At 52.7% G+C, this 140,783-nt stretch overlaps 3 protein-coding genes across 8 annotated transcripts; 1 reads left to right on the forward strand and 2 right to left on the reverse strand.

Moving 5' to 3' along the window:
- Nucleotides 1–22,243: 22,243 nt before the first annotated feature.
- Nucleotides 22,244–49,516, reverse strand: Capn9 (calpain 9). 3 transcript variants are annotated; one of them, XM_026413090.2, is made up of 20 exons: nt 49,304–49,516; nt 44,468–44,537; nt 43,657–43,775; nt 41,224–41,357; nt 39,925–40,093; nt 39,058–39,141; nt 37,221–37,306; nt 36,565–36,642; nt 34,697–34,857; nt 33,646–33,803; nt 33,287–33,495; nt 31,936–31,972; nt 30,839–30,919; nt 28,620–28,677; nt 27,333–27,397; nt 26,865–26,933; nt 26,385–26,463; nt 25,519–25,635; nt 23,326–23,384; nt 22,244–22,327 (listed from the first exon to the last, which is right to left on the reverse strand). In XM_026413090.2, the coding sequence occupies exons 1-20, from the start codon at nt 49,514–49,516 to the stop codon at nt 22,301–22,303; spliced, it is 2,073 nt and encodes a 690-aa protein (XP_026268875.2). In that variant the 3' UTR covers nt 22,244–22,300. The 3 variants fall into 3 exon arrangements, with proteins under 3 accessions (XP_026268875.2, XP_026268885.2, XP_026268894.2); XM_026413100.2 differs by lacking the exon at nt 36,565–36,642; XM_026413109.2 differs by lacking the exons at nt 43,657–43,775; nt 44,468–44,537.
- A 14,375-nt stretch (nt 49,517–63,891) lies between these two features.
- Agt (angiotensinogen) lies at nt 63,892–71,754 on the forward strand. The gene is made up of 5 exons (XM_026412855.2): nt 63,892–63,990; nt 66,835–67,696; nt 69,016–69,283; nt 70,649–70,793; nt 71,267–71,754. Exons 2-5 carry the CDS (start codon nt 66,868–66,870, stop codon nt 71,456–71,458), a joined length of 1,434 nt encoding a protein of 477 aa, XP_026268640.1. The 5' UTR covers nt 63,892–63,990; nt 66,835–66,867; the 3' UTR covers nt 71,459–71,754.
- Nucleotides 71,755–74,115: 2,361 nt separating this feature from the next.
- Cog2 (component of oligomeric golgi complex 2) lies at nt 74,116–106,747 on the reverse strand. 4 transcript variants are annotated; one of them, XM_026413038.2, is made up of 18 exons: nt 106,598–106,747; nt 98,214–98,375; nt 97,236–97,301; nt 95,275–95,355; nt 93,783–93,886; nt 90,358–90,466; nt 89,271–89,450; nt 88,068–88,192; nt 85,182–85,308; nt 82,584–82,723; nt 82,119–82,180; nt 80,965–81,116; nt 80,058–80,255; nt 79,189–79,261; nt 78,773–78,915; nt 77,250–77,389; nt 75,933–76,113; nt 74,116–74,670 (listed from the first exon to the last, which is right to left on the reverse strand). In XM_026413038.2, exons 1-18 carry the CDS (start codon nt 106,667–106,669, stop codon nt 74,554–74,556), a joined length of 2,232 nt encoding a protein of 743 aa, XP_026268823.1. In that variant the 5' UTR covers nt 106,670–106,747; the 3' UTR covers nt 74,116–74,553. The 4 variants fall into 4 exon arrangements, with proteins under 4 accessions (XP_026268823.1, XP_026268815.1, XP_026268807.1 ...); XM_026413030.2 differs by having other exon boundaries at nt 82,584–82,720; nt 90,358–90,493; XM_026413022.2 differs by having other exon boundaries at nt 90,358–90,493.
- Nucleotides 106,748–140,783: the final 34,036 nt, after the last annotated feature.

A 140,783-nucleotide genomic window follows, 5' to 3' on the forward strand; every position in this document is an offset into this window, starting at 1 on the left:
CCCTGCACCCTCCTGCCAGACTTGTGCACAGCTCTGCCGGGGTCAGGGTGTGCGCTGGTCAATGTGAGGCATGTGGACAGAAGGCTGAGTCCTCCTGGCTGACCCTGGCACTGTGAGCAGGGAGACAGTCCCTGCCTGCCAGCACCACGCAGCTCTGGTGAAACAGACCCATGCTCGTGGCTGGTGAGCCAGAGGGTTCTCACGGCCAGAGGAACGACCTTTCCAGACAGGACCTGGGACCCAGGGGTCCTGCACATCATCCATCTCCTCTTCTGTTGGATTCCACCACTCACCTCAGGGGACACGCTCCCCGCCAACCCACCAACTCCAGTGAGTTGTCACATCGATATGGCAGGAAGGACCCCTGAAAAGGGCAGGTCTGCCCTGTGGTCCAGCCCAGCCTTTGAGGCTGGTGAGCCAGAGGGATGAATACCAACCCGGAGCACATGCCAGGTCAGGCTTACACAGCAAGAAACAGTGGCCACAGCTTTTCTCCCAAGTCGCCCATGGATGGAGCCCCCCGGGGCCATCACTGGGGGTGAGGGGCCCAGGAAGACAGAGACCAAGGTTCTGTTTTCCTGTGGAAGAAGCAGAAGGACAGAGGCTGACTGCACATTCCGTCTACCACACGGTGGGGCCAAGAGCAGCCTCCAGGGCTGAGGAGCAGGTGCGGAGGCAGGAAGGGCCATCCCAGGCCTGGTGATGGTGGGCTCGGGCTGGCCACTGGGCCCAGTGTCCCCTTGGAGACCGTGTGCGTGGATGAGGGGCCGTGGCGGTTCAGACCAAGGTGTCTCCTAACTCCGAGGTGGCCATTCTATTTTGCTGGGAGCAGAAGTCTTTGTACTGGGTGAGGTCACTTCCCTTTCCTACCTCTGCTCTAGGGCATGTGGACCAGGGAGGGGGACTCCGTTTGACTTGTGGCTTGGCATCTGGAGCTGCTGGAGCAGGTCTGCCCTGTGGTCCAGCCCAGCCTTTGAGGCTGGTGAGCCAGAAGGATGAATACCGACCTGGATGGGTGGCTCCAGCTGCCAACCCTGCTCATGGCGGGGTGTCGTTAGGGGGCAAAGCATCCTGAATCCCAACACTGCCCCCTGCAGCCTTGGCACAGCATGTCCACCCACAGTGGGCTCCTGCTCTCCTGGCCCACAGGGTCACCAACACGGAGTCTTTGGTCTTCAGCTCTGGACACCACCTGCAGTCTCAGTTCAGGGGTGAGCAAGCTGGAGGAAGCCGTGTGAGGTGGTGTTCCTCGCTTAAGGACAGGCGGCCTCACAGGGTCTCCGAGAAGGCTGACCCACTGCTGCAGACACACCCAAGGCACAGAGCAGCACGGATGCCGCATCCATAGCTGGTGTTGTCCTGCCATCACACAATGGCCGGGAGGCACCTGGAGAGGGTAGAGGTGCCCATGTGCTGATGCCCAGTGAGTTCTACATAGCCGGTCACTTTCTTTCTGAGGTCCTCGCCTGTCTCCAAAGCCATGCCATCCCTCACTAGGCCATGATGTCCTTTTATGAGTGTTCCCATTTCCAGTCCCTGGTGGCCCTGTCGCCTCTTGCCCCTGTGCCACCTTGCCCTGTGCCACCTTACCCCTGTGCCACCTTACCCCTGTGCCACTTTGTCCCTGTGCCACCTTGCTCGATGGCCTCTCTGCAGGAGGGGGCTGCCCCTCCCTGTTTGTGATCCCCGAGCCTGATGTGCTGAGGGGTGTCTGGTGCTGGCTCTAGGCCTCACCAGGTCCCACCAAGTACCAGCTCCCAGCCTCCCATCCCTGGTCTGCCCAGCTCCTCCTCCAGGGTATTCAGTGCCTGGCAGCACCTAGGTGGTGCGAGTGTGTGTTGGTGGCAGAGAAGCCCAGATGACCTCAAGCAGCTGGAGGGCCCCGGCCTTACACCCAGCTCTGCTCAGCTGCTCCCTGGCTCTCTTGCTTCTGTTGTGCCAGGCAGACTGGGAGGCGCCATGGTCCCACAGGAGGCAGGTGAAGTAGCCGGTTCCTTGTGGAACCACTTACGTGGCATATGCTGCATCCAGCCCCAGAGCTGACTCTGCATTCTGCCTTCAGGGGGCTCTACAGTCTCCCTCCCCTTCCCCTCTGCCAGCGTCCCAGGTCCCATAGGACTCTGCAATGTCACTTAGGAGTGTGTGCCGTTCCATGACAACCTGCTTCTAGAACCAGACCCTACACAGAAAGCAAAGGACCCTCGTGGTGTGCAGGGCTGAGACACTCCAGCCACCCTGCAGGGTTTCAGCACCCAGTTCCTTCTTGTCTCTGCTGCTCCCCAGGTTCCTGTCTGTGACCTGGGTGAAACAGTGACTCTGAGATGCAGGGCTGGGTGGGATGAGAGGAGCAAAGCTGGACACACTCACAGGACCCAGCCTAAGCACTACCGGGGGGGCTACTCTGGACTCCATGAGCCCCCAAAACTTTGACTTCTTCATGAACAGCTTGGAGAGTCGTGGCGTCTCTGCCTTGAAGCTGTCATCTGCAGCAGATGTGGGTGGACACACAGGTCCATATGTTCAGGACACTGTGAGGTGCCCTGGGCTTGTGAGGTGCCCCTCCTAGCCCTGGGCCCTTGCTCAGCAAGTTGCTCTCTGTCCTGAAACACAACTCTGATGGTGACTCATGCGGCTATTTCTGAACACTCTGGATTCAGCTTTAACGGAAATCGACAGCAATAACGTTCTCTGCTCTCTGGGGTCTCAATGATCACGCCAAATCATAATGCTGGGATGGGACAAGGACAGGGCCAGTGAAAAGCCCCTTGGCCTGCAAGTCCACCTCCATGTGGGCTCCTGGGTGCTCTGTCAGCCCCTGGAGCAGTGCCCAGCATGGTGGGCGTCTGTCCTCATGGTCTGGTCACTAACATGCTTCTCTAGCAACTCCTGTCCAACAGTGGGAGGGGGGCTGTCTGGGGCCATGGCCCCCGATTCCACTGCCTGGGGTGAGAAGATGTGCAGGCTTCCCCAGCTTAGGGGAACATGCTGAAGCAGCTTGGCTATGCTGGACATTCATGTCAGAGTGCCAGTCACTGCCCCTCCCCAGACCTTGGGAGATGGGTTGCATCCAGAGGGTACAGGTTCCATGTCAGTGGCCAGGGGGCACAATGATGTCTCCTGAGGGTTCCCAGGGAACTCGGTGACTTAATGACCAGGTGAGTCAGTCAGTTAGGCTATACTTGGGGCCTGGAAACACCTCACTCTTCACCTTGGGACTTCCTTAGGGCCTTGGGACCTGGCCTCACTGAGACCTAGGGGGTGAGCCCTGCCCTCCCTGCATGCCCAGCACGTGGGTGGAAGCCCAGCTGTCAGAGGAGTCTGCTCAGTTGATCTTCAGGGACTCTGGACACACACCACCAATGGAACTCTGGAGCCGTGCTGGGTCTCCAGACCCAGGTTCTAGTAGGAGACACGGGGAGGTGGCAGTCCTCCATGGAAGACGCTGAGCCACCAAGCAGCTAGGGACAGTGGGGGCTGGGAACACCGAAGTCCAGCCCTGCCCTGCAAACTGTCAGTAACAGCCCTATCCACAGCTTGCACACAGGAGACGGGGTCCCGAGGCAGGGCCTATGGGCTGTGATACCAGCCAGTCTGCACTTCCCCATGGAAGGACCCGGTTCCCAAAGAGCCCCAACTCCATCACTCTGCAGGGGAGCCGCGCCCTGGCCAGGCTCTGAGTCACAGGCGCCTCAGGCCTCAGGTGCGTCTGTCCTGCCTGCCCTGGCAGAGTGACCCAGAGGGAAGCTTCCAGGAGGTCTGCAGCCCCACCCCCGTGTGCCACCCTGGCGTGGGAGGAAAGGCACGTCCATGTTGCTCCTGGGTGATTGGACCATCTTCCTCCTTAGCACCATGTCCTTTGGCTCCTTGTCCACAGATCAGGAAGGTCACTGATGGACCTCACAGGGAGAGAGCCCTATCCAGCATGGCCAGTGTCCTGGTTCTGAGTGGGTCTGGCCTAGCCGTGGCATCACCCGGGCTGGTCTCACTGTCCACAGTTCCTAGATGCCCACAGATGACCACCTCAGTTCCCTTTAGGCCCTGCCTTTCCATGCTGCCTGCAGACCAGGTCAGAGGTCATGGTAGGCTACTGAGGCCTGGGAATTCAGCCTCCCAGATGGGGCAGAGACAGCCAACCTCAGAATGGAATACTGTGCATCTCGTGGCCTCTTTTCTAAGTCTCTCCAGGCCTCTGGCTACAGGTTGCCACTGGGGCCTGGAATACAATGCAGAGAAGCTGGACTCTGAGGGGCAGTGGGGTGGCGAAGAGCCCAGGGCTGGCTGGCCTGGCCCAGATTCTGGAGCCCAGGCAAGTGGGCCCTGGTCCCAGGCTGTGGCTGTCTGCCCAGGACAGGAGCTCCTCAGGACGCACTGGGCCTCTCACTTTGGATGCACGTCTGCATTTTCCTGTAGTTCTCTGCCCCTTAGAGTGGTCTGTTGTCTCGACCGTCACCCACGGGCCTCACAGGTAATGCCCTGCAGCCCAAGAGCTGCCTCCCAGCCAGCTGTACAGCTCTTGTGGGGGTGGGAGCCAGGCAAGTGACAGGCCCTGGCCCCGCCATGAACTGCCCACACTGTGAAGGATGGCCTTTCTGCCCACTGCTGCTCTGCTTATGTAGCGTGGGATCCTTTCTCTGTTTTCATGCCTTCTTGCCACCCTCACTGCCCTGGAGTGCCCATCAGAGGGCAGTGCCCCTTTTTCCAATTCAAATGGTACATCGGTTGCCCATGGCCTTGGGGCCCTAGGAGTCCCTACCTACACCCCATGGCTCAGAGCAAGAAGAAGTTACCCTGCCCCTCATCTTCAGCCAGGGCTGGGGATCTTTTTTTTTTTTAAGAATTTTATTTTTAATATTTATTTTTTAGTTCTCGGCAGACACAACATCTTTGTTGGTATGTGGTGCTGAGGATCGAACCCGGGCCGCACGCACTCCAGGCGAGCGCGCTACCAGTTGAGCCACATCCCCAGCCCAGGGCTGGGGATCTTAGCAGGACTCTGTACCTGGGACAGGGGCACATGTCTGTGGCTGGCGGGCACTGGGCATCAGGGTGACTGCCGAACATCTCTGCCTCTGGCAGGTGGGCACAGTGCCTGAGCAAGTTCTCATGGTGGAGGCTGAGACTCAGAGAGGGCAAACCAAGTGTATGCCCCTTCAGGCTCCAGCTGTGTCCCACAGCCACCGTGTCCCCTGGCTGGTCCTCAAGTAAAAGGAGGGGTCCTGCAAGGAGAACTGGGCCAGGCACAGGCAGGTGAGAAGGGAGCTTCGTGCAGCCAGTCCCCCTCGAGGCAGGCTCTGTCCTGTCCACAGAGCAGGCCCCCAGCTCCGAGGTGTGTGCCCTGGCCTCCTGCTCACACTCGGCCAGCTCCAGTTCCCACGGGCAGGACCTTGTCTAACTTGCCGCTGAGCCACTGAGTAGCTTCCAGCTGTGTGGCTCCTAACAAGGCTCCTCCTAAGGGCCTCATTCTGCTGTGGACCCAGCTGCTCTCCAGGCCTTGCCTACTGACCACCCACTTTCTGCCACCTCTGCAGGGCCCCTTTCCTGCGGCCCTTGAGGTTGACCCCCTCTCTGGAAGACTCTGTAGCCCAGGAAGAGAGAGAGGCTGGGTCAGCAACTGCGTTTGCTCTGGAGGCCACACGGGCAAGCTCGGCTTGGCTTCAGGGGTTGGAATCGCCTGCCCTGCCCCAGCCAGCCCTGGGGCAGTGTGGCACCTCTGTCTTGCATTTCTAAAGTGTCTCCTTGCGTCTCCATCCCAGTTTCCGGTGCCTTAAGCCTCCATCCCTTGGGTGTTCTGTCTGCCCTAGATTTCTTGTGAAACTGTGACCCCCCACCTCTTTTTTTTTTTTAACTTGTGCTGCAGGAGATGAAACCCAGGGCCCCATGTGTGCTAGGCAAAGTGCTCTGCCGCTGAGCTACCTCCAGCCCCTTTTGTTTTATATTGAGATAAGGGTCTTGCTAAGTTGCTGAGGCTGACCTTTAACTTTCCATCCTCCTGCCTCGGTCTTCTGAGTAGCTGAGATGACAGGCATGGTCACCACCCCTAGCCGAAGCTTGACTTTTAATTGATTTATCTGAAATGGTACTATCCAGATTCAAATCACCAGACTGAATCCCATTTCCTAGAGGGACATCTTCACATGGCTATTCCACAAGGACCCCAGTCTAGCCTGCAGTGGGTTCCCTCCCCAGCTTCCCGTCAGCTTAGCAGTGTTCCCTGTCCCTGGGTCACAGGTCAGCCACCCTGTCTGCTCCAACAATTGTCTGTCCCCATGGAGCCTGACCTGCAGCCCTTCCTCTAGATGGTGGTGGAGACACGACTGTGACCTCCCACCCTCCCTCGAAGACAACGACCGAAATCCTAGATCAGTGGAGTGAGGAAATGAGATGTGGACTGGCTTTTGTCCAGATCACTGGCTGTCAGCGTTACCACCAGGGTCTGGAGACCTGAGGGCACAAGACCTGAGGGCATCTGTGCTTCTTTCCTCTTGGTGAGAGCTATGCCGGACCCACGCCTGCAGGGCAGGCTCTCAGGAGCCCTGGCCTCCGCCCTCCACAGGCTCAAGGAGGAAGGCTCTTTCCAGAGCATGCGTTCTCTGGTTGGTGCAGGCTTGTCCTCAAAAGGCGCATTCGGTTCCATCACGCTGCCTCAGCCTTCTTCTGTGGGATTTCACACCCGACGACCACGCGGCTCTCCAGACCCGTGCGTGTCTCTGCAGAGCTCTGCTGTCTCCTCAGCACCACAGGGATGAAAACACACGGGCCACTTGTGCCATGGTTGGGTTTGTTTGGGGAAATTTTTAGTCTGGAAAGTTGAGACCTATGACTCAGGGACAGGGGCTGGGAAGGAGGCCAGGCACAAATAGTTCTGTGCGTCCCTTTTGGAGAGTGTGTGGCGTGAGTGACAGGGTGCAGATGTGCCCGGTGGGCATGCCAGGTGAGGGACGATATCAGGGAGAAGCTCTGCAAGACACTCGTGAGGGATGGTCTGGCAGGACCATCTCCTGGGCTTGGGGAGCACGATGGGGGTGTGCAGGGGGAGTGCGGGTCAGCTTCCATCCTGTGGCGGACACCTGAGGAGAGCAACGTGGAGCAGGAGGGTTTCTTCTGGCCACCGTTTCAGAGTTGCAGTGGGGTCAGCTGCTCTGATGCTCTGGCCTGTGTGAGGCAGAGCCTCGTGGCAGGGGCAGAGCTGGAGCAGAGATTCTCGCCTCAGGGCAGCTGGGAAGCAAAGAGGAAGGGTCCAGGGCGAAGACAGACCCGGGGCCACTCCTCCAGGTACCCACATCTCCCAACCAGGCCCCACTCGGGCAGCTTCCACCGTCCCCCAGGAGTCCACTCAGCTGAATGTCCAGGAATAGATTAATCCAGTCGGGAGGCCAGAGCCCTCACCACCCAGCTGCTTCCCAAACCCCCCTCTGGACACTGTTGCACTGGGGACCAAGCCTTTAGCACAGGAGCCTTGGGGACATTCAGGGAGAGATTTGGCTCAACTCTAAGTAAGACAAAAGAGAAGAGTGAGACTTACAGCCATAGAATAGAGGGAATGGAGAACCCCTCTGAGGAGACCTCGGGTGAAGGGTGCTGGAGGGGGATGGCGGGGGAGGGGGACCTATCAGAGGCCAAGGGTAGGAGGCTCTTGTAAAGTGACGTTATGGGACACCTACTGATGTGGCCATGGCTACTCTGCACCTGATGTTCCACCGTGGAGGTCCAGCCAGCAGAGCCGTGGCTCCACACTCAGCCTCATGCCCCCTGCTCAGTGGGGGGGGGGGTGTTCTCTGCCTGGCCAGCTGCTCCTATGAGGCCTGCAGGAGGGGCCTAGAGGGACAGGGGAGACTCAGGAGCGGCTCACCCCTGCTGCCCACCTGCCTCCTGTCCATACTACCCAGGGCCTCTGCCTAGCCGTGGGCCAGCTGCTGCAGTGGAGTCCACCCAAAGCCTCCCCAGACCCTGAAGGGGGCCCAACCCAGAGACATCCCTCAGAAACCAGGTCACTGTCAGCCTGGGTCCCTTAGCAGCACTCTAGGGCCTCCGGTGATGAGCTCCCTGACCTCTTACTCCCAGGGACTCCATGGGCTGGTTGGAAGACACGAGGGTAGGGAGGCAGAGGGGCCCTGGCTGTACTGTACACTGCTGGGCAAGCATCCCAGCTGCAGGCACCCTGGCAACCTGCCTGCTATGGGTGCTGGCAATAGGAGGGCCCTGGAGGAGGTGAGGAGAGAAGGCTAGGGTGCTCCTGCTCCTGGCCTGGCTGGAGGCTGAGAGCATAGAGCAGGTCCCGGCTCCAGGATCCTAGCCCACGGCAATGCATCTTGACATTCCAGTCCTGGTGACCTGGCAGAAGGGGCCGGCTCCCAGGCACCAGGCTGTTTTTGTGTAAGACAGACACAAGTTTTGGGCACTAGATAGTGACCTGTGTTTGGCCCAATAATAGTCCCCAAGGATGTCCATGCCCCAGAAAAGTGTGAGTGTCTCCTGAGCAAAGGGGTTTTGTGGCTGTAATCAAGACCCTAAGACAGGCAGCCTTTCCAGGTTTTCTGGGTGAACCCAGAAGTGGGGAAAATTAGCCCCAAACTACAAGCGACTGTGGTTCCACTTGACCAAACATACAGGAGCAACTCAGAAGAGTCAACCGACCTCAAGTAGCCAAGCTACGTCCCTGGACAGAGTTCGAAAATATTTATAGGGATACAGATGACCTAGCCAGCCGGGCAAGACCCATCACGTCAGCAATCAATCAAAAGTACCTGATTTTGCAGAGCAGCAGGAAAACAGAGCCACAGTGAAGGGAAAGAAGCTGAAACAGACCCAGTGCGGATGCAGGGATAATTTAGTGGTCAGGAACAGAAAACTGCTACACAGATAGACTCCAGGCGCTCAGAGGGATGGGTCTCTTGGGATCTGACCACGGGCCCTGATGGAGCCCAGACCTGGGATGGCCTTGTGGGAGAGGTGCTGGGACAGTGCGTGCTCGGGCCTGAAGCGGCTGTCTGGGCTCTGCTTCGGGATTCCCCTCTTTGTGTTGCATTCATCACTTCACTTGGCTGCCTAGTGCTGGGAGTTCAATTGGTCATCCTTTGTACAGTGTCACACAGGGGTCAACAGCTGCTCCTATGCTGAGCCGGCCTGGTCCTCGTCTCCGAGCCTGGGACTCTGCCGGAGAATCTTTCCTGGAGCTTCAGGCTTTTGTATGGCTTCAAAAATGTAAGCAGGGGAGACACTCAGGGCCAGGTGAGCCTCCCAAGGCAGTCAGGTTGGTCCTCAGGAGACCTCCCCTCCACACCTCCGCCCAGGTTGCCGGAACAGGGCCCATGGCAGTATGCCACTTCGTTCCTCTGCCTCTTTGCCAGCCCCTTGGGCCCCAGTGCAGGGTTTAAAGACTGTTGTATGGAGCCGAGGACAGTGCAGCTAAGACCTAATATACTAAGACCGCTAAGTCTGAATGTTAACTGAGTGCCGCAGTCTGGCTGGGCACAATTCAGGAGCCACTTGTCAAAAGAAACAAACTTTATTTTTAAAACTACAAACGCCAAACAAAACAGCTCCTCAGGAAAAACCCTCAGAGCCCAACTGCCACCACCGGCTTCCACAAGCCTCTCCCACACACCAACAACCACCTCCCACCATCCTCCTGCTCTTGAGGCCGATTGGCTAGGTCGCGTGGGCGGAGCCAAAGAAGTCCCCCAATGAGCAGTTCCGTAGTCTGAAGGGCAGGGAAACAGCCCAATGAACATGACCGCAGAGGAGCCAATCAGCTAGATGTTGCTGGGGCCGCTGTGAGCCAATCATCAGCTGGCAGTCTGAAGGGCAGGGAAACAGCCCAATGAACATCACCACAGAGGAGCCAATCAGCTAGATGTTGCTGGGGCCACTGTGAGCCAATCATCAGCCGGCAGCTGGGAGTTTGCTGGCAGCTGGAAGTTTTCTGGGGCCCCTTTGGCTGTGGCTCTCAACATCTCCCCCTCTCTGTTTAAACAACAAGCATGTGGCTTAGGGACCGTGCCTGCCTTAGGTTGTCCAATACTACATATGGTCCTTACCCGTCTTCGGATGAGCTGACCTCAGGGCGTCAGCCTCCTGTCTTAGGTTGGTACCATTGTAATTGGATCTTACCCGTCATTGACTACCGGTCCAGTATACAGCCACACCTGTGGAGAGGTACCAGCGGGGGGGTGAGGTTCTTTGCCTCACCTCTGTTGGCCCCCAAATAGCTGAACGATCATGACAAGCAGAAGAGAGGAAGATATACCAAGCCAATTGACAGCTCTTGTTGGAAAAATTGTACCACCGATGACATCATCAGCAAAAATACTCCAACACTACCACAAGTCGCTGCACCAACAGATAGTTCACAATGCATACAAGTGAGTTAAGCGGTTCAGTGATGGCTATTGCAGAGACTATAGATTAGTTTTATCTTTGTCTTCACCGGCACAGGGATGAAGATAGGAATTCTGGCAATAATGGCTAAAGAAAAAATTATATAACATTCTAGAAGGTACTAAAAGAAAACAATTTTCTTAACAATTTACATTGTCTTCACTGGCACTGGGATGAAGATAGAAATTCTGGCAATAATAGCTAAAGAAAACATTGTGTAACATTCCAGAAGGCACTAAAAGAAAACAATTTTCTTAACAATTTACATTGTCTTCACTGGCACTGGGATGAAGATAAGAATTTTGTCAATAATGGTTAATATTAATAATTGTGTAACATTCTAGAAGGCACTAAAAGAAAACAATTTTCTTAACAATTTACATTATCTTGAAAAGAATTATTAAATATAATGAAAAGGATAGGTGAAAGTAAACAAACAGATCTGTTAACCTTTTTTTGTTTACATATTAAAACAATTCTTGACAGTTATTTACCCAATTTAAATTAAACCATTTAAATCACGTGAATAAAAAAAAAAAATTTTTGGATCCATTTTTTTTTTTTTTTTTTTTTATGAGCGCTCATCATATATGATATATGGACATATGTACATTCAAACATATAACACAAAACACAAGTGTGCACACATAATATAATACATACAACACATAACATAATAGTAAAGGCCTTATAACTTTTTACAGGTGAAATCTCCATTGCAATGTTTAAAAACTCTATAGTAAAAAAAAAAAAAAAAAATATATAGAACTGATCAGCAAAACATTAACCTAGGTCTATATGAGCTCAAAAAACAAAATAGAATAAAATAGATATTGAAAAAAGCATCCTGGTTCTGTTGCAGATGTAAGGATAGCCAAATTGGAGTTTTGGATATCAGCTGTTATGGATTTGAGCCAAATCATCTTCTTTTTGGTCTGTAGAAATTGCTTTAGTTAATCTCTCTGGAATCCAAATCGGCTGCTGTTCTCCCTGTGGAAACACAAAAACAGGCCCCCGACTCCAGACAATCACTGGGTCAGGACTTTAGTTAATCTCTCCGGAATCCAAATCGGCTGCTGTTCTTCCTGTGGAAACACACAAACAGACCCCCGACTCCAGACAATTACTGGGTCAGGACCTTTCCACTGTCCTGTTAGAATATCTTTCCAAAGTACCTTGGGCTTATGTACATTTTTTGGACACATATGCCTTTCTGCAGCACTAAGTCCTGATGAATCCAAATTTAAAAAGTTTAGAGTAAAAAGGGTTATTTTAAGTTTATCTTTGGGGAATATATACCCCTTCCCAATTCCGTCTTTTTGCTTTAATAAGTACATTTTAATAGTTTGATGAGCTCTTTCAACTATGCCTTGTCCCTGTGGATTGTATGGGATTCCTGTTATATGAGTAATGCCAAATGATGAACAAAATTGTTTAAAAGAAGTAGACGTATAACCAGGGGCATTATCTGTTTTTAACTGTTTTGGAATGCCCACAGTGGCAAAATTTTGTAAGCAATGAGCTATAACATCTTTAGTTTTTTCTCCGGCATGAAGGGAGCCCATCAAAAATCCAGAAGAAGTATCAACTGTAACATGCAAATATTTTAATTTTCCAAATTCTGGCAAGTGTGTGACGTCCATCTGCCAAATATGGTTAGGTATCAATCCTCTAGGATTGACTCCAAGATTAACTTGTGGTAAAAAGGTCACACAATTTTGACATTGTTTTATTATTTGTCTAGCTTGTTCCTTAGTTATTTTAAAACGCTTTTGTAAAGTATTAGCATTGACATGGAACCTTTTATGAAAATTTATAGCTTCTTCTAGTATAGAGAAAATATGAATGTCATGTGTAGTTTTATCTGCTAAATCATTGCCCAAACTAAGGGCTCCAGGCAATCCTGTATGTGCCCTGATATGTCCTATAAAGAATGGATCTTTTCTGTCCCAGATTAAACTTTGTATAGTGGAAAACAAAGAGAAAACAGTAGAAGAAGGGGAAATCCTACCAGCATCTTCAAGGGATACTATAGCATTAACTATATACTGACTATCAGAAAATAAATTAAATACAGAATCTTTAAACATCACAAAAGTTTGTAATACTGCATTAAGCTCTACCTTTTGAGCTGATTGTTTGGGTACTAAAAATGTAAAAGTTCGATCAGGGGTAACTATTGCTGCTGTACCATTATTTGATCCATCAGTGAATATATTTGGAGCATTCATGATAGGTGTTTTTCTTGTCATTTTTGGAAAAATTACAGGATGCAATGACCAAAAAGACAATAAAGGATTAGATGGTAAGTGGTTATCAAATGAAACATTAGATTTGCACATGATTATTGCCCAAGTATTTAACTCATTAGCTAATTCATCAATTTGATTCATAGTATATGGAGTAATAATTTTATTAGGAGAAATTCCAAACACTGCCTTTGCTGTTTTTATTCCTTTGAGTATTAATTGTCCTACAGCCTCAGGATACCTAGTAAGAATATTGTTAGGAGAATAAGATAAATGTATCCATAATAATGGACCTTCTTGCCAAAATACTCCTGTAGGAATATTTTTTGTTGATAGTACAATAAATAATAAAGGCAAACTTATATCAATTCTATCCAAATGCATATTTTCCATATATGTTTCAATGATTTTTAATGCCTTTCTTGCTTCAGGCGTTAACATTCGGGGTGAATTTGGATCTGATGGACCTTTTAGGATATCAAATAAAGGTCCCAATTCTCCTGTTGGAATACCTAGATAAGGCCTTATCCAATTTATGTCTCCTAATAACTTTTGAAAGTCATTAAGTGATTTGAGTTGATCTACTCGTATTTGAATTTTTGGTGGACGGACCATGGTTGAGGATAATAGAACTCCCAAATAATTAATTGGAAAATTTAATTGTACTTTATCTATTGCTATCTCTAGATTATAATTTTTTAATAAGTTTGTAAGTGTGGCATAACATTCTAGCAATGTGTTTTTAGCTTTGTGTGCTAATAATATGTCATCCATATAGTGAAATATTTGTAGCTCAGGATTTTGATTTCTAAGTGGCTGGATTACTTTGTTAACATAAATTTGACACATAGTTGGGCTGTTAGCCATCCCTTGAGGGAGTACTTTCCATTCATATCTCTGATCAGGACCTTCATGATTCAGTGCAGGGATAGTAAATGCAAAACGTGGACTATCCTCAGGATGAATTGGAATTGAAAAAAAACAATCTTTAATATCTATAACTAAAACATACCAAGTTTTTGGCAAAGCAGACAACTGAGGAATCCCCGATTGAGCAGGTCCCATAATGACCATTTCATTATTAATGGCTCTTAAATCTTGCAATAATCTCCATTTACCAGATTTCTTTTTGATGACAAAAATGGGAGTATTATGGGGAGATACAGAAGGTTGTATATGTCCTTCCACTAATTGTTGTTTGACCAGATCATGGGCTACTTGTATCTTTTCTTTAGTCAAGGGCCACTGAGGGACCCATACTGGTCTTTCTGATTTCCAGGTAATTTTTATTGTCTCAGTGGCCCTTTGTGAAAATCCAACCCATGTCTGTCTGTTCCTTGATTTATTTGTATTGGTGCTGCTATACCTTGTTCTTGTTTTTCTAATCTTTTTCCTTTCCTAAAACCTTGTCTAGCCATAATAGTGGGTGCATTTTGATTGATATTATTTGTTAATGTCAAACCTAATTGATCTAAGACATCTCGTCCCCATAAATTTACAGGAAGATGATCCAATACATATGGCTGTATAGTTCCTTCACATCCTTCAGGATCCTTCCAATCTAATACCATTGCACTTTTATCGGGATTATTCGCCACTCCTAGGCCTCGAAGCGTTTGAGTGGCTTGTTGTAATGGCCAATGTTTTGGCCATTCTTGACGAGAGATAATGCTAAGGTCTGCACCTGTATCCAGTAGCCCATTAAATTCATGTCCTTGAATATTTAGTTTTAGCATGGGGCGAGAATCTAAATTTAAAGAAAGCATAGCCCAATCTACACCTGTGGAGCCTAATCCCTTGGAACCTCTTTCTACAGTATGATTGGAAAATTTATCATGTAGGCTTGGTATTATTAGTAATTGTGCTATTCTATCTCCTGGTGAAATTACTGATATACCCTTTGGAGAACTGGCTATAATTTTTATTTCACCTTCATAATCGGGATCAATTACCCCAGGACTTATCAAAAGTCCTTTTAGAGTAGAAGAGCTGCGTCCCAATAATAAGCCTACTGTTCCTTTGGGAAGAGGTCCTTTCACCCCTGTGGGAATGATTTGAACTCCCATCTCTGGAGTTAGTACTGCTCTGGCAGAGGCGCAGATGTCCAACCCTGCGCTCCCTCTGGTTTGTCTGATGAGGGATCTGATGCCCTGGGCACTACCCTGATGGGGTTGCTGGGGTTGCTGGGTTCCTCCAGAGCTCCGTATATTTGTGGTTTGGGGCCCCGGAGCATTGGGGCCCCCTGTCCGTTTTTTGGCAACGGAGCCCGATGCCTTTGTCCACGATATTGTGGATAAAAACCTTGTCCTTGTTCGTTTTTTGATAATGGAGTACCCTCTATGGTGGTTTGAGAACGGCATTCATTAGCCCAATGTCTCCCTCTACGGCATCGTGGGCAAATACCCGGTATTCTATTCCTTTGATACCTAGTATTGTTAAACCCTCCTCCTATGGGGCAATTCCTTTTAAAATGTCCTGCTTGTTGACAATTGTAGCATGTTCTTAGCCCGGCATCTAAAGCCTGTTTTACTGCAGCTGCCACAATTTGCCCTTGTTCATTAATGTCTCTGGCATCTAAAGCCTGTTTTACTGCAGCTGCCACAATTTGCCCTTGTTCATTAATGTCTCTGGCATCTAAAGCCTGTTTTACTGCAGCTGCCATGACTTGCTCTTGTTCATTAATGTCTCTACACAATTTAATATATTTGTTTAAATCTTCCTGTTTCCATGGTCTAATGATATCTCTGCACCAACGATTCGCTTGGTCATAAGCCAGTTGTTTTATTAATGGCATTGCTTGTTCTGTATTCCCAAAAACTCTGGTAGCTGTTTGAATAAGCCTATCTACAAATTCAGCATAAGGTTCATTAGCTCCTTGTATTATCTTAGATAATTGACCTTGTAAACCTCCATGTCCTTGTAAAGTCTTCCATGCCTTAAGTGCATCTATAGCAATTTGTGCGTATACACCAGGATCATATGCAAGTTGTTGCTGCCGATCCTCATAAGGTCCCTTTCCTAACAACATATCTAGATTTCTCTGAGGATAACCAGCTGCTGCATTTCCCATAGCTGTCTCCTTGCAAAATTCCTCATTAGCAACCTTCCATAACAGGTATTGTCCTCCAGTTAGCACAGCTTTACACATATTAGCCCAATCTGCTGGCGTCATGTTTAAGTTGGTAATGGATTCGATCAAGCTTACAGTGAAGGGTGCTTGAGGACCATAGGTTGTTACAGCCTCTTTTAGCTCCTTCACTGTTTTGTAAAATAAACCCTGGTGAATTCGCTGCCCTCCTACCTCAAATACAGGGCATACTTGAGATCCTGTCTCAGGATCCCAACTATCAACTGCGGGGGTTGGGAGTCTCTTAGCATATGGAGGTGGTGCTGTTGATTGGACCCTTATGCCCTCTGGTGATAGAATGCTGTTAGTAGCAGTCTCCTGTAGAGGTGGTGCTGTTGGTTGGAGACTTTCGCTCTCTGATAGAAAGGTGTTATTAGCAGTCTCCTGTTGTAACTTTTCCCCTGATGGCTTTTTCTGCTCTAAACTTCCTTCCTCTGTCTCACTAGCTTGAAAGACCTTCTCTTGTACTTGAATCTTTTCCTCATTCTGACTAACCTGAGAGACCTCTTTTACTTGAATCAATATGTCTTCTCCTTCCTCTACCTTTGTCTGATCTGAAGGCTTTGGACTAAGCAAACCAGATACGTTCGCCCACAATGTCAATGTGCCAACTGGCAGAGTCCCTGGGTTGTTGTTTTCTATTCTTTTTAAATCTTCACCATGATGGTTCCATTGTGATATATCTAACAACTCCTCCTTAAAAAGCCATGGGCTGTATTTTTGTATTGTATCAACGTATGCCCTGACTGCTCTTGATTTTACTGGGATGCCTCCTTCGTCTAACAATTTACTTAACACTCTTTCGGTTTGTTTTTTACTAATTGCTGATCCCGTATTTCTACTATAATACAACCCAGCAAGATAACACCAAACCAAACCTAGACAGAATCCAATAAAAATGGAACAACAAAATTTCATTATAGCCTTTCTATCCTCCTGACATGTGCATCCGTCCTTTCTCCCTATCTGTTCCTCAGACGTAAATAGTTTTTCCTCAGATGTGAGCGGTTTTTCTTCCGTCTCACTCATCTCCAGGGACTGAAATGTCCATCCTTCCTTTCTCCCTATCTGTTCCTCAAACGCAAATAATTTTTCCTCAAATGTGAGCGGTTTTTCTTCCGTCTCACTCATCTCCAGGGACAGGCAACTTAAAACAAAAATGAAGGAAAACAAAAGAGTAAACTTAGAATGGCTACCCATCCTCTCGCCCTGCCCTCAGGGGCGAGCAGTTTACTTACCCTCAGTCGCTCCCCGTGCGAGCCACCAAATGCCGCAGTCTGGCTGGGCACAATTCAGGAGCCACTTGTCAAAAGAAACAAACTTTATTTTTAAAACTACAAACGCCAAACAAAACAGCTCCTCAGGAAAAACCCTCAGAGCCCAACTGCCACCACCGGCTTCCACAAGCCTCTCCCACACACCAACAACCACCTCCCACCATCCTCCTGCTCTTGAGGCCGATTGGCTAGGTCGCGTGGGCGGAGCCAAAGAAGTCCCCCAATGAGCAGTTCCGTAGTCTGAAGGGCAGGGAAACAGCCCAATGAACATGACCGCAGAGGAGCCAATCAGCTAGATGTTGCTGGGGCCGCTGTGAGCCAATCATCAGCTGGCAGTCTGAAGGGCAGGGAAACAGCCCAATGAACATCACCACAGAGGAGCCAATCAGCTAGATGTTGCTGGGGCCACTGTGAGCCAATCATCAGCCGGCAGCTGGGAGTTTGCTGGCAGCTGGAAGTTTTCTGGGGCCCCTTTGGCTGTGGCTCTCAACAACTGAGCCGCTCTGGAATTTCCCCAGGTGACTGCCGGGCCTCTGTCAGGAAGCACTCTCAGTGCCTCGAGCTCCTGCAGTAGAGCATGGGCATTCTAGACAGGCAGGGTCACTAAGAAGGAGCCCAGTATCACGCATGGTGACAGGGCAGCAATGAGGACATTCAGGAGTGTTCATTCCTTGTTGACGATGGTAGTGTGCTGGAAATGTTAGGCTTCATAAGGACAGCATTAAAGTTAAACAAAACAAAACAAAACAAAAACCAAAACACTCTCAATTCAGTACTTAAGATGTCCTTCTGAGGTCCAGATGGACAACAGGGCCTAAATCCACTCAACACAGGGCTCAGTAGTGACCATGTGGCTGCCAAACATGGTGAACGTCATCTCTGAGTTGTGGATGGAATCTGGGTGTGTAAGGATTTCGCATGACCCTGCTGGTGTCTGCCATCAAAACACTGAGAACTGGTGGCAGTGTAGTGACCGAGGACCAAGCTCAGCTCATGCTGCCTGCTGCTGGCCGCTGGGCCTGACCCCAAGCAAGCCCTCCTATCCCCCAGAAGAGGGTGTAAGGACACCCTCTTCTGGGGGATAGTGACAGTTCCTCACCAGGGGTGCGAGGCCGAGGCAGAGCAGTGTGAGGCCAGCCCCACCCCTTGGGGAGGCCCTGTCTTTAACAGAATTCCAGGAAGTTCCCTCCTGCTGTCCTCGGTCACCCAGCGCAGCCTCCAGCTGCTGTGCCCCGACCTGCTTTTAGTCTCTGCCATCTGACTTTCTGGAAGCCTCAGGTGAGGGGAGTAAGTGTGTGTCAGTAGCCGGCTCCTTGGCTGTGAAGCAATCCCACGGAAGGAGCCCTGTTCATCCGCTCCCTTCCGCCTACTTCCTCAGCCACGGGACACTTTTGGTTGGTGGCTTCATGAGTGAGGCTGTCAAGTCTTGGCACTGTGTGCACGGTTTCCATACGACCAGAATGGATGGTCTGGAGGTGGGGTCACTAAGCTCTGTATCGGGTGTGGCTTCATTTTAGGGACTGCAGGCTGCGTTCACCCCTTCAGCTCCTTTGGGACTGGAGGAGGCCTTGCCTGGGCCCCGCCTGCCCGCACACAGCGTCAGCCCTCCTCACAGCGGTTTGAGGTCTGTGGGGATCTGGGGGTGCATTTCTCTAGTGACTGATGATGCTAAGCATCCTTTATGTGCTTATTAGCCACTGTGTATCTTCTTTGGAGAAATATCTGTTCAAATCTTTGCCCATTTAAAAAATTGGGTGGTTTCTCATCTTACTGACTACAATTGTTAGGTATTCTGGGTACAAAAAATTTGTCAGACATGATTTGTGACGATTTCCTTCCACTCTGTCACTTTTCTTTTTCTTTTTTATAATAATGACTTTTAAAAAGCAAAAAATATTTTAATTGCAATGAAGTCCAATTTGCCAATTTTTTCTTCTATAAATGAGCTGTGCTTCTGGTGTCCTATCTAAGAAATCTTTGCCTAATCCAAGGTAACAAAGACTGACTCCTGTATTTTGTTGCGGAAAATGGATAGTTTTAGTTCTTAAAAGTATGCTACATTTTGAGTTGACTATGTGTGGTGTGAGATAAATTCAGACTTTGTTATGGTTTAGATGTGAGGTGAACCCCAAATCTCCTACTAGCACAGGAATATTCAGAGGTGATTGGATTGTGAGAGCTGTGACCTAATCTGTCCATCCTAGTTTGAATGACCGGGTGGTAACTGTGGGCAGGTGGAGTGTGGCTGAGGAGGGGGTCACTGGGAATGGAGCATCTGGCCCTGGAGGGGAGCATCTGCCCTGTGGCCTTTTCCCCCAGCTCTCTCTCTGCCTCCTAACCCCGCCATGAGCTGAGCTACTCTTCTCTTCGGGGCCCTTCCCCAGTGATGTGCTGCCTCACTTGGGCCCAGAGCAGCTGTTGGTGGACAGAGCCTCTGAAACTGCGAGCCCCAAATAAAGCTTTCCTCCTCTAGATTGTTTTGGTTGGGCGCTTGGGTCACAGTGGAAAATCAGTTGACTAACACAGTGCTTCTCTGTTTGTACCTCTGGGTACCTGTCGATCCAATTGTCCCCACATCATTTGCAGAAACACCCTCTTTCCTCCACTGGAAGCTGACTGAGGCCGTGGTAAGCCGTTGACTGGCCTTGGTGGAAGATTTATCTATGGATTTCCATCCTGTTCACTGAGCACATTCCCTTGATCACGGCTGCTTTGCAGGGAGTTCCCTCCCAGAGGGGCACCTGTGTGGGGACCGTCTTTCCCTCGAGTCCTCCTTGGTAGGGTCTCCAGGACTGTCTCGGGTGGCATCCTGCCAGGCCTTCCCTTCCAGCCTTCAGGCACAGCCTGCCGCTGCGCTTTCTCACCCAGAGCTGTGGGCAAGCGCGGCTGCCTTCTTCCTGCCTGTGGGGGAAGCGTCTGGTCCTTTGCTCTCCACAGATGCCCTTTATGAAGCTGGGACAGCTCCCTCCTATTCTACCATGGGAAGGACTTTTCTGTGTTGATTGAGACCCTCTTGTGGGCTCTGTCCTTTGTTCCATTTGTATGTTATAGTCACTGATTTGGGGGCGTAAATCACCCTTGCCTTCCTGGGACCCGCTGTCCTCCCTTCTTTTCATGCTGCTGGGTTCTGCCTGCAGCATTCCATCAGCACTTTTGCCCGTGGCTGGGGGTGGCTCAGTGGTAGAGCACCGTCTAGCCTGCGCGGGGCCCTGAGAAAGAGCCGCTGCACTGTGAGGACCCGACCTGGGCCCAGCTTCGCCAGGGCAGTGTGGACCCCCTGGATGATCTGGACGGTCGTCCCTCTCCCTGTCTGTCCTGATGGAGCCGAGTCAGACTGGCCTTCCTTTTCCTTCAAATGTAACCAAATTCACCAGGGAAGGCAGCCAGGCCTGTGCTTTTCTTCATGGGAACATTAAAGCTGTGATTTTAGTTTCCTTATTGTCTGGGTCTATTCAGGGTTCTGTCTCCTCAGGTCAGTGTGGTGATGGGTTCTTTTCTAGGGACTTTCCATGTCACCTGAGCTGCTAGTTGGTGGCATGAAGCTGTTCCTGATATGCACTTCTCCCCCTGGGGTCGGCATAATGCCTTTGTTAATTTCTTTCTCTCTTTTTCCTTGGTTGGTTTAGTTAAAAAAAAACAACACAATTTTGTTGATATTTTTAAGGAACAAACTTGATTTTTTCTGTTGTGTTCCATTTTCAGGTTGATTTCTGCTCTGACTTATGTCTTTTCCTTTTGCTTTCTTAGGTTTGATCTTTCTCCCCCTCTGTCGAGATGGAAGCTTATGCTGTTGGTTTGAGGACTTTCTGTATTTCTGAGTGCTACTCTAGCCCTGTATTGTTAAATTTGATGTGTTATATTTTTGTTTCGGTTAGTTCAAATTATTTCCAAACTTCATTGTGATTTTTTCCCCTTTAACTCATGGATCTTTTAGAAGTTTCTTTTTCTAGTTCTAATTGAATTCCTTAGTGGCTGGGGAATGTATCCTGAATGATTTAAACTCTTTTAAAATATTGAAACTAGCTCTGAGGCCTCGAGTGTGTAGCTCTCTGGCCTCAGTGTGCGCTCATTGCTTTGGGGCAGATGCTCCACCAATGTGAGGGGGCAAGTTGTTTGGGGGCCCGTGAGGCCTTCTGCATCCTTGCTGACCTTCTGTCCAGTGCTCTGCTAATAATTAAGAGTGGAGCTGGCCACGGTGGCCAAACCTGTAATCCCAGAGACTCAGGAGGCTGAGGCAAGAGGATTGTGTGTTCAAGGCCAGCCTCAGCAACTTAGTGAGGCCCTAAGCAATTTAGTGAGACCCTGTCTAAAAATAAAAAATGAAAAGGTCTGGGGTGTGGCTCAGTGGCGAGGATCCCTGGGTATTCAACTCTAGCCATCATGAAGTTGTCTTCTTCTCCGTTTGATTATGTCCATTTTGTTCCTGTTGGTACTGGCACCTTTAGTCAGGAGTTGGGGGCGAGGCCTTCTTGAAGCCCCTCCTTAGACTCCATCTGCCCACCTTGTCCCCTTCCTTCTGGTCCACCTGACACCCCGCCTTCCACCTCCTCTGCCACCATTAAGTGTTCCATTAAGGAAGTGGGCCTGTGTCCCTTAAGGCAGTGTCTCATCTGCTACCTCCCACGGGGAGCCGTGGTCCCTCTCCTGTGCTAGGAGCTTGGCAGGGCTCTGTCACTCGTACTGGGGAGGGATAAAGTCAGGTGCCACCAAAATTGGGCTCAGTAGTAATAACGTAGCCATTGGCTTCTCCCGCCCCAGGCTTGGGGCACAGAGAGACTCTGCGTGGACAGGCTGACTCAGTCACCAGCTCCCAGAGGGGAGCCATCTCCACGTGGACCCGTTGGGGGCAGAGAGGGTGAGCTGATGTCACCCTGTAGGGAGACACCTTCCCTGGAGAGTCGTCCCACACACCCAGTATTGACACTGTTCTGTAAGGTGTCTGAGGGGGTGGCCACGGCACACTGGAGCCAGGACCCTGGTGTCAGGGCCGTCTTGTGAATGGGAGGAGGGGGACATGGAGGGAGAAAATGCTAGCAGAGCCTGGTCCTGGTCATGGGCACAGGTGCTCTAAGAAGGCAGTGATCTTATGAAGAAGCAGCACAGAGTCCAAAAGAACAGCAGAGGTTTCATTCTCTCAGGTGGGAGGGTGAGCGGGTGGGCAGGGGACAAGGGCAGGAGAGAGCCCCGGGTGAGACTATCCACCAGGAGCAGTGCTGTAGTTCACTGTCCGAAAGCCAACAGCTGGACAAGTGCCTCCCACCAGGGCAGCCTCAAATGTTCATTGTCAAGTTGATGAACTGGAAGCAGAGAGAGAGGGATGAGGGCTTGTCCTCCCATGTAACTCCAGAGAGCACGATGGGGACAGTGGAATATCCTCTTTCCTGTGGAGGAGCAGCCTCACTCAGGTTCCATGACCAGGGCAACAGAAAGAAGCTTCCCTTTTGCAGGGTCCCCTGCCTTCAGGAGGGAGGCAACCCTCCATCACAGCAGGGCTGCGGGAGCGACTGGGGCTCGTCAGCAGCCGGCTGGTGGGCAGGAGGTGGACTTCCTCTCACCCTCTCCAGGGTCCCCGCCTTGCTTCCCACAGGGCTTGTCATGGCAGCATGATGCCTACGCATGGCTGTGGGGTGTTCTCTCTCCCTCCCTGGCAGGGAGCCTGCTTCAGTTCCCAAACCTCACATATGCAGGAATCACAGGATCCCGTGAAACAAGATTCCTTCTGATGCCTTGGTCTGGGCAGAGCCTGGACTCTATGTTTCCAACCCGCTTCCCAGGGCAGGGCTGGCCTCCCATGCCGCAGTAGGGCAGCTGGGAAATGTCCTCTGGGGAGGTGCACTGAAACCTCAATGCTCCTTCCGAGACTTGGAAAGTGGCCCGTGCTCTCCTGGCCCAGCATCCCCCTGGGGACGCCTTGGGTCTGAAGTGCAGAGGTGCACACACAGAGGCGCGCCCAGGGCAGCCATAGGACCACCTGCGCAGGGGGAGAGGAGGGAGGGAAGTTGGGAGCAGTCTGGCCAGGAGCCCAGGCGGCAGGAGCCAGGGAGGGCGCCAGCATGCCAGGTGGTTCATCTCTAAGACCCAGTTTCCACTTCTGCAGAATGGGGTGCTATGGGCACTCAGCAGTGGATTTAACCTTGACAGTGACCCTGTGAGCCAAGTGAAGAGTGCCTTGGAGCTGTCGGGCACTGTGTTATCTCAGCCACCCACAGGAACACCAGGCCTCTTAGGAACTGTGCATTTGACACGTTTCAGGAGATGTGCTCTGCGGGGCCCTGGGCAGAAGGCTGTGTCGTACCTCATTTATGTTGAGGTGGATGAAGTCCTTGTTCTTCATGCAGAGAGCCTGGAAAACCCCTGCCAGGAGAGAGGAGGAGCACCATGGACATGGTCCCTGCTGAGTTTCCCAGCCCCAGGGCCAGCCTGGGCTGACTGTGGGGAGCTGCTCCCTCTAGTGGGAATCAGGGGTCTTCTGGCACAGCAGGCAGGACTGTGCTGGCCAGTGCCGGCCTCTACCCTATGCCAGTCTGCTGGCCAACCCCTGGGTCCAAAACATCTCCCTGTCCTAATCTTTGGGGTTACAGACCCCTTGAAATCCATGACCTCCCTCAGAAAACAAGTGCCTGAATCCAAGGTTTTACTGAGTCTGAAAGCTGTTCTGTGTCTGAATCCCTCGTGGGTGGGGGCACTTGGGGCTGTCACAGGACAGGCAGCAGGGGCAGCAGGGGGAGCAGGCTGAGCTGGTTGGGGTCATCACGTGTGTCCCTGGGCCTCAGCCTCCCACCTTAGAAAGAGCTGACCACTCCTGGCTTCACATGAGGACAGAGTGGGGAGAGGGGACTGACTGCTGCGGAGCAGAGGGACGTGGAGACCCAACAACCAAGTGACTCGAGTCCAGATCCCAGGTGGCCAATGAGCACTCAAGAGGCCACCGGGGATTCTACCATGGAGTGGCACTGGGTAAAGTCAAGAGTCCCTGAGAACTTGGTCAGGTATGCAAATGGCAGCTCCATCATGCAAGGCCAAGTCTACTGGCTGGAAAAACCTCCAGAGGGGAGGGCAGGCCCGAGATGGGTTAGCAATCCACTTGGGGGGAAGGACGTATTAGGGACATGGGGGGAAGTCACAGGTGACGAGTGTTGAGGCTGAGTGTCGCACACAGGACGCAGACCTGCTGCTGTCCCCCCTCATCTCTCCAAGGTGGCCGTGGCCACATATGGCCTGCTCCTGTGGTTTTCTTCCCCCCTTCGTGCTGGGGACAGAGCCAGGGGCCTCGTGAGTGTGGGTAAGGGCTCTGCCCGGAGCCACACCCTGCCTCTGTCTGGATTGTCTGAGCTCCCACAGGGGCTGTAGCAGAGTTTGGGAAGCTCTGAGTGTGGGGCTTTATTCTTTCCATGCAGTGGATGTTGCAGCTGTCTGATGGGAAGTTGAAATGTCCTGGGAAGCCTTCAGGCCTGCTCCCTAGTGCTCCACCAGAGCACGCTGAGTGCCCCGTGGCAGGGACGGTCAGGCTTGAGTGGGCCAAGAAAGGAGAAGCCATGCAACCCAGCCAGAGCAGCACTAGACTAAGCCTCCTGGCTGCAGCCAGGAGGAGGGGAGAAGGGGCAAATCTCCCATTTCTAGGGTCAGCTCTGCCTACCCTGTGGGTCTATGCCATCTTTATAGGTGGTCCCTTCTCCACAGCTGCTGGTGACCTGGGCCAGCATTCAGGCCCAGCTGGCTTGGCCCCTCCAAGCCTCCTGCATCATGCCTCAGCCCACCCTGAGCCTGTGGGCCACAGAGACAAGCTTCAGGCAATCAGAACTGTCACCTGCCTAGCAGAGCTCTTGCACCGTGCCACAGAGACCTCTCCTTGCTTTACCGGGTGCTGTGAGGTCACCCGTCGAGCTAGCAAATTCTGAGGAGTACCAGACACATAATTTGCAAGGCTCATGCAAAATGGAAGACTGGGGCCTCTGGTTCAAAAGTCAAGACCTTCAGGATGGTGACTTCAGAGCATTTAACTCAGCACAAGGTGCCTTGTAGACACGGTCCCTTTGTGCTTGGATGGCATGCTTGAGATGCCCAGGACACATGCAACGTCCCTTCCTAACCATCCTGTAAAGGAGGTGGTTGCAGCCTCAAACAGCACCTACACATAATCTCTATCCCTTTTGGTGGGACAAGTCTCTTTTGAGGTAACTGGGTCCATGGGGGAGGGAAGAGGGGACGGAGACTCTGATTCTGTACATTGTTGGGACCTGACCTGAGGTGGGAGCTTCCCTGGGATGGTGGGGCACAAGCCCACCTTGGCCTAGTGTCCTCGCACAGATAGGACAGGTGGGGAATAGGGATCTCTGGACGATGTACATGACACTGCACCTGCCCCATGTGGGTCATGTGTCCATAGCTCTCAATGGCCCTGCAAGTCTGTCTGCCATATTTGCTGGTTGCTTGTATGTGCTCATAGAGGGTGACCAGACCTGGGGTGGACCGGGTGGAGGACACTCACGGCTTGCATTCTCCAGCCGGATCAGGCAGTTGAGGAAGTCGTCCAGGTCCAGCTGAAGCCCCTCATCGGCGTACCTGAGGACGATGAGCTGCAGGAGGCGGCTGCTGAGCTGGAAGCCTGTGGAGGAACAGGAGGCCCCGGGACAGGCTCAGCCCAGGGGTCCACACCGTGGGCCAAGGAGTCCCATGTGGCCAGGGAGAACTGGATAAAGGAGCGTGTTCTGCCTGGCAAGGTGAGAGCTTCCTGGTGGGGGCCTGGCTTAGTTTGGGTGGGCATAGAGGTGTCTGCCAGGAGGGGCAGGTGCTCACAGGCGCTCTGACACTGCGGGCTTAGTGAGCTCTCCGTGTTGGTTTTTCACCAACATTACCCCTGGGGTCTGGTCGACCTTTCAGGAGGCTTCCTGAGGCACCTTCCCAGTGGTTGGTATCTGAGCCTCATGCTGGGTCCTGCCGGCCTCCCCTCTGGTTCTGTCTGAGCTCACTTCTGGCGGGTCCTGTTCTGAGGATTCCAGGGTGGCACCTGGTATGACTGACTCTCCAGGGCGTTTTAACCTGAGGGCAAGGGGGCTAGAAATGATCCTGAGAGGACATGCTGCTTGCTGATTCCTGCACACCCACGCTGGAGGGACAGTGTCAGGCTGCAGCCAGGAGGCTTGGCCTAGTGCCGCTCTGGCTGGGGGTGCACAGCTTCAGTGTCTTCATTTGTCAAATGCAGGGTTCAAGACCTGGAGTGCTAGGTCTGTGACTTAAGCAGCATCAGATCAGCTCAGAGGCCCACCACTGGCCACCAGCTAGGGCCAGGGCCAGGGCCCAGGAGGCAGCAGGCTGGCCCCATCTCAGGCAGCCCCACGCCCCAGCAGGTCCTACCTGCAGCTCTCAGTGCAGTCCGCAGCTCATAGGACGACATGGTGCCAGACTTGTCTACATCAAACTGAATGAACAGGTTCTGTGAGGGTGGGGCAGGCAGGGATGAGAGGAGTGGATGGAGTGGATAAAGGGTAGCTGGGCAGCAGCAGCTAGAGGGCAGCTGGCCCCTAGGGCCCTGAGAAGTGAGGCTGGCCACCCTCCTGTGTGAGCAGCACTGGAGATGGATCCCAGGGCCTCCTACAGGCCAGGCTTCTCCCAGGGCCTCCCACAGGACAGGCTCCCCCCAGGGCCTCCCACAGGCCAGCCCCGCCCCCAGCTACCCCAGCCCAGCGCCCTGTCTTCCCTTCAGTCTAGGGGACTGCTGCAAGCATCAGGATTCCACCCTGGTGCCTCCCCTTGTCCCTGCCACCATCACTCAGCCTATGGCCTTGGCCTTTGCCCCCCCTGCCCTAGGCTTGGGGGTCTCGCCAGGACACATACGATCCACTGCTTCAGCCTGTCCCAGAACACTAGAAATTCACTGAACTCCAGTTTCCCGTTGCCGCTGGTCTGGCCGCGTGGGTCAAGGAAGTTTGACCTTTCTACCCAGGGTCCTCAGGGGCCAGCTCTGGGGCACCCAGGATGGCCTGTGGGCTGGTCTGGTGGTGTGGGTGTCAGCGCTGTCCCTGAGGAGATGGCTTTAAGCACTGAACCATGGCTCTCTGAAGAGGGGATATGGAAGGTAAGATGTTTTCAAAAGCATAGAAATAGCTCTTCTGTTTCCTGCGAAGGGACCTAAGTGCCAATGAGGTCCCAAGTCCCTGGACAGTCCCAGGCCCACGTGATTCTGATGGACTTCAGTACCAGAGGTCCCCTAGCTGCTGAATTTGCCCATGGAGACTGTGCGCCTCACACCCTGGGCAGAGTGCTGCTGGAAGTTGCAGGACCTGAGCCTGCTGGGAAGGATACGTCCATCAAGGAAATGATGTTTCTGCAGGAGATCAGGCTCAGCTTCTTGAATTTGAGGTCTTTCCCTGAAATCATATGTGAAAGTTGAATTTGGTTGACCCTCAGTCAAATGCACTGAAGCCCAGGGTGGCCAGAGGCAGGCTCTTGGACTGTGACGTGGGCATTCTTATGATGCTGGTAAGAATAGGGGGAAATTTGCAATATATGGAAAAAAGCTTAAAAAATGGGAATGTCGGGCTGGTTGCAGCTAAGTGATAAAACGCCTGCCCAGCACCCACGAGGCTGTGGACCCAGCCCCCAGCACTGCAAAACTAGAACACAACACTCCCAACCCCAAAACCCAACAACTGAAACAGGGATAACTCTCTCATCATTTTTTTTTCTAATTCAATAATTCTAAATGACAGATCGCCCATGAAGGTTTCTCTCAGGTCATTTAAGGGCAGAAGCTTGAAAATGAATCGATGACTGAAGGAAAGGCCTTGCTAAAGACGAAGGCCACTCCCACACATGCATGACCCGTGGAAATTGTGTTCCTGGAGCACATTTGATGACCTGCTCACACAAAGTGAGCTTAAGGTGGGATTTAAACTTGTCGGAGGAACTTGAACATTGATACACTGCTGGTGGAAATGTCAAACGTCCCTTTGGAAAACGGCTGGGTGCTAAACATCAAGTGCAGAGTTCTGCCAGAAATTCTCCTCACCGTGGAGGGAAGAGGAAAGCAATATGCTCATTGGAAACTTGAGGTCCACCGCAGCGGCACCCAAACGCGTCAGTGGACAAATGAAGAGACAAAGGGACACGCCACACAGAGAATGCCAGTGGCTATGAAAAGGAGCAAAGCTCAGACACGCTGCAGCAGGTGTGAACATGGAAGTCACTGAGAGAAGGAAGCCAGGCCGGAAGGCCTCCTGCCAACTGCCCAGGATTGGCAGATCCAGAGAGAGCAGAGCAGTGGTGCCTGGAGCCACAGGGAGGATGGAGATGGGGAGGGCTGCGAGCCGGCACAGGGTCTCCCTCTGAGGGGAGGGAATGTCCTGAATGGAGCCCGTGTCCACACACTGGCTGAGAGCGTGATTTGTGGGTGGTGAGGGTTGGTGATCTTCACCTTGGCCAGAAGGTTTTGTGCATCTTTTAGATTTGTCCACCCTTAACTTGTGTCATTTTTTTGGAATCAGGGAATAAACAATGACAGCTGTTTCTGAAGTCCTGGGAAGCCCGTCACAGGAGTCTTGAGACTGGCGGTGTGGTTTCCCCCTCCATGGCCCCCAGGGGTTTACTCACTCTTCTGCAGCACAGCATTTAAGACATACTCCAGTTCCTCTGCGGTCACCTCCATGTCCTGTGAAGACATTGCTCCTTAGGCCCTCAGGACCCCCGTGAGTCTCTGTCAGCTCCAGCTTGACTGGGCTCGAGGGACACACTGGCCCTTGGGACACAGCTATAAGCAGATCACTCGTCTTCTGGGTAGCTGCCACTGCCCAACAGCTCCTGGGGAAGGCCCAGCTGATCAGCAGAGGCACACTCAAGGCCGGCACAGAACACTGGGCTAGGTGTGCTGCCACCTTCCTGAGGATCAGAGATACCTGGAGTGGTTGGCAAAGTTCAGATGGCCCTGGAGGTGTTGCAGGGAGCTGGAGAGCAGGCCTCCTGCAGAGCTGCAACTAGGGAGCAGAGCGAGGACACGCCCTCCTGGACAGCTGCCTCCAGGAACCGCCCCTCCTGGGCTTGTCTCTTCCTGGACACGCCCTCCTGGACGTACTCCCTCCAGGGCACGCCCCTCAAGGGCACTCCTACTGGAAACGCCCCTGGACACGCCCTGGACACACCCCTCACGACACGCCCCCTTTGGACACGCCCCTCTTGAGCGCCCCAGGCACAGTCAGGTCACCAGATCCAGGATTGTGGCTGCTGACTCTTCCCAAGTCCTCTAGGGATTCTAAGGGCACCCACAGCAGCATCCACAGAGCAGAAGCTCAGGGCGGATGCAGCCGGCCTGGGCCTACATCTACAGAAGGGGGTCTTCAGTCTTCCCGGGTCCCCGGGTGGCTTTATGTGCAGGGAAGTTTGGGTGGCACTGCTGTTGGGCTCATCTGTCCAGGATCTGGGCCAGCAAGGGGTACCCCCTGTACAATGGCTTTAACCAACAAATGCTGGTGAGAGGGGCCAAGGACAGGTGGCTGATTACCAAGGAAAAGGAAATGGGCAGATGACTCCTGGCCTCTGGGGAGGGGAGAGTCAGACTCTCCAAACACAAGCAGGCGGCCTCTTCCTGCCTTTTGGTCAGTAGAAAGGAGAAGAAAGGAAACCTAAAATCCATAAAAGGGCAAGACACCGTTTTGCTCTTGCCTTGGCGTCTCTCCAGTGTTTAATCTTCAACATCTGGGGAATGAGGCTCAATCCTAATTTTCAGGACCAGTATCACTGGTTCTGCTTGGAGCTCCTGGGCCTGGGTTTGGATGTTTGACCCTGTGAGAAGGGTGGGTGCCGCCTGCACCCACGCTGGGGGGTGGGGGTGAGCGGGGAACAGTCCTCCTGCCCGCATCCCCCTCCCCCTCCACACACTCCACTTCTGATGACTTCTGCCCCTGCCCTTCACCTCAGTAGCTGAGAGGCCACCGTGCTGGCTCTGACCTGTCACCTCCTGAGATCTCCAGATAGCACTTGACCTGGGGATTGGCCCCCATCCTGTGTCCTGCCCAAGGGAAGTGGCCGCTCTTCCTGCTGCGCTTTGCACAAGGCCCAGACCCTGTGTCCATCTCCTACCCTTGGCTACTGCAAGGCCCCAGTACAGCACTAGATACCCCAGCTTCAGGTCAGGTCTCCAGCCAGCTTCTTTCGCACAAGGGGTCCCAGGCAGGGGAAGCAGAGATTGCTGATGTCACACACATCAGTTCACCAGGCTACACAACGGGGCTAAGCCGTTTCCCCCGAGAGGAAGGACAATCCTGGGGCTAGGAGGCTTTTCCCAGGCCCCCAGGAGGCCATGAGCCCAGCAAGGAAGCTGAGCAACGGGGCTGAGGATGGGGGCAGCACTGAGGACAGGAGACAGGGAACAGATGTCCTGTCCTTCCTCGGTGGCCTAAGCCTGGCCCTGGCTGCCAATCCTGGACACCCTCTGGTGTTAATAGATGGAAATACTTTGTACTGGGGAACTCTTTCCTAGGCACCGCAGTTTGCAGTGTGCCTCCCTGGACAGCACAGAGCAGAACACAGAGCGTTTTAATGGCAGTGATTTCAGGGCAGAGTTCAGAGGCACCTCCTCTTCAAGGCTTCCCCAATCTGCCACAAGAGGCCTCTGGGCCAATTCTGAGCCACCATGGGCCTTGCTGCCCCATCAACAGAGGGGCAATGGTGCCAGGTATGTGGATAGGCTGTTTCTGGGCATCTACTGGGATCACTTTGCAACAAGCCCCACAAGGCCTTAGGGAGGCACTGTTGTCGAATCCAATGACCACCACCCTCTTCTGGGAAGAGGCCAGGCCTTGGTGAGGTGCACCTACCTCGCCGGCAATTCTTTGGAACAGGGCCCGGAATTGCTGCTCCTCCTCTGTCTCCTGCTCAGGTGGCTTTGGCTGTGAAGGCTGAAAAATAGCCAGAGGTGGGCACAGTAGGACCCACAGGAGAGAAACTTGGTATTGCTCTCCCAAAGAAACACAGGAAAGAAAAGCCCTGGAATGGACACGGTGCTGCCCCAAGGGATAAACCAGAACCTCGAGCCACCATGGACACAGTGTGCACCAGCTGCTGCCGACGGAACAGCAGCCTCAAGGGCTCATGGAGCCTCTAGAGGAGGTCCTCAAGATGAGGACGAGGAGTCTGGGAGGACCTGGTTAGCTAGACTCATCGCATCCTTCTGTCTCAGACTCCAGGAGGCAGAACATCCCGAATGGAGTCTAAAGATCCGCTGGCTTTTAGGAATGGTCTCTAGCACTCTGTGGACAGATCCCTAGCACCCTGTGGACAGATCCCTAGCACCCTGTGGACAGATCCCTAGCACCCTGTGGACAGATCCCTAGCACCCTGTGGACTAGAGCAGGAATAGGGATCAGCAGAGCACAAAGCAACCGGTCAGTGCCCTGCCTGTCCAGGTGACTTTCCTCAGGGTGCTCATCTCAGCCCTGGCCCCGACTCCTGCTGCCTGTGTCCGTTCCCAGCATGGAGCTGCAGGTCCCCTCTTAGAGCACCACATCCTGGTGCCTTCTGAAGGTCTCATGGCCCTTGGATGGGATGAAATGGGCCCTCCACCCAACACTCAGAGAGTGGGAGGACTCGTGTCCCTGAGCCCACAGAAAGGACCTACCCCTTTCTCTGTTCCTTTTTATTATTTTTCTTAAAATGCATTCACTTTGCCCCCTCACAGGAGGCAGGTACCTCTCCATGGAGGTGGAAGCCCAGAGAAGGAGGATACCCCACAACCTGCTTTACCTTGGCAGTCCTGTCTGTGTGAGGGACAGAGGCCCCAAGCTCAGCCTGTAGGTCAGTCAAGCACAGGTGCTGACCCCACTGCCTGGACATGAGCTCAAGGTGGCACCATGGTCAGAGGAAGGCCCTCAGCCTCCCGCTGAGTCCCATCCTCCCTGGCCAGGGGTGCACTCACCTCAGGAAGATCGATGTCCACGGTGCCATCCAGGTCCCTGTAGGGACAGAGAGCACAGTGCCTCAACTGTGTGTCTCATGGGGGACCCTCATGTGCCATCTGCTGAGCTGCAGGAAGCCCTCCTGGCTCACTGCCCTTATGTCCCACAGGATTTGCAGACCCCATGCATTGATATGCCACCCCCATCACTCAGACCCTCCCCTTGGCTACGCTCATCCAAGGACACTCTGCAAATTCTGGGCTCTGCAGATAAGAGAGTTAACCCTGACCTGCTCCCTGATCCCCTGGTGCCCGCCAACGAGGGTGGTGGAGGTGGCATGTGGGGCGGAGCAGGCTCTCTGCACACTATGTGGCAAACTCCGCATCTCCAGAGGAGAGACGCTGAGACCTGTCACTTGGCTGGGGAGGACTTCAAGAGGACGAGTCCTGGAGTCAGGACCAAGAGCCACCTGAGACTGCAAGCCGCACTCCCTGTCCTGGTCATGTGTGTCACTTGTGTTTAGGGAAAAGAGGAAGAAGGGTAGCAACTGTCACTCTTGCTGTTCTCATCCTGGGCCCTCAGTGTTTGGACAGCTGTGATACTAAGAGGAGGGGCAGCCTTGTCCTGGCTCCTGCCAATGCTGGGACATTTGGAGGAATCAGGTCTTACACATCCAGACCTGCAGCACTCCCAGGGACATACCAGCCATCCCAGAAGAACACAGGCCTCAGAGCTGGGAGAGAGCCCACTGGTCGGCCCTTGGTTTCGGCCTCACTGCGCCCAAGGCCAGGGCAGCCCGGTGTCCACTGCCTTTTCTCTACCTCTGCACAGGTTGGTCCCTTCCTGGGGATTTTTCCAGCTTAAATATGGAGGCAGACTTTGCTACAATCTCTAGAATAGCTTCGCTGGTTCAGGAAATGGGTCATTGCCTCTGGAGCCACTTCCCCTCTGCCACAGAGCAACCAGCACAGGGTGGCCATGGGAAGCTTATCCCTAGAAGTAACAGATACAAGCTTCACCAGGATACTGTGGAGACCCGTGGCGGAGTGTAAGACAGTTCAGACTGGCCAGTGTCTTTAAACTGGAGCTGAGGGAACACGCCAGTCTGGTAAGGGGACAGTCCCCTTCATTGTGGGTACCTAAGTGTGCCTCGACCCCAGGATCTGAGAAAACCAAGGTCTCACCAAGAGGGCATTGGGGGCAGGACCCTGGGAGCAGCTGGGAGGGAGACTGGCAGGTCTGCCTGGTGAGGGAAGAGAAGGGCTGAAAAGCCTCGATTCCCAGGATGGAAAGGGCCTGGCTCCGCAGTCCTGATGGCCCTAGTGCCTGGATGCTAGAGGAAGGGGCCTGGGGTCCGCCTCTGCTCCTCACCGGCTAATGGCTTTCTTCTCCGAAAAGATTCTCAGACAGAAGTCAGCCTCCTGATGGGGCTCAAAGGTGCTGGGGACCAGGACGTACTCCCCCAGGGGCAGCTGGAAACGGTCAGAGACTTCCCTCAGGTTGATGAACGTCTTGCTTCTAGCCAGGGAGGCATGGTACCTGAAGAAGTCTTTGTCCAGGTGTCCGTCCTTGCTGGGGCTCTGCAGGAGGAGGAGGGAGCTCTCTGAGGCTGGCCCTTGGCCTTGCACCTCAGGCAGAGTTTGGTATGGGTTACAATCTCTGGCACAAAACTGAGAAAGAACTGGGAATGTAGAAGCCTAATGGGACCTGAGTGTGGCTTCGCTCCCCACCTGGTAAATGGCGTAGCCGATGGTCAGCATGTCAGCACCAAACCTCTTGAGCTTCCTTCGATCTTTCTGCATCAGGGCTATGAGCAAAGTACATTCCTCCTGCCCCTCGTCTTTCTCGGACAGGGACAGTTTTATCTGTGGATTGGTCCAAAAGGTATCTGCCATTTGAAAAAGAAGGATTACTGCCCCTTCCTTAAGGGGACAAAACAGAAAAGCAAAGTGTACTCCACTCCCCTCTCCACACAGGTCCTCCCAACTCGAGGTTCTCCCATCAGCCCTCCTGCCTTGCTTCCTGGGGCCTCCCTTTCCTGCCCCCTTCTGAGCCACTTCTCAGCCTTCCAGGGTCCTCCTACAGGTCTAGCCTGCTGAAGTTTGCTCCACCCTGTGTTTCCCACTTGGAATTTTAAGGGGGCCTGCGTTGGCCTGGGGTCATCCTCCTGCCTCTTTTTACTGATTGTGCAATTTGGGTGGGACTGACCTCGTCCCCAACCCAGGGATGAACTCCAGTCTCTGGCAATCCCTTTTGCCGCAGAGAATTGGAGCAAAGCTGAGCAGTGCTCAGCACCCCGGCACCATGGGGCTGAGGAGTTAGGGGGTCAGGGCTCTGAGGCCACCTCGAGGAGCGTATGAGGCCTGTGGAAGGCCTGACACTGAGGCAAGCCCCTGCCCCTGCTCACGACCACGGCCAGACAGAGAGAAGCAGCCCAGGGGAGAGGGCAGAGCTGAACATCACCCCAAGCCCATCCTGCTTCTGCCCGTTGCTGTCAGGCCGCAGGGTGGTGAGCCCTCTTTACAGCCGACCTGGCCAGCGGTGATCTCTGTCTCTTATACTGGAAAATGGCCTGAGTGGCAGAACAGGCTGCTTCTGTGAGTACTTCTTGTCCAGCTTTCTACCAACCCTCAGCAGCCTTCATGCCCAGGCCTCCCTGGGGTCCTGTAGACCAACTACCCACTTCTGGTTTTCTCTGGGGTCCTGCCCTGGCCCTTTGATGTCCCCAGGATGGACTGGACTCTTGGAAATGGAAGAGACAATGACAGGGAGGCCACGCACCCAGAAAGTTGCGGCAGCCCCCTGCAGTAGAGCCGCGGACCCAGCTGCCCTGGTGCACGGCCACTTCCCACCTGTGCAGCGCATCCTCCTGCAGCGCGTCGGGGCTGAGGTTGCAGACCTCCACCTTGTCGAAGTGGGCCCTGAAGTCCTGGAAGGCCATCCTGCACACAGAGGGTCAGGTGGGTGAGGGAGGGCAGTGGCAGCCCACTATCCTTCCCTCCAACCATCCAGCTCCTGTCCTCCAGGGTAGGGAGGTCCGGCTGGGGACTGAACACAGACAAAGGTGAAGTAAATATTCAAAAAGGAGAAAAAGACAATCACACGGCATGATGGGCCATGGTGGGGCCACATGCAGCATGGGGTGGGGTGTCCCTTCTTGGGAGCCAGGAGCCTTCAGGACCAGGTGCCCTTCAAGAGGAGATGGGAAGTAGCCCATGGGGAGCAGCTGCTGGGGTCCAGGCAGGCAAAGAGCAAGGTCATGGGCATTGGGTGGGCAGAGGGTGTGGCTTTGACTCTGGGAAGGGGGCAGCCTTTGGAGGGTGCAGAGCAGAGTGACCTGGTCCACAGGTACTGTGTGGAGCAGACCTTAGGGACACAGGTGAAGCTGACCGGCCAGCTGGGAAGTCACAGCGAGAGAAGTGGGTGCCCAGTCTGGCTGGTGGTCACAGGGAGGCATGATCTGAAGGCAGAGCCCAGAGGTGCTGATGGTTGGACTCGGGGGGGTTAACATGAAAGAGATGGGGAAGGTGGGAGGGAGGCTCTGGAGGGCAGGCCAAGTGGCCTCTCTGAGAGGCTCAGCCCAGGGAGTTAGGGGCGGCAGAGCAGGGAGGAGGGGACAAGACAGGACCTTGCCAAGGAGCCCACAAGAGGGCCTCAGGTCCTAGAGCACTGTGCTCACACCTCAGGCTACTGAGTGGAGAGGCCATGTCCTGCCCAGATCACCAGGCAAGCTGGAGGCCACTCTAGTGCAAGAATCACCTGGCGAGGCTGCAGCCCAAGATAACTGCAAACACAAGAGGTAGGACAGGGCCCACGCGCCTGGACAGGAAAGGAGGGAAGCTGGGGGTTTGTGGTCGTGATCTTGGCTTGGGGTTCACAGGGTGTGAGAAGAGGGATGAGTTCATGCAAGGGCCCGTGCGGGAGCATGCAGGGAGCAGGCCGGAAGCCATAGGTGGGCTTCCAGACCCCACACAGGAGGATATGGGGCCAGAGAGGGTCCATCGCCAGGCAATAGAGCTGCGGAGGCTGGCAGGAGGAAGGGCCTCCCTCTTGGCCTGGATTCCAGGGGTGAGCTGGGGGCGGCCTCGAGGCTCGGGTCTCAGCTGGCAGGGTGCTGGGCCAAGCTGCCTGTCTTCAAACTCAGCCAAGCCGATCGGGGTGGCAGAGGTCAGAGGAGGGCGCTGGCTGCACACCAGAGGCTCTGCCTGGCTTTCTGGATGACATTGACTCTCCAGAGACTCATAAAGAGACCTGGAGGTGGGAGGTGGGAGGTGGGAGGTGGGAGGTGGGAGGGTCCCCGGGAGGGTCCCCACCCAAACGTCACTGAGATTAGATTCCCTGCCAGCCTGGGGGCCATGGTGTGTGTGTGTGTGTGTGAGAGAGAGAGAGAGAGAGAGAGAGAGAGAGAGAGAGAGAGAGAGAGAGAGAAGGAGGAAAAGAAGAGAGAGAGGAGGAGGAGAGAGAAGGAGGAGGAGGAGAGCTAGGAGGAGGGGAGAGAGAGTAAAGGGGGGGGAGGGAGAGAGAGAGAGAGAGAGAGAGAGAAAGAGAGAGAGAGAGAGAGAGAGAGAGAAGGGAGAGGTGGCGGTCCTCGCCCAGGCCATGGCCACACTCAACACCTGTCACACACTCAACAGAAACGGAAGCTGTACCAGAACTCCCCGTCGTCCAGAGCAGCGTGACACAGGCGCTTCTGGTCAGCCAGGCCCACAGACTGCCACTCGGGGGAGCTAGGAGCAACAGGGTGGAGTCAGCCAGGAGGGTCCTCCCAGGAGCCATGCTGCCCATGCGGCTGCCCTGACAAGTGAATTCTCACTGGCCCCAGAAATGCACCCAGGATGCGGAGGCTCACTGGCCTCAGGTCCCCAAATGTGGAAGTGCATGTCCAAAGGCTACTGAGTGAAGGACCTGGCCACTGGGGCCTGCTCCGTAGACCACCGTGGAAAACGGCAAGGAGGTGAGCGGCCGTGGGGGGCAGAGGAGCCCACAGAAGCCCCAGTTCAGCATGGCCTCCAGCCTGCTGGTGCCGGGAGCAAGAGTGGCCTCTACTCCTCCCTTGCTCATGGCTGCCATTCATAGCAAGCCCTCCTTTGCATGGCCTTGGAGAGGTCGGCCAGGCTCTGTGAGGCAGGCACACCTGACCCATGGGCAGGAGGACTCGGGAGAGTTGATGGGGAGCATCTGCCCACACCCTCAAACTCAGGCTGCGGCTCCGAGTGGCCTGTGGGATCTGTGACTCCAAACACAGCAGCCTCCTCCTTGTAGTGCCCAGTTCACAGCAGCCCAAGCAGCCCAAGCTGTGTCTGACCTGTCACTCCACGGCCCGTTCCACTCGACCTGGCCCCAGGGATTCCTGACTCGGATGAGCTCGATTTTCTGGCCCCGGAAGTCTACCTAGAAGGGAGAAGCATCAGGGAGGTAGGAAGTGAGAAGACTGCAGCTTGGCTGTGTTCATCGTGGGCTCGGGCCCCTCTCCACGGACTCATCCATCCGTAACCAGCCCGTGGAATTTCCAAATTCCTATTGAAAACAGGTGGTAGCCTCTACAGTGAGGGCTTAGTAGCTCCCGCAAATGGCCACGCCTCCTCTGGACAGTGACTCCCTATCAACATGAAGCTGGAGAGCTTCCTCTGGCACAGAACCCTGCATCATGGTTTTCTGGGTCCCCTCAGCACCTGAGTGGCATAGAGCATCCTCAGATGGGCTCGCAGAGCCCCAGGGGGTGACAGGACCACAGGGCCACAGGCTGGGAATGCAGCAATGGCAGCAAAGGAAGGCCAGATTCCTTTTCACTGGTAGGAACCTGCTGTTCCAGGGGACTCTTGCACCAGGCTCTCCAGCACTGCTGCAGCAGGGACTGGGGCCAAGTCCTTGGGGAAAGGACTGGGAGGGAGAGCATGGCGGACGGACCTCCGTTCATCCACAGTGGAGACACCAGCCACCAGAGCTGTCCTGCTCTGGTCAATATCTCTCAGCAATATCAGCTCTCAGAGCGTCCGGTGCAGCCTGTGGGGAGCACTCAGGAGCTCCCTGATCTGAGGTGCTTTGGGGCCAGCAGGCCCCTTATTGGTGGAGAGGAAGTAGACCCTGTGAGCAGGACGAGGGAGGCCTCTGCTTGGAATAATGCGTAGAACAACCACTTGCCTACTTAAGGGGCAGGTGGACACAAGGACCAGCTCCAGCTACAAGTCAGCAGAGGACCCCCTGGGGTTTCCCACAGCTCACATCACAGAAGGGCCTTCCTCTGCGCTCCAGCCACACATTTGGGGCGTGTTACAGGATGTGACAGCCCCAGGAGGGAGCAGAGGTGCCCAGCTGCAGGGGTAGGCCAGGCAGGACCCTGGGTGGGCTTTGCTGCACTGAGCTGGGGGTGGAGCCCTTGGTTTCCCCTCTTCCGTTTCCTCCCTCTCTTCCCCCTTGAGCCCCTTGAGGACCCTCCTGCTGGCCAGCTGCTCACCCGAAGTGGGGTGGTGCTGTGTAGGGGCTGGGTAAATTCCACCCTGCCCAGGATGGGACTTAGGATGATTTCATGTCTTACTCAACTGCTTTAGGAGATTGTCCTGGTTGTGCTTGTGAGGGTGTCCCTGCATGAGTGGAATTTAATTGGTAGACTGAGCAGAGCAGGGAGCCCTCCCTGGTCGGGGCCTCAGGCCTCAGCAGAAGCCCTGAGCAGAGCAGAGGAGGGGCAGAGCAGGGAGCACTCACAGGCTGTGGGGCCAGGACACTGCCTCCTGCCTGTGGTCTGGGAAGTCGAGCGGCTTCCCTGTGCCAGGCCCCATTCTGACTGCCCAGGAGCCAGGGGGTGGCCTCCCAGCATCTCCTGTTTAGATGACTAATTGTGGGACTCTGCGGCCCACAATTATCTGGCCAGTTCCTGAAGCACCTGGCCATGCGTCTCCTTACTCTCCTGTGGTCTTGCACCCCAGGAAACCCTGTAGTGCAGACTTGGGAAACAATAGCAGACAAGAAAAAACAGACCCAGACGCGGCCCAGGCCCACCACCAGCTGACCACGCGTGGTGCCATGGGGGATTCGCTGCTTTGACCTCGTCTGCCTCCTCTGGGTGCGGGAACTTGGGAGGCCCGGAAGGTGACTGAACTGCGGTGCACTAAGGAAGGGCTGAGGCACTGCCCAGTCCTGCCCACCTGGTCCAGCCCCGTGATGGTGTAGGCGTGACCTTTAATGAGACCGAAAGGTGTCCGGGCTTCGGATTCTGCAGCATTTCTGATCTGAAACGAGAAGAACAGTGTCAGACCCTCATCTGAGCTGAGGCTTCCCCACCAGTCCTGCCCACCCTGCTCCCCTTGCTGCATGAACTGGGTGTGCAGACCCCGCTAACCAGGGCATAGCCAGGCGCACTCTCCCAGGGCACAGAGGCCCTCCTCCCCAGAAAGGAGAAGCTCACTTTCCTGCCCCTAGGGAGAAGGTGGCCACGAGTCCTGGCCACGAGTCCTGAGGCAGGAGGCACCATTGCACATACTAAAGAGATGCTGCCAGGTACAGGATACGTGTGTCCCTGTGCCCCAAACATGAATGTGTAGAAGAAATGACTAGTTCATTAGGAAAAAAAATTCCCGAGTTTAATCCAAGAGAGAAGGGATGAATTCCCAGAAACCGTCAGAGAAATTAGAAAAGTGCTACTAGGTGTCATCCTGTCAGTGCAAAGGGCTCTCTTCCTAGTGTGTGCAGGAGGCAGCAAGCTTCAGAAAGCTGCACGGGCAGATGCCCCGTTAGTGAAATCAATCCAGCCTGTGTGTGGGTGTGCACCCGTCTGCAGGGACAGAGGGCTGAGGGGTGGGCTGGCCAGGGCCGGGAGGCCGAGCAGGAGGTACGGGCTGCTCACGGTGCCTCGACAGCCAAATGCTTGTAACCTAATCAGGAAAGCTAAGCAGCAGCCTGAGTATCACTGAAGAGATAAGCACCAGCACCCCCACCATTGTTGCACACCCTCTTGAGGGACCAGGGCCCCTGGTGGGGACCCCGTGCTCTAAGTAGGGGCAGCCCCCACTCACATCCATGGAGCAGCCGAGCAGGGAGCCACGCTTCAGGGCCTTCCCCAGGATGGTGTAGAAATCCTGTGGGGCCTCTCTGGTCAGGAAGGTCTCCGCCACACCCCCGGTGAAGTCTTCCATGGCCTCCAGAGTACTGCCCCCCTTCAGTGCCTCGTAGCTTCCATTCAGCCTGCGAGGGCAGCAGGGCCAGGCAGTTGTGGGCAGGTGGACGGGGACAAGGGTGGGTGGGAGCTGGAGGAGGCCGCTATCGTGGTCCCTGGAGCAGCATGGGCGGTAGCACAGGACTCCCCTAGCAGGCGGGGCTCCAGACCTAGCTCCCCAACAGGCAGAATGACCATGGCCAGCTGCCCAGGCCTCTCCTGAAGCTGTGCTTGCTTTTTCTCTGCGTGAAGGCCGAGATGACCCCAGCAGAGCAGTTCTGGTTCATAGAAAGGCCAGCAGGGTCACATCCCCACACCCTGCCCCCAGGTTTCCTCTGGGTGGCATCCTGCATTGGCATGGGCACACCTATGAGAGCAACTGAGCTCACACTGGCCTTAGGTTCCAGGGCCCTGCACCTTCACCCCATGTCTGTTTCCTATGTCAGGCTCCCTGAAGGACCCATGGCCACTGTCCTCACCCCTCTTTAGGCTCCTCTGGGCCGTGACTCCCTGATGCACAGAACTGCGCTGCAAAGACTGGGCCTTGCTCTTGGTGTCCAGTCCACTTTGCAAAGCAGTGTAGAGCTTGACCCCCGAGTGACTCCATGTGGACAGAGCCCAGGGGCCAACTGAAATCTTACCAGGAACATCAGATGTGGGAGCTTATCGAGCTCACCAGATGGAACTCCCTCCTAAGACCCTCACAGGGAGGACCCCCAAGACTGGACACAGTGGCACCCTGACCCCGTGACCTGACCACATGTCATGAGCCATCTCCAGAGAAATCGGCACAACAAAGAGCCTCCAGCCCTACCATTTTTAACAAGTAAAGGAAAAGCACATCCTGTAGTGGACGCTGGGTCCCTGCCCAGGTGGGAAGCAGCCCAGGCATGTCTGGGGGGGTCTGAAGAGCCTCAAGCATCAGCATAGCCTGAAGTTCCCCCAGATTTCCCAGGTCCACTCCTGCCAGCTCTCCTGAAGGCCACCTCTACCCCTTAGGGAGACCCAGGGGCAGGTGTGGCCACATGCCCAGAGTGGACCTGGACCCCAGGTACATCAGGCCTCTGCGGGAAGCCTGCTCTGGTGACTCCTCGTCCAGCCCCATCCCATCCCTAGCCTCACACATGGCCCCTCCGCTGGTCTTCCTGCAGGGACTCACTTTGCGTAGGCCTTCTCCAGCAGGGCACTCCAGAACTCTCTGTGGTCGGCAGAGTGGAGGAAGACCAGGCGACCACGGAAGGTGGGCAGGCGGTCATCGATCACCACGTCCAGCCACTCACTGTGCTGCCAGAACTGGGGCCCAGAGCAGAGCCAGGAGCAGCAGGGGAGTCAGGGGGCCACCAGCAAATGCTCGCCTGCAGCCCCCTCTGAGCAAGCTGCACACTCCCAAGGTTCCAGGAGGGGCCATCTGAGTCCACAGGCCACATGCTGGGCCTTCAACCCCGCATGGACACCAGCAGCAGGACCAGTGTCGCCCCCAGCAGTGGGTGGCAGTTGCTGGTGGCCTCTGGCGGCCTCTGGTGCTCTGAACTCTCCTGCGCAGTCTGCTTTGGCAGGAGAGGGCAGCACTCTGCCCCTGCCCAGGCAGCCTCTGCCCTCCCACCCAGCTTGGGGTCTAGCTCCACATCCCTCGCTCCTCAGTTCCCCGCTGGCCCATTGGTGGAGCCCAAGATTGTGCCTTGGTGGAGCCCAAAGCAGAGCCAAGAGCAGCAGGGGAGTCAGGGGGCCAGGTGTGGATGTGGAGGTGTGGGTGTGGTGGACGTGGATCCGAGTGTGCAGGGGTGTGCATGTGTGCACACGGTGCTTGTTTAAGTGCATCTGTGCCAGCCCGTGGGCTCACAGGGGACAGAGAGGTGGGACCAAGTCAAGGCTGGGCACTGCTGTCCCTCTGTGCTTCCTAGTGTGCACAGGGACCTCCTCCTCCGGCTCCTTTTGGTGCACTGGGCTGCACCCCTCAGGCTGGCAGCGAGTGTCGGGGAGGTGATAGGGAGCACAGGCAGTGGCCTGGGAGCCATGTCCCAGGGCACTTTTCCAGGGCACTCTGGGCCGCTCCTGTGGCAGCTTCTCCCCAGCTGGACTTGGCTGGCCCAGTGTCTGGCTGAGGCCATGTGTGTGTGTCTTAAGGGACTGTCCTGCCATCTGCCAAGAAGGACTCATTCCCAGTCCCTTCTCTCTGTGGGCTCTCAGGTATTTGTGGCTTTGGGTGCAATGCTGCTGATGTCCAGGCCAGCTCCTTGAGCCTCCTGGGCTGGGGGACGGGAGAGGAGTGCTCAGGGGTGGCCATGCACAGAGAGGGCTTTGAGGGCCTGTAGGTGACAGAGGCCAGCTCTGTTTGTACTACTGGTCCCCTCATCCACAGTGTGGCTGTGCTGAGGGACAGAGGAACACTGCAGGAGGACAGGAAGGTGGAGGCCCAGGGGCCATAGGGAACAGGAGGAGTGAAGGAGGACAGGGAGAGGGAGATCCAGAGACCACAGGCACACACAGGGTGTCAGAGGCGGCAGGTGGCACCCAGGGCCCAGGGCCAGGCTCAGGGCTGTTCTGCTTATGCTTGTTGCTTTGTGACCTTGGTCAGTCACTTCCCTCCCTGGCCTCAGAGTCCCCAGGGGAAAACGGGGGCCCTGCTGACTGTGGAGTTCTGGGAGACGGGGAGGACGCTGTTCCCTGGAGGAGTGGCTTAGATGCTGGTGCTGAGAGCAAGGCCTGGCTGGGTTCAAGCAGCCCGCTGCCACCCTGACGGGCTGTAGGGTCTGCAGGGCCAGGCGCGGGCACCGCGAAGCCAGCATAGTGGTGCACAGAAGTGGGAGAGGGGAGACTGCCAGTGTGAGGGGTCTGTGGAGGAGGGGAGGGCTCCCCAGGCCCAGAGTAGCTGTGCCCCAGGCTTGGGGAGCCTGCCACTGCCACAGTGGAGGACCTGCTGTCCACACTGCTGCCACTCTGCCTTAAACCCTGCTGGGTTTCTGTCACCAGGCCCAAGAGTGCCTCAGAGAGCAGGCCTCTGGGTGGAGGACAGGGTTGCAGGAGCCACCGCACTGTGAGGCACCCTGCCTTGCACCTGGGCTCCTGGTGGCTGTCTCCCCAGGGACACCTGCAGAGGCTGGCCTCACTGGAAAGGCTGCCTGAGTGCCCGGCCCATGACATACTAGCATGGGGCTGGACGCTGGGCAAGGACCCTGGGCAGAGGACAGTGGAGAGGGCCGGGAGCAGGCCAGGACAGGCCTGGCGGCAGGCTGCACTGTAAGTCGCAGGTGCTCCTGTGGGCACCTCAGGTTTATATTTAAACTCACTCAAGGTCTCCAAATTTACATTTCCAAACCTCCGTTCAGGGGAAATAATCCAGCTCCACAGAGGTTGATGTGTCTCTGGCCTCTATGCTCAAACCTCAAGGAATTCCCAGCAGTGACACCTCTGGGACCCCCTGACCTGTGGCCCAGGTCTGTAGCCCCCAGAGTTTCCCTGGGTGCTTTCCCTGAGGACCACCAGGCCATGCCCCCAAGGATGCTCCAGGCTGCTGCTCCTGCCTGCAGCTGTGCAGTGGGGCAGCAGCACCCTGCTGGCCTGAGAGGGCACCCACTGACCCAGCTGCTCTCACCTGGAAGTGGAATATCCCGGCATAGCCAGGGCCAAAGTTCTGGTCCTGGGGAACCACTCTGGCCAGCGCCTTCTCATTGAGCGTGAGGGAGGCGATGGCAGCCAGCAGCCAGCAGTCCCCTGTGGAGGAGGGCCACAGTCAGCCTGCATCCTCCTCCGCAGCTGGCAAGATGCAATGCCAGAGAGGCTGTGGGGAGTCCCTCAGGCCACAGCTCTGTGCTTCTGAACGAGGACAGAGGCCAGCAAGTGCCTCTGGCCCCTCCCTACCCCAGCCCGCCCCTCTCTTCCAGGGTGGGGGTGCTCCCCGGGGTTCCAGGCACCAGCCCCACGACTCCGAGACCCACCTTTTCTAAGCCCATGGCTGCGTGCATGTGTGCAGTGTCCATGTGGGCAGTGTGCGGTGGCCATGTGGGCAGCATGGGCAGACACCCCGCGCCGCAGCCATACAGGCCCAGTGGTACTTGTGGGGAGAGGGGCTCAGGATGGGCCAGCGAGACCCTGCGGCAGGAGCCAGGTCTCCACAGTCAGACTGCCCACCTGCCACTTCCAGGATGGGGCCAGTGGCTTGTTCCCTTGGCCCTGATTTTCTTCTGTGTCGTGAAGGGAGCTGTGTTCCTAGGGCAGGACAGGTCAGGTGCAGGAGGAGCTGCTCTCTGGGAACTCCTGGGTGGGGCCCAGGGATAGCAGGTATGCCTAGCACGAGGGGCCTGGAGCTTAGGGAGTGAGCTCAAGGGGAAGGGAGAGGGGAGCGGAGATCCTGGGGACCCTGCTGCTCCTGCCCTGGAGGTCCCTCAGGTTGTGACCCCACTTACCCAGCTCCCCCTGGCAGATGTCAGTCCTAGTGGCCCCTCCCAGGATGAATTCAGGCTTCTCCACGATTTCCTGGAGGAGTGAGAGTGAGGTAAGGCCCACTGCTGTGAGCAGCAAGAGAGAGCGGGCACGACAGTGTGAACCCCACAGAGGGGTGGGCCCGAGGAAGGCTCCAAGTCCCCTCCTTGGGCTTCTCTCTGGTATGTCCTGTCCCCAGGGAAAGCAGCCTCTTGCCACAGTCCCCTCTGCCAGAGACTCCTACATGGATGACCCCAAGTGGAGGCTGGAGGGTCTGTAGTGAGCACTGCTCACTGTGAACCTCGCCACCTTTGAGCGCCCCGGACTCCTGGTCTTGCCCAGAGGCGACAGGTTTAACTGCACAGGCCAGTGTCCAGAACCAAGCTCAGCCCTGCCAGCTGCTCTCTTCAGACCAGCATTTAGGTCGAATTCAAATCTGTGCATAGAGGGACGTGCAGCCTCGCATACGATCTCACCCAAGTGCACTGTATTTTTATTGCATATTACACGTTATTATATTTTATAATTTTTTATTATGTCCATATTGATATGATCATTCATGTATGTTTAAATAATATAAAAGATAAATATTAAACATTAAACAAAAACAGCACTGGAAAGCATTTATGTAAAATCCATATATTTGAGAAACTATTTTAAATGTCATGCTAAATGAAATAAGCCAGTCCCCAAAAGTCAAAGGCCAAATGCTTTCTCCAATATGCAGAAGCTGACCCAAAATAAGGTCAGGTGGGTGGAGTGGGGGATAGAAGAAAGATCAGTGGAGGAGAGGAAGAGGAATGAAGGGAAGGGGTGGGATAGGGAGAGTAGAGGGTGGGACGGCACCTTCCTGGGTACACACATGGACAGCGACCCCACCATTGGTATGTACACAGACTCTAAAGACTAAAGACAGATGTGAGTGAAAAGCCTCAAGGTCATAGAGCAGGGGATGGGAACGGGGCAGGGGGAGGAAGGGCAGGAGGAGCTCTGGGGACTGAACTAGGGGAAATCATGGTCCATGCTTTTGCCATTATGTCAAAATGAATCCTAATGTTATGTGTAACTAAAAGGAACCAATAAAAAAAGGCCACAAGAATGAGGTCCTGAGACTGGAGCCCAGAAGCAGGAGCAATAGATGGATTCACCCAGCACCCTGGTGGTCCTGGCCCCCAGGGTGGGCACCCACCAGGCCCCTCCACCCACTGTGACTCTTTCTGGGGTGAACAAGGGACGCTGGGCAGCAGACCTGGTGGCTCTGCAGACCTGGTGGTGCAGACCTGATGGTTCTGTAGACCTGGGTGGTTCTGCAGACCTGGTGGTCCTTCAGACTTGGGTAGTTCTGCAGACCTGATGGTTCTGCAGACCTGATGGTTCTGCAGACCTGGGTGGTTCTGCTTGGCTGGTGCGGCCAGTGCGTGGTACCTCCTGGTACTGCTCTCTGGGCCAGGAGGGCTCCCACTTCTCCCCAGCTGAAGCCCATGCCTCGACGCTCAGCCTTCCTCGACTTCCCATCTTTCGCACAGTGCCAGGATCTGTCCCTAGCACCAGACTGCAGCATAGACAAGAGAGAGTCCCTGCCCTCGCAGGGACAGACCATGAACCTGGGGCAAGTGCCTGGGTGGAGCGGGTGGGAGGGCCGAGGGGCTCTGGGGAGCTGACAGCACGGAGGCCCAAGTAATTGTGGTGGGTGCTATGCAAGGATGGGGACCGCAAAGAGCACGTCCTAGACCCCGTGGCAACAAGAGCAGGGTGGTGCTGGTGACGAAGGGACCGTCCACCTCCTTCCAGACTCCAGGACTGAGGAGGACTAGGCCTGGAGGCCAGAAGTGCCAGGAGCCCCTCGGCCCATCCAGCAGGAGCCCCAGGTGCTGCTGCTTGGAGACCACCCTGAGCCCACAGCCTCAGGCCTGCCAGGACCCTGCTTCTTCTCTGTTCATGGGTCCCAGGGAATCAGAGGGTGGGGATCCTGCTAAGCTTAGGGCATTCCCAGCAGAATAGAGGTCTAAGCTGGTGGTGCTCTGTGCTAGCCTGCTGCCGTGGTGGGCCCAGAGCGGCCCAGGAAGGCTGTATGGGCTTATTCATTTCCAAAATGCCCGTACAAGCTTACCAAGAGGACTTTTGAAAAAGACTGTGCTATGCCCCAGAAACTCAAGGCCTGGCAGGGGCACATGGGCCTGGGGCCAGAGCCTTCTCCGTGAGTTCCCGCATGTCCTTGTATTCCTCCCACGGTTCCAGGCAGTCCTGCAGTCTTTTCATCAAAGGACCACATTCTCCAATGTGGGAGGACTGGCCCCAAAGGCAGTGGGGCAGCTCCCAGAGTCTGTCCTGGCTGGCCGGGGTGGCCCTCTGCATCTGTACAAGGCACGCCATGTCCCCGCCACTGCTGCTGCCTCCTGGCTCACTGCTTCCCTCCAAGTTGAGGCTGGCAAGCTGAGGGCAAGCCTGCCTGCCACTGCCTGCCAGTGCTGCCCTGGCCAGGTGCTCGCCCTCCTTGCAGCACAGCTCTGTTTGACAAGAAGGCATGCTGGGGTGGGGGTCCAGTGTCGCCTGGAGAGTTTGCACCACATGAGGCTATGCAATAGGTAGGGCCCAGCGGCCTTCTGGGGAACCAGGCACTCAGGGCCGCCCCCTCAGGATGGAGGAGTTGCCTGGCTCCTGATCCCACAGCCGTCTGTAAGGTAGACTGCAGAGCCCCAGACAGAAAGCAGGTGTTTGTGGGAACAGGAGCAGACAGTGGGGACAGTCACTGGAGCTGACGGTGGATACAGTCTCAGGTGCACACACAGGAGAGGCCAGCAGACCCCACTGAGAAGCGGGGCCACAGGCAGGCAGCCAACAGGAGGCCTGAACATGCAGGGGGACAGTTGTCAGCCCCAATGGAGAGGGCAAGGGTCCGTGGAGGGGCTGCAAGCACTGGAGTCCTGGTTGTAGAGCAAGGCCTCCCCAGATCTGGGGACAGAACCGAGAGGACATCAGGGCTGAGTCTGAGACTCCAAGTCCCTGGGTGGGACCATGGCCCTGCTGTAGGGGTGGAGCAGAAGGTGGCAGTTCCAGAGGTAACCCAGCCCCTCTGCTGGCCATAAGGTGAGGCCTCTGGCGGGGGAGGAAGGAAGATGGCGTGAACTGGCAATAGTGACAGTGGCACTAAACCTACTGTCCCCTGCGGAGTAGAGGCTCAGCACTCTGCCACACTGACTGGCATCCTCACAGTAACCCCAGAGGTGGAGCCATCATTGTCCCCCTTCATGGAGAGAAAGCTGAGGTCTGCAGTGGCTGCTCATCCCACCCCCCACTCCCTGGCCTGCACCGTGCCTGTAGATAACACTGGTAACTGCTGGGCACCAGGGAGAAAAGGCTGCAGTGGCCACACCAGACTCTAGTCTCTTGGGCTGGGATGTCACCTTCCCTGGGGATCCTGACTCCAAGGACTCCCACCCCTCGGTTAAAGATGCACCCACCCTGCAGTCTGGGGCAGCCCCGTGCCCAGCTGTTCAGGGGTCATGGGCCGGAAGCAGGAGATCGCAGACTGGCAAGGCCCTCAGGGCCACTCTTGTCTTCTGGTCACTCTGGAAGTGTCCTTCCTCCTGCACAGCAATGGGTGGTCTAACCCTACCCACACATGCACACACATGACCTAATGCATGGTGCACATGAACCCCACGCTGCCCACAACAGGAAGTGGCCGCACAGGCCACCCCTTCAGGAATAACAGCTGTGCATGTGGGTCCCGCCCTGAGGAGCCCAGCTGTTTCCAGCGTGTGCTTTTTAGAACTGCTGTGTTTACTAGAGGTGTGGCCGTTCCTGTTGGAGACAGGGAGGGATGTGCGGGGGCCCTTCGCTCCCCCATCCGGGTGTGCTCCAGATCTGTAGATGGCAGTGGGGTAAACTTGACCGCAGCTGCCCTTTACTGAAAATGTCTGAATGCTGGGCAGGGTGCCATCTGGGCCAGGCCACTCCATTTCACAGGTGCACAGACTGAGGCTCAGGGACACAGGGTAGTATGGGACTGGCATTTGGGGCTCACGATCAGGCCTTGCACCCTTGCACTGTCTCTCCTTACTCACAGGAGCTGCTCCCAGAGCAGGACTCGCCCAGGGGAGCCTCAGACCTGGCGCCAGGTCGGAGGCGGGCCCTGACTAACCCGCACTGCAAATATTGACGTGGTGCCCAGCCCCAGCTGGTGCCTCTTGAGACCTGTCACGCCTGGACTTGCAAGGTGGGGTGGCCCCCGCTCTGGCCCCTCTGGGAAGGGGCGACAGCTCTGGGAGTCTGCATGTGCTGAACGTGAATATCTATCCACATGGAGCGTCCGAGGCCCACAGGTATGCCACATCCGCGGCACCACCCTCTGAATGCCCTGGCCTTGGTTGTTCGCTTCCCCTGGATTCTGGGGGAAACATCACACAGATGTATCATAACTTAATATCTTTGTTTATTAATTTATTGCTACGTAGTGCTGAGGACGGAACCAGTGCTTCACCTGCTAAGCAAGTGCTCTGCCACTGAGCCCCAGCCCAGTCCCCAGAGATTGTCCTTTTTGATAAAGCTTCAATAGCCCCACACACATAGACCCTCTGTCTGGGTCCCCAGCCTCCGTGGGAATGAAGAGCAGGAGGTGAGGGGTGCACCCAGACACCCGGGGTGCCCAGGCAGAGCAACCCCGGCCCACATACCATCTCCTGCCCGCACACCACAGAACCCTGGGCCACAGGCGTGCAGGGAGCCCTCCCTCCCGTTTCTCCCTCCCCTGGAGCTTGACACCCTCCCTCTGGGCCGCTGAGCCACAAAACCCTGCACCCCCTCCTCACCCCACTCACCCCTGGCCGTTTCCACTCAAAGGGGACCTGGGGCCTTTCGCTGTAGAACAGGGAGGTGTTGTTGGCAGGGAAGTCCACGTCCTCAAATAGGCTGCCCGTCTGCAGGGAGCCCTGCCTCAGCTGCTCAAAGCTCTGGCCTGAGGAGTGAATGGTCCGGGCATCCTGGGGGACGGGATGGGCCTTTGGCCCCGGGGCCCCATGCAGGTAAGGCATGGCTGCTTCCTGGCAGGCGGGGGTGGGAGGCAGAGGCAAAGAAGGGCAGAGGCTAGCTGTGCAGCTTTGTGTGCTGGTCAGCTAGGAGCAGCCCAGGCCCTGGCTGGGCCGCCCACCTCCACCTGCTTGCTGGTTGCCTCCCTGTTAGACAGACATGGGACACACCCTGATGGCAAATAGAGAGCACCCCAGGCCAGCTCGGGGCTCCATGGAGGCAGCACCTGAGCTTCTCGCACTGGGGAGCCCTGGGGGGAGGAGGACTTCCCTATGGGAAGAGGAGGAGAAGAGGCTGGTGTAGGAGTGGGCAGTGGGGACGGGCAGCCTGTTGTCTGAGCTCGTCTCCGGCATCTGACGGTACTCTGTAGCAACAGCTGCAGGCTCTAAGTCCGTCTCAGTGACCTGGAGTGGGCTTGGAAGGCTTTTCCTGTGAGTGGACGAGGGAGCCAAGGAAGCCTTCCTATACTTGCAGGCAGGCAAGTGTCACCCTGTGTGACCAGAGGCAGGTGAGCTCAGAGGACGTCACAGCCCCACCTGTCTGGGCCTCTTCCTCAGCTATCAGCCCGGGGTCCCTGGTCAGGTAAAACCCCACACAGGTCTTGCATTGTGGGAAGTTGAGAGCCAGGACTCGGGCAGCTGAAGGAGGGTGCGAGCTACCTGGGAGCCCCATGCACTCCCAACCTGGCCACCATCTCTGTGTGATCCTGTGATAGCAGTCTGCAATGGCTGGGGGCAACCAAGACTGATGAGAATTTTTTATGACCAGCAGTGGTCACTGGGTCCAACGGGTTTTCTGTTCAGGGATCCTGCAAGTTGTTATTAAAAAGAAAGGTGCCGACGTGAGGTTGGAGATTCAGCCTCACTCTGCTGTGGCCCGAATGACTGCCCCCCGACCCTGCCCCAAACCTATGCCGAAGTCTCAACCCCCACTGATGGTGTCAGGAGCAGGGTCTTTGGGCGGTGCTTAGATCACCAGTGTGGCACTCACAAATGCAACTGGTGTCCTCGCAGCAGGCCCCAGAGAGTTCCCCCGTGTCCCTCACCACATGTGGCTGCAGCGAGGAGGCCCACTGAAGCTGGGGGCTTTGGACTCCTGGACTCCAGAACCAGCCTCAGAACTGGAGCAACAGCTGTCTGCTCTCTCTAAGCCTCTGGTCTGTGTGTTTTGTTACAGCGACTGGGATGGACTGATACAAGCCTGGGAGCTCTGCCTGGGGGCTCTACCTCAGCAGGAACCCCCAGCATCTGCCTGGGGTCTCAGCCAAGTTGCTCAGGATCTGCGCCTTCTTCTGCAGGATAAACCAGGACAAAGGTGTTGCTCCGGCACAGGGATCATGGACAAAGCAGCTTGCTTCCTCTCCTTCCCTGTCCTCTCTGCACCCTGCCCACCCCCAGATCCCGCTCTCAGGGGCCCTTGAGTCTCACTCACTGTCTCGTCTCCCAGGCCCAGTGAAGGATTCTGGAACGTGCAGGGCCAGTCCATCTGTCCTAGGACTCTGAAGAAGGCAGAGCTGCCAGTGGCCAGTCGCCATGGCCCCATCAGACAGCACCTTCTGTGGGATCCAGGAGGGCCACCAGGGAGACAGGCTGGACAAGGTGAGGAACATCGCTTTCTGGTGGCCCCTCAGCAGGGAAATGAAGTGTCCCTTTCAAGGGCCCCAGCATGGGGAAGGGGCTTGGAGTGCACTTGGCACTGTCTGGGGCTGTGTGGGGCTGCCTGGCGTGCTCCTGTCCCAGCTCCAGGGACCTGTGTTCCCATCCTCCCGCCTGGGCCTACGCAGGAAGAGCCTGTCCCCTCACCTCAGCTGCCAGGCAGTCAGCTGCACTGAGGTCCATGACTGTGGCCAGAGGCCTTGAAGGGAGGACTGCAGCCTGCTTGGCAGCCAGGGCTTGAGCTCTGCCTGCCCTTGCTCCCCAGGACCCCGCCATGTCTGTCACCACTGGGGCATCCTCCCCAGTCCCCAAGTCCTGTTCCTTGGGAAGCCATGACCAACCGCAGGCAGCCAGCCCCACTGTGCTGACCTTTCCTGCAGAGCTCACTGTGCAGGTGACTCAGCATCTGACCCCACCCCAGCTCAGTCCGCAGGTGCTAAGCACAATGGACTCTCACTTCCAACGGTGAGCTGCCACTTGCCTGCTTCCCCAAGCTGTCTACGTGCTGGCCGTCACTGCCGCAGAGGCTCCTGTGCTTGCACCACCTCCCAGGTTAAAGTGAGACCCTCGCTTCCTGCTCCCGTGACCTGCCTCCTGGAACACCTCTGCACCCCCCTCGCCCTGTCACAGACCAGCTACCACAAGCCTCCCGCTCCATGGGAATGAGCCTGTCCAGGCCCTGTAGGGGCAGGTCATCCCCTAAGGTGACGGCTACCCACCCAGATCTCCCTAGCAACCACTGTTCTTCAGGGGGATGCCTCATCTTTGGCCTTAGCTATCTTGGAACCAAGTCTTTGTCCCGGGGCAGTGCAGTGGTGGCCTGGCTGGGCAGTGGGCATGGGCTGTGCCTGCCATGCCAGTGTGCACCTGAGGTGTGGCAAGCCAGGGCTGAGGTGAGCAGGGCGCCTGACCTGTCACATGGTGGAGGCTGGCCTGGGCCAGGGCAAGGCCCACTCCACACAGCACGGCAGCAGGAACCCCAAGCATCCATGGTCCCGTGACCTCACCCTCCCGCTTCCCAACCAGTGGCAGGGAGACAGATACAGGGCAGAGCTGAGGGGAGTTTCAGGCTCAAGACCTGGCCAACAGTGACCCACCACTGGGTTGGAGAGAGCCTGGAACTGCGGGTGCATTTTGCCAGACTCTGATGACTATAAGTTTGAACCAGTAGAAATTGCACTTTTCCAAACCCCAATTAGCTTAAATTTGGACCCACAGCAGTGACCCAATTGCTATATAAACCCTGGACTAGCACCCTAGGGGGCCAGCCCTCGGGGTTCTTGAGCCTCTGCCATCGGCTGTTCCTACTTGCTATTGCCTTCTGTTGTTAGGTAAACTCCAATCTCCAGATCTGTCAGATGTGAGCTGCTGGGTGAGCGGCGACCCTGCACCCTCCGTCTGGCTGCCACCCTCAGCCCATGTGGTAGTCGTCCCTACCGTGGTCAGCTGCTGTCACTGACAGGGCTTCCTTGGCTGCACAGGCCTACAGCACACAGATTCCACCCAACAAGAGAGAAGTTACTCCAGTTTTAGTCCAACTCCGGTGCTCCCAGGGACCTGGCAGCACCCAGGTACCCAAATCTCCAAAAAGAGGGTCTAATGAGGACTCAGGCTTCGACACAGGGAGCATCCCAGACAGCTCTGACCAGGGAGGCTGCTACAGAGGTGAAAAGGCAAGCTCACATGCATGCCAGGTCACGAGCTGACCATAGACCCTCCTTACTTGAGTTGAGCAAAAGAGCCCTCAGGTCAGCTGGCTGGTGCCAGCTGCTCCTGGAGAAGAGAGCTTACTCCATACATGGTCATGCTGCAGGACAAGCTGTGCCCTGCTGCTGGGTGGGCACTGGCCTTAGAGATTATGACCCACCACTGGGTTAGAGAGAGCCTGGAGCTGCGGGTGCACAGGCAGCCGGGGACCCAGAGTGTGCCGGCTGGGAGCCTCCCTCAGCCCCAGACGAGGTCCTTTCTCCTCACCAGGAGGCTGCGGGCCGAAGCCATCAGAACACCTGAATCCCAGGTGCAGACCCTCAGCCACAAGGGGCAGTGGAGGACCAACCAGAAGTGTCACCCTGGTGAAAGATCACATGTGGCTGGCACCCTGTGGCTCCAGATCAGGGAGCCGATTGAGATGGTGAAGGCCTAGAGCTGAGGGGGGAGGGGGTGATGGCTGAAGAACTTATATTTCCAGTGACAGAATGTTCTAGAACTGCCTGCTTTGTCACAACACATACCAAGCATCAAGCTGCATTTTAATAGACAACCGCATGGCAGGTCGATCACACCTCAACAGCGCAACGTAAACAAAGGAGCTGTGTCCCATTGAGAGCCTCAGTTAACTCCAACAGCAACAAGTAGCTTCCAAATATTATTTTTTCTTGTCCACTACACAGGGCACCCCAGGCAGAAGACCCCAGTGTGTGTCAGGTTCTCACTATAAGTGGCACAGGTGGTGGGCACCACCTCCGAGGGTCTCAGCCGGGCATTGCCCTTGGTGGCACATGGTGGCTCTGCATGTGGTGCTTTCCACAGCAGTGCTGCCCTCCAGAGTGTGGCTCACAGCAGCAGCTCCCCGCCAGGTCTGCCAGGTCCTCACCTGTCACTCTGAAGGGTGGGAACAGCAGGAGTCAGATCTGCCCAGGTGGGAAGATCAGAATCAAGCCTTCTGCTGGTGTCAGGAGACCCCGGGGGTTGCACGGAGTTTGCTACCTGGGTGCTCATCCAGGTCACTGTGAGGGTCTAGGTCTATGTTAACCCAGGTGTTGGGAAAGGACTGATGCTATTGGTTAAATCTTATGTTAATTAGGGTTTAGAAAAGTGTCAATGTTATTGGTCCAAATTTATACTAATCGGGTTTGGCAAACTTCTGATTCTATTGATTAGAACTTATGCCAATCAGGGTTTGGAAAAGTACCAATGCTTTTGGTTAAACCTAGAGTCTGGATGTCCAGTTGTCCAGGCAACTCTGCTCCATTCCCTGTCTCCCTATGGTTGGGAAGCGGGAGGTTGAGGTTGCTAGATTGTGGATATGGTGCTGTGGGCTTCCATGCAGGGCCAGGTAGGGCTGCTCTGCCCTGCAGGTTGATGCTCCCTGCCTCGCCTGGGCCTCAGGCTCACGCTGACATGGCGGGCTCCCTGTGGCTGCCGCCCAAGCTTGATGCCTGCACTCCCATGGGCTCCGGCTGCTATCCTGCTGCTCCAGGACAAGGGCCTGGCTTCATTACTGTTCAAAGAATTGCACACAAAAGATGGCATCGTGTGGCCGATTGAGAAACAACCCTGGGGTAGAGGTAACATCTGGTGAAGTCCTAAAGCTGGGAGCAATGATGCTTCTTCCTTGCCCAGTCCCCCTTTGAACTGGAGACCTATGTTCACGCTCCTTGATGTTTCAAAAATACAGGAGAAGCTGGGTGCGTGGTGCACACCTATGATCACATCAGCTCCAGAGCCTGAGGCAGGAGGATGCCAAGGAAGGTCAGCCTCAGCAACTTAACAAGACCCTGTTTCAAAATAAAAGGGTCTGGAGATGTAGAGTGGTTAAGTGCCCCCTGGATCAATCCCTGGTACCAAAAAAAAAAACAAAAGAGAGAACAAAATATTGAATAACTCTTATGATCAAGACCAAAATGATAAGGAGTCAATTGAGTTAGAAAAAAGAATCAACTTCAGACCAAACATTCACATGTAAATTGAGGAATCGTTTCCAAGACTTGACAGCAGGAAATGGTTGTAGGAGCTGGTTTCTCACCACCCTGGCCTGAGTGAGAAGAGCTAAGCTGCCCTCTGGCTGGGGATGGCACTGTCCTTCCTGAAGTTTCAACACTTCTGGACCCCCAGCTGAAAGGTGGCAGAAGTTCTTTAGAGTAGGGAAGTCAGGGTCCTGGGGAGAGAGAATGGGGGCAGGGGAGGCTGGACTGACGTGGCAGAGCCCTACCCCAGGGGCTCCAGACCCCAGGGTGCTCTAGACCCCAGCGGACGCCCTGGCCACAGGAGGAAGCCAGGACACAGCTCCAGCACCGGGGAGGGGAGCTCGGCCAATACCGCCACCACCTGTTGTAACAAAGACCATGGTGTCTCGCGGACTCCTCACTCTGGAGCCTCCTGTCTTCAGGCTGTGCTTGGGTGGTCGTGACTGAAGGGACAGTAGGCAAGGTCTCAGGGATGGCCATCCACTGCGCTCACAAAAACCACCCTAGCCTGCAGGGCCTCCTGGGCTCTGAGCAGCAGGTGCCCTGGGCCCCATCTGAAGGGGGGGAGCAGAGCAGCTTCAGAACAGAGAGGGCCAGGAGCTGAGGGGAGGACAAGGCCTCTGAGGCCAGCTGGGGAGAGAGGCTGCAGAGGAAGGACCCAGGAAGCTGGGAACTCTACCAGCACCCCAAGTCAGGCAGAGAGGACGGCAAGCAGAGCAAGAGGGTCTGAGGATGGCCAGCTCAGGGCTAGGGCGATGGGCTGCAGGCCTCCTTCAGGTGGGGCCATGCAAAAGTGGGCAGGAGGGATGATCTAAAAATGACTGTGTAGCCAGGTATGCTGGCAGGCACCTGCCATCCAAGTGCCCAGGGCCTCTGGAGGTTGAATAGGAGGATCGAAGGTGAAGGCCAGCCCAGGCAACTCGGCAAGACCCTGTCTCAAAATAGAAAATAGAAAGGGCTGGGGATGTGGCTCCATGGTAGAGGACCCTGGGTTCAATCCCCAGTACCAAAAGAAAAAAAAAAAAGAAAAGAAAAAGGACTGTGTTATCATTTCCATAGTAACTTTTAAAAGAAAATGTAACATTACTAAACACAAGTGGAAATCAGTTAGTTTTGAAATTTGGTGAGAATTCCTTTTGTGCACTAGCCAGTGACCCTGGTCAGTGAGGCCAGGTTGGTTCACTCTAAGGAGACAGGAGGGACAAATACATCCCCATCCTGTAGTAAGCTGCACCAGGAAGAAAGGTCCTGCTGGCCAGCAAGACAGCTGACCACTGTCCCATTGGACCACGGAGGCTGCCCACAGAGAGCCCAGCGTAGCCCTCTGCTGCCTCTCTGCAGGGGCCTGTGTTCCCTTAGGATGTGCGTCCTGGCTGTGAAACCAGCTCTTCCCAGGAGGCGGCTCTGCCCTGCACACGGGGCGGGGGGTGGAACCCTCCTGTCACCGTCAGACCTCAGCACCCAGGGTACAATCAATTAGGCGGCACATATTTGGAAAGACACTCATCTGTGCTGGAAGTGAAAGCACTTTTTCTTTGCATAACTAAATGGTACAGTGTAGCGACAGTTGACACAGTGTTTCCATGGCCTTCTCAGGTATAAGGAGTCTGGAGAGGACTGGAGAGCATGGGGTGTGTGTAGGTTATGTGCAAATAGATAAGGGACGCTAACGTCCTTGGATGTGTGTATCTGAAAGACACCCTGCAGATAGCAAGGACAGGCACATGGACAGGCAGTCTCTCTCTCTCTCTCTCTCTCTCTCTCTCTCTCACACACACACACACACACACTCATGCTCAGACCTCCTTGATGTGTGTATCTGAAAGACACCCTGCAGACAGCAAGGACAGGCACATGGACAGGCAGTCTCTCTCTCTCTCTCTCTCTCTCTCTCTCTCTCTCTCTCTCTCACACACACACACATACACACACACACACACACACACACACACACTCATGCTCAGACCACAGCATGTGCCGAAAACGCCTGGGTTGGAGGGTCACCTGTGAAAGAGACACTGGAAATGGCCCTTAGGGACGAAGGGCAGGCTGCTGGGGCCCACCCCAACCCACGCACTCACCTCAGAAGCAGAATCCAGCCTGTTTCCTGGTCCAGCCTCTCTTCCTGAGGACTGGCGAGGTCCCCGAGTGGCTGGCAGAGCACGTCTGGGGCATGGCCTCCAAGTGGAAGGGGCCACACTGAAGTGGGGACTGGGAGGCCAGTGAGATGAGGACAGCTCCGGTCCTCAGGCCCTCCAGTGGCCCCATCACACCAGAGAAGCACAATGGTTGCAGAAACGCGTGATCCTGGATTTGGCCCCACCTAGCTTCATGCCCAGGCTCTCCAGGGGGAAGGTTGTCCCTCAAGAGCTTCTGCTGGCACCCGCTAGCTCAGAGTAGCGGCAGAAGAGATAGCCTTGGAGAGTGGGTGGACACCAGCTGTTCAGTGGGAAAGTCATTCTCTTGACCAAAGGCTCTCCCGGAGGTCGCTCTCAGCACCGGTGGTGCCATTTCATGTGATCACAGGCACGGAAGCGCGGTGGTGAGCTGGTGGGGCGGGGGCCTCTGGGTGGACATGGCGCCTCTCAGTGTAAATCTTAGCTGAGAGAGGGACAAAGAGCCAGGATGAGGCTGGGTGGTGGGAACAGCAGCGTCCTACCCACATAAGACGGGGTCCCTGTGTTCAGGGTACAGGGCAAGACCAGCATGACTGGGGCACAGGGTACACGGAGAGGCTGTTCCAAGCCTCAGAGAGGAGGGCAGGGCTGGATGGTATAAGCGACTGAAGGTGGCCAGGAGCGGGCTGTGTGTCTTTGCCGAGGGTGGGCTTGGGGCCTGCTGCTGGAGACGGGGCGTGGCACTGCTGCTCGAAGGACACAGTGGTGGATGGCTGCAGGAGCCTGGCAAGGAGCCTGGGGACGTCCCAGAGCCGTGGGTGTCCCCAGCCACAGTGCTGGGCATAGAATTGAGGCTGACATCTCCCACCCAGAAGTCTTCTCTGCAGGGGCAGCAGAGAAAGCAGAGAAAGCAAGCCCTGATGGCCGAGCACACAGACCCAGAATGCTGCTCGCCAGAGCTGGTGCTAAGAAAACTGGGGGGCAGGAAGGGGCTGCCCACCTGTGCCAGCAGGCTGCCCGCACCTGGGAGCCTAGGGAGGAGGAGCCTGCCTGGGAGGAGCTGGACAGCAGCGCACTTCTCGCAGCCCACCCCAGCCACACCTGGGCAGCTGGAGACCCTCAACCCCACGAAGACCTTCTCACACCTTCACGCATGTGTGTAACGCCTCGGGGCTGGTTCTTCTTGGGTGACGCTCCTGCCCCTCCCCACAGAGACAGGCAGGTGAGGGCCGCATCCCCGGGGGGCGATTCCAGGAGATGCCCCGGGGCCTGTGGACACTCCTGGGTCCTACTGCTGGTGCAGGTCTTCCTGGTCTTTGAAACGACTTGGCACACATTTCACAGTGGAGAAGCCACCTCCAATGGCATGTCTTCAAAGGTCGAGAGGAGGGGAACCCATTCCTCCACCTCCAGCAGGGACAATGGAGGCTGGTGGCTTCTGAGGAGTGTTTGTCTCGACAGTACCCCTGGGGGTTGGCACTGCTGCCCGGGCTGCAGAGGGTCCTGGGGGAGACTGTGGGCCCTGGGCTCTGGCTCATATGGATCAGAGTTCAGGAGGGAAGGGGAGGAGGCCAAGGGGCCGGTGGAGTGGAGGTTGTGTCAGGCAGAGCTGGGAGCAGATCAGGGTGGATGGTCAGCTGCCTTACCTTGCTCACGCAGCTGGCCTAGCTGTTTACTAGCCCAGTGCCTAGCTGGCCCCTGACCCACTATAGGAACCCACCTCCTGGCAGAGAAAAGCATCCCACGCTCCTATGGGCTCACACTCAGTGTGCCAGGCCCTGTCCTGACTCGCCCGCCGCCTGCCCTCCGTGCCTCCATCCTCCATGCCCACCAGCTGTGGCTACTTTAACCGTTTCTCAGGTCTAGGAGCCGAGTCCCTTTGCCAATGGAGCCATCATGGTGCTTCTTCGCAGAACTTCTCATCATGTGGACAGAGACCATTGGACGCTCACTCCTCCCCAAACCTCAGCTCTGCTTTCTGTCTCTGAATTCGACTTCGGGGCAGGCATGTGCTTTTGTGACTGGCTTGTGTCACTGCACATATGGTGCTCAAGGTCTGTTCACGCAGCATGCCTCAGAACTCCACTCTCCTCAGGGGTGGATAATATTCCACTGCCTGGATGTGCCACTTGCCGTAACTCTGACATACGGCTATCACAGATACCGGGCCTGAGGCCTCTGAAGCCCACGCAGGATCCTCTCCTGCGACCTGCAGAGGCTGCTGGGCCAGGGTGAGGTAGCTTGGAGCTCCACACTGATGGCATGAGGCTCTGTGTGGTCTGCTGTCTCGTTTCCTGACCTTTGCAGCTGATGACCTGTGCTGGGTAAATGTTTGCTGGCATCTGATTGATGGCTTTAGGTGACAGTTGTGGAAGAGCCCGTGAGGGCCTTGGCCGTCTGCCTCCTGGGAGGACATTCCAGGTCACACCTTGGAGGCCTGGTATCTGAGGGTCCCCCGGCCAGGGCCACCCAAGTGCGGGAAGGTACAGGAGCCCCTCCTGTGGAGGTGGCCAGTGTCTGGAGCAGGGACTGGCTGAGGCAGGTGTGTTTCTGTTCCTATGATCTTTGGGAAGGAGCTTTATGGGTGTCAAGCCATCCTGGGGTGCCACTTGGGTGACCTCAGGGCTCTCTGAGGCCACTGGGTTCCAATCTCATGCTCTGTCCCACAATCCATGGTGGAGGTGACAGATGACAGCCTCCTGTGTCCATGACACATAAGCTCCCCATTCGTCACTGAGATGCCCAGACAGCTGGCGCAGGGGCCTGCTCCCTTCTGTGCACCCTGCCATGGGCCACAGGAGCCTGCGCCCCAGGAAGAACAGGAGGCAGGCGGGCTCACCTGGAGCACAGGGTGGTCAGTCCAATGACAGACATGTGAGAGCCCCGCTGGGTTCTGGGGTGGCCTGGGGAGGACAGTGGAGGAGACAGGGCCTCCCAGTGGGCTCCTCGCTGCTGTAAGGACTGGGTAAGATGGTGTAGGAGGCCAGCAGGGAGCTTTCCTTCTGCTCGTTCTACACAAGGAGGTGCACACCAGGGGAGGCCTCTCCCCCCCGGCCAGTGCTGGTCCTCCTAGGCCACGTCCTCTGACTCAGCCTGGCCATTGCCACGAAGCCTCTGTAAAGCAGGTGGTCCTGCTTGCCATCGAGAGGAGCACAGCTACCATCCCTCACACTGAGGTGCCGCCCGGCCTCAGGCCGCGGTCCCAGTGCCTGGGCCTTTTCAGTGTCCCAGAGCACCGGCCTCCCGCCACCCGCAGCTCTGCCCTCCTTCTTGTCCGCAGTAGGAAAACACTAATATTTATCTTTCCAAATTTCTTTGCTGTGTTTTTGTTAAAGAACTGAGCGTTAAATAAACACCATTGCTGGAGTTCAGCTTTTGCAAGAGCTGGCGTGCCGGCCCGCAAGGACAGCCTGTGTCATCACACCGGGGGCTCTGTGGGGAGAAGGGTGACAGCATTTTTCCGTTCCGATGTCCCTGCTCCTTTGAACTCACTGGGTGGTGGACACAGCATCTGTTGAATCCCCAGCCATGGGGGCCAAGGCAGGCATGGGACTAGACACGCGACCAAAGCAGTCCAAGAGCAGATGAACCTGAGAAGAGGCCACGCAGAAATAGGACCCTCCGGCTCTGAATTCCCACTGCACTGACCCGGAAATAGCACCCCAGGTGCGTCCAGGCAATCCTGAGCTGGGAGGAACCACAGAGCCACCAAGAACACCCGGGAACTGGGCACTCGATCCATGAACGCTGTGTTCAGATCCATGAGACTGCGGGTGGAATTTTATTGAAAAGGTCTTTTCAGGAGTGATACCCACAAGCCAACTTAATGCCTTTAATAATTTTCACGTAGTACAGTTACGACATCTTGATTTTAATTAAACTGTTGAATGAAACAGTTTCCTCTTTTATTTCTCAAAAGTAATGCTCCTCGGGCAGGTTCTGTTCCATCAGGTCTCTAATGAAGACCTGGCTGGCTCTGCCACGGCTCCTGACCGGAGCTTCCTCTCGTGACGGCATCCAAACTCCCTCTGGTTCTCCTCCTTGGCTTGCAGCTGTGTCCCTCACTCCCACTCAGACACGCTCCATCTAAGCTGGCAACAAGACTCCCCTGAGGCACGTTCAGCTGGTACAGTTTGTGACACGTATTGTGGCCACCCCCCAGCGTCGAAGTCAACACATCTCCAAGGCCAAGTGTCCCAGGAAAGGACTGTGTCCCAGCATAGATCAGGCTGTCGCAGCACGTCGGCGTCCACAGCCACACTACATCCCCGAGTGCATCTGAGCTGCAATGACACTTTATTCACACTGAAGCCCAGGGGCCAGTCCCCAGCCTGGACGGCTGCTCAGGCCATCGCTTGCTTCATGGAAGTGCCCTTTTCTTGCCAGCCACGACTAGGGACAGCTCCTGGTGGTGCGGGCGGCATGTTTGAGGCCTTGGCTGTCACGGAACCCAGATGCCAACAGTGGGTCCCCAGAGCCGCATGGCTTTCTCAGAGCAGTCAGTGCCCTTCAGACCCAAGTCAAAAGCCGAGCTGTCCTGGGAGTGGGTGAAGGGGAGGTGACCGACTCCTATCTCAAGAACACAGCAATTCCCAGGCCTGTATGGCAGGGCTGACCAAGTCAGCATGGACCAGGACAGAGCGGTAGCTGAGGGTGGGCAGGGCAGCTCCTCACCTCAGGCTCAGGCTGGTGCTGTGCGAGGACACACGTATGTACTCAGCTGGAAAGTGTCCCTTCTACACCTGGAGTCCCGCCCTGAACTGTCAAAGGCAGACTCTTCAAGGAGGTTGGCCTAACAGGAAGTGCTGTTTCTAGGGGCGTTGAGTCCTTCAAGAAAGTCTCTGGCCTCTAGCAGGGTCCAGTGGCTATTTCAGCTTGTTTCAGCTACACATGACCGTCAGCACTGCCACCACAGAGCTCTGGCTGCAACCTCTAGAGGCGGCCATCCAGGGTGCTAGTGTGCAGCCACCCATGCCTGCCAGGAGCCCGGTGTCTTCACACCCTGCACCACACACATGCACACCCCACACCACACACATACACACCCACACCACACACATGCACACCCCACACCACACGCGTGCACACCCCACACCACACGCGTGCACACCCACACCACACACGTGCACACCCACACCACACACATGCACACCATACGTGCTGCATGCACACCACACACCACACACATGCACACAAGCCACACCACATGCATGCACACCCCACACGTGCTGTGTGCACACACCCCACATCACACACATACACACCCCACCCCACACGCATGCACACACCACACTCATGCACACATAAACACACCACACTACATGATGTGCACAAGCCTCCCATGGGTGCACACGTCACATGCACACACACGCACAGCTTTCCTTGAAGGGAAGGTCTTCCCATTGCCTTCTGCTCACTGCCTGGCCCCAGTTGCACACCCATTGAGCCGGGGATGTGGGTCGCTCCTCGGTGACAGAGTGGGCCTTGGGCTCTGGGAATGGCCGAGGTTCCGTGAGCACCCTGTGGGAGGTGTGATCCTCGAGGCCAGGATGCAGGCTCAGTGCCAGGCAGGGTGTGGTGCCTGGCAGGTGGCCCATGGGCATGGGGCAAGCCTTGGGGAGACAGTGCCAAAGACAAGGCTCGCCCAGGTGGCGAGGCCCAGGAGCCCATGGCCAGTGAGGTCTGTGGACACTGTGGAGGGCGGGGCCTGGGTGAGCGGCGCTGGCTCCCTCTAGTGTGCAGCCAGGAGGCTGCGTGGTGACTGGGCTGTGGAGAAACAGGAGGAGGTGGCCCCACGGGAGCTCCCTTCCCGAGGCCCCAGGGCAGAGATGGGCACCACCTGCAGGTTCTCCAACCGTCACTGGGGATCGTCATTGCAATGCCACTGGCAGCCTTACCCCCCAGGGCGTCTAGCCTTGTCCCCTCCAGGCATCAGTGGGCTGAAGACCAGCCATGACAGCAGCATGGCCGCTCTGGCAACCATCCCCCAGAGCTCCAGCCACCGGACCTCATGAGCCGACCCAAAGCCACCAAAGCTCTGGAAATCCCAGGTGCTTAAGGGCTCTGAGGCCAGGAACTCGGGATTAGGGCAAAGACCACAGGGCGGTGTCCCTTGACCTCCACTCAGGAGCTTGGTGCCTGGAGCTGGGGGCAGAGCAGACACGGCCTCCAACTGTTGCACCCACACCTCAGCCCATAGCTCCCTCCTGGGCCTCATAGCTGGCCGCCGAGTGTCCACAGCTTCTCCTTGAGACTCCTCAGAAGCTTGAGCCAGGCCTGCTTCATTCCTCCCCTGGTGGCACTGACCCCTGCTGGCCAGTCCAAGGGCATCTGTGGCCCACAGCTGCCAGCCTTCCTCTGTCCCTGGCAGCTTTCCTGGGTGTCCATCCAGCTCCCCAGAGCAGTGGCCTCTGTGCCAGTGGGTGGCATCTGGTTCACACACAGTGAGCATTTGCACCCAGTGTCCTCAGCTGTCCCGCACCCCTCACCTCTTTATCCGAATCACACAGCTCTCCCCTCGAGAGTCCATCAGTGTCCAAGCCCACCATCTGCACCCACAGGGTGGACGGCCAGGATAGAGCTGAGAGCACTTTGGGCCTTTTGATCTGGCCACACGTTGCCGGTGTCGAGCAGCCCCCCCAGCCCTGTCCCTGCCCTTGTCCCCTCTTCCGGCATGACCTTGGCCCCCTGGGGGGGCTGATTCAGGAGGCCTGATGGTGGGCCTCAGGCTCACAGCCCAGCTGAAGGACAAGAGGGCCCCAGCTCTGGTGAACTTGGGTCAATGTGTAACTGGACGCTGCACCAGCCCATCTGCTCAGCTGAGGGGCCACATTGATTGCCAGGACTTCCTGGAAGGGGTCCCAGAGCGGCCAGTCCTGGCTAAACCTGCAGCCCCCGCCCTGGTCCTCCCCCACTTGTGTACAGAGTGGCCTGGGAACGGCTCCACCCCACTCTTGGGTATAAAGAGGGCCTTGGTGGCCGGCCAGGGCAAAGCTGCACTGGTCCAGGGCTGACGCAGGAGGTAAGTGGAGACCTCAGCTTCCCCTGGCTGCAGCTGAGCTGTGGGCTGAGCGAGGTGGCCAGGGGCAGAGCTGCTGGAGGGGCTGTTCTCCTTCATCCGGGATCAAGAATGAGGGTTTGTGGTGGCCACGCTTCACAGGGGACGTGCCACCTGCAAGGCCAGACCCTGAGATGTGGCCGTCCTCCCCAGCCATTACCTGGGCTCTGGAGACGGCTTCTTCCTTAGCTGCAAGCCAGGATCGCCTCTGGCTCCTGCTTCCTCTGGTGACCTGGGGATCGAGGGTGAAGGACCTGGCCCAGGACTAGTGTCCCTGTGGCCAATAGTCCACTGGGTCTCTTCCCATCTGAGGGGACAGCAGGCTTCATGTATAGGCAGCGGACAGGGAGGGGCTTGGTCTCAGGGCCCCGCAGGGCTCAGGGTGTTCCACCTGCATGACCCTTAAGCAGAGTCTCTCTCTGGTCCTGGGATCGAGGTCTGAGTCAGTGCAACCTGTTCACCACTCTGTTCCTGAACCTACATAAAGCCAGACTCCAGACAATGCTGGCTCTTGGGCTAGGCCCACAGGGACAGAGCCTGACCACGCGGAAGTGCTTCCTGCTCCTGTAGGTGGCGGAAGGCGGGCCCTGGTGTTCCTTAAGAGACAACGTAGTTGGGCCTCGGTGCCACCTGCTGCGCCCTGGGGTCTGGCTGAGTCTGGATTCTGTCTCCTCCTGGCTGTGGGCCCTGGAGCAAGCCCCTGGACCTCTCTGTCCCTTGCGACATGGCACTAATGACTTCGCCCAGCTGCCTGTTTGGGGCCACCTTGGGAACGAGGCGGAAATGGCTCTTGTGGGGCTGCCTTCACGTGGGAGGAGACAGACAAACCTGCACTTCCGCACAACAGAGCAGTAGTGCTTCCAGGCAGCCTCCAGAAGGCCAGGGTGACCGAGACTAGCTGGCTGGACAGCGGAGACACCGCCTGCCAGGGTGGCAGTGTACAAGTGTGCGCCACCCTCCGGGGAAAGGCTGGGCAGGGAAAGGCTGGGAAGGACGGCTGCCCCCTTCGCTGGCCCCAGGTCCCTGCTGAGAGTGAATTCAGGGCCACCATGCTGCCCCCAGAGGAGCAGTCTGCAGGAGCAGTAGGTGGGAAGGCTGTGCTCCCCACGTCTCCAAGCCCACAGGGTGCCCTATGAGGCCAGCAGGGGCCTGTCTGCACAGGAGGTCCTGGGGTGGGGGCAGAGGCCCTGCCCTTTTGCCCACTGCATGTTTCATGAGAAGAGTAAACTGGGTCTGATGCATGGGGAAGAGGGGGAGGAGGCGCCAAGTCAAAAGTCAAAGGTCGTTGGCAGTAGGTGAACTGAGCAGGACAGGACACAGGGAGGCCTCAGTGTCCTGGTGGGGGTGTGGAGGCCAGGCAGGTGCCGGCAGCTTTGCCTCACCAGGAGATTCTGAGATAGTCAACTGTGACGTGAACAGTTTCATTTTGGCTCAGATTTGGAATTTCCAGCCCAGGATAGGACAGACCTATGATGGGGTGCCGTGGAGGCCAATGAGGCCACTCCTTCGAAGGGCTCTGCCACCTCCCAGAAGCACTGCCCTGGGGCCAGGCCTTAGGGGTGTTAATCCAAGTACCAGTTAACTCAAGGACCTGGGGTGTTAATCCAGGCTCACAGGGTAAGGCGCAGACAGCTTGCCAGGCAAGGCCCATGAATCAGGGCTGAGATGGGTAGGACAGGGAAGGCCAGGCTGGGACCAAGGCACAGCAAGGTGGGCAGAATGGCCTCAGTGACAGGGCAATGTAGCACGCCCCCTGCAAGCAGCAAATGAGATGCCACATGTCTTGACCTGAGCCACCAGCAGGACGAGCTCCCTCCCCTCAACCCAGAGGAGCAGACAGCGTGGAGGACCGGGCAGCCCAGCTGCCTTCCCCTGCCCAGCCCGGACAGCTCCATCCCTGGCCAGCTCCATCCCTGGCCAGCTCCATCCCTTTCTGCTCAGCTGAGGCTGGAGCCCTCTGGGCACTGAAGGACAGGCCTCCAGGGCTCACCTGACTGCCCTGTCCACTGTGGCTTGGGCAGGGCTCTGAGCCCTGGCTGCATGTCAGAGACTTAAAGGATCTATTCCTGGCCCAGCACAGACGAGCGAGGCCAACTACAAGGAACAGGACTGGACAGGCATTGTCCCTGGAGACCAAAGGGCCACTGGACAGGACGGTGAAGATGGCCTGGAGCTGGGGATATGGGAGAAGGCCAGGGTTTGGGTCAAGCCCTACAGCAGTTAGGATCTCATGGACACTAAACCATCCAGAGTCACTTGATGAGCATCTCAGCAGGGAGCACAGGGGCTCCACCTGGATCTACCGCTGGCCCTTCCTACTCCCTGGGAGGAAGCCTCAGCCCCCAGGGCTCTTGCCCACAGCCTGGGGCTTCAAAGTCTGAATCAACTGTCTCATAGCCCAGATGCTGGCGTCCAGGGTCAGGGTGCAGCAGGCTTCTCCTGCTGAGGCCTCTCTGATCTTGCAGACACCGCCCGGTCCTAGTGTCCTCAGTGGCTGTCCCTCTGTGTGTCCCACTGTTAGGATCCCATCATAACTTAAGCACCTCTTTAAAGACCCCATCTCTAGCTATGGCCACTTGCCGGGGTCCTGGAGACGACTTCAATGCATGAACGGAGACAGGGCAATTCGGCCCCCAGCCAGGTGTTGGCGCCTGGGCTGTGAGGAGTCTGGCTCCGCCCCTCCTGTCCACTACTAGAGCACCCCAGGCACCTCTTGGCTCTGAGGTTCAGGGAATGCGGGGTAAACTGAAAGTCTGGCTGGGGACCTCCTGGATAGTCACCTTTACCCTTCACAAAATGTTGTTTCAGGGTACAGACGAGTGAGCGCTGCTGTGATCAGAGATGGCTCCTGCTGGTGTGGCCCTGAAGGCCACAGTCCTGTGCCTCCTGGCCTGGGTTGGCCTGGCCATTGGCGACCGGGTGTACGTACATCCCTTCCACCTCCTCTTCTACCCCAAGAGCACCTGTGTCCAGCTGGAGAAACCCGACCTGGAGACACCCAAAGAGCCGACCTTCACGCCTGTGCCGATTCAGGCCAAGACAGCCCCAGTGGACGAGGAGGCCATGCGTGCCCAGCTGGTGCTGGTGGCTGAGAAATTGGAGGCTGAAGACAGACTGAGAGCCCAAGAGGTGGGGATGATGGCCAACTTCATGGGCTTCCGCATGTACAAGATGCTGAGCGAGGCATGGGGCGCAAACAGCGCGGCTGTCCTCTCCCCAACGGCTCTCTTCGGCACGCTGGCCTCCTTCTACCTGGGAGCTCTGGACCCCACAGCCAGCCAGCTGCAGTCATTCCTGGGTGCACCTGGGGAAGACCAGGGCTGCACCTCCCGGCTGGATGGGCATAGGGTCCTCTCTGCCCTGCAGGCCACCCAGGGCCTTCTGGTGGCCCAGGGTGGGGCTAGTGGCCGGGCCCCACTGCTGCTGTCCACAGTGGTGGGCCTGTTCACAGCCCCTGGTCTGCGCCTGAAGCAGTCCTTTGTGCAGGGCCTGGCCACCTTTGCCCCTGTGGTCCTCCCGCGCTCTCTGGACTTGTCCTCAGACCCAGAGCTTGCTGCTGAGAAGATTGGCAGGTTCTTGCAGGCCGTGACAGGGTGGACAACAGGCGGGCCTCTGGCAGGGGCCCGAGCAGACAGCACCCTGATTTTCAGCACCTCTGTCCACTTCTATGGTGAGGAAACCCCTGGTCACTCTGCTGTGCTGCCACAGGGTGGTGTTCTAAGTCCCACACCCTTAGCAGACGGCGGGATGGGGACAGGTGTGCTGCTCGGGTGTCCTTGGTCCCTGAGCTCCCTGCAGCTCCAGTTTTCATGGGAGCTGACCGCTAACTGCAGGGACTCACTCCGCCTCTGGGGCAAACACTGAGCTGAGTGGCAGGAGGGGCACCACCACCCAGGCTAGCTGCGGGGGTTTACTTCTGTCACTGTGGCTGGAGGAAAAGTCCTGTGTCCCTCTAGGCAGCTCCACTGAGGTCCCTTGGGGACCACGCAAGGGGATGCTCTGCTTCTTGCTCATATGGCTTCACACAGTGGTCCTTGTCATCCTCCCACCGAAGGTTCTGAGGGTCGAGGACAATGCCACTCCACTTTCACAAGGCCCCAATCCAGAGGGCAGAGCTGTGTTCAGCCTCTTAGGACAGGGAAGTGAGGCCAGGTAGGGGTTAGGGCTTTCATGGAGCCCCTGTTGACCAGGCTTCCCTGGGGCCTCCTGCGGGCTGCCTTCACCTCACTCCACCACCCCAGCTCACTGGTCCTCAGTCCTGCCTGTCCCTGGGCAAGAGAGGTGCAGAGCTGGAGCCTGGGTTCCAGGGCTGGGGCCTGGTCAGTGAGCGGTAGTGGGGGCTGAGCACCACCAGCAGGTTTAGGGGCTGCATGAGGACCTTGGGCCTCAGGCAGGAAAGGCTGTGAAGCTGCCATGGTGGATGGTCACCACTGTCCACTGTCCAGTCCCACTGGGTTCAGCACCAGGGTGAGCCCTTGTGAACTGTGGCTTTGGGCAACAGCTGGCCACTCTGATGAGTGGGCTGCTGTGGTAGGGTGTCAATGGCTGAGGCTGGGCGTTGGGAGATCTCTGCACTTGTACTTGAACTATGGCCCTAACGCTGCTTTAAAGGGTCATGTTGAGTCAGGAAAAGAGAGGTGAGCCTGGGCTGGGCAAGGCAGGTCTGGTGGGCTCTTCATCAGGAGCCCAGGGCCAGTCCCTGAGGGTCGTTTTGGATCTCAGCCTCAGGGCTGGTGTCCCGGGTACAGCAAGTGCAGTGGCTCAGCAGCCAGGCTTGGGTGGAAGACGGGCAGCCCTCGGGTTCTGGCAGGTGTGGGCCTGAGCCCGGGGCAGTGGTGGCCGCTGGGTGGGGAAGGAGGCTAAGGGTGGGGAAGGAGAGGAGCAGAGCAGCCTGGCCAAGGCTGCCCAGGCCCAGGCCCCACCGCTGCTGCCATGGTCTACAGCCTGCCCAGCTGCTGACCATCCCCTCCTATTCTGTCTGGGCTGCAGGGAAGATGAAGGGCTTCTCGCTGCTGCCCGGGCCCCAGGAGTTCTGGGTGGACAACAGCACCTCAGTGTCTGTCCCCATGCTCTCGGGCACTGGCACCTTTCAGCACTGGGCTGACGTGCAGAACAACTTCTCCGTGACCCGCATGCCCCTGGGCGAAAGTTCATCCCTGCTGCTGATCCAGCCGCACTGTGCCTCTGATCTGGACAGGGTCACAGCCCTCGTCTTCCACCATGACTTCCTGGCCTGGATGAAGAACCTGTCTCCCCGGTAGGAACTTCTGAGTGCCTTGGAAACTGGGGGAGCTGTGCCAGCTTAGCCCAGGGTAGGAGGGTGAGCACAGTGGGACAGGCCCAGGATGCCAGGCTGGACTGAACCTGGGTGTCCACCAGAACCTCCCAGCCCTCCATCCCCTGGGCTCCGCAGGCGAGGCTGGGAGAAGAGGAAGCACCCGATTCTCAGAGCGGTGTGAGCCCAGGTTTTGCAGGAGAAAACACCTAAGCCACTCTCTGAGAAGGGACTCAACCCCACACTCAGGCCCGTCCCGACACCCCAGAGCCTCCGGAGACTGATGTTGGGAGGGCCTGGCCTCAGCTGCTCTTCTTTCTGTTGTGGCAGCCCCTCCTGCAGAGCACTGGCCTCCTCCTGTTGGTCCTCCAGACTCACGGGCCCAGGGTCTGGCCCAGGGCCAGTGCCAGGGAGAAGAGTTGGGACCCTGATGCCAACTCTCTTTGAGAGTTTATTTTTTTTTACTTTGAGATTTTTAGGTTTATAATATTGTAATGATAAATCAGTATGTATTGAGGGTCTTAGTTTGAATTGTGATGGAATACACCTGACCTAAAATGCGCCACCTTGGCCATCCCAGTGTCCTGGCATGGAGCTGTCTCCATGGTGGGCCTCCACCAGCAGCCTGTCTCCAGAGCCCGCTAATAGTGCAACACTGACACTGGCCTGTGTGGTGCCAACCCACCCGAGCTCTGGCAGCCCACAGCGCCCTCTGGCCGGCCATGGGTTGCCCACCTCAGGTCCCTTCTCCCCTGGGGTCAAGCACCAGCCACTATGCAGAAACACAGTCATTCATACGTCTGTCCGGGGACACTTGTGAGGCTTCCCCCATGGCTTGAAGCCTCGGCTGTGGACATGACACACTGGCCAGGGCTGGCTGTGTCACCAGAAGTGCCTGTGTCCCTCAAAGTTGCCAGAGGAAGTAGCTGGAGGTGGAGGTCACTGGAGCTAATGGGTTGGCACTGCACAAGCTGAGGTCAAGACCACAGCCCCTGCCCAGAGTCTCCGTCCAGAGCACCCTGCAGCCAGCTGGGGTGACACCTCTCAGGGCTTCCTAGGAGTGCCCCCACACAGCCAGCCTGAGAAGCGAGCAGAGCAAAGCCCAAAAGCTGCCTAGCCAGTCCCCAGGACAAGCCCTGGAGATGCGGGCCCTTCCCATGCCATTTCCTTTACGCTTAAGGATTTCTTTGTATTTGTTACTGAGGTTTTCCTAGAGGTGAGGATGACCTAGCTGGGTGAGGGCTAGACTTCCTCTTCCTCAGGGGCAGGAGCAAGGAGCATATACCCCTGGGTTCCTGGGAGCCCTTGCCTTGTCCCCTGAAGCCCCCTGACCACATATCTCCCCAGGGTCATCCGCCTGACCATGCCCCAGCTGGAGTTGCAAGGCTCCTACGACCTGCAGGACCTGCTGGCTCGGGCCAAGCTGCCCACGCTGCTGGGAGCAGAGGCGAACCTGGGCAGGATCAGTGATGGCGACCTCAGAGTGGGAGAGGTTGGTGCTGGCCTAGGGGAGGTGTGGATGGGACACAAACGGGGCTGTGGGTGAGGCTGTCAGAGCAGGAGGGAAAGAAGACCTGCAGGGGAGTAGGCCATGTTGGGAGGGACGTGTCCAGAGCCCTCCGGGACTTCCCAGGGACAGTGCAGGACAGCAGCTCCTGCCCAGCCTTGCCTCTAGTGCTCCAGGAGTGTTTGGGCCCTGCTCAACCAGGCCAGGACTTGGGGTCTTCCCTGGAAGTTGCAGTGGGGGTGTCCCTGGCCAGGCTCTGTCCTGCAGCTTCTTCTGTGCTCAGGAGCCACTCTCTGGCGAGAGAGCCAGGGATCCTGCCCAGCAAGGTGGTGGGTGGAGACGGAGGGCACAGGCAGGGGAGGCAGGAACTGCCGGAGTCCTGTGGTGGGCCTGCAGGCGCCTTCCCTGCCTTGGGCCCTGTGTGCCCTAGGACAGAGGCCATTTCCACTGCCTTGCAGGTGGTGAACAGCCTTCTTTTTGAACTCAAAGCGGATGAGGAAGAGCAGCCTGCAGAGTCTGCCCAGCAGCCCAGCATGTCTGAGGCCCTGGAGGTGACGCTGAGCAGCCCGTTCCTGTTCGCCATCTATGAGAAGGATTCGGGTGCCCTGCACTTCCTGGGCCGTGTGGACAACCCTCTGAATGTGGTGTGAGGCCCTGCAAGGCCACTGTGCCTGGCCATCCAAGTTGAGGCCAGCAGAAGAGCAAACCTGGCAGAATCGGCCACCGGTTGCCACCTTCTCCTCCCCGCCCCTGGTGGTTCAGCATGGCTCCTTGCCAACGTGGCACCTGAGCAGACACAGGTGTGAGTGGAGAGTGAGGGAGGCACTGTGCTGTACCAGGACGATTCTTCAGAGGGGGAGTCTGAACAGATCCACTGTCTCTGAAACCAAAGTGTCCTCTTCTAATAGAAATTGGGCTTTAAGATTAAAACACATGTTGTCTCATTGCCTTGGGTTTATACTCAGCGAACTGAATGTGAGATTGTAGTTCCCACAATGCCTTAGTTTTTCTTCCCATGATACCTGTGGTTGCAGAAAGACACACAGACCTGATTTCATGCTAGAGCAATCCTACCACCCTGGCTGATAATCCTCAGGTGGCTAGTAACATCCTCCACTGTGAGCAGGGCTGCCGAGCCATTCAGCTGACAGTCCACAGAGCTCTCGTGACCCCTTGCTCTTGGCGGGGGGGCGGGGGGGGAGGGGGCAGCCCATGTGCTCTGGGTGCCTCTGCCAGGAGCAGGAGAGTCAGGCTTGTGTGGTGGAAGGCCTGTCCGTCAGGGGACCTAGAGGGGAACAGGGCTGAGGGCTGGATTGCTGTTCAGGGGGTCCCAAGAGCAGAGGGCAGGGTCCTAAATCTTCTCAAACACTTGGCCCCTCAATGGATCAGACCCAAAGTTTCTGTCTCAGCAAAGCCAAGGAAGAGGTAGGTACCGGGCAGGCTGGATGGCCTTGGCGATGCTTCCACCTCTCAGGAAAAGTTGAGGGAAGCCATAGCCCTGGTCGTGCTGGACACAGGTCCAGGCCCCAGGTCTCCAGCCAGCGGCTGCATTCTGCAGAGGCTGAGTACACACCAGCCTCGGGAGCTCCTGTGGAATAGAATGGCTCTGCTCTGCGAGCGCAGGTGGGTGGCAGGGTTCCCAGAACCACAGCAGCCCTGTTCCGTGGTGACTCCTGGCTGGTGGGGGGCATGCGTCTCTAGTACCTTCACTTAAACAATCAGCTGCAAGGTGCCGAGTTTCACACCAGGGACCCAGCCAGTCACTCTGCCCCTGGCTCCTGGGACGTCCAGTGTGGCATTGCTGTGGCTGGGGTCCCAAGGTGTTGCCTTCTGTCTGTGGGAAGGTGGCCTCCTGCTTTGCAGGTGGAGCAGTGCTGCCCACTGCCGCGCTGCTTTCTGTGCAGTTCTAGGTGGGCGGCTGGGTCAGGGAGACGGCGCAGTTCACCGGCACGCCACAACAGCGGCAAGCATGGGGTCCGTCTGCCCTATGCACTCTTCCCCTGAGCTGGGAGAAACCTCCCTGGGGTGCAAAGTGCCCATACATGAGACTGGGGTCGGCCACGACCACCAAGGCCCGGGTGCTGCGGAGGAGACCTGCAGTGACACGGCAGGGCCTGGTCTGTGGTGTACTTGCAGGGTGCAGGGAGTGTGCTCAGCACTGCCCTCTGCACAGCATCCTGGTCCCCCTGCTTCCCCTGTCATGAGGGGATAAGCTGTGGGGCAGCCCTGCCTGGGCAACTCCAGCATTCACGGGAGCTGCAGCCACTTTCTGACCAGGAGGCCAGCCTGAGTCCAAAGCAGCTCCAAAGCTGACCTACAGCTGGATCCAGTCCCAGCTGGGAATGGGCTGGAGGCACCCAGAGGTGGAGATGTCAGCCTGCTCACCCAGCTAGGCCTCAACCACCCGGGGCACCTCCCGCTTCCTCCCAGTGAGCTGTATTGAGTGGGTGGGTGGAAGGCAGCGGCTTCCAAGAAGACACCCACCTCCCACCCAGAGCCTTTGAAGGGAGCAGGACCTAGGGCCACCTGCTTTTGCACTTCTGCTTCCAGAAGTGTGACAGACTGGATTTCTGTTGTGTTCAGCCACCACCTTGGTGGCCACTTGTGCAGGCAGACCCCGGGGATGCAGAGTGGCTCCCGGGGAACCTGGAGCTGCCCTGAGGTGTGCTCAGTCTGCGTGGCAGGGGGAAAGTGGCTCTTCCCAGCAGGAAGCACCACTGTATTTTAAACCATCAACAGATGAAAGAAAGGAGAACTGCAGACAGCACTCTGTAACCACCAGCTTCCTCCTTCCTAAGCCCCAGGCAGATACTCCGACAGAGGACTGTCACTACCCAAGGCCATCCTCTGCAGAGGTGGACACAGGGAGGGTGGGAAGCCTAGCAGGTGGTCAACTACTGGTCTGGAACCACCTTGCCTATGTCTCCAAACAATGACCCACCTTGGTTCCCCACCTGTGAGATGGAGACAACATGCCTGTGCTGGGGGCTGGGGCTGCACCCCACCTCCTGCTCTGAGGCTAGTGAGAAAGGCAGAACAGGGGGCTGGGGACTTAGGGTCCATTGGGGAGCCACTGGCTGGGAGCCCCCTGTCTACCAGGGCCAGCCTACCAGGAGGGCAACCCCCCTGCCCACCAGTGGCGGCCTATCAGGAGGGCGACTCGCTGGCCTGCAGAAGGCACCTTCTGGTGTTGGTTCGGACAGAGCTCCCTTGCCCAGGGAGGTGCCCTGTAAGGGACCTGCAGGGGAGCCATGCTACCCAGGGCGAGGGAACTCATAGGAGGACAGGATGGCGCAGGCTTGCAGCAGGCACTCCTTTATTCAGGAAATCATCTCCTCCTCCAGCTCTGGATCCTGATAGGTCCAGGAGACCAGCGAGAACAGTGGTGCTGGGTCCCTGTCCATGAGCAGACAGTGTGTCCACTGGTGCAGCACCATGCAGTCCCAGCACTCAGCCAGCCTGGGACACAGCTGGGCCCCACCTATGCATGAACTCGAACCCTGCTTTAGAATCAGCTCTTCCACGCTAAGATTTGCAATAAAAATAAAATCATCTGATCTGTAAACTACAGTAAAAAGTTTCAAATGTCTTAAAAACTGATCCATACAATGGAAAAAGGCCTTTGTTCTTTTTGGGTGAAAGGAGATCCAAAGGTGCTGAGGTGGGTGTGGGCGTTGCTGGGCAATGCTGGATGCGCCTCTCTGCTGAGAACAGAGCTGCTTTCTTCCCTTGGGCCACCAGGTCATTATGGCTGCTCCGTGGCTGCCTGGTCCTTGGCTGCCTGGTCCTTGGCAGCGGCCACCAGCTCTGCAAGGGCTGTGAAGCTTTTGATGTTGCTTGTCTGCAGGCCCATCTTTTGTATCTGCAAAGACATGAGAATGAGTCATTGTCCTGAGGCTTAGCCAGACGCAAAGAAACACACACGAGAAGCCACCAAACACCCGATCAACTCAGAAGAGGGCAGTGCCCTGAGGACCTGCAGGAACCTTCTCCTTTGGAAAAAAGGGTCGACTTACTGCAGAACTTCATGTTTTTTGGGTCAAACCCTCTGCATCCTAAGAAGCCAGTATGTTACCTAATCTCAGTCCTTCAAATCAGACGGATGAGCACAAGGGCCTCTTTTGAGGACTTAAAAAAAGTTCTCAAGAGGAAATTCACAACTAAAAAAAAAAAAAAAAGAATTGTTCTTTAAGTGGAGAATTTCCAGACAAGTACTGGCCTGAGTTCTTGCTTTCTCCATGCAGCCTTTTCTTGGGACCTTGAGATGGACAGAACACACTGGTGCTGACCTACTATGGTGACTATAGCCACTAAGTGCCTGTTAGGGCCTGTTTTTGTTCAAGAATAATGTGTGTGCACAGAATGGGAAGAAAAGGCTGGGCAGTACTTGGCACCGCGCAGCTGGCCTGGCACTGGACTGTGGGAGCCTGTCCCTGCCTCCCCCACCTGTTTCCCTTTTGCTTATTTACTCTCCATGTCTCTACAGCAAACTTTTTGCTTCTCTTATGACATGCAATAGGCAATGGGCTTTGTAGGAGACATCCAAAAGCTCAGAACAGAAACTTGGGTTCCAGGAGGGCCTGGGCAGGGACATGTGGCTTGCCTCACTCCCCCTCTCTGGCAGAGTTCTTGTTTGAGGAGCGACTGCTTGGGGAAAATCTGGACAGGGGCCATCTGGACACCTGCCAGCTTGAAGATGCTGAGAATGAGGCTGCCCCACAGATGGGCTACGCCAGCCTCACCACCCAGGAGGGAAGCAAGCAGCTGTACCAGCTCACTTCCTGCATCCACAGGAGGGCACTGCTGTGTTCTCTGTAGCCACTGGTAAGCATGTTAGGGCAGCACGGTCCCTCCCAGGCACAGAAGGCATGGGAATTGCACCTGTGACCCGCATAGCTGCCAGCACAGCTGGCCATCAATGGAAACTCTCGGCACTCTCCTGCCTCTTTCTCTCCTGCTCCGGGTACAAACCCTTTAACCCAGAGCGGCCTGGGCCCGACTTTCCTCTCCTAGGCCATGGGATTGATGTCCTGGCCTCGGTAACAGCACCTGAGGGAGTGCCAGGTCCCTGTTGGGTCCTGGGACCCGAGTTTGGGCTGCTGGTTCTGAGGCGGCTCCCAGTACCTGCTCGCCCAGGTATGCCACATCCAAGGCCAGCTGCAGCCGGATCTTGTCGTCATCACTCATGCCACTGCTGGGGCCCACGGGGCTGGCTGCAGCGGTCTTTCTGGCCTGCTTCAGCCTCTTCAGACTTGCCTCCATCTTCTTCACAGAGCTTAGGACATCTGATACAGTCTCACAGTACCTGGGCAGACACAGGTACCAGTGAAACTAACATTCGGAACCCTTGTGGCCGACTCTGAACAAAGATGTTCTTAAGATAAAATTCATTTCCGATAAGACCCAACTGTGGTAAATGCTGTCTCTGAAGACAGTGGGAAGGGTCTGGAGTCCCTAGCACAGCATCTCTCCAGAACTGGACTGTTGGGACTCCAGGCTGAACGCCAGGAGAGACTGACAGGCCCTGTGCCTTCTCACACCCAGTGGAAACCTGCAGTGTAACCATAGCCAAGCAACAGAGGTCATTCCAAACCCTGAAGGGAACAGCTCATCTTCCAAAGTGTAAGACTCCTAGAATTTTAAGTAAAATTCTGTCTTCAAAATACTCTGCATATAATTTTTAAATCATAAGCAAGTTACATTTCTAATTCTATAAGCTGGTCATTTGGCATTTGGAATACATTTGCCCACAAAAACATTCTACATCATTGTTATGTTCTAAACTAATTCATTAATGGCTGCTTGATGCATAAGAACTGAACATAACATACTGCAAAAATTAATACTTAAAACAGTTAAACAAAATTGATAATGCAACATTTTTGCTTATTCTTTTTTTGGTGGAGTGCTAGGGATGGAACCTGGGGCCTTGTGCATGCTGGCAAGTGCTCTTCGGCTGGGTTACCCCAGCTTCAAATGATACCCTTTAGTGTGACTCGGCACCAGCGTTTGAGAAGCAGATTTAATTAGATGAAGAGGCACTCAGGGGCTGGGGCTTCAGAAACTGCCATGCCAGCTGTAGGCTGCTTCTAAACGTTGGCATCCTCATTTAGGTCACACGTAGGTCTTTCGTGTGTATGAACTCAAGAGGCATGACCAGAGCTGTGCTGGATCAACAGAGCTGAGGACAGGGAGGGCTTGAACAGGGCAGAGGGGCAACAGCAGCACAGATAGTGCCCGGGACGTGAGGCTTGCAGAACACAGGCCAGCTTGGCGGTGGTCTGGGTGGAAGAAAGTGACCCTGAGCTGAGAACAAAGAAGGCGAAAGGGTGTGGCTGAGGTGCCCAGGAACAGGCAGGTACTGTGGTGGGCCCACTACAGGTCCACGCACACCTGGGAATGCCCAGGGGCCTCTTCCAGGGGCTCCTCAGCAGGGCACACCTGTGAGTGCTCTCGGAAAGTGCTTCTTCTAGCCACTGCTGTACCAGTGAGGGTCTGAGCTTGTCCTTGTGTCCACTCTGGAGCTGGTGAAATGGCTTCAGTGCACTCTCCACGTAAGCAGAAGCTGTGGTGGGAACCTCCTGCAATAATGTCAACAGGGCACGTTCCAGGTCAGAGTGTGCACAACCACTGTCCTCCCAGATACTAATGGGAGAGGTCCACAGAAAGATCTGGGGCAGAAGGGCAGCCAAGAGCGCAGGCCCACACCTGGGACTCTGTTCTGTGGAGCAGCAGCTCCCCAAACTGTCCATCTATAATATCCTGCTAATCCTGTTTAATTCAGGAACTGCTTCTACAGGTAGGGTGGGGCTGAATTCTGACCACCAGGGGGCATCAGTGAGGCTCATCAACAGACCAGAGCTTGAGAAGTGGTTGAGTGACCAGCCTATAACCCTTCCTAGCTTTGGTTTCTCCACCCATCAACATGCCCATCATAGAAGGAGCAGTGAGTCTGTGTAAAGTGCTTATCCTCATGCCCAAGCGAATACACCCAACAGCCCACAGGGCAGAAAGGGAGTTGGTGCAGCACTGGGAGGAAAGCAAGCTGGTCTCTCTACTTCCAAGGGGGCATCAGGTCAGAGGAAGGTGCAGACTGGAAGTGCTCTGCTAGGAACGGCAATCCCAGCCCACATCCCAGATGGACTGTGGAGAAGACTGTCCTAACTAATGCCAGCTCTGCCACAGGGACCAGCCAGCACCCCCAACAGCACGCTAGACAGATGGCCATGCAGCAACGGACAGGGCCCACCTAGCACAGGCAAGACCCTCCATTCTACAACCCTTGTGGCTCTAGGAAGTGAACCAAGAGACATTAGATTAAGTCTGAAATCTAACTTTACAACTGGAAAGAAAAAGAAAATCAGAGAATTATATGAGCTCTACTAAGAATAAGATGAGAACAAACATCGAATGTGGGAGAGTGGGCATTCAGGGGGAACGCTCAACACTCAAACCCATGTCTGCTCTAGGACACAACCATGAGCAGCAGCAGCATGTGCTGCCTTCTAGCCTACAAAAGTCTTTTTCCTTTTCCCTTTTATTTTTGTGGTGCTGGGATGAAATGCAGGGCCTGCCCAGGCAAGTGCTCACCCCACGTAGCCTTGACACACTTTTTTAACTCAGTTTGTCTGAACTTATTTGGGAGAAAGACAGGAGAAAGCAGGTACCTCCAGGACAAGAAGGCAGCAAGGTATTTTGTAAGTCCAAGTATTTTGTAATATATGACATATTTAAGTAGGATTTTTAAAATATTAAGATGCTTTCTTTTGAAAGGAAGCAAGAAAGTGCACTTTATCCCAGCCACCACCCACCTCAGCTATGGTGTCAGGGAGCCTGACTGCACCTGGCCTGGCCTCTGCCCTCTAGCCTGGCTCTGAATGGCTGCATGGAGCTATCTTGTCCTCTTCTCCAGCCCCCTCAGTAAGATTCCCACTTCAGAGTTCTTTTTGGTGAATGATGCTGACCTTATTGGTTCTTCGGTAGAGCCGGGGTACCTCTAGGGCACCCTTCAGGTAACTGAAGCAAGACTCGCTCAGGTCCTGGATGACCCTGCTGCTCAGGGCAGGCACACAGGCTGACAAGGAGCTCCGGGAGTCCTCCAGGGCAGCTGCAGAGGCAGAAAGGCAGGACTAGTCACTATGCTTGGGCCCAGAGGTGAGCTTGGTTTTAAAGACGATCACAGCATGCAGTGTGTATTACAGTAAACTAAATCATATAGCATTAAACACAAGATCTTAGGGGTCAAATCCACAGAGCAGATCAACAAAGGATTCACAACTAGAAAAGAAAGTGCTGATTCACACTTGTCCTGTAGTCTCTGAAACTTTACCTCAAATTATTTCTTATTCAAAGACTTGCTGAGTCTGAAGATCGTTTTTACCTGAGATAGAAGAGAAATTCTCAAAGCCAATCATTTCCAGTTTTGGCTTAATTGTCTCCAAGAGCTCTGGAAGCTGGAACATAGACACCACATGCTCAATCACTCCTTGTAAACCAAGGCAGCGGCAATTCTACTTGCATCTATGAAGCTGGAACACTGTTAATGGGTGGTGAAACTAAAATCAGGACTCTTAGTGCTGTTCGGCAAGGGAATGTGAGGCTCGGTGCCATCAAGAGGAACTGATGACACAGGGAGCCCACAGGCTCACAGCCACCCGCAGGCCCAGGGAATGGGTGGAAACCTTCCATTTTCTGGCTATCTGTGACACCAAGAAAGCCCACCATAAACAGCAAGCTCGAGGTGCACAAATGCACCAATTCAAGCAAATAAAGCCTTAAACTCAGGGAAAGCAGAATCATGCACTCTAACTTCACCCCGTAAAGTTCTTCAATTGTAAAAAGCAAAAGCTATGGGAACTATATAGAGAAAATACAGAAATCTTGATATGTCAACACTTTCAAATACTACAGAAAACATCTGAATAAGTGAACTAAAAATAGCTAAGAGTTGTGCCAGAGCAGAGGTGAGCTAACCAACCAAAGCAGCAGGACTCTGCTCAGCATACCCCTACTGAGGAGGGGCAGAGGTGCAGGTTCCCACGGTGCCCAGGGCACTGCTGAGCAGGAGGCACACTGGCAGAAACCTCCATGGAGATGACCTGTCAAGGACGGCTGGGGAGGCACGGGACAGGCAAGATGCACCAAACTTTCACGGGATACCCGGGTTCCAAGGCCCACAAAGCCACAGGAGCCTGCCTTTGGCACCAGCCTCTTTCTGAGAAACCTGGGACTCTTCAGGGACAGGCTTACCTGCTCCTGAAGCCTGTCTAGGTCTGCAACCACATAAACCAGCTGAGTACTGGAAATGGACTCCACTGGCTTCTCCTCTGAAGGTCCCCTTCCTTGGTCTTCATTACCTCCTTGAGAGGCAGAAGAGTCTTTGCTACCAGCTACCAAAGGCTTTTTGATCTCCTTGGCACTTTCATTAGAAATGGGCCTGCGAGAAAGCTGGACAAGAGTTCCAGTGGTTACATGCTTGCAGGCTGGCAAGACACAGGAGTGTCCACACACATGTAAGTCAACAAGGAACACCAGCTGTGTGCAGCAAAGATGGACTAAGGTAAGAACTCCACACCATCTCTGAGATAGTGACAAGCAGGGCTTGCACACAGAGGACAACTAGCTCCCTGTGTCTGACACTGAGGGCAGCAGCCCGCAGACGGAACCTTGCAGGGACCTGGTAAGGCTGGCACTTGGCGCTCAAGAGCCATGCTCTATGGCTGCCACACATCTACGGACAGCCTGAAGCTTGCAGCACTTCACACACCTGGCCATCTGAGCAGGGGGACGGTGCCCTTGAAAAGGAAAGACTACTCCCCTTTTCATTTCAACTTCAAATACCAAGTGTATTTTGATTTCTAATCATTTTCATTAAAATGAACATGCTTTAATTCAGGCCCTGTGAAGATTTCTAGTTTTGAGAGAGAGAGTGTGGACTGGTCAGTGTGGGGCTCTTCAGTAAGAAAACACAGAGCGTGGGACACCATACACCCAAGGGACAGCTGCCAGAGCAGAACGTAAGGCAGCCAGCCGCGAGCAAGGAGTCAGCCTGCTGCCATCCATGCACGCCACAGGGCATCTAACCCTCCTGTGGGCGTGAAAGGTCCCTGACCCTCACCTGTCCTAGGCACAGATGAGATGCATGGCCAGTGCTTACCTCACTGGCAAAGACGGAGAAGCGTGCCAGAATCTGCAGAGTGAGTCTCCAGAGGCGATGGGCCAGCAAGGGCAGAAACAGCTCGTCCGACCAACACCTGCTCAGGCTGCTCCACGTTCTGTGGGAAGCCAAGAGGCAAAACGGACTCCCAGCTGGGGATGGAGCAGAGACTCGGGCTCAGTCAGCTGTGGCTGCCGATGCCGGGCCCTTGGGGCGAAGGGTGTGGCGTGTGTGAGTATGGCACAGCGAGCCCAGAACTCATGTGTGCACGCTCATGCATAATAACACAGGCGGCCTTCCAAGGACTGCCAGGGAGGACCCTAAGACCCCGTGGCTCGTCCTCCTGACTTCATACACTTGGCCCCACACCTCAGGCATGTGGGCGAAAAGGCAATGCCCAGCACCTGGGATGTTGTTCCTCACACACTGCGGGCCACCTCAGACCAGCTCTAGGGCAGCCCTCCAGGCCGAGGGCTGCTGGATCCGTCTTATCTGCTCTGTCCACTCCTCTCCTCCCACCTCAGCAGTTCCCAGAGAGGAGTCACTTATGCACAACCACCTCTGACAAGGACAGACTGAAACTAGGTGGAGGCCAACAGGGCAGGGGGACTGACAGTGGACACAGCTGTCCCAAGGAGAGCAGGCACTGACATCCAGGAACCCAGAAACCGTACACCATCCTTTAGTGGTCACCAAGAAAAACATGACAAAACTTACGAGGCCGTCAGACACACACACATGTTCTGAAGTCTGCACACCTATGATGGTCACCTCCAGTGTCCAGCCCTGGGGCTGGAGGCTGAGCACATGCTCCCATAGGGTCACTCTTGGGGTCCTACATGTGGCCACCCTAAGCTAGTAAGAAGCCAGACTGCAGCAGCCTGAGCTCCTGGACTGCATCCCTGATGTACCATGTTCAGCACCAAGAAGGACTCTGCTTCCTGTCTGCAAGCATCTTTGACCCTCTCCATGCAGCAGCTCAATGAATCATAATATGTGGTTTCTTTTGCCTTATTGGAAAAAAACTTGGGTAGTGGTGGTGGCGGCAGTGTCCTGAGTGACAGGAAAAAGTCAGAGTGCTCTTGGGACCAAGGCCTGGCTGAGGGGTGGGCATGGCTAGGGGGACACCTGTTACTCCAGTTCTAAGAGGTCACCTGGTGCTTCTTCCAGCCCACGTATGAGCGCTGCTTCCAAGGATCCTGCCACCTCTCTGAACCTGCGAGGAGCAACACCCAAGTCAGCCCGAGGCACCGCCAGAGGCCCTCCCGACCCGTCTTCCTCTTCCTAGGCAGCAGGGCTCCCTTGTGTGCCGAGGGAAAGGCCCAACACCTGAAGCAGAGGGTGCAGCAGAGGGAGATGGGCCGCTGTTCCACTCCATCCTTTGCCCCGGCCACGGAGGAGGGCATGGCAAGGAAGCTGCCCATCGGAGCCCAGCGTTCCCTCCCACTGTCAGAAAAAGGCTGATCTTTGCTCAGTTTGGCTTCCAGGACACTTGTACCTTCCACAACCAACACTGACTCCCAACAGGAACCTGCTGACCCCAAAGGCAGCTGCCAGCTGGGCACATGCTCAGCAGCAGTCGCGTTCTGGGGAAGGTGCATGTGGTGTGGGGCACTGACCGAATCTGGAAGTAGACAGGCAGGTTCCACTTGCTGTTGAAGCTGTGGTAGGCAGGGTGCGCTCGCAGCCGTTTCACGCTGGCCTGTGACCCACACTGTCGCTCAAACCTTCTTAGGAAGTCCATGCTGATGGTGTACTTCTAGAAAGAACAAGGGGGTCAGTGCAGCGGCTCAGCAGTACTGGGTACACTCAGGAAAACGCTGGAGGGGAAGAGGTCCCACACAGCAGTCCTGGGCCATGCCCAGGGCTGACGCAGCCATGTCCAGGGGAAACCCCAGGACACAGTCCTATGTCCAGAACTGGATAATGACAGTGTTCTCACCCCACCAGCACCTCAGCAGATAGTCCATTAAGTGGTCCAACTCGTCACTGAGCAGTGACAAGGAAAAGGTCAGAGTGCTCTCAGGAGAACTGAGAGCCACCTGGCTCTCACAGATGGGAAGTGGGAACTGCTCTAGGAGGAGCACAGCGGACAGCGGGCACTGCCATAAGCCACCCAGCTGCCTGTCCAGGGCGCAACCACCATCACTATCACCACCAGCAGCAGGCAATGCCTCTTCTGCTGGGCTCTGACAAAGCTAGGGGCAGGACCCAGCCGGTCAGCACATGCCTTCTTGGGGCTCTCTGTGCCCGAGTCCCCTAGCCCTGAACCACGCAGGCTGATGTCTGTTCACACAGGGGTTGTAGGCCAGCAGAAGCTACAGGTGTATCATTTCTTTCACCTAGATTTGGGTGGCACTCTGTATCCCTAAGGGTGGTAGGTGTGTGGGGTTGGGACCAGGAGGCCACTGTGAAGTAAGGCTCTATCTCTGCATTCAATGGCCACCAGAGGGACAAGGGCACTTCCCTTTCCTTAAGAAACACTGCTTTAAGGCCCACAGCTGAAAATACTTCTCGAAGCCGATGGATACCTGTGGAAACTAAGCCCACCAGCACCCAGCACTAGCCTAGACTTATGCCAAGTTCTTTTAGAAGGCTGAGGTGCAGCACTTCCCAAGCCAACCTGGTCACCATGACCTGAGGAGCACAGTGGAACGCAGAGCACCCCACACTGCTCCTGCGTGAGCCACCCACACTCTGCTCATGCCATCTAACTTAGGAAGCCCTACTTCTTAACATCACAGAAGTTGTCCTCTGTCAAAAGCAACACAAGCCGGCATGCGACTCAGCATTCTATAACATGAGGCCATTAGCCCAGAGGGTCACATCCTGACAAGAAGGCTTGCTGCGCTGTGTCTCAGCCGCCACCGTCAAGCCTCCAGGCCCAGGCTCCGTCCGCTCACCTCGTGCCTCTTCGTGCACCTAGCATTAGTGAGGGGATTAAGCAGGCAGATCAGAAGAGAAGCAAACAAATTCCAGAAATTATGGCAACTCAAAGCACAGACACATCTGAAGAAAGACCCAGTGAAACAAAAGACAAGTCCCAAGGAATCTAGAGCAGGCGCACGCACATGGAAAGGGAGGGAAGCAGCTTTGCAGGCAGGTGCTGAAGGAATGGCAGGAAAGTGCAGCTGGAGAGGAGAGGGCCTGGAGAGAAACCGCACAGAGGAGAGGTGCTGGCCTTCCGCAGGAAGTCCAGCAAGTCCCAGGTGAGGTAGAAGAAAAGTCCACGTGAGGCACGACACGGTGAACTAAGCACACCAGGCTCAGAGGATCTTCCACCAGCCAGGGAAAGGGTTCAGCCAGGGGGTCAGTGCATCCACAGCTGACTCGGTGGAGTCCACAGTCAGCGTCACATGTTGACAAGTCAATGCCCAACAGAACCACTCTCCCCAACAGAAAAACAGAAGAGTGACCCCCCCACACGGCTGAGGGCTTACTGCAATCAGGGTTATCACCTGCAAGCCTCACTGCAAGCCTCTGGCACGGCCTTCAGGAAGAAAGGGAAGGGCCCAGGAAGGATGGGCTCATACCCAACAAGAGCAAGCAACAGAGCGAGGGCCTGGGGCAGTTCTCAGAACAGCACGGTCACTGAGACCACGGATGCAACAGGAGAGCCAGCCTGGCTCTGAGAAGGCATGACTGGCATGAAAAGCGGTCAGGAGGAGGTAAAGACCGCCAACCAACTCAACTCGGTTAAGTGAAGAAGTGAGAGGCCTTCCACCTCCTACCAAGGTTACTCAACCTATGCAGAGAAAGAACAGAACACCCCAAACAGCAGAAGGGAAATCAGAGTAAATGGGGAAAGCAGATCCCCAAGTCTAAAACACAAAGGAGGCAGACAGGAAGGGGCCTCACTGACAGCAGCACTACATACCACCAACCAACCACATCTGAGACCAAGGCTTGCCCAGCAAGGACCCAACCAAGCTCTAGGGAGGCACAGGCACAGGAGGCCACGGCAGCAGTGGGCCAGAGCAGGAACGATGTTTGCAGCCATGGCCAGGACCTTCTAAAAGATACCATGATTCTTAAAGAGGGAAAGGCAGAGCTTCCTAATTTTTTTGGAAAAAAAAAAAAAAATGTGTTTTAAGGTAAACCACTCAGCAACTCAAGTTTCTGTTTTTAAGACCACAGAACCAAGAATGGAGAAGAGAACATGCTGCTTGCTCCGAAGTCTCAGGCCAACTCCTTCGAGAACCAGGATTGGAAGTCACCTGGTGAAATGCGTCAGGGTCCCCAGGATTGAAGAGCGAGGGCAGCTTTTCCTCCAGTCCTTGTGCGATTTCTGGCCAGACCGAGTTCACCAAGAAGTCGTACCCAGGAACAGGGGTGGCTCTCTCACTGTAAGAAACTAGCAGGATTCAGTCAGGGCCCCACAGCCTCCAATGCCCAAAAGCAACTTCCACCCTGCAACTTCTTCCAGGAGTCCCTCAGCCCCACACCCACTCCGACCTTCTTCATAAAGACCACCGTGTGCCAGTTAGCTGTCCCCAGATTCGAGTTCCTACTTCACTCTGGACCTCAGTACTGCGTCAGCCCCGACGACTCTCCTGGGTCCTGACTCCTATAGCTGGTGTCAAGGACGAGGCAGAACCACTGTGCCCACCTGGGACTACTTCCCTCTCCCAGAGGCCACCATCATGAGCTTGTTTTGGGAAAGAGTGGTCTCGTGCCTTGGGAAAGAAAAGTTTGCAGTCAATAGAACACCACAAACCCCAGGGCACTGCAAATTAAACTAATCCAGTGACCTGAAGATCACCTTTAATTCTAAAAGTCTGTGACACTGCAGGTGAGATCCCAAAAGCAAAGCTTGATGCAAAAACTTGCAATGGCCCAATGTGCTTGGTGTGTGTTTTTTGCTGTTTTTAGCACTGGATATTGGATTTCTGAATCACAACCCTGGCACTGAGATAAATGCAACACTTCAGAGCCAGTGAGCCTGAGTTCAAATGGTGGGTCTTGGGCAGACCATCTCACTCCTGTGCTGTGGTTAGTCTTTAAAATGTGCACAGTAATAACTGACTGCGCAGGGTTGCTGCTTTACCAACATCTGTAAAGCATCCAGGATGGCGTCCAGCACTCGGGAGGCACTGTCAGTCCTGGTGAAGGAAGACCTGAAAGCACCCCTGGCTCGACACATCTACTGCCCGCACCCGACTGCCATGCACTGAGCAAGACTCTCTATTTTAAGATAGTCTTCCTTCAAAATGTAAAGGGATAGATGGTCTTGTTTTGGCAAACCTGGGATTTTATAGCTAACTGCCATTCTGAGTGGGGATTCAAGTGTTCTGTCAAGTACTAAACAACACCAGAACCTTAAACTAGCTGTCCTCCTCAGCAGAATGCATCCAGACAGGAGGTCAGCACAGAAACTGCCTCCTGTCCAGGGGCAGCTTCCATAAGCCCATGCAGTTCGCCTAGGTCCTGAAGAAGAACCACTGAGGACACAGGAGGTGAATGAAGGCAGTTGCCTGCTTCCCTCATGGCCAATGCCACGTGGGGCCGCTACAGACCCTTGAGCGGAATGAGAGACACTGCTAGGCAGCTGGCTGTGAGCCACAGATACCATAACACAGTCACAACACAGTCGACATCAAGAGACAGGATAGCCTCATTCACACAGTAAATATCTAACTAAATCCCCCAAAGAAATGTTAAGACCTTACAGGACTAACAGTGAACACAGGGACTAAGAAGAGCTGGTGTGTCACTGGGGAAGGAAAGTCCTGAACGCTGTAGGTGGTGCCAGCTTCCATGTTCTTGGGGGGAGATGGTAAAACAGAAGAGAACAGATAGGGAGGCAGCAGGCATGGGCAGCCAATACCAGGAGTGTGCTGAGGAAGGCCTAGGCCCCAGGGCCCACACTTGAGAAGTACAGGGGAAGGTGAACAGCAAGGGGCCAGGAGGTGCCTGGGACTCCTAAGCTTCTGCATGAATCTGCCACACTGAAGCTGCAGATACTGCCAACACTGGAAGATACTTCCACCTGACACGTGGAAACCAAGGCTAGGCTGTAAGTCTGACGATCGGCTATTCACAATGGTGGCTTCTTCAATTTCATATTGTCTTCTACTGGACACCTACCCCAAATCCAAGCTCAACACAATCCTCACAAATGGCACAATGAGGCCTCAATGCACTGGTACAGTGGACACAGGATGGTGCTGGAGAGGCCAAGCAGAACATGAGGACTTGACCACAGATACTTTTTTTGTTGTTTTTAAGAAACATAAATTTGAGATGCCTGTCTATGAAAACCCTCAGGGACTCCCCTTCACCACTGAGCTCAGCAGGCTTTGGTGAAGCACTCCTGGGCAGCTGCAGTCTTCAAGGTACTACATGAGGAGGGGTGGGCCCTGATGGCAGGGTGGCCTCTTGGAAGAGGGATGTCAGCCCACAGAAGCAAGGGTAAGGTTCCTGGAATCCAGGGTATGACTGATGTTGACCATCAGGACAAAAGAGGGTGTCCCGGAAGACAGGGAGTCTTAGCTGGGGCTTCATGAGCAATGGGGATTTGGTGGGAAGGGTGGGCGCCATAAGCATAGGAAGAGTGCTGGGGAAAGGGTGCAGCACTGTGTGGTGAAGCTCCATATGTGCAGGAGCTGCCAGCCCCGACCACAAGGAGCCTCCTCCACTGGGTCGAGGAGCAGGATCCTCCCCACCCAGCCTTCAAAAAGAAGGCCCGGTCTACAGATCACAGGACTCCCAAAGGCTGGACCATGGCAACAGCTGGAAGACTGGCGGACTCCAGAAAGCACTGAGAAGTCCTGGACACCCACCATACAGAAGACGACCTCCCCATCAGCATGAAACTCATCAGTTGAACTGGTGTTCACACACTAGACTACAGCAAGTACAGAGGGGAAAGGGGACAGCCCTGCTACAGGGACTCAGCCCTGTTTCTAGCTTCACAGTGACTTCCTCCTCCACGAACCAGGCTGAATGTCCCTGCCCCACGGCATGGTAGCAGGAGCCACCAAATGAGGACGCTCCCGGAGACCCTGCTCCTGCAAGCCTGTCCTAGCAGCGGGCCGGGCGCAGCAGTTAGCAGGTGTGAGTCCGCAAGCCAAGGTGGGGCTGAGGCAGGGCCCTCAGGTTACCTGGAAACAGCGCCACCCGTGACTTCCCGAAGGAGGCGGCAGTGGTGGGGGACAAACTCCAGGAGCTTATCATACATGACCTGAAGGCCATTGGGATGGGACTCAACAAAATGTTCCACGATCACCTGGGAAAAAAGCATTTAAAAGTGTAAACTACATACTGCATATGAACAATTAAACAAAACACCTCAGAAACACACCTCCTGCGTCAGAAAACAGGCCTGATTCTAAACAGTAAACCCGGTCACACTCAAGGTCAGTTTCTAAGGCACAGCTGTGGCTTTGACCATGGGCAATGTTGGCCAGATGATGGGGTCAGGTGACGGGGACTGACCTAAGCCAGGCAAGCCCCACATTTACCTGTTTCCTGCTGAACTTAAAAGAAAATAATTTATTTTAAGAAGAGCATTAAGCCAGAGCACAGGATTCCCTACAGAGCCTCACTGTCCTGCCCTGGCCTCTTCTGTCCTCCTCCAGCTCAGGGCAGGCTGTGAGCCAGGGGTGGGAGAAAGTGCATGTCACCATTTGAATACTGGCATGAGGCTGGGAGTCAGAATGAAAAACTCTCACCCCCAGGTCACTGAGCATGACCTCCGCACATCCTGCACTTGCTGAGCAGAGAATGTTCAGTGAGAAGCAGGCTCCACACATTGCGAGTGGTCTGTCTCCTGCATTCCCTCCTGTCTCCAATGAGGCCCCAACAGCAGTGGACCCAGTCAGCAGGGCACCCTGCTTTGGGTCTTCCTCTTGCCTTCCTGGCTCAGCACACTCCTTCGTATTTTGGGGGGCCAAGTGTTACCTGCTCCCTGCACACCTGGGGGACCACCACTGCCTCCCTGTCTCTGCCCTTTCCCATGCTCCAGTGCTGCCCTCAGCTTACCTAGGGCTTCCATCTGAGACCACTGGCTCAAATGCTGTCTAACCTGACGGGGGCATGACTAACTAACCACACCAGAGCTGAAGCACATGGTGATATCCCTTCCCAATGAGGAGGACCCCTCAGCTGTGGCATCACCAGAACACCACAGAATGTGCTGGGGCACACTGGTGTGCAGACAGGACTGACCTCCTCATGGCTGGCCTGCAGTGACAGGGCCCCTCACAGGAAGACCTCTGGTGCACCAGCATCCTCCCAGCCCCCAGCAGAGCAGTGGCAGAGAGCACTAGGCAGAGAGCACTGCTCTCCGTGTGCGCAGGGCGCACCTCATCTACGTACGGCTTCACCAGGACCTGGCCGACCAAGGCCTCAGCGTCCCGCGTCTTGTCGATGGTGGCGTAGGTCCTCAGGCAGTGCCGGATGACATCCACGTCGCAGCTCTGCAGCCCTTCCAGCAGGAGACCCTCCAGAGACTGCTGCAGCACGGCTGTGATGCCTGCAATCCGCTGTGGGCAACGGCAGGACAGCCCCATCAGAACCACTCCTACACCTCCAGCGCATGCCACTGTGTCTGACCCCAATGAGGATGTGTGAGGCTTAAACACTGACATTTCCTGGGGCGTAAGAACAAACTCCCCTCTGCCCCAGTCTCTCTGTGAGTCTATCTCTGGTTCACCAAAGAATGGAGACCTGGCCTGGGGCTGGGGCTCAGTGGCAGAGCGCTTGCCTAGAGTTTGTGTGAGGCACTGGGTTCCATCCTCAGCACCACAAAAAATAAATAAGCCGGGCATGGTGGCGCACACCTGTAACCCCAGGAGGTCCAGAGGTTGAGGCAGGAGGATGGCGAGTTCAAAGCCAGCCTCAGCAAAAACAAGGTGCTAAGCAACTCAGTGAGACCCTGTCCCTAAATAAAATACAACATGGGGCTGGGGATATGGCTCAGTGGTCAAATGCCCCGGAGTTCAATTTCTAGTACCAAAAAGAAAAATAAATAAATTAATTAAAAAAAATAAAATAAAGGTATTGTGTCCATCTACAACTAAAAAATATTTAGAAAAAAGAATATAGTCCTAATTGCAGAATGAGAAAAGGTTGTTTTTCTCTAAAGCTGCAAAGCAAACAATTTTGATAAACATTACAGACTTAAAGTCCAATCAAGGACACCGGAAAAATTACAGCTGTCTTACAACATACATCAAATCACATAAAATTCAGAATCATTACTCTTGTAATGTAGGAAATGTGACTGAAACTTACACAAGATCTATAACATATGATACTTAGAAGAAAGGCCCCGAAATCCAAAATCAACAAGAAGTCAAGACTAGTTCCAAACCAGCACAGGCACATCCCCAAACTAACCAACCACCTTGCAGATGCCAGGCTAGGGGCTAAGAGGCACCCATGACTCACCGGCCTCACCATGTCCAGCAGAGGCATGCCCTTGCTTTGGACTGCGTGGAACTGCAGCTGGTTGAACTCTGTGGCAATCCTCTCCAAGGTCTGTCCAGTCAGCAGGGGGCTGGGAACGATAAGCAGAGCCTGATGCCTGGGAAGGTACAGAAGAGCACCACAGACAGCAGTGTGCCACTGCCCAGCTTGTCACGTGGCACCATGGGCACTCTGTCACAAGGTCAAAGCCAGGTTTCCCTGCCATCAGTCTGCTCTCTCTCTCTGGGCCACAGGACAGTGCATTCTAGCTGGCCGCTGGTGGGTAACGAGTCCAGCACAGGCCAAGTGTGAAGCCACAGGGCTGCGCAGCCCATGGAGGTGCACCTTTCCCAAGCTTCCCATTCCCAACCTCCATTCTCTCTCTCCCTCTCCTACCTGTTCCTCTCCTGTTCTCTACCTGCTCATTCTTTCCTCTTCTGAAATACCTCTAATATTTGTAAAATGCCCAAAGCTTATGTAATAGCTTACTTTAAAATTAAGTTATGCACAGCAAAATAGCAATCGGGCTATTTGCTCCAGGTCCTAAAGACACTCATTGCGTCAGGCCATAATTTCTGTGATAAATGCACTTCTGTCTCTAAACACACACTGGAGTGTCAACACCACTCAAGAGGAGGAAGCCAGCAAAGGAGAAATACCAAGGTACTTCCGCTGGACAAGTGGCAAGTGAGCAGAAACACACAGAAGGTCCTGTCCAGACAGAGAGGAGTGGACCCCCTGCGGGAATGCTTGCTAGTCGCTAACATGCCCTGGCTGGGGACACCTTGCGGGAATGTTTGCCAGTCACTAACATGCCCTGGCTGTACCTTCTCTATAGCTCAAGGCTTGCTGATGCCTCTGAAGGTGACCCAGAGCTACAAGAGCTCAGATCTGCTGCATTAGGATGGACACTGCCAGGGAAGGTACAGGAGAGCACCCAGGGACCAGTGAGTGAGGTCTCAAAGCTCTCCTTAGGTACCACTGGTTCTACACGGCAGGTGTAAAGAGGGAAGCCTGGCCTCATGTCAGGGCTCTTACAGTCTAATGAGAAAGCATGCAACTTAGTCCATGGCTCCAACCCATAGAGAAGCTCCCTGGAGACTGCTGGAAGCACAGAGCATCTGAGAGGTCAGGGACAACCTCCTGGAGGAAGTAATCCTTCAGTCCAGCCTATAAAAGGTAACCTTTGCAGTGTCTTGTTGGGACATTCACTACAGTTCCAACTGGGCCCAAGTTTAAAGACAGCAGGGGAACGACAGTATCCAAGGCAGGAGAGAGAAGTGAATTTTAAAAAACAAATGCACAGTGTTTCTGCAGTTAGCACAGTATCTTAAACAACCACCTCTCCACACCTTAAGCATGCTGTGAGCTGGATGTGGAAGACACAAAAAGGAATCAGGCAGACCACAGGGGGCGAAAGTGAAGGAAGCCTTGGAAGACAGACAGCCACAGGTAACTTGTGGAACGCACTTCAGCAGGGTTCACCATCAGGGAACCATGGTAGATCCAAACAGCAGTACAGAAGTGGCCAAGAGGGGTTTAGGAGGTCAAAGGTGAGTTGCGACTGGACCAATCTGAAAAACCAGACGGGCAGCTTCAGGGTCAGTGCATTAGAGAAGGTGAATGGCCAGCCAGGAGGCCAAGCCTGAAAGAGGCAGCGGGAGAGGGAGGCAAGAAGCAGACAAACACCTCCAGGTCTCCAAGGCAAGGCAGCCGCACCCGCTGCAGGACTGCCTAGTGCGCCAGAGGAGAGGAGGGGAGGGACAAAGGGAAAGTGAACCCCGAGGACTCCAGGCTGGGTCCTGGGGAAAGGAGGCATTGTTTCCTGAAACAAGAGAAGAAAGAGGAGAGTGTTTTGCAGGTGGAAAGAGGTAGGGAAGGGTCACAAGTCCAGTTTTCAACAAGATCAATGTGAGGAGCCTGCAGAACAGACAGGAAACTCCAGTGGTTTGGGCTGACCATGTTTAAGGCTAGAGCAAAGAGCCCAGCCCTCCAGGGTGGTCAAGACCAAAACAGCAGGTAAAGGTACCCAGAGAGTGCAGACAAGGAATGTGGCCCTGAGGACTGACACCAGCAGAGCTGGCATCAAAGGGGACATGCAGCCTGGAGGAGGAACAGCTGGAATAGGCAAAGACAGAGAGCGGGCAGGGCAGGGGCTGGGGGGCCGTGCGAGGGCACAGGTGGAGGGCTGTTACTGTAGTGGGAGGAGAGCAGGCAGAGGAGCTAAGGACAATCAAGACGCCACTGACTTCTCAGTGCTAAGGTGACAACACAAGTGACGCAAAGGGGCAGAAGCACCAGTACAGAGGCCTGCAGGCCCTGACCACTCCCTAGACACCCTCCCTGAGCAGGTGAGGTCTTGGAGCACACTTTCCTCCTCAGCTGAGAGGCAGGAGCCAGCTGTCCTAAGGCCCTCCACATCTGAGACAAGGTTCCTGGAAGGCAAGAGCAGGCCTTTACAGGACGACCGGCTCTGTCTGGTCATGGTGGCCTCCCAGCAGCTGGTCCCAGCTTTCTAGGGAAGGGCGGGCGGTGGCTGCCAACAGGACTGAGGGCCTGCGAGGTGTGAGGTACAGGCGCCAGCCAGCTGCCCCCGGCCTCAGGTGGCGCTCCAGCAGTGCAGCCTCACTCCATAGGTGGCACTCAGCCTGGCTGGTGTGCAGCACCAAGCTGTGTCCTCCCACTGCACCCAGGACCTTCTTGCGGGGGTCCTTCTGGGGTCTGCAGGACCTATACCACTCATTCCTGAGTCACTCATCTGCCCATTGGTGTGAAACTCAGAATGGACGGTACAGACAGCGATAGCGTGACAAGGAAAAGGCTTTCTGTATCCAGTGGGGAGTTTCCACTTCATCGTCTAACTTCAATCACAATGTACTGTCCTGCTCCTAAATGACACAGGCATGCTGACCTGAGACATGTCAATGGCAATGCCTTGGCCTACTGAAAAAGGAGGGCTAAGATAAATATGATTTCCGCAGATCAGCAGGACTCTACTAGTTCATGGGTGAGCAGCTCAGAGGTAAAACCTTCCACAGCAGCACACTGCCTGAGCCCCAGAAAGGCGGGCGGGAACTGCGCCCTGCAGCCTCCAGGCCCGTCAACTCTGGCACCCCACTTTTCCTGAGCTACTATTAAAAACACTAGGCCAGGGCTGGGGTTGTGGCTTGTGGTAGAGCTCTTGCCTAGCATGTGTGAGGCATTGGGTTCAATACTCAGCATAACATATAAATAAATAAAATAAAGATCTATTGATACCTTAAAAAATATTAAAAGAAAAAAATTTTAAAAAAACCCACTAAGCTAGAGACTTGGATTTTCTTATGGGGTTTTCCCCTCAGAGGAAATGAATTCTAACTCCAAAAAATCTCCAGCCTGGGTGTGAAGTATTTAGTAAAAATACTTACCTGCTTGCTTCTAGTTCAGATGTCTCTTTAGAACTTTGAGAATTTAGGATTTTTTCAATTTTCTCAACAGATCGAATAACTTGCATCAGCCTCAGCACACACATCTATGAAAGTGAACATCAGGCAAAGATAAAGTCACCAGCATGCTTCATCACAACCACCATGTCTCCCCGTGTAAGAGGAGGCAGAGAGCAGGCCAACACAGGACACTCAGAGCCTCCACGTCTTCACAACTTCCATAGCACACCGAATTCCCCAGAGAGCAAGTCTTCACCTTGGCTTTCCAGAACCAGCACATTTCACTATTAGTTTACAGTTAAACAAACACGACATGTCACTGCTTTCCCAAACCTGCATCCTTCTTCCTTTCTACTTTCCTTATCTTAAACAACCTTTCTGTTGGTGCTACATTCATTTTCCTGAGACCACTCTTCAGGTTTTGTTTTGGTTCACAATCACCCACACACTCAAGGTTGATTCATTACAGACACCTAGAGATACAGTTATTCCTAAAGGAACGGGTGCTGGGCTGGGTGGTTCAGGGCAGACAGTGCCTAGCATGAACATCCTAGCACGGTCCATCCTCAGCACCAAATTTTAAACAACAAAAACCAGCAGAACCACAGGAACAGGAGCTCTCCTAGAGAGGCGCTACGTTCTCAGCTGGAAAAGCTGAGAGGGGCCTTCAGGAGAACCATTTGGATTCAAAGGTCTCCAAATCAGGCTCTGGGCAGAGCATATTCCAGGGTGAGAATTACAAATTCTAAATCCAACTAACTTAGCCAGTATGACTGACGATCACAAAAAAAAAAAAGAAAAAAAAAATCACAAAGAAAGTTCAAGTTCACCCAGAGCCACTGCACAGAGAAGGCAGTGCCCAAGCCGTGACACAACAGGGAGAACAGCCAGATTGGGCAGGCCTGAAGCAAGGCACCCCCTCCTCAAAGCAGGAGCCTACAGGGGCAGCCTGGGGGGGATGCTGCAAGAGTGCTCCGGCACCTCCAAAAGGCAAGAGGACACTGCTGGGAAGTGGCTGGCTCCCCTGCTCAGAAGCCTTCACGCCCTTGAGCCAGCTTCTTCCTCTGAAAAAAAGTGGAATTTTAACATACAACCACTCGGGCGCCTCGGAAACTCTGTCCTCTGTCTTTAGTAGGTAATGTGACTGAAAAGTGCGAGATGGCAGTGGGGCACAGGGCTGGCTGGACACATATTTCTTTAAAAATGTTAATGGCCCCACAAATAAAGCACAAGAGCAATATGCAATTTCCTTTTAGAAAGTCCTTACTTTCCTCACCCATTTTACCACAGGACCTAACAGACCAGGAGTGAGAAGGCCTGGGCACTGTCCCTCAGCATATGGCCGGGCTGCAGATCCCTGAGCTGGAGGAACACCATGGTCTTCCCCACCAAGGCCTTAGACCACGGGCCCCACAGTCCAGCAACTACAGCTGCACGAGCAGTGGAGGCTCTGGGGTCAGGTGTCAGGGTTTACCTTTTTATTCCTAATGTCCTCTTGTTTCGACATTCGTTCATCCACTGCCCGAATCCCTTCACTGACAGATGACCTAAGACTCTAAAATAATGAAGAGGGTGTACTGAAAAAACTGTTTTGTATCATCACGAAATTTACACACTTAATTCATTTCCAAAGGACTCAGTGTCTACAGGCAAGGACTGTGCAGATACTGACAGAATTTCAAAGTAGTAGGCACAACTGTTGTCAGGTTACTCAGGCAAAGTGACACATGAAACCACGGTCATACTGGAGTAACTGCCAAAATAAAATAACCCAGGTAGGACAAATGCATAGGTAGTCAGGGCAGGGAGGGTAAACCTGGCAGCCCCTGGGCCTCTGGAAGAGGTTGGGGACCAGGCAGACCCAAAGAGCCTGTGGGCGCTGCTGAGCACAGAGGGGCCTAAGAAGACGGGTGGGGACAGACACCCAGGCCTGCGAGGCACACACCCAGACAGGTCTCTGGACCAGCTCCTATTCACTCTGACACTGACAAGTTGTGATAAGGATGGCCTCTGGGGAAATTCATGAGTCAAGAAGCCTGAATGGATGGCCAGGAAAAGGGAGAGGTCACAGTCGGAAAAACAGGTCAGGTCGGAAGCTGATGACTCAAGCCAAGCAAGGGATCATCAGGGATAGGACCAAAATGAGGAAGCCTCATGATAAACAAGACAGATCCCGAAGGTTCTACAGGAAAGTAAATCCATTAATTCAACAAACATTAGGAATTTCCCATTGAATGTCAGCTACTAAAACATGAAAACGCAACAGAAAAGACAGTCTCAGCTTTCAGGGACCTCAGAATCTTAGAGCAGCTTCAAAAAAGGAAGCAAAAATCTATGCCAAACCCTAGGGGAAGCTGTGGGAAAAGATGAGGACAGGGTGCTGGCAGGTGGCACGTGAGAGCAGAAGTCAGGAGGGTGACAGATGAGATGGAGGCTCGGGAAAGGCCCATCCACAAGGCTGGACAGAAGAGTCTAGGGAGCCAGAGAGGGTGTGGAATCTAGCAGTGGACCACTGCACAGACAGCTACCTTGACACACTTTTTAAAAATCAAATGAAATATAAATGTTCAAGACAAAGATCAGGACTTCTCTCGAAGTGAATTCTCTCTGGCCTCCTCCTGTGGACCTTACTCTGTCTTCCCAGCCCCACATAGCCACTCAAAGTCTCCTCATGTTGTATCTCAGAGCTGACCATGTGCAAGGCACTGTCTTAGGGACAGTACACAGGCAGTCCTGGCTGCACACAACCCAGTGGTCCACACAGGAAATGACAGTGTAGTGCACCAAGCCTGTGACAGCTCATCTGTTATGTGAGGCCCAAGTTGGGAACTGACAGAGACGGGAAGGTGGCCCAAGGGCAGAAGACAGGGTAGCATGTCCATTGTCCCAAAGGCACAGAAAGCTGGTTGAGGGCCTTGTCCATGCCAATCTAAGGGCAAACTGCCAGAACTGCCCCTCTACTGTTCATGGCTAGAGGTGGGGAGTCCCATTCCCACAGCCAGCCTGGTCTGAAAGAAACATAAAAACACCATGTCTATTAGGGTTATATTAACTTCACATCATCCTCAGTTGCACTGGGCTAAATGGCTTCTGTGAGCTACTCTAAGAACCTAACCACACATGAAATATCAGTTGGGGAAACACTTGGACAATCACAAATGTTTAAAACACAGTGCACTTGCAAGCTGGTGACTGCTTATTAAGGAGATGTTTCCAAAAAGCCTCCTTCTTCCCACATTTCAATGCTAACTCTAAGAATCTGTCACCTTCAAATCAAAACATTTTTTTTAGGTTGCACTATCACATGCAAACAAAAAGAACCACTTATTCCTACTTTTTTGAGTGTGAGTGCTGTAATCTCTGATCATTCAAAAACAGCAAGAAAACAGCACACCATGCTTTGGGTAGACTGTTTAATGTCATTTGGGGACTTACCAGAACCTCCTCTCGTAACTGTCCCAAAGGCACAGAAAGCTGGTTGAGGGCCTTGTCCATGCCAACCTAAGGGCAAAAGACACCGTGGCACAAACACTTCACAGACAAGAGTGGTGGTAAGCATCTATCTAATGGTCGAAGAAGAACTAGACTTTTTAAAAAAATCGTATTAAAAAAATCTGCTTATACATGTGAAATCCACAAAGGTAAGGGAAGTTATCATCAACAAAGGGCTCCCTTCGCACATCTGTCTCTGGATGAAAGTTCTTAATGACTGAAAACTTTTGGAGGTGAACTTACGACATCCAATCAGTTGGCATAAGAGCCAGATGAACAACAGCTTGACTTGAGAAAATCTGAATTAAATAGGACAGGAGTAAAGTTCCTGGGTTTCTAATCCCACTGAAGGTTTAGCCCGTAGTGTGTTTCCCAAAACCAGCGTGGCTCATTCAGTTTAATGCCTCTCAAAATTTCCATGGAGGTGTTTACTTTCTGTACTTCTTTCCATGCATAGATTTAAGAGCAAAATAAAATATGACCAAGAAGACTACAAGGCAAATTTGGGGAGCATTAAAACCCAAGCATTTCTAAACTACTTTTACAAACTAACGTACTCAGTGCAACCTTTCTCACAGTTTATAAAATCAAGCCTCCTGGAGATTCCTAGTGACCACTGCTAACTTGGTTCTAGCTAGCACACGTATCTGAAAGCAAACTAAACATTTCCTTGAGGACAAACTAGCTGGTTCCAGTGCACTTTCCTGGGGCCAGCAGCAGCTGCCACTATTCCGCCCTGGTACCTTCACTCTTGGGCCTTGACACCTGCTCAGGACAAGCAGGAGGCAAGTCCTGGCTAAGCAGGAACTACAAATAAGAAGGTACACCAAGGAAATCCAGTTCTACCACTAAAAGATTTCTAAGCACACTCTGCATGAGAGAAATCACGTGTGCGCACAACAGGGACAGAGGCTCTGTTACCAGGTTTGTGGAGAGGTTGACGAAGTCAGCGTAGTCCTTGTTGATGAGCTCCACCATGGCTGTTTTAAGCAGCCTGTAGTACAGCTCCAGGTCATCCCTCAGCTCCTCCAGCTGCACCCGCTTCCTGCAGTCAGACACAAAGTGGTCGACGTCGAAATCTTCCTGGAAAGTAAAACCAGGAGAGGGAAGAGTGACTGCGGTGTCCCCAAGTTTCTTATGCAGAGGGTAGAGACAGCACTCCAGTCACTTGCAAGCCAGCACTGCGCCGAGGGAGCACCTGTTGGTCACCTCATGAGAGTCCCCAGAGGGGCCCAACCAGGAACTCCTCTGTGGCTACAACTCTACAGAGGACTATTTTCAAGATGATATTTCAGCTGGATGCTTCTCAAAACAGGAAGAGCTTTTTTCTTCTGAATTTTATAAGTGATAAATGTGCAATGCAAGAAAGGATTTAAAAAAAAAAATCAACCAACTTCCAAGCTTCAGGGTTTAGCACTACTGATGTGTACTTTGTCACTATTTAACACTGAGCTTTACCTCCTTGCAGACCTATTCCCAGACCACAAACACACAGGTGTGCGCACACAACCTTAATATGCAAGCCTGTGTGTAACTGTTTCTCCCAAATACCACCACCTGAGTGTGTCTGTGGCACACAGAAGTCTGCATACAGAAGTTTGAGGTAAGCCTGGGCAATACAGCAAGACTCCATCTCAAAAAATTAATAACAATAATATGTAAAGCTGGTTTAACATCAAAAAATCTATTAATCCATCACATCAACAGAGAAATGTGATATTAACAGATGCAGAAAAAGCATTTGACAAATCCACACCACTCATGACAAATACATTCAGAAAACCAGAAACAAGATGGGAAAGTTCCCTCAACTCTACAAAGAACACTTACAAAAAACCCACAGCTAACCTTCTGTCAAGGGAGAACCTAGACTCCTTCCCTTAAGATGGGGAACAGGCAGGAATGGCCCTTCTCACTAGCCTGCTCAATACTCCACGTTTAAGCTATGGAAATAAGATAACAGAAGGACATACAAGATGTACCGACGGGGAAGGAAGACATAAAATTGCTTTTGTGCTCTGATGATGTAATGGTACAGAAAATCCCAACCAAAAACAACAATGCCCCTGGAACTCATTCACAACGGTAGCAAGGCAGGTTGCAAGGCAAATATTAAAAAAAAACATCTGTTCTCCCAAAGACCAGCAGGGAACAAGTGGATTGAAAGTAAAAGCACAACACAGCTGGGCGTGGTGGCGCATGCCTGTAATCCCAGCAGTTTCAGAGGCTGAGGCAGGAGGATCATGAATTCAAAGCCAGCCTCAGCAAAAGCAAGGTGCTAAGCAACTCAGTGAGACCCTATCTCTAAAGAAAGAAAATACAAAATAGTGGTTGAGTGCCCTGAGTCTAATCCCCAGTAACCACCCTTGGACCCAACAACAAAAAAGCACAACACACTCACATTAGCACACAAAGTACAATTGTAACAAATTGCATGAGATCTACATGAGGACAACTACAAAACTCCAATGAAAGAAAGTAATGTAAGACCTAAAACATGTAGAGATATACCAGTTCATGGGTAGTAGAAAAACTCAATATCCTTAACTCGGTTCTTCCCCAGTCAAAATCCCAGGAACTATGGGTTTATTAATAGAATGATTCTAAAGCATATTTGGAAAGGCAAAAGACTGAGACTATCCAACACAACTCTGAAGAAGAAAAGCAAATCCAGAGGACAGACACCATCCTTCCTTAACACTTTCTATTAAAGCTACCGTCACTATGACTACTGGGTCTGGCCAAAGAACAAAGACCAGGGTAACAACAGAGCACCCAGAAACAGCTGCATAGACAGAGTAAGCAGACCGCTGACACAGGGTCCAGGCAAAACCAGGAGGAAAGACAGCCACTTCAAAAGGGATGCTGGCAAAACTGGACCTCCATGTGTAAAAAAACCCAGCTGGGCTCAATGGGACACTCCTATAACCCAGCAGTTGGGAGGCAGAGGCAGGAGGCTCGCAAGTTCAAGGCCAGCATGGGCAACTTAGCCAGACCCTGTCTCAAAATAAACTTAAAATGCTCTAGGGTGGGGGTCGCTGGGGTTGTGGCTCAGTGGTTGAGCGCTTGCCCAGCATATGTGAGGCACGGGGTTCAATTCTCAGCACCACATATAAAAATAAAATATAGGTCCATCAATAGCTAAAATTAAAAATTTTTTTAATTAAAAAAAAAAAAAAGCTCTGGGGATGTGGCTAAGAGGTAAAGTGCCCCTGGGGTTCAATTCAGTACCAAAAAACAGAAATGCTGAAACATAAACTGTTTACACCTTTCTCAAAAAAATAATTCAAAATGGATCACAGACCTAAATTTAAAACACAAAATTATAAAACCTCTAAGAGATGACACAGGAGAAAAGTCTAGATGATCTTGGCTTCAGCAATGACTTTTTAGATACAACACCAAAAACAATTTAGGAAAGAAAATATTGATAAGCTAGACTTCCATTCAAACCAAAAGCTTCTGCTCTACAAGACACTGTCCAGTGATAGAAAAGACAGACACAGGCTTGGGGGAAATATTGGCAGGACAGATACCTGAAAAAGGAGCTGAACCCCAAATACAGACAGAAGTATTAGAAACAATAGGAAATCTTGCAGTCTATATGGAAAACGGCATGAAGGCTCCTAAAAAGTAAAAGAACACCACCCTTGGACCCAACAACTCACTGCTGGGACGTATCCAGAGGAAATGAAGGCCCTCTCGGAGGAATCTGCAGGCCATGTTCACTGCAGCTACGACAGGTGGCCTGTGTCCACCTCCATGTAAAGGCACAGGCAAACACAGCGCACACCATGTATCTGCCCAGCGAGGAAGGGAAGCCTACCATCTGCCACCAAGCTGATGGACACGGAGGACGCAAGCCAGTGATGCGAGACACAGGAACACAGGTACCACATGGCCCCCCTTATATACAGCACCTAGGAGTAGCAGAAGGGGGGCATCAGGGCTGTGAGTGGGGTCCAGGGGTACAGACTTCACAGATGAGATGAACGCACACCAGAGAGCAAACCTATAGCACAACTGTAGTTTAACAATCTGGCTCCAAAGAGTGGATCTTACGCCCTCTGACCACAGGAATGGGGGGAGTCAGCACAGAAGGGTAGTATGACTCTCAGTAGTCATACTAGCATGACTATGGCAATCACTTCACAAGCATCAGAGAAGTTGGACACCATTCTGTGAGGATGACCTTAGGCCTGAACCTAAGCAACTCCATTTTAAAAACTCCAATTTGATACCTGCAGTCTCACCAGGCACAGCCAATGGAACCCTCCAGCATGACCCTCAGGCACAAACAAGTCACTTCCCCAACCCTGATAAACTCAGAATGAAGCCTCTGGCAGGCTGTCCTCTGGATAAGAGGGAAAGGTGGAAAAGATCAAGGTGGGGGAGCAGATGTTTTAACCCCAGGGTAAATGAAGTCACTAAGAGATCCAGGGGACAGATGATAAGGATTGAAAAGGGGGGTCAAAAGCCCCCAAATTTGGTATAAATAATAAAGCAAATGGAGAGACATTCAACCAGCCAACATTGATGCCCTCACACTGAGGCCTGATGAGGATGTGGACTGAGATCCCAACTCTTCTCATCATTTGCTGATCCTCTGCATCTTCCTCACTGCTCTCAAACTCTTCAGTCACATCTTGACCCTGGGGTGAGTCACAACTTCTCCCTATGACACTCTCTTCAGTCAGCTCCACCCCAGGAGAAGCCTGTCTTGGTTCCTGATCTGATCACCTCGGTCTGAGTGTGTATCTGCTGGACTTAAAGTCTAATGCTTGAGACTTTAGATTGGACACTTGAACTTAGCATGCAGAGGGAATGTCTGTCATGAGCCTGTCATGATTAAGTGTGTTTGCAGTGCTTAGAATTAATCTAGAATTCTTTGCTGTGAATTGATTATGTCTATTACAGTGTCCAGCATTAAGGATTGTCGTTTTCTTGATTAAGAACCTATAGAGTGAAATTGTATTGAGTGATTTGAGTGAATAAAGTATTGACTAGGGCAGAAGCACGTGGACATTCTTTATTTCTCCCCCTGTATTGCATAAGTCGCACCTTTTGCTCATCATGACACATTTCTGAACACAATTTTTGTTTGCCAATCAGTAAGGGGGCAATAAGAAATAATGTAATTTAAAAATGGGAAAAGATCTGAAAACATGCTGGATATCACCTGCTCTTAGGAAGTTGGGAAGGTAAACAAGGTGCCAGGATGCATCAGATGCTGGCAAGAGTGGGCAGCAGCAGATACTTCCACTTCTTGCTGATGGAAGCTGTGATACAAACCCTTTCGTCACTGTCTCCAGCTCTGTGCATCCTCTGCCTGGCAGCCCACCTTCCCCCTCTGGCCACACTCACTGCGTGTAACCTATAGGCGAAGCCAGCTTACTAGACGTGCTAGACTAGACTCCCTTCCTTAGTGAAAGGCCTCGGCCTCAGCCCTGCTCACAAGGCACATGCACCTCAGCTCTGGCTCCTGAGCTCCTCCTATTGAGACAAGGTGCCTTGCTTCTACTTCTCCAATGCCAAAGCCTGGGAGTCAGCAGACAGAGGCCCCAGTTTGCCCTCACTAGGGGTGTGACCTTAGGGAGGTGAACCACTTATGGGCCTCAGCTTCCTCATCTGTAAACCAAGAAAAGAGTACCAGTTTCTTTCCTTTTTTTTTTTTCCAGAAAAAACTTAGAATGTCAAGAGCTGGAAGGAACTGCAAATATTAATCAGATAAGTGCTACCCTATTATACTAACAAAGAGATATATCCCAAAGAAGCCAGTGTTCTGCATGGTCACATGGGAAGTCAGTGGAGTTGAAACTGGAGCCTGTACCTCATGCTGTCACTATTCGATCAGTAGTGTCACTACACCAAGATGAACAGGTGGCCCTGGACACTTTTACTTCAATATTCACAATGCATCCAAATAAAATACTGAGGAGTCTCAAAGAGTGGTTCATCTCCCACTAATTCATTAACATATTACTGACAGTGACAGTCACAAGGACACTCCCAATTTCTCATGTCATTAAACAGGTATGAAGTGCCAGTCCAGAGGTCTAATAACGCCACCAAGTGGGGGAGGCCCTAGAAAGGACCTAAGTTCAACACAGGCAGATTTAGACTCCACATTGAAACAAACTGCAGCCATTAAGGATTACCTGCCAATGGAATGAGTGCACTACTATGGAATATTCTAAAATGTTTTGGGAAATGTTTTCTCATGGCCAGGCACACAGACCAGCCAGTATACTTGCAAGATCAGATATGCATTTTGAAAAGAACACCTTGCCTGCATTATAGAAAAAGGACTAGACAAGGCTACAAGGGATGAAGGAAACTCAGAAGCAGCCATGAGTACAATGGCCAAAATTAACAGTAACTCAGAAGGTCATGGAGATTGAGAGAAGATGAGTTCAAGAGGCATTTAGAAGTGAAATCATAAAGCCTGGTAACAGATTAGACTATGGGAAGGGGAAAAGAGGTGTCAAGAATCACTCATCTGGGGCTGGGGTTATGGCTCAAGTGATAGCGCACTTGCCTAGCATCATGAGGCACTGGGTTCGATTCTCAGCACCACATAAAAAAAAAAAAAAAAGATATTGTGTCCACCTAAAACTAAAAAAAAAAAAAAAAAAAAGAAGCAGCAGCACTCATCCTCTGGCTGGGTGGTAGAGCATTTTCTGGACAGGTAAGATGAGAAGGTAAAAGGCTTCAAGGGAAGGAAGTTCACTCCTGTTTCCCACACATCCAGCTTTAAATTTGCTGAGTTTGAGGTGCAGGGTTACCCCAGAAGGACATCAGGGAGCCAAGTACACAGTATTGGAGATCAGGAGACACACATGCCAGAGACCACCTGCCTACAGGTGGTCAGTGAATCTGCACGGAGCACATCACCAGGTACATGAAAAGGAAAGAACACATGACTGAGCCTATAGCCAGCCATTCAGTGGCTATGAGAGGGACAATGACTATTTAAAATAAAACCAGAGAATGTCTCTGAAAAAGCAATGGTCTGCTGAGGTGAAGGAAGGAGATGGGAAAGGTACTGGACCAACATCCGCTGACTGTGAGAATTATGCAGAGGAATACCGGGGCCGTAAGTCAGCAGGAAGTAAGCTTGAGTGAAAGGTGACAACTGGAAGACAATTCTGAAGCCCAGGGTTCCAGGGAGGAGCTGAAGGTGGGGGACCGAGGGGGAAGAAACTAAATCACAAGCACATGTGTGAAAACCAATGGGAAGGCATGGGAAGGGGATAAGAAGGTTCTGTGAAGGTGAGGACACGCCAGCCAGCAACAGTGCAGAGTTCAGAAGGCCAAGCCCCAGACCACTTGGGGAAGGCAGGATTGAGGCTGTTAGCAGCAGCTGAGGATATACTCATCGGATGGCCTGTAAAGTCACACAAGGAGACAGAGGAAGGATGTGATTTCAAAAGCATGCCCATGTTCATGGGTCTAACTTGTCCTTGTTAGCGTACCACCTTCTCTCCTACCACTGAGCCTTAAGTCCTACTTCCTGTCAACCGGCTGCCAACCCTAAGGGTTAAGTAGCCTCCTGTTATTAATCAGCTCCAATGCCACGAATGTGACTATATAATTTCCCGCTTTAAAGTTGACTGTAGCTCCACAATGATCATTGCATGGAGCACAAATTCCTCAAATATCACACAAGGCCCATTCCAACTTGCAATCCCACCCTGCCTACCAGTCCAGTCTACTTTCCAATATGCTCTCACACTCCAGCTACTCTAAATGCAAGTTTTTGGATGCACATTTTTGGGTGCCAAATCTTACCTCCTCCTTCATATCTAGATTTGCACAAAGGAGGTAATCAGTCAACGTCCACTAAATGAATAAACAATTGCTACCATTGCCCAAGCAGGCTGTCACCATCTTAGGCAAACTAATGTCCAGTCAAATGACTGGACTTCAAATAACCTCAACTCTGCTAATGCATACCTGACATCTTAACTTCATGCATAATACCTATACTGCTACAAAAATGTAAATGAGGCACAAATGTACAAACCACCCAGCAAGAACTCCACATATCTTTTTTTGCCACAAAATTGTATGCATGTCTTCCTGAAGGAAACAGGAATTGCAAATAATTTTTAATTTCCAGTTCCACCTATGATATCAACATTCCACACAGAAAAGCTGTTCTTTTATTTTCTTCTACATGCAAGTGGTTACATATATCAGAGCTACAAACTGCAGGACATATTGAGAAGTGTAAGAGCCATGAAAAAATATGAAACTTTTTGCATTCCTGTTGCTAATTCCAAGATCTGTGTTATGACCTGTATTTTGTGCTTTCTACTTTCTGAAGCTGTATTTATCAAAAGTATCTATCAGCTCTGAGTGACAAAGACAGTGGGACTAGGGAGTCAGAAAAGATGCTGGTCCTGGGCCTGAAGTCTAGAGGTGAACAAGATTCCTGAGGTCAGAAGGCCCCTCATCTCGGCAGTCTTTTCTTCCTTCAGGATACCTCTCCCATGATGTGGCCAGTTCTTTCCACTCTTTCAGGGCAGCTCTCAGCAAGGGGTGGAACAACGGGTTTCTGGGTCAGTTAGCAGTCTCTGAAGTCTCTCAGAAATTCCTTTCAAATCATGCTTTTCAGTAGATGCCTGGTGTGAATCCGCTGGAGGGGCACAGGTACAGCATCAGTGGGACTAGATGGGACTAGCTAAGCCCCACATGTGGATACCTGCGCTCCAGAGGATATACAGGCTTTTAGAACACCAGCACTTGGGAGGTGCGGACTGAATACAAGTATCAGAAAGAGACAGGCCAACTAAACAAGAAGAAAAAATAATACCCCTTGATAGAGTTAGCAAAGAAAGTGGAACAAGAGGCATTTTAGGTGTCTACTAAGTGAGCCCAAACTTGTGATTTTCTAATTCTGAAACTAGCTACTGAGTGGCGGCTAAAATCTCAATCTTAAGAAATCGAATGCCACCCATTTTGGACGGTTTGAGACAACCGGAGAGCTACGTCCAACAGGCAGGCCCGTGCCGGCTCCTGCCAAGCGCAGCCGGCTCCAAGGCGGAACACGAAGGAGTTCACCCCCGGTGGCCTGTCCAGAGCTCCTCTCTCTGCAGTCAGCACCCTGCAATTATCCTCAACCTCGCTTGGGGTGCACCACGGGGGAAGCGGGTGCACCAGGGGGGAAGGGGTGCACCAGGGGGAAGTGGGTGCGCCTCGGCGCAGCGCCCAGGGAGCCCGAGCCGGCCGGCGGGCAACGACAGGGCCACGGCAGGGCCTCCGCGCGGCCCCCGCCCGGCCCCGCCACCCAAGCCGCGCACCTTCATAAACTCGTCCTTGTCGAAGCACAGCGCATCCGGCCCAGTGGGCAGGCTCATCCCGCGCCTCTCCATCCCGCCGACCCTTCAGCTCCAAGTCCGGCCGGACTGCGCAGGCGGACACGGCGGCCCGCCCCTTCGCGTGGCTCACTTCCGCCAACATGGCGGCACCGCGGGCGGCTACGCCTGGCTCGCGCCAAGAGCGGCGCGGGGCAACAGGCGCTTCCGGGCGGTGCTGTCCCCGGCGGCGGAGGACGGCACTGCAGCCTTGCGCTTGCCCTTGCGGGCGCCTCCCCTACGACAGTTCCGCCCGGCGGCGGCTCGGTTGCAGCTTAACAGGCTGGGCCCGGTTCTTCGGCGCGGTGTCCGCCTGGCGCGGGCCCCGGGCCAGCTCGAATGCATCCGTCCTACTCGCATGTGGTGTATGGCCGCGCCCGCGAGCCCCTATCCACCGTCGGAAGGCTGGCGTTCGCACCTTGCCACTGCAAAGGGGCGCCGCCCATAGCTCGTGTGCTTGTGGACTCCCGGAGGAGTGGTGCCCCAAGGCTCCCAAGTCAACGAGGTTGTGGGCACGGGGGAAACACACGTTTAACTTTAGGTTTATTAGTGAGAAAATCTTCAGCCACATGCAGGTCTGAAATGTATGTTAGAGCAGACTCCAAATATCACATTGTTTCTTTCTCCTCAAGCTCGGGTTGGAAAAAGACAACATTGCTAACTCAAAATGCCATTATCATCACAGAGTGAGAAACTGATGTGACTCCACTTTTGTAGATAAATAATAGCAGCTTCTACCTCAAGGCCTGTCCTAAGGAAGGGGGCGTGACCCCTGACCTTGGAAAAACCCACAGAGCCTTTCCCACCCTGCTGAGTTGTTTGTCTGCAAATAACAGGAGAGATCTGTGGCACCAGGTGTCCCTGACTCAGTTAGGCTAGGTGAAGACCCATAGCAACCCCCTAGCAACCACCAATCAGTGTGAGACAGGGAAAATACCTGGGATGCCAGATGACCCCCCCAGTAGTTTATGGTGGTTGATAACATGTTGGGAAACCATGTAGTTTAGCAGGTACACCCCTTGCGGCCTAAACCAATCAATTCAAAGGAATCCCCCTCTTATACTAACCAATCGTCCCTACTCAACTTGTTCCCTCCACTGAATGTGCTAATCAATGTTAAGAGTTGTTTGACTTTCCCGTGGTGTGAAATGATTTGCTGTGTGATGTTGTGACGCATAGAGTATCCTCCCCAAAACCTAAAAATTCTCACTGAACAAAGGACCGGGACTCACTCCCTGGGACCCATGCGTCGGGAATGGTTGTGAGTCCAGGCTCACAACAAGGGGAGCTTGCAATAAAGACTCTTGTGTGATTGCATCAGATTTGGCTCCTGGAGGTCTACTGGGGTCCCACGAATCTGGCATTACAAGAGGACTGTTTCTCCAGTTAGATAGAAGTTATGGTAGACTATATGAAGCTCCCCAAGTATTAGCTGCCCTACTTTGAGCACCAGCAGCTCTCAGCTTTGGGTGTTTGCAGCCCTCCTTGCTGTTCTCCTGACAGCTCTTCCAGCTCCCAAGCTAGCGGCTCCTGGCTCCATCACTCCCAGCTGTTACAGCTGCTGGCTGCCCTCAATGCTACAGCCCCAGGGTGGCAGCCACTTCATTGCTACCAGTTCTTAGTGCAACCAGAACAGCCTGCTTAACTCAAGCTAGAAATCTCAAATAGGCAAAAAAGGAAAGAAGCTTAATTGGAGTTTATGGTACAGCACAAGGAGAAGCAGCATAGTGGAAAGGGGAGGCTGCTTATACAGATAAAAAGGCCGGCTCACACATGAGCAGTGTCCTGCAACTGCCGCAGACCTGCTTAGTCATAGGTTTCTCTCAGTCAGATTGGGGACAGCTAAGGGGCTGCAGAGGGACAGAGTCACCCAGAGAAGCTGTGGGTATAGTTACAGGGAATAGATTTGGACAGAAGTTGCCAGAGCCAAAGCTAGTCAGTGACCATGGGGTGTCTGATGTGGCTGTGGCTGTGAGGTGTTTGGGGGCAGCCACAGTAGAAAATAAATGTAAAGTGCCTCTTGGGATTGGGCCTCTCTACATCACTAACAAAATCAGCAGTTCTAATGACCATTTTTGACTGGCCCTGGGAGGCTTACCCGTTAACACAGTCACATTATTGGTGGGAGGTGACTTGCAAACACAGGCAGCATGTACCAGTGCCAAGGGAAGGGACAGCACGCAGGGAAGACCCAGTAAAGTGCTGGGTCTCCAAGTCTGTGTGGGAATCTCAGTGAGCTAGAACTTGCACTCCTTCTGTCTTCGTCATTCCCTTCTGATAGAGTCCCAAAGCCTTTAGCAAACAAATGCCCTTAAATGTGTACAGCCTTGTGTGCTAATCCTGGGAGACCTGAGGGGACTAGATGCAATGGGGGCTCTCTGCTGCCCACTCTCCTCTCAAGACTCAGTAGGAGCAACCACAGGCCATGACCATGGCACAGCCCACCAAGATGGGGCAGAAGGAAAGATCTTACTGCTGGTGGGGCACCCTAGAGAAGACAAAGGAAACAGAGAGGAAGCCGAACCCTGCCCAGAGGACATGGCCCCACATCCACTCAGCACCTCTATTCAGGTGGCATAATCATTTCTGCTGTAAAGATTGGTAAACAACAGCTCCTCAAAGGTTATCGAACAGCCTGTCTGCAGCCTGATGAGTGCCTACTGCTCCCCTGACCATATGCAGCCTTTGACCCAGCACTGGAGGGTCCTGCAGGCTTCCAGGTGCCCAGTGTCTATGCTGTTAGGAGTTTGTCTACTGTTGGGTGTTTGAGCACCATCTCTAGCAACAACGCCTATTGTACAGTGTCTGTAGGAGGAGTGAACCAGAAAATGCATGTAAAGTACCTGATCAGTGAGACAAAATAAGCCACCTGCACCCTGGCTTTCTTCCCCTCTGATCTATACCTTTTTTCAGAAGAACCTTGATACATTTTTCTATTACTTTAAATCTCTTCTATATTCCACCATTTTCCCCTTCATATTCTCCTTTCTTTATAAAGCATGCACCTGCTACTTCATTTATTAACCCCCTTTTGACTTTGCATCTTTAGAAAATTCTTAGTTCCCTCTTTTCATTGTGACAGGTCTCATTTCTTTCTTCCCACACTCACCTATCTATAGGCCCTGCATTTGGGGCAGATTTTCTACTAAAAACTTTAAAAAAATGCAAAGAAATCTCATGCTCTGGAAACTTGCATGGGCATTTTCTCTGTTCACCATCCTCTATTCTCATTCCAACTCTCACTTGATTCCTGATTGTATGTGAGTCAGCTCTTGGAGTCTCCCTCTGGGCATCGTGCTAATACATTACTGGTTCCCTTGTCATTTAATGTGTGTTAAGTAAAATTTTCACAAGCATCTCTTACATTTGAATGAAAGTCCTCATTTAAACAAATTACCTTTTAGCAGCATTTCAAATAATAAACTATGATGAGATTCTAGTAAGTGAACATGCAGAGAGATCAAATTGGAGTGAATTTCTGTGTGGCCAGCACTGTATCGGAAGCTAAAGTGAATGAGGCACAAGGCCTGTCCTCTTGAAGCCAGATTTAAAGATAGGTAGTTAGTGTAGTTAGGTAAATCCGGTCTAATATCCAGTATGATAAAGAATGGAGTAAAGAAGATGGAGTCCCATTTGAGCTGGAAAACCAGAACAATATCTGGGGAAATTGAAATGTTAATGTCCCCAAGTCCCCAACCCATCCTAAAGAACTGTTAATGAAGTAGCTCCCAGCAAACTAATTTTTTTTTAGTGGGGCTAATCAAACCACCCCAGGCCCTTCCTGCTCAGATTATGCCTCCCTGCCCCATGAGTCTACCTATCTCCCACCTTTTGGCCTTCCCACCAGCATTCTATCACTGCAAGATAGAGGGAAACAAAAGGACAGGAATGTGGAAGGACTAAAAGAAGACCTTTGATATAAAAAAGGAAGACCTGTCCCTTTTCACGGATTCTGCCTTTTGAGTCCCCTTCTTCCTCTGGGGAGAAGTCTTTTCTGCTACAATAAAGCCTTCCACTTTCCACTCTACGCTTGCCTCGACGTGCTTCTCTGGTGTTATACTTCAGCATTGGGAGAAGCAAGGACTCGTCGCTGGTAAACAGCGGCAAGACTCTGACCCTGAGGAACTCTGAACCTGTGCAGAGGCAAGACTGCACAGATAGCACTATGTGATGCCCTTACCAATGGAGTTGGCTCCACCTGCTGCCAGCAGAGCTCCTGGTGTGCCCACTGCATGCTTCCCCTGCCCCCAGACCCAGGTCCCCTGCCATTTCCCTTGGATGTCCTGCTGGCACCTCCAATTCCACACATTGAAAAGTCAACTCATCATCTTTGCTGAAGAACCTGCTTGCCTTCCTACATTCTGCTTCTGGACAAGTAGCTCCACCAAATGCCAGCTGCTTATGCCAGAAAGTTGGGGCTGAGTCACCCACCTGAGACACCTGTTGCACTTTAAAACAGTTGACCACAAACAGTTGACCAGATGGTACTCTGCACCACCACAGACTCTGATGTCTCTCCCTCAAATGGAGATGCCCATTTCATATGTCCCGGCCTGCTTCCCACCCACCACATCCCATCCTTAAAACACCCCTCCTCTCTGCTCACTCTCTGGTGGGACACTGTTGGGAAAATAAAAGCAAATTAGACAGGAATTCCCTAACCTTTCCACTATCAAATCAACTCTACCTGCTCAGGTTGTTGGCAGAATTCCCTCCTTGCTCTTGCAGGACTGGGCCCAGCCCTGGGTGGCTGTTGACTGGGGCCTCCCTCAGGTTCTAAAGGCACTGGTAGTCCCTGCCATGCTGTCTTCTCCATGGTGGTGGACAGCTTGGCCCTGTGCTTCCTCATCCAGCCATGTGCATCACATAAACACAGGAGTAACCGCCCCTTACCTTGATGGTCTACTGGTCAGAAGCAAGTCCTGAGTGTGGTCCCCACTGAAAGGCCACAGCTGGGGGCAGGTATTAGGAGGCTGCTTAGATGTGGCCACCACTCCTGCTCTCCAATGCTCACTGCTACCGAGTTGTGTCTGGCCCCAGGCTTTGGCAGTTTTCTCAGCCCTAATGATGGAGTTTATGCCCACACACTGGACATTCCCTGACCCCAGACTTGTGTATCCAACTCCTTGATAGTTGCCTCCATGCAGATTGAGTGCAGATTTCAAACTCAATCTGTCCCAAATCCTGTCCTGGTTTCCAGTGAACTTTCCCTTGGCCATCCTTCTGTCTTAGTCAACACTGCACTGCTGCAGTGCCCAGGCCCAAAGCCTCCATGTGGTTATTCTTCTCACTTAACCACCCACAAGCCCTCCAGAACACACTCAACCTCATGCTGCACCTCATTACCTGCACACCTGCCATGCTGGTCCCTGCCAGCGCCACCTCTCATTCAGATCAGAGGGTCTTAGCAGGGGTTGAGGGGTGCTGCTGTTCCCTCTTGTGTTTTTGACAAAGCATGGAGACATTTTTGGTTGGTGTAGCTGGAGAAAGGGTGCCACTGGCCTCCAGTGGTTTTAGGGATGCTGTGAACATCCTCCAAGGCACGGGACAGTCGTCTCTGGGACAGCTATCCAGCCCCAGTGTCCACAGCACTGGGGCTGAGAAACCTCCAACCAGATGGCCCCCCTGCCCTGCCCCTGCTCCTCAATCCCACTCAATGCAGCCTGAGGAAGGTCTTAACCAACTAACAGGGCAGGCTGTGTGTGAATCCACAGGTGGCTCTTCCCCACCCCTCTCCAGCCTGCCTCCCAGCATGCTCCCCAGGAGGCCACTTGTCCCCAGGAGACCCAGCCTTTCCTCTGACACACCAGGCACAGTCCCACCCTGTTTGCTGCTGCCTTTATGTAGATGCTCAGCCCTTGTCCTCTCCTGGTCTTTGCTTCCATGTGAGAGACGAGAGACGTTTCTGACTCAACCCTAAATGGAATAATGCCTGCTCCCTATACCTCACCTCCATGACCCGTGTGCTGCTTTATTTTTCTCTCAAGCACACATCAACTCCTGAGATAGAAAGATAGGCAACTGACAGATAAATAAGGAGGTAAGTAGATGGGTAGACAGGTGGTGAATGGATGATGGATTGACAGATGGACAGATGGATGATTGATAGAGGAGACAGATAAGAGAGAGGGGAGATGGGATGAGGAGACAGGCAGGTGGAGACACGGGGAGGTGAGCAGATACCATAGTACCAGCCCCATGGGGCCTGAAGAGCCTCACGCACATCAACATGGCCTCACGCTTGATGCGTATGTTTGTACAAAGACAGCAGGGTGTTTTGGTGGTTTGTGTTGTTATTTTATGATGAGTCAAAAATTATGCTTTAAAATAACAGGCCTCTAAATGCACACAGCAACCAAGGGTGTGTATATTACATGCATGTGTTCTACGCACATGTGAAAACTCCACAGTTACCATGAGACCCGGAACCACAAGCACCACAGGGGCCCAGGGAAAGCTATAAGAACCTGGGGAGGTGTGGAGTGCTCCTGGAGCTCAGGCAGCAGGTGGTAGGCAGCACTGGGCCATCCACCTGTGGGCAGGAGCTGGGAGCCAGGGAGTCACTCAAAGCCTGAAGATATACCTGGTGTCTTGCTGAAGAGGGCTGCACAGCCTGAGGCGCATGGCTACTTCACATCGCACTGAGAGGACTATGATGATGAAACAAGGACCCACCAGTGGGCATGAGAGGTTAGCATGCTGGGGCTTGGGAGGACCAGAATGCCCCACCTCCTCCTACCTTGCACAAGCCCTCCTCATGCTGTGACAGTGACGGCAGAAATGAGGCCACTTTACTTCCAAGAAGTATTGAAAAGAAACTGTGCTTCTGCCTTTTCTCAATCCCGTGTGTGTGTGTGTGTGTGTGTGTGTGTGTGTGTGTGTGTGTGTGGTGGGGGATGCGTCTGCCTGGTCCCTGGCTGCTGAGCACACGCAGGCAGCCCTACAGAGGCTCACAAGACAAGGAGTCGAGGCTGCCCACTGGTCTGCAAAGAACTGAGGCTCGCCGATACTCTTATCTGTGAACCTGGGTGGGGACGCTGCAGCAGCCAGATTTGCAGCCCTAGCTATCCCATGTGCCCCATAGGAGACCTAGAGGGGACCAGATAAGGGGCCCCCAGATGCCAGCCTCAGGAACTATGAGATAATAGTTATATAAATATTTATTGTTTTAAGTTGCTAAATTCTGGGGCAGTTTATTCTGGGACAGCTACAGATATACCTGAAACTGATGAATATGAGATACCATATCTACCTTGGGTGCCAATCTGAGACAGAGGAGAAGGGCCCTCTGCTCCCCAGGAGGGGCTTTTTATTCTACGTTTCTATCTTTAACAGCCATGACTGTCCCCACATGCCTTGTGGCCCCAAGGCCCATTGGAGATCTCTGCTTCGGTTGTGGTGGCTTTGTTCTGGTGTCCATCCAGGTGACTCAGTGGCCTCTCGGATGACTCTACTCTTCTGCAGCCCCTCAGCTGTCCCCCAGTCAGGTCCACAGGAGCCCCTCCCTCCCCAGAAAGTCTGTGATCAGTCACAGGACACTGCCAAGTGCAAGTCCACCTTCGTGTCTATGTGAGCAGCTCCCCTTCCCCATCAGAGCTGCTTCCCCTTATCCTGCAGCCCAAGTGGGCCCTCTTTTGAAGAGCTGTGTTTGGCATGTTCATGGATCCTGTCTCAGGCAGGGCAGTCTGAGCTGGTTGCACTAGGAGCTGGCAACATGAGGGGCACAGCACTGCAAGTGGCCAGCAGCAGTGGCCAGTGAGCATGAGGGTAGCCACAGAATGCAGAGCTTCTGGGACCTGCGAGCCCTTGCTCCTGAAAGAACTCCAGTGAGCTGCCAGGAGAGCAGCAAGGAGGGCTACTAACACCTGTTAGACCAGGAAGCAAAGAAAAGAACACTGACTCCAATTAAAATCAAATTAAAGCAAGCTTATTATTTGGACCTACTGGGCTGCCTCTCTCAACAAAAACCATGGGAACAAACAGCACTGCAGCTTTACAGCCCAGAAAGTTACACAAAGGGGGGTTACAGATAACAAAACTCAGAGGAGCATTACACAAAGGCTAGTTTATATTTTTGCTGGCCTCGACATCAGAATTTATGAAGGTCATTAGAGCCTCAGAGAGGGTCATTATTTGGCCAGGGAACACCAATATTTATGAGGCCTCACTAAAGTTTCAGAGAGGGCTGCTATCTGGTCAGGGAAAGCCAGGCATGGGTGAGTTCAAGGCACAGGCAGGCATTCCAAGCAAGTTCAGAATTTGCAGTAATTTATAGTAAAGCTGAAATTAGCTTTTCATATCTTTGTGGTGAGATGTCTTCCACTTTTAAGAGGGAATCAGGCTGGGTCTATCACATCAAGAGCTGAGCCCCTGGTGCTTGAGATGCAGAGCTGATGACCCTCAAGGAGGGCCACTCTGCTCACTTGTGATATCTATCTAAATTGAGGAAATGAGCCCTCAGCGGATCGGCAACAAATTCCAGGCTCAGAAATAGGTCAATGCATCTTAATCCAATTCTCCTTCTGGGCTTGTAGACCTCCCTGTGCCCCAAATCAGGTGCAGGTCATGATGGTGGGACTCAGTGGAGGGTGACATGATTGCTGGTGGGGATGGTTGGTGGCAGTGAGGCTGGGATGTGCTGAGTCAGGTTGAATGCTCATCAGGAGCACCTCTTGTTCAGATGGGAGTCAGCTCCAGAACAGTCTACTGTACATCACAGGAAGAACTGGGTGCCTGTGCAAACAGGGCACCTTTCAGGCTAGGTGTGGACCTGGGTATGGCCAAGATGCTGGCATGGGGAGGTGATAAATTGAGAATGGGCCTGAAAGTCCCTGCCTGTGGACAGAGCTGCCGAACACTGTGCCAGGGGAGGGGGCATGGATAACTTGGGCAGGAGAGGAACAGCAGTGGGTGGAGGACTGAGCCACCAGAGCCTTCAGTGCCAATGTGAGTGGAGCCGCTGTGAATGCTGGGGCTAATTCCCATGGGAGGAGATCAACATGGACTTGGCAGATTCCATCCTTTCTCATCTCTCTGGCCACTTGCCCAGCTCAGAACCACAGTAAGCCCACGCTCCCCACAGGCAGGGCCCTGCTGTTGCCTGCTCTTCCTGTTGCCATGGGTGCACTTGAAGGCACCCCAGAGACTGCGGTCCAGCTGAACCGCTGCTGAGGCAGGCCTAGGAGGCAGGAGTGGGATGTGGGTGAGGCCAGGTATGGCAAGGCCTCCCCCAGAACTCACAGGGGCTTCAGATCGGCCAGTTCTGGTGGGATGGCAGAGGCTCCATTGAGTGTTTTCCTTACATGCAGGAAACCTAGGGAAACTCCAACTCATGATTTTGCAGACAGGCTCTGGCCCAGGGTCTGCTGCGAGCCCTCTGTGGGAGGCTTTGGTTCCTGGCCTCTTCCTTCCCTGCCAGCTCCTGATGCCTATGACTGCCCTCCTCAAGAAGGAAGCTCGGGTGTTGCCTGGAAGGGGCTGTCCACTCCAGGAGCAAGAGCACCCAGCTCTTTGTGAAGGACAATCCCACTGGGATAGTTTGCTCGTTTTCTGATAGGTTCCATAAGGGAACTTTGTCCTGGTCCCTGCCTCTTTCCCCAGGAGAAGCCCATATTTATGTCTGGATTGAAGAGGCTTCTTGTTCAATCCAGATCACCTCTATGTCTGTATTAGGAAGAGAGTGGATACATGCTCTATTTTTGACAAGGCTGATCTGAGGGAGTTGAGGGTTAATTCTACTTCCTCGGGTTTTCATTTGTGTTCTGTGTTAATTCTGCAAGCCTCTTCCTGCATTTTCCTCTTTAGAAAGCCACGGAGTTGACTGGCAACATTTCATACCACCTGGTAAGAAAGGAACGTCCCTTTGTCCCCTACATGATATAACATGATTGAAATGCCTATTGACAAGATTAATAGCACAACCATATTTACCAACCTGTGCATTTCATTAACGTCATTTTCTTCTCTTTGCTTTACAAGAACAAGCCCTGTGGGATTCTCTTCCTGGAAATATGGCTGTCTAATTGCCCAACTCATTATTCCTGCTGAAAATAACTAAAATGTTTGACAAAGCCTTCCTAACAGCCCTGATGAAGTGGCAAGAAACCAAGAAACACAGGAGAAAACCCCAAGGGAAGTGGAACCAAGAAGAGTGAGCAGTCCCCTTTCAGCCCAGGTGTTCACCAAATGCGCACATCGGAGCCCCAGCTGTCAACACCCCAGGGAGTGCTGGAGCCTGGAGATCAGGCACAGGACATCCAGCAGGAAGTTCTTGGGGACTCTCTTCTTCAGAGTTGGTACCTGGGGCCTCATCCTCAGCCAGTGTGGCCTGGAATCATGCCTGATGTCCCTCCACCCCATGTCACAGCACAGCAAAAGAAGACGTCTGGTTCCCAGACACAGACGCAAGGGCAACGTCCACCTGTGCTAAGGTCACTCTCGATGGCAACACACTCATGACACGTAGGCGAGCAACAAGTTCAGGATGAACACCTCGTGTCAAGGACGCTGAACCAGATGGCCATCTCCGACAGCTGTCTAATGTAAGAACACATCCTCAAGGAAGGAGGTAGCCTTACAGACATCAGGGAGTTTCCTCAATAGACTTCCTGGGCAAGCAGGTGTGACAGGGAGGCCCAGCCAATGCCCAGGAAACAAGGGCACCCCAAAAGAGAGCCAGCAGAAACAACAGACGATAGAAGCTGGCCCACAAAGACCTACAGTGCTGCGATTACCAAACACAGTAGGACTTTTTTATGTTAAAAACAGACGAAGTTTCGTGATCAAGGAGATTTGAAAGAGTGAAGCTGAATTCTTAGAAGTAAATGTTATAAGTAAACCCGACCACAGTATGGGTGTGGCAAAAGAGAACTGGTGACAGGAATACAGCTCGGAGTTTATACAGAGTGCCTCACAGAAAGGGGAAGCCGTGGAGCACTTGAAAGCAGGTGTGCGGCTGGAGGTACAGAGTAAGAAAGTCTCTCCTGGGGTGAAGTCAGGATTTAGGGATAGCCGTCAGAATGCAGGAAGTGACAATGGACCACTGGGATGCAAAACCAGCCACTGAGTGACCCAGCCATCCCCATGGCCTTGCTCACAGAAGGTATGGTGCAGGGCAGTGTGTAAGTGCAGAGGAAACTGGCCGGGACTGTGCAGCCCACCGGGCTCACCGCCAGCGAGCCCCACTGCTGTGCCCTGTAAACATGGGATCTGCTTCTCAGGCTCCTGAGAAAGCCCTCTCTTCTTCCCTTCAGGTGTGTAATGCTAGCTCTCCTAAATAAATCCCTGCTCGTGCCTCTGAAGTGTCCTTAAATTATTGTCTGTGATCTTTGTCAAGAACCCTGCTCCTCCTGAGTCAAGGTCTCCTCCCCGGGACCTCCTCAGACCCTTGGGACAGGTGCAGCTCAGTGGCTGAGCACTTGTTTAGCTGCACAAAGTCCTGGATTTCATCACTAGCAAGGGGGAAAAAAAAGTCTAACGTTGGTCTAACAAACTTTCAGAAGCAAAGAAAAGAGATAATGAGGCAAAGACACCATTTGATAATGGCTGAAATTTTTTGACAATTTTCAAGACCTAGATCCACACACAGGAATGAGGCAGAACAGAGGGTCCAATGCTCCCCAACAAGTACTTTTGACTTCTCTTTCTCCCACTGTTGTCAGCTGTGGCTGCCTGAATACCTCCCTCTGCCACAGTCACATCAGAGGCCATGCCTGCTCCTGGGGACTGCAGTTCCAGCTGTGGCAGCTCCTGCTGGGTCCATTCTATGACCCTGCCCCTCTGCGGCCCTCAGCTAGTCTGCAGGGCCCCTCTTTCCCCAGGATCAAGCAGAAAGTCTGTGGTCAGCTGAGGATCCTGTGCATATGGGATCCCAGGTTTTCTCTATGAGCAGCCGCCCCCTCCCCATCAGAGAAGCTGACACGCTGCTTCCCCTCCTTCTGTAGCTTGAGACCTAATGTAAGCCTTGTTTTAGTCAGTTTTTTGTTTTTGTTTTTTTAGCTATTGGGACCAAAATTCCTGGCAAGAACAGTTTTAGAGAAGGAAACATTTATTTGGCCTTCACTGTTTCAGAGGTCTCAGTTCACAGATGGCTGACTTCATTGCTCTGGGTCAGAGGTGAAGAAGGACAATCATGGCAGGAGTGTGGTAGAGGGAAGCAGTTGGGAACATGGCACCAGGAAGCAGAGAGAGCTCCACTCTCCAAGTACAATATATAAACCCCAAAGGCACGCCTCCAGTGACCCACCTCCTCCAGCCACACCCGTCTGCCTGCAGTTACTACCAGCTAATCCCCAGGGGATGAAGGCACCCATCAGGTTAGAACTCTAGTAACCCAGCCCTTCACCTCTCAACCTCTGCATCATCTCCCACTTGAGCTTCTGGAGGACATCTCACTCTAAACCATAACAAACGTTTCAGATGCTCTTCATCTCGCCTCTCCCGGCTCTCTCTCAGGCAGAGCAGGCTGCGTTGCTATGCTAAGAGCTGGTACCTCTGAGGCCACAACCCTGAAAGTGACCTGCAGCAGGGGAGCTGTGGAGGGCTGCCTCTGGTTGCAGGACCAGCCCTGGAGAGCTGGGGAGCTGCTGGCTCTGACTGCCAGGAGGGCTGTGGGGAGGCTGCTAGCTCTCAGGGAGTGGCACTTCGCCCCTTTGTGATGTCTACCCAAGTTGAGCAAAAGGACTCTCAGCTGATTTAGAGGAGCAACTGCTTGGGCAATAGTTCCCAGGAGCAAGGGAAGTCAGATGGCAACAGTATACCCGAGGTGTGCCGAGAGAGAGCAACTGTGTGTGTGCCCATCCCTGCAGCCGAAACGGATTGTCAAGGGGCTGCTATGATTTATACTAAAAAGCAAATGTTTTGGTGTTCCCTGCTGTTCCTGGTACAGGAACCTCAGAACCTTAATTCCCTCGTACAGTGCCTGGAGCAGCTGGTCTCTGAGCTGGGTTCCCAGTGCAGAGCTCTAATCCCTTGGGGTTCCTGAGTCAGGTGCAGGGCTTATTCTGATGAGAACACACTTGGTGGATTCCCTGGTGTGGCTGGTCACCAGAAAGACAAAACCAACGGAACTTTCCAAGTGTTGTTTTCACCCCCCAACCCCGGGAAAGCAGAAGGGCAGGATACTGAGTGAGCACCGAGGGTGCCTTGTGATGACACCCTGGTGAAATCCCCAAATGGTAGGGTTTAAAGAGCACCAGGACTGGTGGTCACACCCTAGGCTGAGAGTGGCAACTGGATTCCCCAGGCATGGAATGTTCTGAGTGTAGGACACTTTCAAACCTGGCCCATGCTCCTTTTTAGCTGGCCACTCATCTGCATCCTTGGCAATTGCTGGTGGACACGGACACAAGTGCTCCCTGAGCCCCATGTGCTGTCCTGGCCAACAGCTGAGTTAGTAGGGGGTTGCAGGGACCTCCCACCCATGGCCAGCTGGTCAGAACACAGGAGATCCCTGGAATTGACAGACTCTGAGGTGGGCCAGTCTTGAGGGACCCAGCCCTCAATCTCTGGGAGATAGTTTCGGAGTCCAAGTCGCAGGACACCGGTTGCAGTCTGGAGAGCTGGAGAGCTGGTTGGTGCAGGCAGAACTCCCAGCACCCAGGCTCAGAGTTGAATGCGTGCACAGAGGGAGCCCTTTGTTTCCCCTTGAAGAGTGAAGTCTAAATAAAGGCACCTCGAACCAACAAAAACTGAGTCTGCCGCTCCAGAGAAGTCAGGAAGAGTTCTAAGTAGGAGGAAGGAGATTTTAGGCAGAAGTTCAGAGGGTCAAGGAGTGGACAGAATAAAGTGCTGATATGGGATAGGTGTACTTTCTGTGGCTCCATGAAACAAGAACAGCGATGTTTTTAGATCTTGCAGAGGCAGCTTAGCCTTCCTGCACTTGTGCAAGGTCAGAGCTTTGTGACATACACACACACACCTGCACTTCCGAGTGGGCTCTGCCTCTCTGTCTGGGCCTCTGGTCCACTGGCTGAGCCAGCTATCATTTCAGCCCCTGCAGCAGCTTGAGGACAGCGAGGAAGGCAAGGCTGCATCAGGAAAGGCCATGGGGCAGTTTAGCAGGGTGAGGGCAGGGCAGCTGGGGCTGCGGCAGGTGAGAACTGCTAGGGAACCAGAAGGCTCACCTGTGGATTCAGACAACCTGGCCAAGCTTCTGGATGTGTAGTGATCAAATAGCCATAAACTGACCCTTCTCTCCAGCCACTGGAAGCATGAATCAGATGGGGCCCAGAGTTCCCTAGGCTGTTGATGATGACCAGATGCTGTACTTTATGCACCAAAGGTCTGTGTGTTAAAGGCCAATCTCCAGGGTGGTCCTATGGGAGGAAACGTCTGGAGATGGAGCATAGGGGAGGTCATTGTGTGTGCGACCCCTAAGTGGGATGTGGGGCTGAGCTCCTTCCTCTGTCTCTCCTTTGCTCCTGGCCATGAGATCAGCAATTAGCTCTGCCATGTGCTCCCTGCCAGCACCACCTAGCATCCTCCACAGGCCCAAATCAATGGTTCATCTCGCCTTGGACTGCAACCTCTAAGACTGTTTTAAAATGCTCTGAAAAAGATCTGGGGAAATAGATACCAAATTGAGGAGATAGCAGGTTGGGAGTGTCAAAGTGGATACATAATCTTGTCTTTGGTGCAGTTGACTTTTAGAATACCTTTTAATAACTGTGCATTTATGTATCACTTGTGCGGTTACAAATAAAATTGCCTATGTAACGCAGTCAGGCTATTTTCAAACAGGGAACTCTAACAGATCTATGAGCCCAGGGAGAGATCAAAGATCCTCATTCACAGCACCACTTGTTTCTGTGCCTCCTAGGACAAAAGGGGAGCAAAAGCTCCCTGCACTAGCATGTGGGAGCTGGGTTTTGGCACAGGAACCAAGCTGCCTGCCAGGCTCTTCCGGCTCTCCCCTTGCTCACGAGCTCTTCAAAACTGCATGGCAGCTGTGTGACCTGCACCGACTGGCAGTCGGGTCGGCCTCTGTGATCTCGTGCAGCTACACCCTAGAGTCCTGGTCTGCTTCTGTGGGCCAGCAGGGCCCTTCTGCACTGTCCAGCTCAGGGAAGAGCACTACCCTGAAAGGAGACATTGGTGCCTTCTCGGGAGTGTGTGCATGTTTTACCAACTGTGGTTAAGTTTACCTGTCACAGTGCCTGGGCCATGGGATGCCCAGATGGCTGTTGTTGTCATTTCCAGGTTGGTCTTTGAGGGTGTGATGGAATGGTCAGAAACACCCGGTGCCACAAGGAGTCAGACATGTGCTCAGAGGCAGTCGGCAAGGCAGACTCTTACTGCAGAAGGGTGTGCTACCGAACCTGGCACGCAAGCACACTTGGGCAGCCAGTCCCCCTGTTTCTGTCCCTAACACAGCACTGCCCCTTGCTCTGATAGGAGAACCTCAGGGTTACAGTCTACTTTTAAAATTGGGGAGAGTAAAGGGAAGGGCTATAGTTAAAATGGCTGATCAGATTTTACATACTGATTAGGGCTAAATGCTGTGTTCTGAAAATGGACCATCGGCTGTCTGATTCTCACACAAGAGATGAGCATTTGACATGTGGACTGAGAGAAGCCTTCCACTCTGCCCTGTGTGTGTGGCGTCAGCCCACCCACCGAGGGCCTGAGAACTTGTGCCACACAGAGGCTGTGTGTGTGCTCACACCCTGATGTGAGCCTTTTCCTGCCGTCAGTGCTCCTGCCTCCCAGGCTCTCACCCTCACAGTGAAATTCATACTATCAGTTCTCTGGGCCCTAAACCTGCAAACAGTGCCTTGACTTTTCTGGGTTTACAGTGGCAGATAGCAGGTCATGGGACTTTTTGGCCTCCATCATTCCATGAGGCAACAAAGTATAATAGATCTACCTTCAGGTTCTCTTTCTCTGGAGAAATCTGACTAATATATCTACCAGGTGGGATGGAATTGGACAGTCCTAGGGCTGTGTTAACCTGCTGTAGACCTAAAGTGCAGCCTTGGGGGATGGGGCTGGGTGACAGAAGGAAGGGGAAGACAGTCTCTGTGTCCAGGTAAGAATTCCTTTGCTTCCATCCCTAAGCTGCCAGTGTGCCAAGTTTCTGTCCCTGGTTGCCACGTTAGCTGCAGGCAGGTGGAAGATGCCTGGACACAGAAGAGGTCTGCAGAAGAAAAGGGAGAACTATTGGCTGCTGGCAACCTCTGCCTCCTTCCCTCCCTTAGGTTTTTTGAAGGAGGCAGCCTCTGCTGAGCACCATCTGGACCTTGCAAAGCACCTGTCCTCGTCCTTGCTCCTCAGCCTTGACTCCACTCCTGATTTCTATGAGATCCACTGTCCTGACTTCCACACAGGAGAGAAGACGGGGGCATTTGTCCTGTCTCCAACTGGATGACTCTGCTATGGGTAGGTTTGCACCAGGAATTGGACAGTATTTCATGACCTGCCTGTGGTGAGCCGTTTCTGTGAACTGTGGCCGCCATTACAAGATGGCGCTGGTTTCCCCTGTAGTCTGTGACAAACAACTCCTTATCAGAATGAGTTGGCACGCTGTGACTTGGCACCCTATGAGAAAAGTCCACGTGGCAGCTTCGCATTGGGGCTTAAGGTGCTTTATTAAGGCTGGGAGGGGCATCCGAGGGAAGAAGAAAAAGTATCAAGGACCTGAATAAACTGCTGAGAGAAGATTCCCGAGTTGCGTCTTCCTTGCGGGCAAGGGGTCGCGACAAGTGGCGCCGAGACCCGGGAACCAGAACTTTCAGTCAGTCAGGGGTGGTGCACCGGTTAGTCCCAGGTAAGTGGGATCTGCTATGAAAGCAGGGATAGTCCCAGTAAGTGGGATCCGCGTCCAAAGCGGGGTCAGCTCCTCTACAAAGAAAGAGAGAGCCTCATATTTATTGCAGCTGCACTGTGTACTTTCACTTTTGTTTTCTGTGTTTCTTTTGTTGTGTCATCTCGTTTTTGTTTTTTGTGGTATCTCTTGTTGTTTTTTGTGCGTCTTTTGTTGTTGTGTCATGGGTGTCGCATCTTCAAGTCCGCTCCTCCTGGCCCTAGATGACCTGTTACGTTCCAAGGGCCTGGAAGTGAAACGTAGTACTTTAGAGAGATTTTTACAGAAGACAGATATTGCTGCGCCGTGGTTTGCATTTTCGGGCAGCCTTACTATACCTAGTTGGGACAAATTAGGGAAAGATCTGGATTTCGCTTACAAACAAGGAACTTTAAGGGGCAGTACCATTCCGCTTTGGAAATTAGTGAGGGGGTGTATAATGGATGGTAAATGCCAAAAAGCTGTGAGCAAAGGTCAGGCCGTTCTTGAGCAGTTGCATGAAGAAAAATCGGAGGGGTCACATAGCGAGGTAGCAGAAAGTCTTAGGAGTAAGAGTGGTGAACAGATAAGGGAGTCTAAAGTTAAACAGAGGAGAAGGCTCTATCCAGACTTGACTGAGTTAAAAACTCCCAAGGACACAAGTAGCTCGGACAGTTCTGAGGAATTAGATCCACCCTAGCCGCTCTCAACCCCGCCTTCTCATCTTCCCCCTCCCTATCAGGCCCACAGAAAAGTCTTATTTGACCTTCTCCAGAATATTCACCATGGCTTATTTTAGGACTTTCAGCAAAAGAATCTCTACAAAAAGGTTTAATGTAGATAAACTTCCTATTTTCATGTTGCCCTGTTTTATTTGGCTACTGTCTGAAAAAATCAGCATTCCAGGCACTGGACACTCCCTTACTAGTTTTTCACAAAAATATGTAACAAGGCCTCTGGCCTTGAGCTGGGCTTCACAGTGCTGACTACATTTCTAAGATAAGGGAGTTACTAACTGGGCTCCATGGTAACAGCTGGCAGGAGGAAGAATTGGAAAGGGAGATAGAGGAACTGGAGGGTCGATTGAAAAAGTCAAGATTTAAAGCACCTACAGCCCCGATCGCTGTCACGCTCCCTCCTTATAACCCCGATTGGGACAAGGACAACCCCAGAAGGCTGGGGGGTGTTCAGTGGCAGCCTAAGACGGCCCAAACTTCCCAGTAATTGAAAACTTGGATGCCGATGGACAGCCGGCCAGAGTACATGTTCCTTTAGCCTTTAAGGATATTAAACAACTAAAGGAGGCAGTTACTAATTACGGATCCCATGCCCCCTTTACATTGACTCTCTTCGAGTCTTTCTCTGCCAATCAGCTGACACCTAGTGACTGGCAACAGCTTTGCATGGCTGTGTTGTCCGGAGGGGATTTTTTGTTGTGGAAAAGTGAAAATCAAGAGAGGTGTCGCGAGCTAGCCCGAGTCAATCAGGACGCCGGCTTCCCACGGCATAACCTTGAAATGCTAACAGGCTTGGGACAATATGCTATCATAAATCAACAAATTAATTATAATCCTGGGGTCTATGCTCAGATAGCTACAGCAGCCATTTAGGCTTGGAAGGCTCTACCTATTTCAAATGCTAAAACAAAAATTTCAAAAATTGCTCAAGGACACTCTGAGCCTTATTCTGACTTCCTTGCCTGATTGATACAGGTAGCAAAAAAAATATTCCCTAACTTGGAACAAGCCATGCCGGTCATTAAGCAATTGGCTCTTAAATATGCAAATTCCTATTGCCAAAATGCCATTAAATCTACCAGAGCAAAGAGTGTTGATGACATGATTCGAGCTTGTAAGGATATTGATGGAGCTCATATTACAGGACAGGTTCTGGCCGCTGCCCTCAAAACGGAAACAGGGGCCCGGCCCGGGCCCCGGAAGCCTAGGTGTATGGGGCAATCCAGGGACGGAATGGTACCCCGGGGAGTGGGCGACTTCGTCACCTCCCAGGGACCAACCCCTTTCTATCTGTAGACTCCCTAGGGGAATGCCAGGAAGTACAGGATGTACAACTGCAACCGCAGGTCGCAGAGACAGAACAAGCTGCTACCGCAGTAAGATCTTGGCCAGGCGGGGGAAAATGCAGACAAAATCAAACAAAATACAATCGGCTAAGAAAACTTGGAGAACTTTTGCCCTGAAAATGGGCACCAGACTCCATGTTGTTTGCATCACCATGGTAACCATGGGGTGCCTGGCCGGCATAGCTGCTTCCTGGTCCCACCTCCCACACTTTTGCGGGCTTCTGATTGGTTCTTCCACAGTCACTCAGACAGGACTTCTAGTCCCGCTTTCCAGCCACTAACCTGTACTGCTGTGTTTCAGGTTTCTACCGGAGCTGCTCAGAGCCTGTATTTTTTTTTACAAAAAAAAAAAATGCCTACCTGTAAATGCTAATGAAAGATATCTTTTTCAGACAAAACTTAATTCCACAGGTTTCTATGTTACAGTCCTAAATTTAAGCTAGTTCTAAGTTAAATAACCTGACTTTTTCTCTATAGTTGTGTTACTACATAATGTTCTATTGATGACAGATATCAAATATGCTTCTTTTTACTTTACTTTTAATTTTAAAGGTTATGAGGATGCATTTGCTCGCCACAGGAACAAGCCGGCAAAGTTCCTGTGATGACCAAAAAATCCTTATTTTCATTGCTAACTATAAAAATAAAAATGTATACTCAAGGATCTTATTTCAGTTACATCAAATGACGTCACATAGAAGAGTGCACTCCTAGCTAAAAATAAATTTAAATGGATCCAAATATTTTAAGACCACGTGGTTACATAAAGTTAATACAATTATAAGTTATGTTCTTATTCTTTATATATATATTTTAGATATTTAGATAACCTATATTTGTTAATCTATAAATTAATTAGCACATGCCTAATTAATTAGTTAATATATATTTGCCTAATTGTTTTTCTTCAACAGAAAACCCATAATTTATGTTTTATATTTATACATTTATCAGATACTCTGCCTTTTCAGTTACAGATATTTGAGGTAAATGCATTTACTATAAATTTGCTTTTAAGTAAAAATACAATCAAGTAATTTCTAATTCTCAAGGTTATTGTTCAAACTCATAAAATGATAAATTATTATAATTATTTCTCCAAAATATCTAAAGGTTTTAGCTTTATTTTCATTGATATTTCTTATCAAAATATAATAATTTGTTTATAGATTCTAAGGTTTTCAAAAATTGTTCCAAAGTATAAAAAGAAATTTAAAAAAAAAAAAGGGCACACATGCCTCCTCCTGGATAAAGAACCTTGGTGTCCTGTGATTTTTTTTTATTTTTTAACCTCGACGTCTCTCGCCGGACTCAGTTTCCGTTAGCCGGACTTAGCATCTGGAGGTCCTTACCGAGATTCAGAAAGCAGAGGTAAGCGGAGGAGGCTCACCTTCTAAGGGAGAAGGGGGAAGATTGGATCAAAGATAATTTAAAGAGACAGGGTACATACCATGGGTCACTCAACAGTGAAACTTCGTCTGGCCAACGAAGTTAAAGAACTGTTAAGCAAACAAGAAACAGAAATAAAAACCAAGACAACAACTAAATTCGTTAAAGCTATAGCCCAGGCTTATCCTTGGTTTCTGACAGGAGGCTTTCTTAATAACAGTGATTGGGATTTGGTAAAGCAGGATCTCCAAAAGTTGTTGAGGGACCAGGGTCCAGATAGAGTCCCGATTGCTACTTTCTCTCTATGGAGATTGGTAAAGGATGCTCTTTTAACTGATAAAGTGAAGATTAAGGAACAGCTTGCTGAATGCAAACAGGCTCTTAATCAGGTCCAAACTGCTGCCACTATTAATCAGGTTATTCAACAAACTTCCAACATACTCGAATCTCAAAGTAAAATTAATCAACATATTTTGTCAGGGATTTTAGCTGCCAACCAAAGAATAGATTTACTCCAAGCTCAGGTAGAAGAATTGGCTGACTTGGTGCTTTTGGGTTGCGTTGACCAACGTGCACATTTATGCATAACCTCTGTCAGATTTAATAATTCCAGGAATGCTTCCCGCATCATCGGAGAGTACTTGGCCGGAAACTGGTCCATGGAAGCGGAAGACATGATCCAGTCTCAACTAACCCAAATAGCTGTCTTGAACAGTACCCGTGTCGATCCCGTGACCTTGGGACAATTCACCGATTGGATATCTTCTGCCTTTTCCTTTTTTAAAGAGTGGGTGGGGGTAGGTGTTTTTGGTGCAATGTGTTGCTTCGGTATGTTCCTCTGTTTGTGGTTTCTCTGTCGCCTCAAGGCCCGCAATGCTCACGATAAGGCTATGATCATACAAGCTCTTGCAGCTTTAGAAAATGGCAATTCACCTCAAGTCTGGCTTTCGCATCTTAAACAGTAAACCTTTGACATGGTCGTTGCACCCCAAGTTATTATAACATTGCACTGGGATCGACATGTCTTTCCTCGCTGTTCTCTTAGTGTTGGAAAGCCCTTGCACTCTGCCGGTCTTGCTGCCATTGCACGCAGATGGGTTTCCACACTAGTGCTTCTCTATCGCTTTAAAGTCCATGCCTTTCTTTCAGGGTGCTGTCAACTTGTTTGTCATTGTACACAGCCACAGTTCAGCCTCAGCTATCCCCCTCCGTCCACCATCGTCACGGTACAGGATGCGAGGCAAGGCACTGCACTTGAGTGATCCTTGGAGTGGACCTTAAGGAGAGCATGTCCTATTGCATGCGGGTTTGACGTCCTTCCTTACCCCACCTTATCCACGCCCCGCCCCACGAAAAAAGGCGTCGGCTGATATGGCCTCGGATCTGGGGAAGGCGCCTCCTTGGGGCTGAGCCATACTATGCAGCCACTTCTGCACAGTGGGATAGGACCTCTACTCTCGCCTGTATTGTCGTAATAAAACAAAAAAGGGGGAACTGTGGTGAGCCGTTTCTGTGAACTGTGGCCGCCATTACAAGATGGCGCTGGTTTCCCCTGTAGTCTGTGACAAACAACTCCTTATCAGAATGAGTTGGCACGCTGTGACTTGGCACCCTATGAGAAAAGTCCACGTGGCAGCTTCGCATTGGGGCTTAAGGTGCTTTATTAAGGCTGGGAGGGGCATCCGAGGGAAGAAGAAAAAGTATCAAGGACCTGAATAAACTGCTGAGAGAAGATTCCCGAGTTGCGTCTTCCTTGCGGGCAAGGGGTCGCGACACCTGCCCTAGGACCATGTAATGGAATTTGGGTCAGATGCTGTTTATGATTAGTGGAGTAGTTGCTGGGGAAGCCAGTACCCAGGGACATTGGTCAGTTGGCTGAGTCCACTCAAAAGCAGGTTTCCAGGTCCCTGTGTGCCCCTCCCTCAGGCATCAGTGAGGCCTGGGCTTCTTAGATTGGAACTTGGATCTTTCATGAGTGGTGGAAAGACCAACCCAGATGGGCTTAAGCAAGAGGGGAAGGTACTGGACTGGTAAGTCTAGAGCTTGGGTGGGTTCAGCCAGCTCAGCCATTCTCACTGGCCCCTGCTCTCCATGTATCAACAGAGGGCCCCCGAGTGACGTGTTGAGAAAGAAGGATGTGTGGGACTGCCGGATACAAAAGAAGGAGGGTCTGATCCATGTGGCAGGAAGGAGTTGGACTAAGCTTCACAGGAGGGGCAGCTCTTTCCCAAGATGTTGAGGCCCAGGGCAAGTACTGAGAATGCGGGTGGGAACACAGCCGTGCACAGCTTGGCTCACCTGGGGCTAGGTGGCCTTGGCTGGTCTACTGTACTGTGCTGGTCTTGGTCGCTTCACCCATAGAGTGCATCTGTAGCGGGGCTGTTAAGGATCACTGACGTTCACTGAGGGGTAGAGCACCCCTAACACCAGGCAAGATGCTCCAGACTTGTTAGCTGTGAGACAAACCTTGTAGGTGTGGCTGATTTCAGACAGAGAAACGCAACGTCAGGAGATACCTTTCCCTTTCATGGACATAGGGCAGACAGGGTTCAAGCTCAGGTAGAGGCACAGCCTGCATAACCAGCCCTCCTCCAGCTTCCTAAGAAACCCTGGGGAGGCCATTAGCACAGTGTCACCCCCAGGAAGTGCAGCATACCTGCTGTTGCTAACAGTGGCTCCACTGCGGCTATCTGGTTATTGCCTCTGGTGACAGTGTCTCCTGCTAGTGTGTCCGGTCACAGTATCTGGCTAATGTCTGTGGTTACTGAATTGGTTCATGGTATCTGATGCTTTTCCCTGGGCTTACCAGCTCAGACCTGGATATTAGCCCCTCACATCCTCCTGTTTCACAAAACTAGGGTGGGGTCCCTGCACGGAGGGGCCCAGGCGTGGCTCTCCATTCTGTGCCTGACATGCACCCATGTCCAAAACTTTCCTCCTGGGGCTATGGTTTCCTGACCCCCGTAGCAGGGCATGGAGGCAGCTGAGCTACATGTGTGCTACAGGCCTAGTAAGTGCCATCCCCTGCACCTCAGGCATCAGGTGGAAGGCCACACTGCATCAGGCACCACACACACACACACACACACCTGTGCCTGGAACTCAGAGCTGTTCTCCATCCCCTAAGGAATTCCCACTCAAACTGCCAGATTTAACGCAGCTACTACTCCATGAAGCCGCCCTGACATCCCTACCCTAACTGGGACCACCCTGCAAGTCCTGGAGGCCCAAGTTCCATGCAGAGGACCACCCTGTACCCTCTGCCCTGGTCTCCCTGTATTGGCCCCCTGTACTGGCCTTGGCCCCCCTGCTCTGGCCTTGTTGCACCTGCAAGGCCCCCTCGGGGGCAGGGTCTAGGGCCTTGGGGCACAGCCTCCTGCCTACCGTGAGCCCTTCAGGCCCTGCCTTCTCCAGCCCCTGGCTCAGATGCTCATATGCACTGATGATCCATGTGCTCAGATGATGGATGACTGGTGACCAAGGGCCTGTGGCCAACAGCAGCCCAGCGTGAAGAGGGGCTGAACAGGCTGGAGGGTTGCTTCGCACTCCCTGCAGCCTGGACATGGCTGTAGCCTTGGTCCAAAGTTCCCAGCTCAGAAGCTAGGCCAGGTATCCCATGTCTACCCTATGTCCCTGCTGACCACCCTGTCTGCAGTGCAGCCCTTGTCTCCATGCCCTTGGGGTCACTGTGGATGCGGAGTTGCCCCTTAGGCCATGCTTCGGCTGCAGTAGCTGGAGATGCCTTGGAGTCCCCATACAAAGCAGGTAGAGGAAGTGCCGGTGGGGTGGGGTTGGCCCTGGAGGCCAAGCCTGGGGGACCAGAAGGGTTGCTGGGTGGTGAGGCACCCCGAGGAGAGTGCAGGGTGCTGCTGCCCCCCACCCACTGTGGCCTGAGCTGGTGCAGCAGTGAAGGTCATGGGAGACGCAGGACAGTGCTCTTGCAACTCTCCTGTGCAACCCAGCACAGAGCAGGACATCTGGGGTCCCAGGCAACCCCAACCAACCCATGGGTGTCACAGGTGGGCTGAGTTTTCAGGGTAGCTCAGAACAATACCTGTTCACATAATCTGGTTAGAGTCGCTGGTTATCTGGTCATATTATCTGTCCAGTGTTTGACACTGTTCCTGGGTAGAGTTACATGGCTACTGTCGCAGGTTACTGTATCTGGTCATGGTATCTAATTGTCTCTGTTTACTACCACCTGGTCACAGTGACTGTCTAATGTGTAATATGGTTGGTTACTGTACTTTGTCACAGTATCTGAGTAATGTCTCTTATTGTAATGGGTTCCTGATTGTAAGTACTGACTGTTTACCATACCCAATAATGGTATCTGGCTAATGTCTCTGGTTGCTATATCTTGTTACAGTATCTGGATATTGTTCCATTTACCTGGTCACACTGTGATGGCAAAACCAGACCTGGTTGTGAAATGAAATTATAAAAACATTATGGTAAGAAACCAAGGCCTGGGGAAGGGTCAGTGCCCCTCCCCTCTCTCAGCCTTTCTCCAGGAAGCCTAATTAACCATGGGTCCCTACTTTTTGGGTTGTAAATAACTGCCCAGGAGTCTGACCACTCCCTCTTGATATGTAAACACCTGGGCCAGGTTCTCATGGCTGGAGATTTAACAGATGCCTGTGAAAAGAGCCCTTTCTTCCTCTCTGTTTCTGTGAGCATGCTTCATGTTGAATTCCCTGCACAGGCCTCCAGTCCAATAGATTAGGGATTTTTTTAAAAAAGAGGAAGAAAACCCCCATAATAGGATGGATCTAAGATGATGCCAAAAACCCCATAAATGTTCTCAGAAACTGTGGATCAGAGCTCAGAGCTTGGAGTCTATTCTCCTCTGGGCCTACTGGTGTCAAATAAAGTTTGGAGTCTCCTCTCCAAGTGCTGCTTGATGCTTCTCGACCTGTTTCCTGCGACAACACTGCCAAATGTCTCTGGTTGATATATCTGGTCATAGTATTAGGCCAAGGTCTACTGTTACAGTACTGGTCATCATATCTGAGTATTGTCTCTGGTGCCCTATCTGGTCATGGCATTTAGCTCATGTCTCAGTTTACTGGACCTGGTCAAGTATCTACATAACGACTCTGGTTAGGGTACCTAGTCATGATTTATGGGTAGTATTCTGTTGTTTTGTGTTTGGTCATGATATCTGACTAATCTCTCAGGTTATTATACCTTGTTACAGTGTCTGGTTATTGTCCCTGTTTGCTGTATGTGGCCACAGTGTCAAGTGTTGTTACTGGTCACGGTATTTGACTGAAGTCTCTGGTTACTCTTCCTTGTTACGGTATCTGGGTATTGACTCTGTTTACTGTGTCTGGTCAGAGTACCTGGCTAAGTCTCTGGTTATTGTAACTGGTCAGCATGTCTGGCTAATGTCTCTGGTTACTGATATATGGTTATGATATGTGGCTAATGTCTCTGGTTGCTGGTGTGTGGTCATGGTATGTGGTTAATGTCTGTGGTTACTGTACCGGTTCATGGTATCTGACTCAAGACTCTGGTTACTGTACCTAATCAGGAATCAGAGTCTTGTCTCTGTTAAGGTACCTGGTCACAGGACCTGGTTAATGTCTCTGGTTACTGTGCCTCATTGTGTAGGACAGAAGAGGCCGGACTCCTGAGGAATTTTCAGGTAGTAGGTTTATTTTAAGCTGCAGGTTCCAGAGGGGGCTGTTGCCTAAAATTCTCTGGACCATGAATCTGGAAGTTTTTGTTTCTGGGAGTTTTTTTTGTTTGTTTGTTTATGTTTTGTACCCAGTAGGGAGGGGATTTGAAGGCTCACATGATAAGTGATTTTTTCCCCCCTTTTTAGGCTAGACCGAGGTTTTATGAGTTTTTTTTCCCCCTGCAAACCTGGTATTTACAAAAAAGAGAAAGCTATAAATCACAATGCCCTCTGCAGAAGTTTTTGCTGATGTCCTGTGTAAAAATCTATCTGATAAGAAGAGAAGCTAAGTTATGGGTTGGGGGCTGGACAAGCTTATGTGTTACAAATATGGGAGGAAGTACCTTTGGTGGTGGTCCACTTCATCATGACTGTATCTGGGTATTGCCTCAGTTTGCTGTACCTGGTCACAATGTCAGGCTCATTCTCTGGTTATGGTGCCTTGTCATAGTAGTTGATAATGTCTCTGGTTCCTGTTTGGTCACAGTATCTGGGTAATGACTCTTTACTATACCTGGTCTTGGTATCTGGCCGATGTTCTGGTTACTGTACTGTGTCATGGTATCTGAGTATTGGTCTGGGTTTACTCTACCTAGTCTTGGCATCTGGTTAATGTCTCTAGTTACTGGTCACAGTATCTGACTAATGTCTGTGGTTAATGTACCAGGTCACAATAAGTGGTGAATTTCTTTGGTTTGTGTATCTGGTCACCGTGTCTGGCCAAATAAAGTCTCAGGTCATTGTGCTTTGTCACATAGTTGCTCATGGCTCTGGTTTCTATACTTGTTGTGGCATCTGGCTAATGTCTCTGTTGATTGTACCTGGTCACCTTTTATGGATAATGACTCTGGTTGCTATACCTAGTCACAGCATTTGCCTAAGGCCCAGGATTTCTGTATCTGGTCACAGTATCTGTTTACTGAACTTCTCATGGTATTTGGCTAATGTCTCTTGCTACTGAACCTGGTTATGGTAACTGGCTAATTTTTCTGGTTCTTGTCATGGAAAGTGGCTAATTTCTCTGTTACTGCACCTGGCCACTGTATCTGACTAGTGTCTCTGTTACTGTATCTGGCTCATGTCTCCTGTTACACTACCTGGTCTTGGTATCTGGGTAATGTCTCTAGTTAGTATATCTTAGCGCAGGATATGGTTAATACCTGTGTCTGATCACAGTATCCGGATATTTTTCTGTAAGCTGTACTTATTCAAGATGATTGACCCACTTCTCTGTATACTGGTCATGTTATCTGAATGTCTCTGGTGACTGTAGCTGAACATTGTATCTGGATAATATCTCTGTTTACTGTACCTGGTCAAAGGTTCTGGCTACTGTCTCTGATGACTATACTTAGTCACAGTATCTGGCTCTTGTCTCTGGTTACTCTATCTGGTCACCATTTCTAGCTAAAGTCTCTGTATCCTGGACCTTTTCATGGTGTCTGGCTAACATCTATCAATACTATACCTGGTTCTAGTATCTGGCTAATGTCTCTTGATTGTCATGGTATATGGCTAATGACACTGGTTATTCTACTTTGTCACAGTATCTGGGTAATGACTCTGTTTATTGGTTCTCAGTGTCTTCCTAAAGTCTCTGGTTACTGAACCTGGTCATGGAATCTTGTTAATGTTTCTGGATGATACATCTGGCCCTGGTGTCTTATTAACATCTCTGCTTTTGTATCTTCACGTGTAATCTAATAATTATCACAGGTTCCTGTGCCTGACCATGGTGTCTTGCAAATGTCTCTTCTTATTACAACAGGTTGGGGTTTGAGGCATTGTCTCTGCTTTCTGTTCCTTGTCACAGAACCTCCATTTACTGTACCTTATCAGAGCATTGGGTTTTGGTGTCTGTTTAGTGTACCTGGAACTGGTATTAGGGTGTTGTCTCTGTTTATGTATCAGGTCACAGTATTAGGCTCATGTCTTTGGATACTGTACTGTGTCAGTACAGTATCTTTGGTTACTCAACCTGGTCACGGTATCTGGCTGATGTGTATGGTTTCAACAACAATATCTGGCTAATGTCTCTGGATACCACATCTGGGCATGGTATGTGGGTATTATCTCTGTGTAGTGTACCCTGGTATGGTGTCTTCGTGTTGTCTCTGGTTACAGTTCATGGTTACTGCATCTGGTTAATGTCTCTTGTTGCTGAATCTAGTCATGGTATCTGGATAGTGTCTATGATTACCATACCTCATCACTGTAAATGGCTCATGACTCTTTACTATATCTGGTCATGGTATCTGGGTATTATTCTACGTACTATACTTGAACAAGATGTCTGGATTATTTTTCTGTATGCAGTAACTTGCCACTATACCTAGCTAATGACTCTGGTTACTGTACCTAGTCATGGTATTTGCCTAATGTCTGTGGTTATTGTCCCTGGTCATGGTATCTGGTTGATGCCTCTGCCTATTGAAATAGATGAGATATGATATATTATCTCTGCTTACTGTTCCTACCCACACAATCTAGCTAAAGTCTCTGTTTACTGAACCTAGTTATGGTAATAGGGTATTATCTCTGTTTTTACTTTACCTGGTCTTGATATCTGGCTAATGTCTCTGGTCCCAGTATTGGTTTAATAGCTCTGCTTACTGTATACAGTCAAATATCTGGGTATCATTACTGGCTACAGTACCTGGTCATGGTATCTGGGAAATGTCTCTGCTAACTGTACCTGATTATGGTCACAAGACCTGATTATGGTCTCTGGCTGCTGTAACTGGTCATAGTAACTGGCTAATATCTCTGGTTACTGAACCCAGTTGCAGTATCTGGCTAATGTCTCCTGTTGCTGTTCCTGGTCATAGTATCTGGGTTATGTGTCTAACTGCTGTACTGCTCACAATATCAGGCTAGTGTCTCTGGTTACTGTACCTGGTCACTGAATCTGGTTTCCATATCAGTCTAATGTCTCTCTTAACTGTATCAGACACATATCTGGGCCTTGTCTATCTGGTCAAGGTATCAGGCCCATGTCCCCAGTTACTGTATCTGTTCATGGTATCTGGCTATTATCTCTGGTTATTTTGCCTAGTTACAGAAGCAGGCTGATGTCTCTGGTGATTGCATCTGCTCACAGTATCTGGGTTTTGTCTCTGTTTACTATACTTGGTAACAGTATCTGAAAAATGTCTCTGGATACAGCACCTGGTTAAGTTATCTGGCTGTTTCTTTACTATACATGGTCAGGTTATCTGACTAGTACCTCTGGTTACTGTACCTAGTCATAGAATCTGGATAATGTCTCCAGGTATGGTACCTCATCATGGTTTATGGCTGTTGTCTCTGGATTCTGCACCTGGTTACAGTAACAGGCTATGGGCTATAGTGGCTCACTTGAATACACTATCAGATTATTGTCTCTGGAGGCTGTACCTGTTCTTGGTGTCTGACTCACATCTCTAATTGCTGGTTCTGGTGCCAGAGTTCCATCCATATCTATAAAGATAGATTTAATAGGCTCACAGTACCTGGGTATTGTCATTGGTTACTGAATTTGATAATGGTATCTAGCTAAGGTTGCTGGATACTGTACCTACTCATGGTATCTGAGCATTGTCTCAGTATACTGTACCTGGTCCTGGTACCTGGCTAATGTGTCTTTAGTTACTTGACTATGTCTCAGTATTTGGGTTTTTCTTTGCGTATCAATCAAGGTCATGGTATCTGCAAGTTTCTGGTAACTGCATCTAAGGTTTCTGGTTACTCTGTCTTAATTTTTAAGAGTATATAGCTAATATCTGGTTACTGTATCTGGTCATGGTATCTATGTAGTGTTCTGTAAATGTACCTGATCAAGGAGTCTGGCTCATATTTCTGCATACTGTACCTGGTGATAGCATCTGGCCAAAAACTCTGGTTACTGTACCATGTCACAATTTGGGGTATTGACTGTTTACTGCACATGTTCACAGTCTCTACCTGATGTCTCTACTTATTGCACCTGGTCCCTGCATCTGGCTGATGTCACTGGTTACTATCCTCATCACTGTATCTGCCTAATGTTCCTGGGTGTGGTACCTGATCATGGTATCTGGCTAATGTCTCTGGGTACCATCCGAATCATGGCAACTGCCTGATTTCTCTGGTTACATGGTCACCACATCTGATTAATGTCTTAGGTTAATCTACCTGAGCAGAGTACCTAGGTGATGTATCTGATTTCTATAACTGGTACTGGCATTTGGCTATTGTCTGGTTTCTGTTCCTAGTTAACCATACCTGGTCACAATAACTGTCTAATTCCTCTGGTTGCTATACCTGGTCACGGTGTCTGACTAATGCCTCTTCTCACTGTAACAGGTCACAATATCACAGATCTAGTGCAAACTCCATGCCTTCCTTTAATGACATGTATTTCCTTAGCAACCACATTCTTCTTGGTCTCAACTGTACATCTTTTATTTTCTTTTTTTCAGGGGCAGGGGTGGTACACTGGAAATTGAACTCAGGGGCACTCGACCACTGAGCCACATCCCCAGTCCTATTTTGTATTTTATTTAGAGACAGGGTCTCCTGAGTTGCTTAGCGCCTCATGTTTACAGAGCTGGCTTTGAACTTAGGATCCTCCTGCCTCAGCCTCCTGAACAATGGAATTATGGGCATGCATCTCTGTGCCTGGCACATCTCCTATTTCTAAGGAAACTACAATTTTAGAAGTATTTCTGCTCTATTTGATCCTCCTATTTCTCACTGTAAATATGGATAAAAGCAGCCAGCAATTCCCACTCCAAAGCCTGAATGCTGGACTGTTGAGAGCCACAGCCGAAGGGGCCCCAGCAAACTTCCAGCTGTCAGCAAACTTCCAGCTGCCAGTTGATGATTGGCTCACAGCAGCCCCAGCAAACTTCTAGCTGCCAACTGATTGGCTCCTCTGCAGTGATGCTCATTGGGCTGTTTCCCCTCCCTTTCAGACCACGGAGCTGCTCATTGGGGGACTTTTTTTGACTCTGCCCACGCGACCCAGCCAATCAGCCTCAAGAGCAGGAGGAGTGGGGGAGGTTGAGAGGCTTGTGGGAAGCCGGTGGTGGCAGTTGGGCTCTGAAGGTTTTTCCTGAGGAGCTGTTTTGTTTGGCGTGTGTGGTTCTAAAAATAAAGTTCATTTCTTTTGACAAGTGGCTCCTGAATTGTGCCCAGCCAGACTGCGGCATTTGGTGGCCTGTACGGACATGTCCCATGCTGGAAAAGGGAAATTTCCTCCTTCTGACTGATGATTCTGCGATTCAACACATCCCCATACTGTGTCTCAAATCATGGGAAACACATACACAGGTTTTTGCCAGAATGTAACACAAATCACATCTGGCCCAGTTATTGAGTCCTACTTTCCTGTGGAAACCACATCAACACAGTCCTTGGTGATGCATTTCTATAGCATTCTGTAAATTCAAGAATTAGAATTTAGGACCCAATGAATTCCTGCCCCAGGCCCAAATGGAACCCAGGATTTGAGCCTCCAGATCCAGGGACTGGAAGAAAGAGGCCGGTCACGGGAGAGTGGGAGACACAGGGCAGCACTCTCTGACCTCCCTTCCCTTCTGCTCTTGTTTTCTTCTCCCCTGTGGTAGCCTCAGGAGACTCCAGGGCCCAGGCAAGGTCTTGGGTCAACCATGCCATCTTGAGGAGCCTGCACCGGTCCTGGCTTAGACAGAGCTCCCTCTTGGCTCTCCCACATGCTTCAGTTTCCTAAGTGGGTGGTCATGAGGTTTGCCTGCGTTTGGCTGGTGCATGGTCACGTGGTTTGGGCACTGCAGCAAGTGAGTAGTGACTGCAGAGCTCTGTGGAGGTCTCTCACCTGTGACCCACACAGGCAAGATATGCTGTGTTCCCCTACATGTAGTGAACTGGTTGCAAAATACAATGGAAAATCACACCACATGGAAATAATTTTGAAATTGAGGGCAGGATGACTCTGCCACCTTAAGGGTCCTGCTTCCACACTGGAAGGAGAGAGAGAGAGAGAGAGAGAGAGAGAGAGAGAGAGAGAGAGAGAGAGAGAGAGAGACTGTTTTAGTTTGTTTATAACAGAGACATCAAAGACAGGAATAAGGTTTCAAAGGTGGAGTCTCAGGTTTTGTGTGGGATCTTAGGCAGAGCTTGAAGGGAAGACGCACCTGCATCAAGTGGTCAATCCCTGAGGGGGTGCCACAGGGAGTTCACAATGCCAGGCCTATCCCCTCAGGAGGCTACTGTGCGCAACCCTCCACACACAGCCCATGGACGGCTCAGTGACATCCCCCTTTCTTAATTTATAAATGCAAACAAGGGGCTGTAACTTCCATGGATAGAAGCAGCCAGCAATTCCCACTCCAACAAAGCCTGAATGCTGGACAAGGGAAATTTCCTCCTTCTGACTGATGATTCTGCGATTCAACACAGTCTCACACAGTATCTCAAAGCCTGGGAAACACATACACAGGTTTTTGCCAGAATATAACACAAATCACATCTGGCCCAGTTACTGAGTCCTATTTTCCTGGGGAAACCACATCAGACAGTCCTTGGTGTTGCATTCCTATAGCATTCTGTAAATTCAAGAATTAGAATTTAGGACCCAGTGAATTCCTGGATTCACTGGATTCTTCATATGTAGATATCATGCTCTACTATTATGATATAAAAAGAATTAATAGAGTATGAAGACATGAATGGTGTGAATATATTTTATATACAAGCAGAGAGATGAAAAATTGTGCTCTGTATGTGCAATGTGAATTGTAATGCATTCTGCTGTCATGTATAACAAATTAGAAAAAATTAAAAAAAAGAATTAGTAGAAAACATCATTTCAAAAACATACCTCGTAGAATGCTTCAATATGTTTTTAGGATGGGAGCCAATCAATTTACAAAGTGTTCAACCAGCTAGGGTTGCAGGGCCCATGAGATTGTTCTGCTTTTTTAGGTATCCTGCCTGGGTGCTTTGATGTATACCCATGAGATTTAAGGTGTTATTATTGTTATGCCAAACACTCATAAGATGATCTCTATTTTTTCTCAATTTTATTGGGAAGCATGAAATTTGGTTACAGTATACAGGCATACTATTTTCAGTATGGCATTTGAGCCTTTGTTAGAATTTGAAAACAGAAAGCTTATCACAGATATTTATAATAATGGCTTTTAGGGTATTAAATCCAGTTGCAAACTCTTATCAATATTTACCCAATTTTATAGGACTTTAGAAATATTTTGAGCCAAATTATTAAGAAAATGAGCTTAATTAGATTTTTTTTTACAATTGACAGAATATTTATTATGCTTCCAATAATTAACATAAGAGGATTAAATACAGGCTCACAGGACACACAGGAACCCTTCTCATGGTTCCTGCCCACAAAGTTAGATATGGGGCTATTTGCAGGATGGAGAAAAGGAGGCCACAAGTGAATGCCAGAGATCTCTTTTTGATATCACCTTTCCTGAAAGTTAGAACATTATCAATGAAACTTTTCAGGGGTCACACCATCATGAGAATGGATATGTCCATAAACAAGGTGAATATGGAGACAAGTATAAACCTAAAGAAATACATTAAGACATATAGGACCCAAATTATCATCAAATAAGAAGTGACTGTTGTAAATAAGTTTGACAGGCTCTAATTTGGCCTTCATTATTTGGCTGTAAATAATACCTAAATAATAAGGAGTAATTTAAACCACATGGATTTTTAAAGAGTTGAAATGAGGGTATATCTAATCTTATTTTTGTATCCTAAAATAGTTTTATACAACCCAATTATATCTCTAGCTTCTTAGATCTTTTGTTAAATTAAGAATCCAAATAAGACACGGTTGATTGCAAATTTCTTTTGAGAAGTAGAACACTCTGCAGTGGTAGTGCTTCCACACTGAGACCTCTTGGCTTTGGACTTTCTATAGGAAGTAGCATCTCGACATAACTGTGTTGAAGATCAATCACCTCTAGGGATTTTATATTGCACTGGCAAAGCATTTGTATACTTCATTCACTTCAGAAAGATGCCAAATTTTATTGTAGAATACTTAGGGCAATTTTTATTGTAGAATGATTAGGGCAATAAAACATTGGTGGTAGTCTGTGTAAATAACTGGCTCGTATGGGGAAATTCTACTTCAATAATCATTCTATTTTGACAATCTTCCAGATATATAAATATGGTCTTACATTTTAATGACCAGTGTGTTCATCATGGG

The sequence above is a fragment of the Urocitellus parryii genome, chromosome 9 (genome assembly GCF_045843805.1).
Source record: "Urocitellus parryii isolate mUroPar1 chromosome 9, mUroPar1.hap1, whole genome shotgun sequence".
NCBI lineage: Eukaryota > Metazoa > Chordata > Mammalia > Rodentia > Sciuridae > Urocitellus > Urocitellus parryii.

What these genes read in the sequence shown, in the direction of transcription:
- Agt (XM_026412855.2), top strand. Translation starts at nt 66,868, where the DNA reads ATGGCTCCTGCTGGTGTGGCCCTGAAGGCCACAGTCCTGTGCCTCCTG. An exon ending in ATGAAGAACCTGTCTCCCCG is followed by an intron (nt 69,284 to 70,648) that starts GTAGGAACTTCT and finishes ATATCTCCCCAG; the next exon opens with GGTCATCCGCCTGACCATGC. An exon ending in GCGACCTCAGAGTGGGAGAG is followed by an intron (nt 70,794 to 71,266) that starts GTTGGTGCTGGC and finishes ACTGCCTTGCAG; the next exon opens with GTGGTGAACAGCCTTCTTTT.
- Cog2 (XM_026413022.2), bottom strand. Translation starts at nt 106,669, where the DNA reads ATGGAGAGGCGCGGGATGAGCCTGCCCACTGGGCCGGATGCGCTGTGC. An exon ending in TCTGAACTAGAAGCAAGCAG is followed by an intron (nt 90,494 to 93,782) that starts GTAAGTATTTTT and finishes GTACCTTCCCAG; the next exon opens with GCATCAGGCTCTGCTTATCG. An exon ending in TCTACCGAAGAACCAATAAG is followed by an intron (nt 77,390 to 78,772) that starts GTCAGCATCATT and finishes ACATTATTGCAG; the next exon opens with GAGGTTCCCACCACAGCTTC.
- Capn9 (XM_026413090.2), bottom strand. Translation starts at nt 49,516, where the DNA reads ATGCCTTACCTGCATGGGGCCCCGGGGCCAAAGGCCCATCCCGTCCCC. An exon ending in CTGGAGAAGGCCTACGCAAA is followed by an intron (nt 40,094 to 41,223) that starts GTGAGTCCCTGC and finishes CTGCCCTCGCAG; the next exon opens with GCTGAATGGAAGCTACGAGG. An exon ending in AAATGCTGTGCTGCAGAAGA is followed by an intron (nt 27,398 to 28,619) that starts GTGAGTAAACCC and finishes ATATGATTTCAG; the next exon opens with GGAAAGACCTCAAATTCAAG.